The 103,613-nt window shown below is 32.7% G+C and overlaps 10 protein-coding genes across 28 annotated transcripts; 5 read left to right on the plus strand and 5 right to left on the minus strand.

Annotated features, from left to right (window-relative positions):
- Positions 1–1,014: 1,014 nt before the first annotated feature.
- On the minus strand, positions 1,015–18,451 carry LOC126665230 (protein TIC236, chloroplastic). Of its 2 annotated transcripts, XM_050357957.2 has the most exons (24): positions 18,315–18,450; positions 15,999–18,137; positions 14,451–14,649; positions 14,270–14,329; positions 13,300–13,404; positions 13,081–13,221; positions 11,865–11,927; positions 11,379–11,609; positions 11,144–11,227; positions 10,490–10,647; positions 9,829–10,351; positions 9,390–9,560; positions 9,205–9,264; positions 8,403–8,525; positions 5,516–5,791; positions 5,318–5,383; positions 5,035–5,166; positions 4,122–4,946; positions 3,723–4,003; positions 3,201–3,457; positions 2,381–2,619; positions 2,073–2,264; positions 1,503–1,775; positions 1,015–1,382 (listed from the first exon to the last, which is right to left on the minus strand). In XM_050357957.2, exons 2-24 carry the CDS (start codon positions 17,984–17,986, stop codon positions 1,236–1,238), a joined length of 6,594 nt encoding a protein of 2,197 aa, XP_050213914.1. In that variant the 5' UTR covers positions 17,987–18,137; positions 18,315–18,450; the 3' UTR covers positions 1,015–1,235. The 2 variants fall into 2 exon arrangements, with proteins under 2 accessions (XP_050213914.1, XP_050213915.1); XM_050357958.2 differs by lacking the exons at positions 1,015–1,382; positions 1,503–1,775; positions 2,073–2,264; positions 2,381–2,619 and having other exon boundaries at positions 3,281–3,450; positions 18,315–18,451.
- A 6,973-nt stretch (positions 18,452–25,424) lies between these two features.
- LOC126666180 (uncharacterized) lies at positions 25,425–34,496 on the plus strand. Of its 2 annotated transcripts, XR_007637823.2 has the most exons (6): positions 25,425–25,640; positions 25,814–28,392; positions 28,802–30,580; positions 32,229–32,484; positions 32,584–33,495; positions 34,034–34,496. XR_007637823.2 is itself a non-coding variant. In XM_050359177.2 (5 exons), the coding sequence occupies exons 2-5, from the start codon at positions 25,885–25,887 to the stop codon at positions 33,162–33,164; spliced, it is 5,124 nt and encodes a 1,707-aa protein (XP_050215134.1). In that variant the 5' UTR covers positions 25,425–25,640; positions 25,814–25,884; the 3' UTR covers positions 33,165–33,790. The 2 variants fall into 2 exon arrangements, 1 of the variants encoding a protein (XP_050215134.1); XM_050359177.2 differs by lacking the exon at positions 34,034–34,496 and having other exon boundaries at positions 32,584–33,790.
- A 7,598-nt stretch (positions 34,497–42,094) lies between these two features.
- LOC126665873 (probable ADP-ribosylation factor GTPase-activating protein AGD14) lies at positions 42,095–48,681 on the plus strand. 2 transcript variants are annotated; one of them, XM_050358809.2, is made up of 13 exons: positions 42,095–42,474; positions 42,652–42,713; positions 42,826–42,913; positions 42,988–43,049; positions 43,152–43,248; positions 43,354–43,824; positions 44,745–45,467; positions 45,961–46,125; positions 46,203–46,304; positions 46,407–46,493; positions 47,047–47,221; positions 47,670–47,718; positions 48,491–48,681. In XM_050358809.2, the coding sequence occupies exons 1-13, from the start codon at positions 42,376–42,378 to the stop codon at positions 48,594–48,596; spliced, it is 2,286 nt and encodes a 761-aa protein (XP_050214766.1). In that variant the 5' UTR covers positions 42,095–42,375; the 3' UTR covers positions 48,597–48,681. The 2 variants fall into 2 exon arrangements, with proteins under 2 accessions (XP_050214766.1, XP_050214765.1); XM_050358808.2 differs by having other exon boundaries at positions 42,096–42,474; positions 46,203–46,310.
- A 116-nt stretch (positions 48,682–48,797) lies between these two features.
- On the minus strand, positions 48,798–50,307 carry LOC126665874 (molybdate transporter 1). Its single transcript, XM_050358810.2, has one exon. It carries the CDS (start codon positions 50,247–50,249, stop codon positions 48,876–48,878), a length of 1,374 nt encoding a protein of 457 aa, XP_050214767.1. The 5' UTR covers positions 50,250–50,307; the 3' UTR covers positions 48,798–48,875.
- Positions 50,308–52,199: 1,892 nt separating this feature from the next.
- Positions 52,200–58,564, plus strand: LOC126656803 (uncharacterized). 5 transcript variants are annotated; one of them, XM_050351434.2, is made up of 9 exons: positions 52,200–52,604; positions 53,034–53,305; positions 53,593–54,253; positions 54,855–55,054; positions 55,142–55,386; positions 55,983–57,004; positions 57,126–57,217; positions 57,304–57,431; positions 58,210–58,564. In XM_050351434.2, exons 1-6 carry the CDS (start codon positions 52,578–52,580, stop codon positions 56,672–56,674), a joined length of 2,097 nt encoding a protein of 698 aa, XP_050207391.1. In that variant the 5' UTR covers positions 52,200–52,577; the 3' UTR covers positions 56,675–57,004; positions 57,126–57,217; positions 57,304–57,431; positions 58,210–58,564. The 5 variants fall into 5 exon arrangements, with proteins under 5 accessions (XP_050207391.1, XP_050207381.1, XP_050207402.1 ...); XM_050351424.2 differs by having other exon boundaries at positions 57,126–57,211; XM_050351445.2 differs by having other exon boundaries at positions 57,126–57,179.
- Positions 58,565–59,072: 508 nt separating this feature from the next.
- Positions 59,073–60,950, minus strand: LOC126679806 (leucine-rich repeat extensin-like protein 4). Its single transcript, XM_050374793.2, has one exon. It carries the CDS (start codon positions 60,709–60,711, stop codon positions 59,173–59,175), a length of 1,539 nt encoding a protein of 512 aa, XP_050230750.1. The 5' UTR covers positions 60,712–60,950; the 3' UTR covers positions 59,073–59,172.
- A 5,944-nt stretch (positions 60,951–66,894) lies between these two features.
- On the plus strand, positions 66,895–72,845 carry LOC126665726 (probable E3 ubiquitin-protein ligase RZFP34). Of its 9 annotated transcripts, none has more exons than XM_050358610.2 (13): positions 66,895–69,183; positions 69,301–69,350; positions 69,459–69,531; positions 69,610–69,845; positions 69,929–70,016; positions 70,280–70,372; positions 70,681–70,758; positions 70,928–70,971; positions 71,287–71,327; positions 71,424–71,506; positions 71,609–71,700; positions 71,796–71,907; positions 72,214–72,845. In XM_050358610.2, exons 4-13 carry the CDS (start codon positions 69,664–69,666, stop codon positions 72,322–72,324), a joined length of 924 nt encoding a protein of 307 aa, XP_050214567.1. In that variant the 5' UTR covers positions 66,895–69,183; positions 69,301–69,350; positions 69,459–69,531; positions 69,610–69,663; the 3' UTR covers positions 72,325–72,845. The 9 variants fall into 9 exon arrangements, with proteins under 9 accessions (XP_050214567.1, XP_055959856.1, XP_050214566.1 ...); XM_056103881.1 differs by having other exon boundaries at positions 66,895–67,964; positions 68,064–68,163; positions 68,394–69,183; positions 69,301–69,845; XM_050358609.2 differs by having other exon boundaries at positions 66,895–67,964; positions 68,061–69,183; positions 69,301–69,845.
- Positions 72,846–76,569: 3,724 nt separating this feature from the next.
- Positions 76,570–79,048, minus strand: LOC126665736 (FCS-Like Zinc finger 10-like). Of its 3 annotated transcripts, none has more exons than XM_050358628.2 (3): positions 78,750–79,048; positions 77,200–78,282; positions 76,570–77,108 (listed from the first exon to the last, which is right to left on the minus strand). In XM_050358628.2, the coding sequence occupies exons 2-3, from the start codon at positions 78,243–78,245 to the stop codon at positions 76,955–76,957; spliced, it is 1,200 nt and encodes a 399-aa protein (XP_050214585.1). In that variant the 5' UTR covers positions 78,246–78,282; positions 78,750–79,048; the 3' UTR covers positions 76,570–76,954. The 3 variants fall into 3 exon arrangements, with proteins under 3 accessions (XP_050214585.1, XP_050214586.1, XP_055959857.1); XM_050358629.1 differs by lacking the exon at positions 78,750–79,048 and adding an exon at positions 78,636–78,742; XM_056103882.1 differs by lacking the exon at positions 78,750–79,048 and adding an exon at positions 78,422–78,590.
- A 12,149-nt stretch (positions 79,049–91,197) lies between these two features.
- LOC126665282 (uncharacterized) lies at positions 91,198–94,795 on the plus strand. The gene is made up of 4 exons (XM_050358037.1): positions 91,198–91,387; positions 91,819–91,870; positions 92,024–92,182; positions 94,475–94,795. Exons 1-3 carry the CDS (start codon positions 91,303–91,305, stop codon positions 92,172–92,174), a joined length of 288 nt encoding a protein of 95 aa, XP_050213994.1. The 5' UTR covers positions 91,198–91,302; the 3' UTR covers positions 92,175–92,182; positions 94,475–94,795.
- Positions 92,240–102,340, minus strand: LOC126665281 (potassium channel KAT3). 2 transcript variants are annotated; one of them, XM_050358035.2, is made up of 13 exons: positions 102,091–102,337; positions 101,659–101,871; positions 99,216–99,377; positions 99,082–99,139; positions 98,073–98,390; positions 95,195–95,434; positions 94,949–95,047; positions 94,833–94,865; positions 94,042–94,227; positions 93,875–93,952; positions 93,504–93,567; positions 92,871–93,023; positions 92,240–92,546 (listed from the first exon to the last, which is right to left on the minus strand). In XM_050358035.2, exons 1-13 carry the CDS (start codon positions 102,276–102,278, stop codon positions 92,443–92,445), a joined length of 1,896 nt encoding a protein of 631 aa, XP_050213992.1. In that variant the 5' UTR covers positions 102,279–102,337; the 3' UTR covers positions 92,240–92,442. The 2 variants fall into 2 exon arrangements, with proteins under 2 accessions (XP_050213992.1, XP_050213993.1); XM_050358036.2 differs by lacking the exons at positions 92,240–92,546; positions 92,871–93,023 and adding an exon at positions 93,681–93,765 and having other exon boundaries at positions 93,517–93,567; positions 102,091–102,340.
- Positions 102,341–103,613: the final 1,273 nt, after the last annotated feature.

Genomic DNA, 103,613 nt, shown 5'->3' on the forward strand with positions numbered 1-103,613 from the left:
GGACAACTCTATTGGGACGGAGGGAGTAATAATTTATTTAATGTACTAATATTATGCTGATTTTTTTTACCTCTACTCTCGTTAAAAGGTGCAATTGAATTGAAGCTAAAAAGTGAGGTTTTTAAGGGGATTAGCCCCAAATATTTGCTCTATGTTTCAGTTTGATACCAAACTTTAATTTGTATAAAATAGTTCAAAAACTTTAATATGTATCAAAATAATCTAAAAAGTTTGATTTTTACTTTAAAATAAAGTACTTCAATTTTTGAAAAATTATTGCACACAACCGTTGCGCCATGTCATTCGTGCAACAAACCAATTGTGCGTTAGCCATGTGGAAAATTGAATGATAAAAAAAATAAGTAATAATTAAAAGATTCTCTCTCGCAAATGCTCATTGACTTGATGTAAAAATGACGTGGCGCAACGGTTGCATGGGATAAACACTCTCAATTTTTTTAAGATTAAATTAATCTAAATGGGTAGTAATACATCTTAAATACAACAAATGTCCATTTTGTCTCCTCAATTTGATACAAAATATCAACTAAGAAAAAGTTCCCGATTTTAGAGACAAAATCACAATTTGACTAATTTAGCTCATTTTAACCCCCTTAGCTTAGGTGGCACAAATGATTGGAGCACTTGGAGCTACCGTGGCAATAAATTATTGGACCATTTGGAGCATAAAGAGTAAAATAAGTCAAAATGCAAATTTTGGAAGTGTTTTTATTCAGAATGTCTATTTGAAGAGTGTTTTTGCATAAATTTACCCTCATCTAACCTTTCGATAGCTCAAAAGGCAAAATATACTACTATGCAAAGGCTAAAATGATGATTGAAGATAAAATATAGTTTTAGAAAGTACAAATTTTAATATTATTTTTATACTAATTAAAATTTTGATATCAAATTGAGACATAAAACAAAATCTTAGTACTAATCAGTCTTTTATCCCAAAAACTTCCATTATCGAGCCTAATTTTGATTCCATTGATTTTACCTATTCATGGATGCAAAAAAAATCAAGTTTTTCACATATAAACAAGCTCATTCATTTCTGAGCAAAGAATAATGACATATTTACATCTAACGTTAATCTTCTATCTTTTTGTTCTCTTTACAACCAGATTTAACTAAATTTGGTGTGGACATTGTATGCCACAACCATAGCATTGACTAATCACAACACCACTGGAACAGTTGTCGACAAGCCAGCAAATGGTGGCCGTCGTTTAGTCCTGTGATGTAGCAGAATATTCGAAAAGAAGGCGTTTTGAAGGAGCAGATTGCAGGAGCACTCTCAAGCGGCTTGTAAGCTGATATATCAAAGTCCATTGCATCGCCATTTCTGAGTCCTTCATCTGCCTAACAATGGAAGCCTAGAAAGAGAACAAGATCACTATTTTAGATGATTATCAGACAGACGTAGAAAAGAATCTCCAAAAAAAGCTTGAAACAAAAAAGATTTAATAGGGCAGAAGTATTAGAATTTGGATAACCTGAAGACGTTTCCCAAGCTGCACTTCGACTTCAGTGCCAAATGAAATATTATTGGCCAATGATTTCAGAGGATCAACGGTAGGATCAACAGAAAGCAGACTAGGAATCTGTGGGGCGTAGACTAATCTCCATCGAGCCTGGCCAAATTCTCCCTTCCCTTCTATTCTTGGCATCAGCGTTTCAAGTGTTGCAGTTGCAAGCTTTTTAAATGCAAGCTGGCCATCACCCTCCAATATGGATTCTGCTAATTGACTCTCAAATACTCTAGCAGCCTGAAAATGAGACATTTTGATATAATAATCAATGTGATTAATCTGAGTTCTGGAACTTCAAATGAGGCCATTGGCAATTAAAAAAAGTTTCTATTTATACATTATGATAACTAAAAAGGAACTATCAATAATATTACATTAAAAAGCCACCATAGACAAAGTGAGGATTACAAGAAAAAAACACCATAGAAGTGAGAATTACGAGAATAATGAGATTTTCAATATCTAAATATAATGGAAAGATTATCAGAAAGAGACTAATATGGCTTTTGTCTAGACCATTAAATTTCCTGTTACCTCATTAGGTGAGAGGGCATCCTGCTCCACAGAACGTGTTGAGGTCACCACAAGTTTGTCTTGCCAATTGCTAGCCCGGCTTTGAATCCTGAATTGCCACTCAGACCCAACCAACGCCAAGTCTAGCATAGGATCTAGTCCATGCTCAGGCTCAAATTTTGCTACATTTAGATGCTCCCGTTTTAGCCTTACCTGTTTTTGGAAGTTTGATGTCAACATTTTAGCTGAAACCACAAGCCAGCCTAATGAAAAACAAAGTACAGAAGTGGCTGCATGGACAGTATTTAACTGCAAGAAATAATACTCACCTGAGTTGCAACAAGATTAACATCACCGTTTTCAAATGTGAGAACACCTTTAGGTTTAATCCATTTGGGATGAGCCAAGCCATTTAGCTCAAGTTCTCCACTAATAGCAAAATTGAGAATCAAAGGATAAACTATCCTCAACTCTGGTCCTAAGACAAGCTTCAAATCACTAAGACGAACATCTACATTAGGTTTAATGCTAAGCTGCTCCATGTCCTTTTCCACTTCAGTTGATTTAGCTGCAGATGCACACAAAAAAGACATCATGGTAAATGTTAAATCTCAACAAACTACTGCAAAAAGTTCAAACTCGGCAGCTCAAAAGTATGCAGTCTATTGACAAAAAATTATTATAGACTTCCAGAATTTTTTTATAGGCTGACCATGTCAACTAATCGCATGTTTATTTTTTTTAACATCTGTGAAATATTTTTTGATCCAAAATTTCGTGATCCGCTGCCGAACTTATTCCAATTCTTTGCTGAGGGAGCAACCCCATTTTTCACCTTGAATTGGTCAAAATATTCGGCCAAGAAATATTGAATGGGGATGTGGGCGGGGGTTTCCGAGGAAGCGGCAATGGGCTGTATGTTAGCACAGATGGATGACGAGGGAATCGAGAGGGTTCATAAGACTTCCAGAAATTTATCTAGATTGACCGTGTCTTCCATATAAACAAATATATGACGATTCAGAAACATGTAATTTTTTCAAAGCATATTGTTCCTAAAAGAAGAATAAATAATTATTCCAAATATCAGAAAAGGATTAGAGACGAAAATTTTATAACATATACAGAAAATGATTAATAAGATATTACCAGTGGTTTGAGAGAATTTGGTGCTTGAAGAAGCAGGTTCTGAGCTGAAAAACCGCGAGACATATCTAGATGCAACTGCCCGATTCAATCCCCTTACTGGAAGCCTGGACTGGTTTGATGCCAAACGATTAAAAGGAGAGCCTCCACTACCCTTATCATGTGGTAGATATGCTTCTCCATGGCTCAATTTAATATTTCCTGAGATGTTTGGTTGTAGTATTGAACCAGCTATTTGCAACTGGGTGTCAACCTGGCCACTGAATATTTTATTATTAGTTTTCTCTGGGCGACTGGGACATAGAAGATGTTGAAACAACTAAGAGATAATGCAATAGTTATGTGTTATAAGTTGATAAAAGTAAATGGTGATAGTGCAAATTCTTTCCCAATTTGGCCACAATACTTCAGAACAAACATTCATTAAGGAACAAGTCAGCTACGTAATACTAGAAGACAGGATGTATTACGTAGTCATAAGTTTAAATAATGAAAGATTTTCACATTAGTCACTAATTTAAGTACCTCAAAATATTCTTTGCCCTTACTTCCAAGGCTTCACATTTCAAGTCAATCTTATCTCCATGGGATGCTTCACTTGTTCTTAGGGGCAGATTGCCTTTCACAAGAAGCTTTCCCCATCTGCTTACACGACTCTCAAGTGAAGCAATGCATAACCTATTGGATTTTACATGTACTGTCCCACCAAAGTTTGTAAGTGGTTTTCGAAGTACTGGGGAAGAAATTGATGCTCTGTGGAAGGATGCAAATCCATCAAGCACAGGTTGTTCAACTGTGCCTCTGACCTATTAATTAGAAACCAAGAAAGGCGGTGTGAGACTAAAACTTATGCTGCAGGCAATAAATTTGCTTAAATTTAATGTGCATGCTATAAAAGCTCATAAAGAACACATATTAGCCCACCTCCAGCATAACGTCAGCATTACCATGAAGCCAGTCCACATAAGGAGATAAAGCTGTCAGCATCATCATTCCTCCATCCTTGACATCAGCATCAATCCTTACTTCGCCAACATCTAAGAAATTCCAATTTAAGACCTTTAGGCTTTCTGCTAATTGAGTACTCCAACCTTCTTCATTCTTATCTCTAAAAACTTTCTTCTCACTTATTTCATCAACAGATGTTCTATTTCTGTCCTTAACCCAACCAGGAACCCAACCTGCTCCACTTTTATCTATTTCTGTGACTTCTTCCTCTGATGAGTTATTTTGCACAAACTTGATAGGAATACTTCCTTGGATATGTACATGGCCATTTTGGATGACCGGTTCCAGTTTGGCATTGAAAAGAAAACGACTGGTCGAGGTTAGGGAAGCAACAATTTCAGCTCGTCCAATATCAATGCCTCCAATGGCACCATCCAAGAGCCTTACTTGCACATCACATTCTGGTTTTGCAAGACTTCCTCTGAGATCTCCTTCCATATGCAATATACCTCGAATTGGCGCTAAAAGTTGCCGCAATGAGTGCACGGTATCAGCAGCTGAAGACTCAATGACCTGAACTGCAGTAGGAACTAAACTAACAGGAAAATTGAGAACAGCAAAATGAAGATTGGTTTTGGGCCCTAACATAGTGCCATCAGCGTGGACTGTGGCATTATCCTTTTGGATAAATATCTTCTCAAGCCGTAAGCCATCGTTGTTGCTGTATGCACCAGCAGCTAGAACACGCTGAGTTTTGTAGGCCCCCCATTCCCACTCTTCCCCATGAAAATCAAAGTCAGCCTGGAAATAGACGATTTTAAGTGCCAAAAAACAAATTGCAGAGACGGAAGTTGAGAAAATGGTCTTGCATAAACTCAAAAAGCATTACCGTGGTGTCTCCATTTCCTCCACCACTAGCATCAAGAGATCCATGCCAGCGACCTTTAAGTTCAGCCAAACCCGGGAGAGTTAGGTCTTCTAGAACAACATCATTTGATGAAGTATAATGTTCCCTTATTACCTGAAATTTCATAGAGCTATTCAATCAATTAAGACGCTCTGAATCAGTCTGACTTCTGAGTAAGTGTTTCACTGAATATAAGATCATAGACATGACACATTTCAACAAGATAGCGAATTCAATAAGACACTGAATTCTATGTGCAAATTACCTCGAGCAAGTCTTGAAGACTCTCAGGATATAATGCAACAGACTGCAAACTTTGAATGAAAAGATCCTGTATAGTAGATGCACATCAATTAGTCATTTCAAACTGATGGTAAAGCCAATAAGCAGCTATATGGTTATCATCTACTATCATACGATTCATGATATATAATAACTCTAATGTGTTTAAGCAGAATCTAACCTTTGATCTAGATCGAACTGCAGGATCTGTACTTCGAGATAGAAGTCTTGCAAGTGGAAGCATCTCAGCTACCTCAGCTCGAGGAACTTCAAGTCTCATTCTCCACCTTCCCATGGAAGATATGACGCTTCCCAGCTGCCCGGTCATTGCCCTTTTGAAGAGGCCACCTCTTTCCTTTCCAGCAAGGTTTCTATCTCTGCTGCCAGGCAACACGTATTCACCTTGAAGCTCATAACAGCTATTGATTTGTTCCAAAACACTTTTCTCAACTGTGATCTACACAGTATACGCCATGTGGTAAGAACATCAACCAAGTCATCCCTAATGCAACAAATATTTATTGATAAAACAAAGAGCCTTAGTGCAACAGTTACATCTCCGATTAAAACTACAGAAACAACTTATTGCAGATGCAAGAAAAGGGTACAGTTAGTTGGCTCGGTCATAAGCTGGCTATGCCAGAGCCTTAGCATTAGGAATAATAGCACCATGAACTACTTTGTTCTTGGAACAGTGCAATGGCATGGGACCAAATTGGACTACATTACACATTTTGGTTACAGCTACTGGGAATATTTTAAATAAATTCCAAACAAAATGGGCAAATTACAAATTTTACTGGCTAAAAACTCTTTAGTGAAGATTCCCTTTTCATTTGGGAAGCTAAAATGGATTTCGTAAAAGTACGTAGAGCTTAAAAAAGGCTAAATCCATCTGGAGACCCCTGTACTACACACTTTTTTTTATCTGGTCCTGTACTAATTTTTTACTCGTCCGAATCCCTCTACATACCATATTTTGTTTAAAAGGTCCTTTTTTAACAGAATGTAAATTGCGTGTTCTCAAACTCCGTCTAACTAACAGATTTTTCCTTTGACAAAACCACGTAGGACAAAAAAAGGCTGACATGGATAGTTTTAAATCCATATTTCTCAACTGGTGGATCCGCATCCTCATGGTATTCATGTCTAATGCAACACCTGATCCTCTCTCTTTTCATCCTCCCCACATTATCGCTACACCCTTATGTCGCCACCACTGCTCCTCCATCCCCTTCCTGCACGCCGACTTCTTCCTGCTTTCTTCTCAACACCGCGTTCTCATAGTATTAATGTAGCAAAGATTGCATGTCGAAGCTATAACTGCTCATATCTTGAACCACCATTTTATCCAAAAAAAAAAAGACTTAGAACCACCATACGCAACGGTGGCCGCTCGTTTTGAGCGGTGTGCGTGCAAGCTTCTAATTGTAGCTTCTTTTTCCTCTGAACTTCAGATTAGTCCAAGCAGCCACGTAAATTTTAATCCATCCTCCTTTGAACTTCATTGTGGCAATTTATCAAACACCTTATTGGCAATTGAAAAAACAGCCACAATTATGGTGAAGAAAACTAGAATGAAGACTCGGCTTGCTTCTTTGGAGAAAATTAAAGAAATCGAGCTTTTAGAGATATCATGTCTGTTCATAGATTTTACTTTATTCATAGAGGTATATGTCTGCTCATCTTTCTTTTTTCTCAAAAAATATCTTTGTAGCTAAAGGTTACAGCACACAAACAAAATTAATTGTATATCATGTCAAAAGAAATATGAAAAGCTCTCACTGTTCAGTAATTTATCCTCTCATTGTTCTTCTCTTCTAAAGCTCTCAAATTCTGTTTCTTTCAAAATTGGGTCTTAATTAAAATGGGGTTTGTCTCCAATATTGCTTTTTGTTACAATCGGTGCCAAATGATGCGAAATTAGAAAATGAAAAAATGGCTCATGGTATGAGTGTTACAATACAAAGGAGCTAGATGTTATGAGCTTATATGGTTTGCTGGTCAAAGAGAAGCAGAAGAAGAAAACATGAAGAAGGAGATGAAGATGACAGCAGATGAAGAAGGTATTATTGAAACGGCAGTGTTTTTCATTTTTATTTGCAAAATTACACCGTTTTGGTTAGTAAGGTCATGCATTTAGTTTATGTGCGGCTGATTTGGAAATGTTATACTTTTAATACTCGCACTAACAGAGTGTGAGAACACGCACTCTCCATTCCGTTAAAAAGGACCTTTTAAAAAAAATATGGTATGTAGAGGGACTCGGACGAGTAAAAAGTTAGTACAGGGACCAAACAAAAAAGTGTATAGTACAAGGGCCTCCAGATGGGTTAAGCCTATAAAAGAACATAATGAAACCATGCATTTTCCAAGTTCCCCTGTAAAATACTGCGAGGCTAAAATCCAATGTAACGTCTGTTAAATAAAAGCAATATTGGGACAAGTATATAGCAAGGACATAATTATCTAGATATTGAAGCTCATGATATTTAAACATGTGTTGACTGTTCATCTTTTAGCAATATAATACACATATTGCAGGCAGCAAAGGTGATATCAAAATATGTTGCCTTCTAATCTTAGGATGAAAGGAAGGAGAACACCTAAAGTTAACATGAGAAAAGTTGTACAGAATGCTAATCTTTCCATAGATTTAACTCACAATCATTCAGAGTGAAGTAAGAATCCATATAGCAGACTCCAATCATTTGGGAAAAAGACTTGATGGAGTTGATTGATTTTCAAGAACCAAATGGTAAGTGATGGTAGGAAGATGACAGGATATAATATTCGGCAATAACAGACCATTGAAACAAACTAAAATATTGCAACCTCCTTGAAATATTTATGCTGGATAACACTAATTTTACCTGAACATCGAACAGTAACTAAGGGCAAAAATTAAGGATATCAGTGTGAAGCATACAGCTACAAGCCAAGACCAAAATGTTTGACAGCCAGACCGTCACACTTTATGTAAAAATTATTTATGATATTTTCAGTGAATGAACTAAACCATGAACACGGATAGTCAGACTGATTATGCAAAAGCTATAGATACTCACAACATCTCCACTCCATCTAGCAGCAACATCCAAGGCTTCACCAAGCACGCCGCTAAATTTCGGGCGAAGTACAGATAACACACCATGACCTCTTCTTTTCTGAAGATTAAGCTGAATTTCTGCCTGGAAGAAAATAAACGACTAACAGGTAAATAGCAGTTTTAAGTATAAGAAAAAATCAGTACAGAAATTAGTTATAAAAATCTATATAAAGGAACTCGGAGGAACTTCAAAATTGCATGCGTAAGAAGCTGTGTCCACTGACATTAATAAGGAATCAATATTGAAATAAACCTATGCTCATTGATAAATTTCAGGAATGAATATTGGCATATATGATTCTATCAAACTTAAGAAACCATTGAAATACTGCTTTCTCTCCTATTAAATTTAAGACACGAGGGAACCAAAACTAGAGAAAATTTCCCGCATCCTTCCAGTTCTAGGAGATCCATATTCAAGGACTTCAGTTAAAATTGAACCCAAAGATCTGAGAACGGACTCCAGGGGTCCATATACAGCTACTATATGAAAATTGAAAAAAAGGCCAATAATTACAATAATCAAACGAAGCATGGAAAACAAACTTATCTAATATCTATCATTCACCATAGTCCATCTCAACTTGCTTATGGTTCTCAATTTTATTGGAAAGACTTTTTTATAAAAAACAAAAACGTAGTCTAGCAATACCAGGGATTCTTACCAACGACGCCATTCCAAGAACAATAGAAATAATAGCAAATAGCATCAACCAGAATTGAGTAAGGAAAGACTAATTTAAAAATGCTCTCAGGCTTACTCTTTGGACTGTTCCCCTAAGTGAAGCCAACTCCAACTCATCAAGTGGAAGATTGCGTACCTGGTACAGCTCATAAACAAGCAGATAAGTCAATTTCACTTGCAAGAAGAACTGCATTGTCCGAACACAAAACAAATATTAAAGAGTCAAATAAGGTGGCTTTTTAAACTACAGAATTACAATACCTCCATAGTAGCAGAATGTAGCGGTTGAAATGAGAAATTAACTCTCAGTTGCCCCTTCTGAAGAGAAAAAGACAACAATTTTTCACTTTCTGGGTTTTCTTCACATCTAGGTTGTAATGGCCCCATAACCTCAACTGAAAGACTCTCATCTGGCCTACCTATGGCATCCAACTGCAATATGAGAAAGAGTTCAGATTTCAGAAATATGACGGTGATATGAAACAAATAATGGTTAAAATAAAATATAAGGTAAGAGCATAAATGACACAACTATTGAACAAAGGAAAAAACTTCACAAAGATGACCACATTTACCCAAGAGATATCAATGATTGTGGCACACGTTGCTTTAAAATATAACATTGCATAGCCACATTAATAGAGCAATTTAGGTTCTAAAAAACAGCCATTTTTCAATAATTGAAGCAGTAAGCCCTTACCTTGATATGATCACGTGAAATGCCCAACCGCCCCACTAACTGAGGTGCTAGCATCAGCTGATTCAATCTAAGGCCTGATACTGACAGCTCGCCAGCAAGACTTTCTTTGCTCCTCTCTGTTTGTTCTAGGTGCATATCCTTCTCCAAAGGAAAATCTTGTTCATTGGCAATACTAAGAGACTTCAAAACCTTTCCCTGAAATTTGATTTTTCCAGTTGCTTTCAAGTGTGTAGGTCTTGGAGAATCAAAAGGATAAGATGAGACCAGGCTGAAAAACTCAAAACCACGCATACGTAGATCCAACTCAACTCCTTCAACAGTAAATGGTCTGCTGCTATTTGCATCAAACTCTTTTCTGTCAAGACAGTAATCATCAGAATAATTTGTTTGGATCTTTGAGTACAACTCAAAAGCGACAGATGATGAATTCACGGTTATATAATCATGTGAGATCATGATATCTCCTCGAGCATCAGTAAATGATCCTTCAGCTTTTGGTGCAATCCACTTGATGTCAAACCTCCTACATCCAAAGAGAACACCCATCAACCAAGAGAAACTCAAAAAGTTCATAAAACCTGCAAAGGCAAATTGGAAGAAAACAAAACGCAAGGGAAAATTTGATAGTGAGAGCACAAAAGGAAAGGTCGATGAAACTAACGGTTTCAAAAGGGATCCAGAGAGTTTTGTTTCTCCTGCCAGCTCCCCCAGTTTTAGTGGCATCAGCTGAAGGTAGCCAGGAATATATCGATTCATAATCTTATCAAAGGCCAGATTGCCAGAGAAATTTACATCCATCGCCGTATCATCCACCTCACCCTGTAATAGTAATAAATTTTGCATAATAATCTCAAACTACAGAATGGAAAATTAAAACAAATTTTTTAAAGGACACTTTGTTAACTGGTCAGACAACTGGATGGAAGCAAAGAAAAGGCATTGTAAATGTCAGCCTATGAGGTGTGGACTAATTACAAATAAATTGTACATCACAAAGGCCAAAGACCCATAAGACTTGTAGGTTAGGTGATATAACAAAAAATGTAATGGGAAAAGATAAAGAGTTCCCGCCAAACAATGGTGAAAATAAAAATACATCATTTGCAGAAAGCATCTGGAGATGATGGTTCAAATATAAAAATGTGTTTCCTGTTGGAATAAGATTTAACAAAAGAGTAACTATTCAAAAATTCAGATAACTTGCAAACTAGGAAGACAGGGCAGTCAATCAAGTAACTTGCTCAAGCAAAAAAACTGCTAATACAGGAGTATGTGTATGTAAGACATTTATACCAGAATTATTCAAGTAGATTACCTCAGGGCAAATCCATGCATTTCCGGCCCCCCGAATTTCACCACCATCCACAAGGCTAGCTCGAATTCCATACAAGTCAGCAACCTATACATGTGAAATGAATATAAGAATTTTTAACATCAGTTGTTAGATAAAAATCTAAAAATTGAAAAGCATCTACAAATAAAATAGAGCAGATAAAGGGAAAAAATAGCGTGCGCTGTGTTTTAGATGCGAATTTTCCAAAAGAACTTACGCAATTATCAGTGTTAAAGGTGAAGTTAGCTGACAAATATGAAAATGGAATACGGTCAAATGCTGCCACACCACCAGCCTCTTTGCTTTTCAACATTGCTTCATATGCAGCAGACTCAGGGACATCTGAAACTGAACTAGATATCTTCCTGGAAACCATTCCACTTCCCACAAATATAGGAGCGTCCAGAGGGCCTTGACAGTTAAATATAGCAGTTACAGAACCTGCTAACTGCAGTCATATGCAAAGAAGATGTTAAATCAAAATTGCCAAAATTGAACTCTTTTCTAGTTCATTCATAGAACATAACGAACTATTTAATTCATGGTCAAGGTTCAAAACAATTGAATTTTCCAACTGCAATGTTACCACTTGAAAAGAAATTCATAAAAGGAAACTTGGTGCATATTGCATATAAAATGATGGAGCTATTGAGATTTGAGAGCACTATACAAACTAATATATATAAACTCCAGATACACTTACTGGAAACAATAGAGGTCTCATCTTAAATGTTTTCATCAGGGAATTTACTTCTACGCTAGATACCTGAACAAAATCATAATCCGCAAGTTAAAAGTTGAACAGCAAAGAAATGGGAACAAGATTCTAGAAACAAAAAACTGCAACTGCTATTAGAATGTGAATGCATAAAGAAGTGACCTATTCAGCAATAAGAAAAGGTCATAAATATTTGTGACTCCAGAGCACCATGAACTCATACACGTCTTCTGGAGGTTATTTCCCTTCCAACATATGTTTCGTGATACAAACAACTCATCAAAGATGACATCAGGTTTCTGAATAATGGTTCCGGTCAAGGTGTCATGATAACTGGCTGTAGCAGCCAAAATGCATTGGTATCAACTATCCCAACAGGCTTTAGTTAGCAATGAATTTCAGAGTTAACAAGCATTGAACTCGGTGACGCATATGCATTATAGACCAATTTATTAGTAGTATAATAACACTTATTGCAGATGAGCAACAGAGCAAGCATGTGTTATAAATTAAAAAAATATTCCAAAAAGTTAAGTCAATCTAAAAGTTATCTGGTTAAAAAAAAAAGCTACAGCCCACTTCTTTTTTTCCTCAAACGGACTGAGTGACAGACTGAACAAAAACTTCACAAGAGAGTCACCATTCCCTAGTGCTACAATCGAATAAAAACCCACTGAATACAAGGATTATATAAAAAGCATTTTAAAAAATGACTGCATATACAACCATATGTTCCCCAAGATATGCCTCTCTACACATACACCCAATAAACCTCACTGTTCTCCTCCGCTATTACTTCTTTTGGTCCCAGATCAAGCCATTTCCACTTTCCACGATTACAACAAATATAAATTCATCCAAATCAGCCAATACAAGTGTCATTTCGGATTATGTACACTGGAATTGAAGACCAGGTATGGATTCCACATACAACAGCAGTTGAATTGCAGATGGACAGCATACAAATTATCTGACTGCACATGATCCAGGAAGAACTAACAAGGAGAAGGGAAGTACCCATTTTGAATCATTTTCAGACAAGAAATGATCTATGCAAAAATCTACACTTGTCAAGAAATAAATAATGCAGCATGCTACCCAATCAGTTTGGTATGGCTGACTTGAGTCGAATTGAATAAAATAAATTCAATGCTGAAATATACAGTTGCCAGCATCCAAGAAGTAGGTCATTCATAAATACCTGACACATTAGGTGAAACTCTCCTTCCTCCGGATGAATGCCAAAATCTCCGGAAGCTTCTATAGGAACATTACCGAACCAGCCACTTGTGTTGTGTAAGAATATCCGTTGACCACGAAAACATAAACTTGCTGAAATGTCCTGCAAATAAAACATGAGATGAGAGACACAATAAATCTACATGATGGGGTTGTAAGGATAAATGAAAGTACAACATACAGAGAATGACGACGGAGCATCATATATTTGGAAGGCTATTCCTGTAACATCAAGCTGGCCATGAAGATTAGGAAATGTTTCCCCTCTTGACATGCAAATATGAACCTGCAAACATGGAAGATATTTACAGCTCAAAATGGCACTAAAAATGTGTCTAAGGGTGTAAAAGCTAGTGTTAAGTTGAGCTCCCTTACCAACTTGTTCTAAAAAAAATATAAAAAATTGAAAGAAAAGTCTCAAGCACCAAGTCAACTTCTTATAACTTCTTAAGGAAGATAAATAAGATGTTCTACGCCAAATGAGAAGTAAAAAATCTTTCTAAAAACGCATATACATTGCTGGTGTTAATATGATTCTATTTTTAGTATTATAATGAATCTTAAACTCTGATAAACTAGCCAGGACATTAAATATTTTAAACAATATGCATAAGAATTATATCAACATGCCAAACTGGCAGCTTATCCATAAAGGATAAGAACATAGAGTTGGTTGAAAATGAGAAACATAAATTATGAATATAACAGTATAGAAAGAACCAAATACTTTTTGACTAAATAAGAATAGAGCTTAGACTATAGTGTTTAGTTCTCAAAACTTTGTCCATTCTAGACTTCTCAATGCAGCACATGATTCACAACTAAATTGTCTCGTGAAATGTATAATTTTTAATGACAAGCAAGAAATGAATTAAGAAAAATCCACCTTTAAGTGAATAAAGGAATGCATTTGGACACGTGCAAAAAGGTTCTGTTTGTACTCAAGTGAGGATGACAGACATAGTAAACTGATAGTAACATGAAGTATTATTCAGCCATACATATTCTATGACATAAAATGACATTGCAATATAACTTGAAACAAGCATGAAGCAACTATAACTACTATCAGAAGTCTGAACTTGTAATACATGCTGACATCTTTCTGCCAAAAAGTTGGGAGAGCATTTAAACTGAAGTTAGAAAAGCACCTCACCAGTGGCTCTCCCTTTGAACCAAGCAATTGGAATATCTAGGATCCTTTCAAAAAGCTGTGAACAAAGGAAAAAGGAAGTGTTCAGCTCGTAATAAGATTTCGTACCCTGGATGCAGATACGACCCATTTTTTTTAAAAATAGCTTTTGAAACATACATATTGAATGTATACCTTACCGGGGCAAAGAGTTTGGCAATTTTTAAATTTGCATGCCAATTTTGCTCCACGCTATCAACAAAAACATCAGCAGATAGCCAGCCACCATCTTCAGATGGTGCATCAGATTCCCACATCTTACAGTTGCCACTCAACTGGACATGCACGCCAGAATAGTGATTTTGGAACTTCACAAGTCCTTTGACATTCTCCATCTCTCTAGATGCAGTGCAATAAAATCATAGAAAATTAATTAATAACGGGGTTATTATTATAAGAAAAGACAACTTTACATTACTCATATCATATCTGGTTTTAAAGAAGGGGAAATCATATTTTATTGTAAACTTCAAACTGAGAATCTATAATAACATTAAAATATGCAGTGCTAAGAATATAAAGATGATTTCTGATAGTAGAACTGCTCAGATTAGCCCGTGGTTCTACACAAAAGCTACAAAATAAGATAATACACAAACCCATCACATAGTGGCTGCATAAACATGGAGCCTGAACAAGAATGCGCAGAAAACCTTAATAGTAATGTTGACAAGAGATACATTAGGAAATCAGATCAAATGAAAGAACATCAATGATTGTACGCCTGCACAATCTTACATGCATATGCATATACAGGAAGCTATTGCATAATTAAAGTTATCAAATTCACTGCCAAAAGAGAATAAATTAGAAATGTGTGAAACCAAATCTCATTGACAAATTATGGATGTGAAAAAACTTAACTTTACTCTTCTAATTGACAATAAAGATATGATATGGCTTCATCAAATTGATATGCAATTTGCATCCTATGTTACCAAATAAGGATCAAGGAATACATCCACATTTCAAGCCAGAAGAATTGTTCCTGTAGGTTTTAATACTGACACATGTAAGAGAATTCCATTGCAGGTGCCAGAGGTATAGTTATAGTGTTCTGGGATCTTTGCACCGACTTGACATCTCTTATAAATATATTTTTACACTCACATCCTGGAGATTATATCAGTTGATGTTAGACGACTCTTAATTGATAAGTAAAAGAGGCATTTAGTGAGTTTCATGATTACCCAGGATAAATATCTATACAATCAGAAAGGGGGGGCCTACCTATGTACATGATTGATAGAATCACTACACAGGGAGGGGGATGGTCAACTTGATGCGGGAGAAGCATGAACTATGCTTAATTAGACTGTGACGTGCTAAGTGATTCACATAGTAATTGTTTGCCAATCAAATAACCAAAACAGATAATTGTTAGGTCCTTACTATTTTTGTGCCAGCTGATCAACCATTAACCCATTAACATAAGCTTTTAATTTCCCTTCTATTTAAGTCAAAAAAAGTTTCACTTCAAAATGGAGTATCAAACAAATTACTCTATGGCACTATTGAACCTGCGAATCAACCAGTCTATGATCAGTGTAAAAGAAATAAAAATTGCATCTGCAGAGCTTTTCCAATTGGCACTAGAACCGATAAATGATGTAACAAACTTTGATCAAGAGGGAATATAATGCTGTATTTAAGAGTAAACTACAGATACAACTAAAAAGGACTCTCACCTAGGCTCCCTATCACCATATGCAAGAAGCATCAGTGTTCCCCCTTTGAAATGAACAGAATCCAATAAAATTGGAAGCATCTTCTCGATGCCTTCAGTCTGTAATAGATCCACCCCGTCTACAAGCTCTGCGAAAATATCTTCAACTTTTGTACCGACACCTGACTTCAAGTTTTGAATTGGACCGGTAAAAAACTGATGCAATGATTCCCTGATATGTCTTGGAAAAGAAGTGGAGGAACTCAGGTTAGAAGTTGGGACTGGATGACTAGTTGCAGGCCCTGGCTCAAGCTTTTCAGGACTACTATCTTCAGATGCATTACTGTTTTCAATCTCAGGTGAATGTGCATCCATATATCTACTCAAATTGTCACTCTTTACACTATCGGTTTTAGCATCCCCCGCCACTTTTCTAATAGAAGGAAAATTTTCAACAACTTTTGCAATTTCTATAAGTCTATATAGAGTCCCAAAAAAAGGATTACGCATAAGATTAAAATCATATGTATGACTATTATAATGTTGGTTTACAGTAGAGGACCATATTGCAAAATTTTTATAATGTTCTTCATCCTGACTGTTCGCAGTTAAACATTCTTCACCACTGCTTTCAAAGTTATTTATGTCTGCAGTATTAGCAGTGTGGCTTTGTCCCAAAAGGGTGTCAAGATTCATAAGAGGATTGTCATGAGATGGTTGAGAAGGCTGATTATCCTTTCCACTAGAAAGACCATGAAAATATGCAGACGCTGCTGACGCACTACGTTCAAGGATTCGTCTTTTAGCATTTACACCAGCTGCTGATATATCAGCCCCGTTAGCCTTCCTCTTAAATATGCGTCTTTTGGGTCCTTCGATCATGCTAGACCAGAATTTAAGACCTGAACCTGGAAATTTTACACCAAAAGATTTCTCCAAATCAGCATGTTTCATATCATAATCAAGACCTGTATCCATACAGTGATGGTCCGTCCAATGCATCTTTTCATCCATGCATAAGAAAGATTCGTAATTTGTTATATTTATAGACCGCGTTAGATCCTCCTTAGAAACAAAATTTTCCGATAAACTGGAATATCTCTCAGGAGCAACATAGCCCTTCTCTGCTGCTTCCTTTGCATGATTATCCCTCTCCCCAGCCCAACGAGCAGCTGCTTCCTCCCTGGAAATCCTCCTTGCTTTGGTACGATAATCAATCCCATCTTCAGTAGATAAGTGCCGTTCCAGACCACCATCAGATGAAGGTAAACCTAACCAAGAATAGTCCTTCTTTTGCACAATAAGTAAACTTGGATGAGACAACACCGCATCAATTACAATCTTTCCTCTCCTCAAACTTGCAAAAGGACAGAGTCTAAGCTTCATCGTAGCAACCTCACCACAAGAAAATTCTTCTGCATGCGGTCCAATCGAGCATGACTCCAAAGTTATACTCAAAGGAGAAACCCCTCGAACCTTACCAAAATCAATCTCACGCTGAATATAATCACTAAGAACTGAACAAACAGAAGGCAAAAGCTTAGCCTCAACATAACTCTTAGCTTTTTTCTGCCCATACCACACTAATAAACAAACCCCAGATAAAACCGCCACACAGATTGAACCTCTAACTAAAAGCAGCCCTTCTTTCCACAAAGGAGCTAATGATCTCGCAACAAGAGCTTTACTCTGAGTAAAAGGCTCACTAACACATTCTACCTTAATCCCATTTCTTGAACCAATAGCATCACTTAAAAAAATTACATACTTACCACAAAAATTAGAAAATTTAACAGCACGGGTAATCCAGTTATTTCGATTATTACTACTGTTAGGCTTGTTCGCACTACAATTACATTGACGAAACGACCTTCTTGGTGATAAAGATGGTAACAACTGTTTTCTGCCACCAAAATAGAATGAAGTTTTGGTATGTTTTCGAGCAATTAAAGCAGCTGAAAGTGGAGTCCCATGAAATGGGGACTGGAGGTGCAAGCTTAATGAGCTCATTAGTTAGTTAGTATACTATGTAACAATACTTCATCATGCATCAAATTGAAAAAGAAACTCATCTGAAGGGGACCAAGAAAGGGAACTGCTCTCTCTCTCTCTTAGTCCCCCAAATTGTTCAAAGTATTGGTATGCACTCAAACATTCAAACCTGCAAACAAAAACACCCAAAAAATAAACAAATAAAAGTTAAATCACTTGACATTTTTAACCTTACAATAGAATTAAAACATCGACAAGTAAAACGAGTTACTGTTTTGAAGTTCTTAGTTTTGAGAATGTTTATGAGAAAAATTGTTATACAAATGATAACAGAGGAGAGAATGACCTGAACATACGAAGAAGAGAATCAGAGATGCGCAATTTTTTAGGGTTTGAATTGATTTTGATATGGAAGAACTTTGAGTGTGTTTTTGGCTTTGCTCGTACCAATTTCTCTGGCTGGCTTTCAGTTTTTGATTCGTGAGGTATGGAAAGAGCGGAATATTTGAGGTTCTTAGTGCCAAAATACTACCTAATATTTTATCATTTTTCAATTTCAACCTAAAACTTAGTTTTCTATTCTTTATACCTGTTCTTTTGTTTATTTACAATAGTACTACTATTTTTTTTTTATTAAAAGTTAAATTATACTAAGGTAAAACTGAAGTACATCGATAAAAATCAATGTCAAATAAATAATAACATTAAATTAAACTTAACATTGGATCTAATAAATTTAAATAATTCAAATATCATATTAAGAAACTTTGACAACTCAAAGTAAATTAAAGATATATTTCAAACATCATTTCCACTTTTAGTGAAACTAGTTTCGCATTACGTGCTATGCACGTGGCTCGTAACGTAACTCGTCAATTAATATATTACTAAATTTATTATAATTATATCAATTTTTTTATTTATAATTAATATTAAATTAGTTAAGAATTTTTGTAAAAATAAATATAATATATTTGGTTATTAAATTTTTTTCCATACTGAATTTATTCTTCTTTTGGTTTTATAATAACCATAATTAAATAATTAACTTAATTTTATTAATAATATCTTTAAGAATAATAAGATAGAAATTTAAATAATAATATATTGACCAAATACAGTATTTTAATTTTGTAGTTCAATCAAACTAAAAGTTAGGTATTTCTACTAATTTGGAGACAATTTAGTTATTTTTTATATACTAAAAACTAAATTGGAGATAATTTAACTACCTATTCTAATTAGAACTTTACTTACAATAGTAATTAATTAAATAATTAATTAGTTAATGACTATAAAACTTTTATTTAATAGTAAACTGAAAAGGATTATCCAGTAAATTTGCCTGTCTCCCCCCCCCCCCCATCCGTGCTTTTATATATAGTATAGATATATCTTGTTTCATTTTCAAAATATATTTCAATCAATTTTTAAAAAATCTTTTTAGAAAAAAACTTTAACCTAAAACTTTAACAATTGCTAAAAAAAAAAAAACTTGAACAATCAAGGAATTACATAAAATAATATGTTTGGTGTGTTTTATATAATTATTTGGTGTAGTTTATTCACTAATATATATTTTGTAGTTTATTTAATAAAATTGGAGAAATTCTTAGGTAGATTCGGTCCACCGCATCATCCGTAAACTGAACCTATTATATTATGACACATCATTAAAATAATGGCACTATCGTAATATTATTATTCAAATGTTAAATAAGTAATAAATAAAATTATTATAGTGTCACTATTTTAATGACGTGTCATAATATGATAGGATAATTCACGGATGACGTGGTAAACTGAGTCTACTTAAGAATCTCTCGTAAAATTGATATAGCATTTTCTTGTGATAGTAATTTATCTTTTATTTCCGTTAGTTGATTTTAAATCAGATATAACATGTGTTAGTGCAAATGTTTGTTCAATGTCAGGTCGTTAGATTTGATTTTTGAATTTTCCCGAATATCTTATAAATGTAACTATTTTGTAATTTATTTAATAAAATTTGAATAATATCAAATAATATAATGTCAATACTATTATAAATTATTTTTTATCACTATTATTGATTGTTTTACTTCCATCTGTATTTATGTGCGTGTGTGTGTAATAACCCGTAAAATTTTAAAAATTTTAATTGCGAGTCTCGGAAATATTTTGGAGTCGTTTACGGATTAGAAATTCGTTTGTTGGTTTGGTAAGGTTCATTTTGGATTTGATTTGCCCTTAGGGCTTTTTATTTTGGTTGGGCCTTGGAGTAGCCCAACCTTAGACTTGAAATCACAGGTCTCAAACGAGACCTGTGCATTTCTGCACTAGTCTCGTTCGAGACCAGTGATGAAACATGGAGACTTCTATTGGCTTTCGTCTCTCCTTTTAAAAAGCTGAAAATCTGATTCCTTTGTCCCTTTAAATACGTAATGTTTAAACCCTAATCTTTTCTTCAAACTTCATCAAACCTTAACCTCTCTTTTTCTCTCAAAAACCTTCCAGAAATTCGGCACCAAATTGCTGTGGAAATCAGTAAATTTTCAAACTTCATAATTTTGTTTTGATGTTTATAAACGGCACTTCCGTTCATAACTGATTTCTCATCCGTTTCAGAACCAAATCGTGTTCCGTTTTGATTCCTGAGATTGTAGACTCATTCCTCTACGATCCGACATCTTAATCTCGAAGAACGGTATGTTATATATCATGTATCAATCGCCGTCGTTTTACCGTTTTTAAGTTATTTTCTGTTTTGGCTCTAAAACGATACTTTTGTTTTTCAATTCGTTTCGCAGCCGTTCGGGGATCGAAATCAGTTTCGTTTATTTCCCGTGATAGTAGACTCATTAATCTTCGAGACCGAGCTTCGTTTTCATGAAACGGTACGTTATCTTTTCTGTATCAATCGCCGCCGTTTTACCGCGTTTGTATAATTTTCTGTTTTGAGTTCTAAATCGATCTCTCCGTATTTTGATTTGTTCGTAGCTGTTTCTCGATCAAATTCAGTTCTGTTTTGTTTCCGTGGAAGTAGACTCACCCCTCTACAACCTTACTTTTTGTTTTTCGCAAATCGATATGTAAATCACCTTGCTATCATCATTGTCGTTTCCCCGTTTTAATTCATATAATTCTCTGTTATTTTGAATGCTTTCTGCCGATTTATGGGGTTGTTGGTTGAGATAATTTTATGTACAAAAATGATTAAGATGCATGGTGTTCTTGTTTGTTAATTATCTGGTATGATTTAGTTCGTCGTTTTAAATTATCGGTGATTCGATCCTTGATTGTTCTAGGTTGCAGTTTGTTTTAGTTTAAGGATTATGGCTACTTTAATGAGTTTTGAATTTGAGTTATGGAATTGGTGAAGGTGATGAGGTGACGGTGTGCATTTGGCTTGAATTGGATTCAAATTGGCTAATGGCTCATTTAAGTCATGGATTTATTTTGATTAAAACCTATTGATTCCTTAAATTAAATTTTGCCTTTGATTATTTGTTTTTTTTTAATTTTAATTTACGAATTTAGTCTCGACTATTCCTTCGGCGATTTAATTATTAATTATAATTTTAAAATTACTTTGAATACCATTATTTTAAATAAAGAATTAATATTAATCTTATTATAATTTAAATAGTTTGAAATTAAATTATTTATTTGAAGTATATTAAATGAGAATTGAGGATTTCATTTATTTTGAAAGTTTGGCAAATTAGTTATATTATTTTTAAGACCTAAAAATAATATTCAAATTATTTAAAAAATTAAATTAATAATTATTATTAATTATTATTTAAGTGATAATTTGAGATTTTTGGTTTAGAATGCTTTTTTGATTAAAGTTATATTTTTGCTTTATTTTTGTTATTTAATTATTTGAGATATTTTGCTGATAATTATAATTACTTGGATTTCAAACTATTGAGTTCATTTTCATATTTAATCAATATTTTTATTAAATATTATAATTATAAACTGTGGTTTATAATTCTGAAATATCAGTTGGATCGATTCAGACTTTGGTCACCGATATGTGGGGTTAGACTTGGTAGTTTTAAGAAATTCGGCTACCCCACTATTTGAGGAAATGATTTTAATTATTAATTAAATATTATTTAATTAATATTTTCGGATGGATTTTTAATTTGAACTCAATAGGCTTGATTTATTTTTCGGCATTATAATTTATTTGAAAAAGTGTTTCTTTGTGATTCTATCTGACTTATTATTTGTGCTAGTCTTACGTGGTGTCTAGTATTCTTAGAGTTAGGGGTTGGAGCGATTTTAACGTATGATTTATTTTTAGACTCTTCGACTACTCGTGCTCCGGAGTCGAACCAAGGTTAGCTGTTTGCCGAAGTTTCACGTGGATAAGCAAGCAGCGAGTTTGTAGTGTTATTTACCGCTTTATTAAGTACCGCATTATATTTTAATATTATAAATGCTTTTGAACTGTTTTACGGATTATGGATCTGGATTGAAACGAGCTGCTCGATAGGCTTGTATCGAGACTGTGTGCACCGATAAGTACTCTGGGAATCAGTAGACTAAGGTATTGCTTACGCTGGTATATATGACGAGGATTTGTTCCCGTCCACTCTGAGTTTATCAGTATGCTATGTCATATTTACGCTGGGATCATTTCAATACTGTTTTCCATAATCGTATTATATTAGTATAAAATGTTTTGATTTAAGGGTTTTAAACTTAATAAATGTAACTAGTATTGTGAACTCATCTCAGTATATCTGACCCCGTTGTTTTCCCAAATTTTCCAGGTCTATGATTTGAAAGCTGATCTACTCCGATTCTTTTGTTTCCTCAGAGGTTTTTATGTTATTTAACTAGTTACTGAATTCGAACTCTTAGACCGCAACGTATAACTAGTTTTATATATTACATTTGTTATTGCACTTTGGGATTGTCGATTTGATCAATTATTTATTATTGGCATGTTTACTCTGGATTACTTTTATATTATATTTAAGGCATGCTGTTGAGCATTTTGGATATTTAAGATATTTATATTAAAATTGTAATATAAATTGCTAGACCTAAGTTGGAGTCTCGGTTGTCCCCGAGCAATTTCTGCAGGTTTAAATGTTTATTTGTTTTCCGCAAGGCTTGCTACGGGTTTTGGTACGACCATACCCATACCCTAGCGCCGGTCACGATTCATGAAATTGGGTCGTGACTATATATATTTTAATATATTTATTATTATAATTATTAGTTAATAATTTAATTATATAAACTTTAATGATTAAATATTAAAATTTAGTCATTAAAAAATTAGTCAAGATATTAATATTTTTTAATAGTTAAAATTATCAAAACAAATTATATAAAAAATTATAGTCACTTATTTAACTTAAAATTAAATACATAATTTTAGGTTTTGCTTGGTTGGGGATAAGTAGGTTAGCAAAGTTGTATTTTTCGAAAAGTAACAATTTTTTCTTGTTTGGTTCAATTTATACACTTCACTTTCTGGAAAGTTAGATTTTTGACTTTTTTGACTAGGAAAGTAATTTTCCTAACAAAACTTAGATAAGTAGAACTTTCCTAATATTTTTATGGTATTTTTATAATATATTCTTTTTTTTATTTTTTTCTAAAACTTATATAAAAAATGTTTTTATTTACTTTAAAATATATATATGTTTTATTTTATAATTATTAGTTATAATAAGATTAAATGTTTTTATTGTTAATTTTTATATTATATACAATTAAACTATAAAATTTTAATTTTTTTATTTTAATATTAAAAAACTCTTTTAAATAGTACTTGAATCGTAAGATACGAGTTAATAAGCGATAATTAAAATATTTATTGCTTATTTAAAAAGACAATAGTTGTTTGTTTAACAATATAAAAATATTAAAGTATATTTTTCTCTTTCAATTAAAAATTATAGTATATTATATTAAAATCAATTTCGTCATTCCTGAGAAGTAAAAATTGAAATAAGGAACATTTGTCAAATTTTCTGGGAAGTTTTCTTTTTTGATGGGAAAATGATTCTATTAAATCAGATCGAAAGCAGTTACATTTGTAAGATACTTAGGAAAGTGACAATCCCACTCTTGATGACCTGAATTGGAACTGGCATATTGCGCTAAGACATGCGCTAACTGATTCACAAATTACATCACGAAAACAAAATAAATATTATCAAACTGCTTTGCTAGTTTTGAACAATCCTCCACAAGCATCTCCGGATCAAACTCATTCGAATTTCTAATTTCCAACACAACCTCCATTGCATCCGACTCAATGAGTTTGTCAAACTCTTTTTGCCAGCTCAGGGCCTCTTTGATCCCCAGAATCCCAGCCATGCGGGGAGAAAAAGTCCCATACCAGGTGCATTACCTAGCCTGAACTACCTCACCACGTCAGTCATGAACCACCGCACCTATTTCGGTGTACTACCGACCAGGAAACACGACAGCGTCGACATTGACTTTCAGCCAGCCTTGGAGAGGAGCCCGCCATCTCACACTTTCATCCTCTTTACCCATTACTTAATTTCTCAAATGGCTAGACTGAAGATTTGCTGATTTCCATGTAGCAAACTGGTTACCTACTGCCAAAACAATAGAATATGCAATCCCTCCCATTTTTTTTCCAAACTGAATTATTTCGGTTTAACCAAATATTCCAACTGATATAAATAGCCAACGATTTATCCTCGTCCTTCAGCTGACAAAGCCACTTCAAGTTAGCTTTATTTAAACTATACTTTTCGGGAAGTTAATTTTTCGAGAATTGCTATTAAACAAACCAAGTGAAGAGTTAAATTTTATTAAACACCGTCTAAGGGCTTTTTTTGTTTACCTGGTGTAAGAGTAAAAAAATAATAATATTGTTTAGGTTATTTTATGAATTAATTCATTTTGTTCGGGTTTATCTAAACTTTTCAAGTCAGTCAATTGTGTTTTCTAAACGGAGGTCAGTTAAAATTTGAAAATTACATATCTACTAAATCCACGTGTTTATCTAGCAGAGCGAGTACTTCACCACAGCATCATCATGCGCGTATACTGGGGCTAGAATTGTCCGTAATGACGCCTCACGACTTGAATGTCTGATGGCATTCTTGATATTTCAGAGCAGTTTAAATAGTATTTTAATAAAGCAAAAAAATTAAAAAAACCCAATTCTATTTTTTATAATATATTAATACAATTTTAGCAAAAATAAAGTCGCTTAACTGTCACATAGCTTAGATAATCCTATTATAATCTGAGCCTTACACGATTCAACTAATTGATCATAGCCGTTGATTGCATACCTCGTTTAACCCGAAATTCCCGATCTTAATTTATTTAATCCTAGGGCTGGCATCAGTCAAATAAAATCTCAACCGCACTTTTATAATCAAACGGTTAAAAGTTCTGCCACGTACCATCATCAAACGATTGTTTTTTATTTTCTGTTTTTTTTTTCGATCTAAAAAAACATTTTCTCATCTCGAAATCAAAAGAAACCCTAGCACATATCGTTCTCTCGCGGTTAAAAAAAAGGGGAAATTAAAAAAAATTAATTTAAAAAATCGACAAATCTGTTAGGGTTACAAAAAAAATAACTCACAGTTTCTAACCCTAATTAATGTTTCATGGGTGTGATCTTTATTGCTTGCTTCGAAAAATTGAAGTAGCGGTGCGTTTGATCCAGGTATGTAAAACGATTTGATCTAATTCTTTTGGTTAATTTTTGTTTAATTTTCGGTTTTAAATGATGTCAGTGTTCAACCGTCGATTTTTGTGTAATAATTTGGAGGATATGATGATTTTGGTAGTTTGGAGTTATTTATGAGCTATTTGTTTTGTCATTTTGGTGTTTTACAGATCTGAAAATGCATTATGGAATTTGAAAATTGGGGGTTTTGTGTTTTAGTGTTTGGACTGAGGAATTGTTGATGGAAGATAGAATAGAAAATTCCCATGAGCCGGAAATTTCTAAGAAATCGAGATCTTTGGATCTCAAGAGTCTTTATCAGTCTTCTAAAAGTTTAAAAGAGGCTGAAATTAAGAACTTGAAGCGAAAAGGCGGTAATGGTGTCGATGATAGTGATCTCGAGAAGAGAAAAAAGAGTAAAAAATCAGTTTCAGTGAGTAGTTTTCGGAAAGTTAATGGTAATGGGAGCAAGAGTTTAGAGGAAGTGTATAATGGGAGTTTGAATTCAGGTTCGCATGGTAGGAAGGACTTGAAGTCAGGGTTGTTGAATCAGTTAGTGGATAGTAGTAGTGGATATAGTAGGATTTTACAAAGTCTAGAGGGTACTTTTTATAAAATTCCTAGACGGAAACGTGGTTTTGTGGGACGAAAAAAAGCTGATATTGAACTGCAAGTTGTGAAGCCTGTAGACGAGTCTAGTGATAAAGTGGGAATCTCTGATCAGGTTGGTGAATCAATTGTCTCAGACACTGGCAAGGTGGTTGAGTCTTCAAAGCTCAAACAGAAGAGAGTTTCTGATGATCCTAAAGAAAACAGAAATATTGAAACGCTTTCAGGTAGGCATAATGAGGAACAAGATAGGCATACCGATCAGTTGGTTGGTACAAGTGTTGTTTTGTCACCGAAGAGTACTGGTCATTCTGTTAAAAATAATGGCGATGCATCTAAAAAAAAGTCATTTAGGAAGCGTAGTAGAAAAAGGAAGGATTTGATACCTGAAGTTAAGAGTGCCAATAAGGAGGTTGAGCCATTGGTTGACACTAATGCTGTGGTAGGTGATGATTTGCATGATGATGAGGAGAACCTTGAAGAGAATGCAGCAAGGATGCTATCATCAAGATTTGATCCTAGTTGTACTGGATTTCCTCCAAACAGCAAGGCCTCTCCGAATGGTTTGTCCTTTTTGTTATCATCTGGCCGAGAATTTGCCACCCATGAATCAAACTATGTCTCAGGGTCCGAATATGCATCTCTTGACGCTGCTGCTAGAGTATTGAGACCAAGGAAAGAGCACAAAGTGAAGGGTGGCTCAAGAAAACGGCGCCATTATTATGAAATTTTGTCTGGGGATTTGGATGCATACTGGGTGTTAAACCGGAGAATCAAGGTCTTTTGGCCTCTGGACCAGAGTTGGTATTATGGCCTTATTAGTGATTATGATGACGTGACTAAGCTTCATCACGTAAAATATGATGATCGGGATGAGGAATGGATTAATCTTCAAGATGAGAGATTCAAACTATTGCTGCTTCCTAGTGAAGTTCCGGGTAAACCTCAGAGGAAAAGATCTAGGACAAAAGAGAAGCTCTCGAATGGGAAAAAGGAAAAATTGGGTTCCAGCAAGGGGAAGAGAGACTCGAGTAACAAGGATGATAGCCACGTAGGGAACTACATGGATTCAGAGCCTATTATCTCTTGGTTGTCTCGAAGTACTAATAGAGTCAAATCTTCCTCTTTTCGGGCCTTAAAGAAGCAGAAAATTTCTGGCTCGTCTTTGACTTCTTCTACACCATTGATTAGACATGAGCATTCAGATGGTGATTTTCTGAGTAGGGATAATAACAATTTATCTGGTAATTCTGTCTTGCCAGTCAAGTTTACTCGTGATGGGAGGACTGAGGCGCCTGAAATGGAAAAATTGATTAGTCCAACAGATAACAAGCATCCTGTTGTTTATTATAGGAGGCGGTTTCGCAATGCAAGTAAGCAGCCTCGTCATGCATCTCAAGACAATCATGTTTCTATTGGTATTGTTGAATCTGATACTTCTTTTGGCCCGTCTGTTGTTGCTTCTGGACCTTCCGGTAAGCAAGGTTTTCCTCTTGGAAGGGTGGATCTTGATAAGGCTGCTGAAGGATTGCATAGTGTAGGGTCTTTATGGCTGACTGATGTTAAAGGACTTCTGAAATTAAATACTGAATTGGTAGGATCAAGAGAGTTCATATTTGAGCTGAAGTTACCTGTTTTTTCTATCCGTAGTTCATTATATGGTGCAGATCACACTTGGTTTTGTCATGCTTTAGTGTTGCTTCAGCATGGTACACTGATGAGTGTATGGCCAAGGGTCCATTTGGAGATGCTTTTTATCGATAATATAGTTGGATTGAGGCTTCTCTTGTTTGAAGGTTGCTTGAAGCAGGCAATATCATTTGTTTTGCAGGTTCTGGCTGTATTTCATCAACCCATTGAGCATGGGAAATTTATTGACTTGCAGCTACCGGTTACTTCGATTAAGTGCAAATTCTCTTGCGTCCAAGATTTAAGGAAACAGCTCGTGTTTGCATTCTACAACTTCTCTGAAGTGAAGAATTCAAAGTGGATGCATCTGGACTCTAAGCTAAAAAGCCAATGTTTACTCACTAAAAACCTACCCCTGTCAGAATGTACATATGATAATGTAAAAGCACTTCAAAATGGAGCTGGCCAGTTGCTTGATTCAGCTGTTTGCAGAGTCTCCACCAGAATTAAGGTAGTTGTTTTGCGCATATATATATATATATCTATATATATATATATATATCTCTTCTATATGCTATGCTCCTCGTCTACTTCCACGCCTTAATGTCTATTCAATTGCATTTTAAATCCTTTCTCTCCTTTTTTTTTTTCATAATCTCTCTGCATAAAATCTTGCGTATTGAACCTATGAATGCTGACATTTAATTATTTCAACAAGTGCTGGTTGATGCCAACTAATAGTTGGTTAGTTAGCTTTAGTTGTGCAAAATTCAATTTTCTTTTATGTATTTATGATGAAGCCTTCGAACTCGCTGTTCTGCTTTTTTATTGTTGCTTCTTTTTTCTCTTTCTGCTCTACATATTTGGGCTGTGATGAGAGAATAATCAAATTTAACTGCTGTGAATTTTACCACATCCAGGGCCCAATAAAGAGGTTCAAGCAGTGTGTCAGCCTTGTTGGTGTCTCCAGAGAACCCATTTATGTAAATAGTTCATCTTCTTCTAATTTTGACAAGTCCCGTGGATGGTTCCCTCCATTTGCTCTTTCTTTTGTTGCTGCGCCTACTTTCTTTCTGAGTTTGCATCTAAAGCTGCTTATGGAACATAGTGCTACTCACATCAGCTTTCAGGATCAGAATGCATTAGAGCATCCAGAAAATTCTTGTAATCTACTGGCAGATGACTGCTACAGTGTAGAAGATTGTGCAAAGAAACATTCAGAGTGCACCCCTTATAACAATTCCAAGGCTTCTTCCAGGGATGCAGAGTCTTATGAGTTCCTATCTTTTTCTAAAACAGAGCCACAAGCTGTTGGGATTTCTATTAATAATGCTGGAGATGGGATGAAGTCCTTGCTAAAGCAGCAAAATGTCAATATCCATACTCAACCTTCTGCTATCTCCAATGATTCTGGAGAATTTGGTGGAGATGATACTGTCTTGCCGCGGAAGTGGCAATGTCATCATTCAGAGTCTAAACAATGTGATGTATCACCAAAGGCAGTAGTTGAGCGAGTGGACTGCAGTACTGGTCCTCATTCTATTCTAAATGGTATTAGAGTTGAAATTCCATCGTGCAATCAATTTGATAAGCATAATGATAAGGAATTACATGGTGCTCAACAATCTGCTGATTTATCTTGGAATATGAATGGTGGCATCATTCCTAGTCCAAACCCTACTGCTCGCAGAAGTACCTGGCATCGAAATAGAAGTAATTCAACATCTTTTGGACACCAGGCACATGGATGGTCAAACGGAAGGGGTGACTTTCTCCAGAATAATTTTGGTAATGGACCGAAGAAACCACGGACTCAGGTCTCATATGCATTGCCTTTTGGAGGTTTTGATTATAGCGCAAAGCATAAAGGCTATCCACAGAAAGGAATTTCACATAAGCGAATCAGGACAGCTAATGAGAAGCGGTCATCAGATCTTTCTAGAGGTTCTGAAAGGAACTTTGAGGAGTTGTCTTGTGAAGCAAATGTTTTGATTACACTTGGTGACAGAGGGATTAGAGTTTGTGGGGCACAAGTTGTATTGGAGCTTTTCGATCATAATGAGTGGAAGCTTGCAATAAAACTTTCAGGGATGACAAAGTATTCGTACAAGGCACATCAGTTTCTGCAGCCTGGCTCGACAAACCGGTATACACATGCTATGATGTGGAAAGGAGGAAAGGAGTGGATTTTGGAGTTTCCTGACAGAAGTCAGTGGGCACTTTTCAAAGAGATGCATGAAGAGTGCTACAATCGGAATATCCATGCTGCATCAGTTAAAAATATCCCAATTCCTGGAGTTCGCTTGATTGAGGAAGATGATGACAGTGGACTTGAAGTTCCATTTGTTCGGCATTTTTCTAAGTATTTTCGGCAGGTTGAAACTGATACCGAGATGGCTTTGGATCCATCAAGGGTACTGTATGACATTGATAGCGATGATGAGCAGTGGCTATCCAACAATATAATGCCTTCAGAAGTTCCTAACGGTAGTTTGCGGGATATCTCTGAGGAAAGTTTTGAGAAGACAATGAATATGTTTGAGAGATTTGCATTTTCTCAACAACGTGACCAGTTCACATCGGATGAAATAGAGGAGCTTATGGCTGGAGTGGGCTCAATGGAAGCAATAAAAGCTGTTTATGACTATTGGCTGCAGAAGAGGCAGAGGAAGGGAATGCCTTTAATCCGTCATCTACAGGTGCCTTCTGAATACTCTATATTTCCTGTTGGTTAATTGTGTTTATTCAGATATGCAAGGAGTCGATTTGGCTCGGTTATAATAGTATAAAATGATAGATATTATGTTCTCTTCGCATAAAGTTGCATTGTGGATATGCAGAAATTATTGTGGTTTTAAAAAAACTATAATTTTTCCTTCTTGCTGCATATCTTCTACTGTCATTCAAGAACGTAATGATTAGAAACTGGACTAGATACATGGAAAAGATATTTTATCTTGGCAATTTAATAGGAAGGCAGATGATATGTGTTCAAAGACGTAAACCGGAAAAAACAAGTGGAAGTATTTTTAGAAAGACAGAGACAAGAATCAAATTCTTTATATGGGATCATTCACAAATTACGATCCTATATTTTTTCACCGACGTTTTTTTTTTCAAATATATGTTTCTGCATGTGTCTACCCTAAACATCGCGACTGCTAAATTCATGGCTGATTTTTCCGTCAGGGAACTCTCGGCAGTCTTCTTTCCTTATTTGTTCTTCCTTTCTTAAGGTCTGACATATTTAATGTATAGTCTTAGACTCTTAGTAATCTGACAGCTGTACTCCTTGAACCAGTACCTCAGGTACCATGGTAAAGCTGGTATATATGGGTAAATAAATGGAATACACCTGAACATAGCGCACAAAAATGGAATATTCATTTACCCAGTCAAATTGTTATTCCTTATTCCTTGCCCCTCTCCTGTTTCCTTTGAGCTCTTTTTTTTTCAACCGTGGTTCTGAACTATAACTGACTGAAAGATGAGACTGTTTGAATGACAAGAATGCTTGTTTGAGTTATGCAATTTGCATATTGTTGAGTTCAATTGAGAGAGTGTTCATGATGAATGCTGGCTCAAATTGATGAATCCTTCGGTGCGAAGGATGGAAAGAAATTAGTTTGGTTTCTCTTGGTACTTGTTGGGAACTTTTTCTTTTCCTTTCTATTGCTAGGTTGTTAGTTAGTTTTGATGGTACAGACATTATAGTAAATATGATTATGACATGTGTGGTAACAGTTGATGGATTTCACAATTCAGAGTGGCATTGAAGTCTCTCTCTCTCTCTCTCTCGGGCACACAAAGATATAAAAAATCTGAGACTTGTGGATATAACTGATGAATTTGTTGATCTGGTCTGCAATTTCATGTTGTAGCCCTCTCTGTTTAACATATGGAGGTGATTTAGAATTTTGATCCAGTCCTCTTTGTTTGTTTCTGGTTGTCATCTAGCTTAATGAAGGCATATTTGAACAATTTCATTAGCTCTTAGTGCGTAGACTCTTTCTATTATTTTCAGTTTTTGTGCTTTGCTTGTGTTCAGTTGAGTTGTACATGCTATATTCTTATGCAGTGAAAAGCATGGTTAAAATAAAACGCACAGGCTCAATCTGGGAGGTTTTCCATTTGCACAACCTTAAGTTTTCCATTTGCACATCCTTGATATGATGCTGATTAAATATTTTAGCGTTGTTTGCCAAAGTATTGCATGAGGATGGGGATAGTTTTTTTGTTCTTTTCAGCCAAGTTTGGTTTATACTCTGTGATCAGGTGTATATTTTTTGTATTTTCTTTTTGAGTAAAACATTATTTTTAACGTGAATGCTTTAAATGCATATTCAGCCACCGCTATGGGAAAGGTATCAGCAACAAGTGAGGGAGTGGGAGCTAAAAATGACAAAGTGTAACACCGCCATCTCTCATGGATGTCGTGATAAGGTTGCATCAATCGAGAAGCCTCCCATGTATGCTTTCTGCTTGAAGCCGCGGGGGTTGGAAGTGCCCAACAAGGGATCTAAACATAGGTCACATAGAAAAATTTCAGTTCCTGGGCAAAGGAATACCTTATCTGCAGATCATGACGGCTTCTATGCTTATGGTAATATTATTTACCCTCCAGCATTATATACCAAGTTTTACTATCCCATTGTTATGCTTGCAAATTTTTTCCCAACCCAATTATATTTGTTTCATCCAGGAAGAAGATTGAATGGGTTTGCTTCAGGGGATGACAAGGTTTTATACCAAGGACATTACTATGAACCTTTTGACGAGTCTCCATTGTCTCAGATATCACCAAGAACGTTTTCACCTCGGGATGGAGGCGGCAAAGGATATTTTTCAATGAGCAGTGATAGGTACGATAGAAGTCGCATCCAGAAGCTTCACAGGATCAAGTCAAGGAAACCTGGGGCTTATGCCTTTCCTAATGATACTCAGATGGTTCCTTCATATGAGGACAGAACTTTTGACAAGAGAAATGGCTTTGACCGGTGGAATATCGGCTTCTCTGAGTGGCCAAGCCAGCGTAATTACTACTTGGATGGCCCTCTTAGCCATGGTCATGAACAGTTTGACAGTTCAGATGTTGAGGAATTCCGGTTACATGATGCTTCTGGTGAAGCACAATATGCACGTAAATTGGCTAAATTCAAGAGAGAAAAGGCTCAGAGATTGCTTTATAGAGCAGATCTAGCTATTCACAAGGCTGTGGTTGCCCTCATGACTGCTGAGGCGATCAAAGTTTCTTCTGAAGATTTAACTAGTGATGATGGGTAGAAGGGGAAAAGCAAGAGATAACATGTGTAGAAAATTTGCCAAGCCCTCCAGCTTCCAATGTGAAGCCTAAGATTTCAGTGTTAGTCTTCAAAGTTTTTGCTGGGGCAATGTGGTGTGTCATTTTCCCATGAAGGCTGGCCTTTTTGTCATTCACCAATGCTTCCGGATGAAGGGCTTTTAACAGGACTACTGTGGCAGGTAGAGGGGAGAATTTTTTTTTGCTTCTGGCCCCTTTTGTCATTGTCATGGAAGTTTTGGTGTGATTCCACAGTTCATCTACAGGCTAGGTTTTTGTTCCCAGCAGCAGGATCATGTGCGATTGACCCTGCAGGTAAGGGGTGTATGAAATTTGGCTACGAGTCTTTGTACAGATTTTTTTCATTTCCTAGTTTCTTTCTGTCTTAACCTTGATATCAAAGTAGCAGCTGGCCAAATAAGCAACACCCCTTGGGAAGTGAGTTGTGAATTCCTGTCTGATTGAATGGTTGAACATTCACTAGATAGATATGTAACAAGCAGAGCATGTTAAAATCTAGAAAAAGAAGAGGGATTAAAATTCTGTAAGTAAATGATCTTATAATTTTTCATACAAATTAATTGGAGTATCAGAGTTGTAGATGTTTTCATGTTTCCCTATTCTTGGCAATGTTTAGTTGCGTTAAATATGGATAGGTATGGAGAAATGTGTGCACACAGTTCTAATATGTTTGACACGTGTTCAGTTGGATTAAAAAAAAAAGACAAAATTCTGGAGAGAAGGGCGTGTCTCAGCTTTTTGATCTGTCTCATACAAGTCATAAGTTATATGTTTTTCTCAGGACGTATGATTGTATAGTATATAGCTAATGTAATTTTATGTTATTTGGCAGTCTGGCTATTTGATGGTATTGTTGTTGCCGCTTTTTGTGGTTGTGATAAGGCCATTACCCAGTAGTTTGCTGGTTGCTGATATTTTTTTTCTTTTTTGAAATAACAAAAATTGGATAGAATAAGTCCCGTTTCTGTTTCTATCTTGATGTAACAGCTGGTGTTTGTCATGTAATTAGATTTTTGTTCTTTTTTTTCTTTTGACGATCTATCTCCCGTATATGACCCTCATTTTTGCAAGCATCGCTCCAAGTGTTTTGTTGTTAATGATGGTGGGTATGAGTAGAATAATATTTCATGCTGGTGGATCAACATTGAAGTTGGTTCCTGCGGTAGACGTTGTAATTTGATTTCCAAATGCAGTTGTAATTTCAGGTTTTTGTTATTGTCATGACAACAGCACCTCAATGGAGGCGAATGTTAATATGTTATTGATTAAGCATTCGGCATTTTGTTTTATGGTCATTTTTTTGTAGTTGTTGAAACCAGTGTTTTAAAAACCGGACCGGACCGGACGGTCCGACCGCCAACCGGCTGCTCAAACGGTTCAAAACACACCTTTGAACCGGAAATCCGGTTCAACCGGATTGAACCGCTTAGAACCGCCTGAACCGCTGAACCGGAAAAAATATAGAAACCGGGCGGTTTCTATTAAAACGAAATTGTAAACCATTTTATCCAAAATTAGGATTTTCTTCAGATTTCACTTTTCACTACTCTATCAAAACACCGTTCTAAATTACAAAACCATCCGGTTGTTGAGAAATTTTTGAGAAAAAACATAAAAAGAAGGACGAGAGAAGTCAGAACTGAAGGGTCCACATATTTTTTTTCCTTTTGAATCCATTAGACAGAAATAATTTCAAACCCACGCCAGATCTAGTAAACCGCTGGTGCTGCTCTCTCCTTATAAGCTGCCGGTGTCGTTTTCTTTTCCTTTGCTTGTTAAACTTCATCTTTTTAGTCATTTTTGATTTTTGGAGGAAAGGTAGAAGGCACTTGCAGAGAGATGTTAATATTAAGCAAAAGAAAATAGGTTATTCACGTGAAGGGTGAAGGTGGAGGTAGACATGTGGGTCCAACTGTCTTGGCTTTTGTGTCTAGAGTAGGGTTACTTAAATATTTGAATTTCTAATTAACTACTCCCTCCGTCCCAATAGAGTTGTCCACTTTGCCTTTATCACACAGTTTAAGAAAAGCAATTATTGTTTATAGATTTTGTAAATTTTTTCTTACTTTTCTTGTCCTACCCCTATTTAATATAGGGTCCACTTACTATTTACTTCTAATTTACTCATTAGTGGATCTTTTATAGGGGTAATATAGAAAAATTATGTGTAAAAGTTAATTATTTTTTGAAAGTGGACAAGAGTTTTAGGACAAAAAATTTTCTCAAAGTGGACAACTCTATTGGGACGGAGGGAGTATTAGTTATATAGTTCTTTTCAAGAGATATATAATATATATCAGATATATAGTTATATGACTGATTGCTGTGTATAACTTTTTTAATACATATTCACCTAACCGGTTCAACCGGTTGGACCGGTTGGACCGTGATTCGTTGACCACACCGGTTCGGTTTTTAAAACACTGGTTGAAATCTAGATTGATTGTCCAGCTTGTAGGTGGAAGCTCTTTTTAGTATTTACTGGGTCTTGATGTTGTGCAGCTTTTTTCTTAAATGCAGCTTGGTGCTCTCTTTCTAGTGTTTCTTTTATTATTAATTTATTATTACAAAGTTGGATCATATCAATAACTCATTTGCCATGTTTGGTTTATGGAATAGGTCCGGAATAGAATAGCTATTCCGTATTGCATATTTATTCCTTATTTTGGTTCATGGAATAAAAACTCCATGGAATTGCTATTCTATAATTTTGTAGAATAACTATTCCTCTTAAAAAGTAAAGAATAGGTATTCTATTTCTCATGTAATAGCTATTTTATTACATGCTATTGCATTCCATGAACTAAACATGGCCATTATATTAAAGGAGAGCACCAAGCCACACCAAAGAGCATTAAATGTAACACATGAATCTCAGTAAATGGTTTATTTAATTTAACCCTTTTTTTAACATTTCAAGTGTTTTATCTTGAGTATCTTGTATTGGTTTAAGAAGTTGAGCCAGTTGAAAAGATTTAATTATATTTTTTTATCTAAAATTAATTATTATTAAATCATATTCCTTATCTCTTAAAAGAAAGGCCAAATCCTCAAAAAATACCTAACCATTTCGATTTGTGGCAATTATAGCCAAATTTTTTAAAATTGTCAAATATAACCCGTTTTTGAATATTGTGTTCTTTTTATAGCCAATTTTAAGTTTGACCAGTTCACTTGCCAGCATGTTATCCACTCAAGCCGTAACAAAGCAAAACGCCGTCGTATCGTAGATGATATGGCATATTTTTACTCAGACCGAACCTCTAGTTGAATCATAAGAACCTAACCAAACATCAACCCACGCCCAAGAGGAAAAAAAGAAGCGATGCGTTTTGTTTTAATAAACCCTTGCGCTTCTTCTTCTTTTCTAATAACTATCGATTCTGAAACAAAAAAAACCCTAATTCTGAATTGATAAGTATAGTAAATTATGAAAGATTATTTATTTTTTGTAATTAATTGGACAATGAATTTTAACTTGATATTTAAATAGATGAATTAGTGAAATGTAACTATCATGTTACGAATATTATATCGACGTTCTACGAGTGTATAAAATTACAAAGAAGAATATATAATCTTTTAATTAATATTAAAAATATGTAATTAAACTATAAAATGATTGAACAAGGTTTATTTATTTACAAGCAATCTTATTATTCATAATTCTAAAGTTCTCAGCAATAATGTATTTCATTCATTTATTTTAAGAAGAAAAGCAAATATCAAATATGATACTTTTCTTTCCTAAAAAAAGTGACACTTTTCAGGTCAAATAATAGAACTAATGAACAATGAAAACTATTGTTTGTTATGTACAAGAATGGCACAAATTAAGAAATTCAAATAACAAAATAGAAATTAGTCTATTTCTGTACCTTCAAACCAAAAAATTCTACTTTATAGAAACAACTAGCTTTAGTCCCGTGCGTTGCACGATTTTTTTAAGAGAAAATAACAAAATTACCAAAAATTGGACTTCAATTACATCAATTGCCATTTACCTCACCTATTTTACATTTCTACCACAAAACATAAAAACTTTACATTCATGCCATCTTAATAGAATGAAGACACGCGTACATATCTTTCTCACCTAACACTGTTTTATTTTTTAAATATGTGTCCTGACGCGCGTCAGATTAGCATCAGCCTCAAACTTATGCATACGTCTTCTGCATACACAATTTTTTTATTTGTTTTTTTAATAAAACAAGTAACTTATTTGACTATACTACTATTTTGCCGTTAATTATTTTTCTTGTGTCCAGCCACCTTTACTTAATGTTCTTTAACATCAGCTGTTGAGGAACTGTTGAGATTTGCATGGAATTTAATCATCCTTTTTAATGGAACATGCATAATGCTTTCCATATAACTTATTTTCTGTGGATATAAAAATATTAAATATAAATATATTAAATTTTAAAAATATAAAAATACATAAATGATTTAATTTTTTTAAAAGTATAATTTTAAAAATTATTTATCAAATATATTATTGTATCAAATATGTATCTATTATGAATATTTTTTTAAAAATATCATGTATAAATTATGTATTAACGATGTATCTTATTCAGTACATTTAAAAAAAATATTTTTTTTATAAATTATGTAGTAAAAAATGTATCTACCATATATAAATTATCAGAGATGTATCAAATGTGTCTTGAAGATGTATAAAATATGTATAAAAAATATATATAATAAAATAAAATAAAAGATATTGTAAAAAAATGCATTTATCATGTATAAATTATGTATCATTGATGTATCGATTAAGTACATTTAAAAATGTATATATCATGTTTTTTTTATAAATAGCATGTATAAATTATGTATCACATATGTATCATGTATGTATCACATGTGTCGGAAATGTATCAAATATGTATCAAAAATATATCCATGATATAACATTTTGATAGTCATCTATTCATAACATAAATGACAATAAATAATTGAATTAGTCGGTTGATTCAGTTAAATCGATAAAAATAAAAGAGAACAATTTAAAACAATCCATTGTGTTTAAATTATATAGTAGATATATCAAATATGTATCGAAAATGAATCATATATTATGTAATAATAATACTAATCAAATTGACTAAATTTTTCAAAATACGAAAATGAACCGATCTAATAAGTCGAATGAATCGATTAAATCGATAAAAATAAAATATAATAATTTAAAAAATTAATTAATCCGGTTACTTAAACTCAAATTACTACATTTAATTAATTTTTTCGATCCAAAATTTTGAAAATAATAATAATTAAAAGGTATACTCATGTAATTCTCACTCATTAACACTCATTAATTTTGTAGTTTAAATCTTGCCCTGTCCTCCTTACCCTCTTTCTTTCTCATTAATAAGATGGTGAAGCCAATAACGTCACTTCGTTCACCAACCACCCCTACCCACTATTCAATTGAACAGTTGGTGAAGCCTCACCATTAAAACTCTATTCCCTCCCTTTACCCAATCCTTTTTTCTTTGCAATACTGAGCTAAAACGACACTGCATGCCATGTTGTCTGAACCGCAACAGCAGCCTAAAACGGCAGGGAATTTCTAGGGAGGAAGGACAGTATGTGTTTTGTAGAAGATGGCACTAAATGAAAACTAAATGAATTTTGTGGTATTAATTGATATGATAATGATAACAAAGAAATAACTATAGCTAAGATGGTAATTGGTGAAAAAGAATTATGATTTATGACTTTTCTTGTTATTTTCTCTTTTTTTAATTATTAATATATTTAAATATTACAATTAGTAGAGCTTTGTTTATAGTTTTTATTTGGATACACCCTTTTTTTTATCAAAATTTGGATAATTTTTTGATTATTTATAAGCTAACGTATATTGTATACATTTGTTTAATTTTAATAGGTCGTTATGTTTTATTTTGATAAATTAATGTTCATTTTAATTATTTTGAAAGATATATGAAAAATTATTTAAATTAAAAGTTTCAAGTTTTATATTAATAATTTTAATACCGCATTCATAAAGATTAAATTTTTGTAACTCATAACCAATACAGAAGTCAAATCTTATTCACGTTCATTAACCAATCAAGCCGAATTGTTTTTTTATTAAGAAATCTACAATCCATTGTAACTTAATTCCCATCTTAACATTTAATTAATATAATATAATTGATCATATTAGCAAAATCAAATAAGGTAGTATAACAATTCAAAATATATAATATTAAATTAGAAAGTGCCAATTAATTGCAAAACTGATTTATTCTATTTAACATATCATTTGTATTAGTTAGATTGTTATTTCTTATCAAAATAAAAACATTCATTTTGTAGCAAATTATTTGTTTTCAATCCTATCGCTCAATCAATATTGTTTAATTATATTAGCAAAATTAGATAAAATAATATTAGTAATTAATTTATTATAATTAAGAAAAAATGTTGTTAACGAATTTGATTAACAATCAATTAATGGATTAAATTTGCAAATCACAACATATAAGCTAAAAAAATATTATTCAAATTTAAACATAAAAAGGTAATCAAATTAGTACTATTTTTACCATACCAATTAAAAATAAATACTATTGACTTACTGTAATTAAAAAAACGTTGTTACCAAATTTGATTAACAATCAATTAATATAAGCTAAACAAAAGTTATTCAAATTTAAAACTAAAAAGATAACCAAATTACTTTTTTTACCATACCAATTAAAAATAAATATTATTATAAATAAAAAAAATTGTTATCAAATTTGATAGCAATGAATTACTGAATTAAATTTGCATATCTCTACATATAAGCTAAAAGAAATATTATTCGGATTTAAATCTGCAAAGATAACCAAATAACAAATTTAAAAAACAAATTAAATATTATCATGTCAATCAAAACACATTATAAAAATTTAAAAATAAATGAATATGAGTGTGGTTGTGATTATAACTGTGAAAGTTAATGATTGTAATTTTCTTTAATTTTGTTAATTGGTTGATGCCTTTTGTAATTTTTTTAAATTTTAATCATATTTTCTTTAATATATATACAAAAAATATTATTGTGTAATATAATTGGTTAATTTAATATAATATTTATTATTAATTCTGTTGCTAAACCATTTAGTATTAATTAGAGAAACTATTAAAGAGCTTTAAATTATTATTTATTACCAAATTTAAAATATTTATTTTGTTATTAATTCTACATATCCAATCTTACCTATTAATTAATATAATAATATTAATAAAACCAAAAAAATAAATAAAATAATGTTAGTAATCTTACCAATTAGATTAACAAACCAAAAAATTCATTATAAATTGACCAATGCAACAATTTTAAGATAAAATGTTACCAAATTAAATTAAAAAACTAATTAAAACTGCAATTCATTAATTTACCATACTAATTAAAATTATTGTAGCAATATTGAAGGAAAATTATAACCAAATTTGATTAACAAAGCAACTAATACATTGAATTCATTAACCTTGGCATTAAAATTAAAAAACAAATGGTGTAGGGCCGTAGGCTTATAGCTATTTTAAAAAAAAGTGCTTCAAAAGTAGATTAAAAAATCAATTAAATCTTATCATATTGATTAAAAAAATTAAAAAAATATAAAAATAATTGTGAGAGTATCAAGTATCAACCAAAAAAAAAGATTAACAACCATTCAAATCTTATAATATTAATTTTAAAAATATTAAATCAAATATGAGAATGATTGTTATAGTATGAGATGTGAATCAAAGAAAACAAATTAAAATACAAAAAAAAGATGATGATAAAACCTTATGATTTTTATTCTCTATCATGAGAAAAGTCTTCTCAACACCTACATAAAATTGTTAATTAACACAAAACATTTGAATAATAGAAAACACCAACAACTAAAGAACAAACTTTATAGTAAATAAAAGAAAAAATAACATATTTACCTGAGAAGTTAGTAGCTTTTGAGATTGAAGAAGAATAAAAATATAAGTATATATAATAGGGATTTATGAGCAAATAAAAAAAAAATTAACATTAATGTATATTTATTAGCAATTAGCAATTAGCATTTATATGCAAAAACCGTTACTCATTAGCAATTTGCATTTATAGGAGTAAATGATAATCAAATCAAATCAAATGAATTATTAATCATCATTAACTAAAATAGTGTAATATTACCAAAAACGATGTGAGAATAATTTTTTCTCATTAAAGGTTACCAAAAATAAGAAGTCATGTAACTAAGGTTTATAGAAAATATGGTAAATTTTTTTATCTAATGTAATGAAAAGTGAAATGTCATACCAATAAAATTATTAATAATAGATCGGTAAAATAATTAGTGTAAGGTAAAAAAATCACAATCACTTAACAATTAGCTAGTGTTATGTTAATAAAAGGAAAAACATAAAAATGATTTTCTTTATCAAATATAAATAAATAAAATTATAACTATAAATTATTAAGTATTAATATATTAATACTAAAAATTAGTAAATTTATTAAAAAAACTTTTTGTAATTCAATTTGTCTCAGCAAATTATTTTTAGTAGGAGATACAAAATCATAAATAAAAATATAATTAGTATTTTAGCATTTTTATTGTAGTATTTTATAAATATAGATCAGAAAAAGGAAAGATCTTCTTGTTATATTTATTGTCAAATTTAAATTTTTACCAATAAAGAAATAGAAAAGGAAAGTCTATAAATTGTAATCAAAGCAATTAAAGTAATATTTCTTTTAAGTAAATTATTGGTCAATTAATTGACAAATGAAAGAATTTTAAAGAAAAAAAAGGTGAGAATCAATCACATGTTGCCAAGTGTCAATTTCTCATAGTAGACAGTAAGCGGCTCAAAACGCAGCGTATAATCAACAGAATAAAAAACGGCCAAACCGTTACAATCGGCAATTTTCCCTCCATAAATTTCTGTCTCTCTTAAGTTACTTGTCCCTCTCTAAATCCTTTAATTCCATACCCAAATTCGTTTCGTCAATTCAAATTCAAAATTTTTAGGGTTTTTCTGCTCATTTTATTAATCTTCCATTTAAATCTCAAGTTTTCTTTTATTTTATTGGTATTTTTTCTTTTAGGCTTTTGGATTCGATAATAGATCATTTCATTTGTAATAGTTCTTCTTCTTGTTATTGTTGTTGTATAAAAAATGACGAAGAAGGAGAAAGAAGAAGAGAGAGTTGAAAGGGTAATTCGCGGTCTTTTGAAACTTCCTGAGAATCGAAAATGTATCAATTGCAATAGCTTGGTAATTCCTCATATTTTTTTTTTCATTTTCTAATTCCTTTTCGGAGACGTTAGGACCTGAATTCGGAGCTAAAATTTCATTTCGCCAATTCTTATTTGCTTTATGATTTCATTTATCTGTCAGTTTCGTGAAATTGTTATCTGATTGACCAATGTAAATGTTTTTTAATTTTGGCAGGGGCCGCAATATGTTTGCACAACTTTCTTGACATTTGTATGCACTAATTGTAGCGGAGTACAGTAAGTTCTGATGAATCAACTTATTAGACTATTGATTATAACCTCTAATTAACTATGTCTTAATTCATCAAGTAAGAGACATATACTAACGTTATTTTGTATAAATTTCCAGTCGAGAATTCACTCATCGCGTTAAATCAGTTTCGATGGCTAAATTTAATGCAGACGAAGTTAGTGCTCTTCAAGCTGGAGGCAATGAGGTATTCTGCTCATTTAATTCTTCATAACTCTGTGTATATCATGTTTTCCATTGTCGATTTTTTGTTTTTGACAGAGAGCGAAACAAATTTACTTCAAAGGTTGGGATCCTCACCGTAATTCTTATCCTGATGGCAGGTTCTTAATCTGTTTCTGCAACATTTTATGTTAATTAGAACTTAAAATGTACCAAGAATTGATTAAGCACTGTGTTTCTGATTCGTACATGTTTATCTCCAGTAATCTTCATAGGCTTCGCGATTTTATCAAGCATGTTTATGTGGATAGGAAATATTCTGGTGACAGAGGTCATGACAGGCTACCAAGGTTAAAACTGGTAATCAAATGCTTTGTCATGTGTTTATTGTCAATTTCTTATGATCTTAACCATTGTTATCTCAACTTCTATACACCTGTCGAAATTCTTGTGTTTCGTATACAGGGTGACAAGGATGATTCTCATGAAAACAGGCAGGTTGTTTTATATAGTAGTGGTGGCTCAAGGAGTCCTAGTTATGAGGACAGACATGAACGGAGATCTCATACAGGTGGAAGAAATGATGACAAGAATATAAAATATTATTATGATGAAAGAAGAAGTCCTCGTTATTCGCAAGAAAATTCAAGATCTGGAGGTTTCAAGAAAAGTCCTGCTCGTTTTGAAGTTGTTGATGACAGATTTCGGGATGATGGTTTTCGAAGCAGAAAGGATTCTGATAACCATAGGTTTTCACATAAAGATTCCACAATTGGGTGCTTGTCACCTGATTACAGAAAGAATAAGGATCGGTCCAGCTCTCCAGTGATACGACCTGTTCAAGATATATTAGGGGAGAATGCTCCACGTCTGCAGATTGGTCGACGCTCTAAAGCAGCTGATAGGAAAGAAAATGACGCTTCTGCTCGCAATCAGGTGCGTTAGTGCTGGGTACCTAATTAGAATTTGTTATATACAATTTCAACTATTATCTTTCGTGAACTGCAAATGGTTTACTTTTGAGAAATCTTTATGTGTACCCATTTATAATAGTCTTAATCACCAAAAAAACCTCACCTTTTAGCCCCTTTTCAGTTGCACCATGACGTTGTAATTTTGTCTGTTGCACCCTAATTCGCACCTTTTGGTTTCAATTCCACCCTCAAAATCAAATTGGACTTTTTTCACTCGGGAAAAATTCATAAAAACCCTTATAAAGAACTCGTTTGAATTCTTTTCCACATAAAAAGTTAAAAATGGATGACTTATTTTAACTTTTTTCAAATGAAAAAGAGATCAATTTAGTACTTGAGGTAGAATTGAAAACCAAAGGTGCGAATTAGGGTGCAACTGACAAAATTACAACGTCAGGGTGCATTTGAAAAGGGGCTAAAAGGTGGTTTTTTTTTGGTGATTAAGCCTTTATAATATGTAGGATTATGAACTTTTCATTTATAATCTGAAATGTTGGAGATTTAATCCAATTACGCCACATTTCAGATTACAAATGGAACGTTTATACTCCTATGAACGTTCATACTCCTATGAGCGGTGAACTGGTTCATAAAAGTATTTTATATTCCGTTGGGATTCAGTCAAGGTAGCATAAAAACTGGCAAATTCAGATTAGTCAGTGGTGCAATTCTCAAAAGTTTCAGCATTATCGGTCTCTTTTCTTCTTTGTATGAGCACTCTTCTGAAAACAGGAATTATTAACTGCATTACTTATCAATTTACTTACTTGAATTTTGCAACTTGCACTTTGTTAATATTGGTAGTTTTGGTTTTGGAGCATTTGTTAGCGCATTCTGAAAGGCAACAGAAGCTTCATCTAGCAATTTTTTTTCTTGTTGCAGATTATTGCATCTTCCAGCAGCAAGGGATCTATTGAAGGTAAAGCAATACTAGATAGAAATCAGACTTCAGAAAGCTTGATTGATTTGGCTTCCGATTCCATGAAGTCCGATGCTGCAGCAGCGCCACAAATACAGGAAAATCATCAGTCTAGTAATGAAGGCAATTCCAACTCTGATGAATCTTCCAAAAAGCAGGAGGCACCACAGGCTCCAAAACCAAATACTTTGGAATTTTTGTTATATGAGTTGTCTGTTCCCTCAGTAGAACCAGGAAATATGCCCGCAGCTGTTGTTTCACCAACCGAATCAATGGGGCAGATGTTGGCATTACCAGATGTTAGTGGTGCTTCTGCAACTGCTTCAGGAGGTAACATGCCAATTATCAATGATTCATCTGTTTCACCCATGGGACAGCTGTCAGCTTTACCTGTTAGTGCATCTGGAGAGAGCTTCTTCGATGGTGGTGTTTCTTCAACCGCACCGGTGGAGACAGCACTGTCATTACTTGATACTTTTGATACAACAACTCCATCTCCCGCAAATTTTCCCTCGCAACCTTCTAGTGAAACTAGTCCACAAGCTGTGCCTGATATTCTGGGAGACTCTACCTCCAAGTTTTCAAATGGGCAACAGCAATATCAACTTTCTGTATTTTCTACTGCAGATGGTTTATCTACCATACAAGAGAGTAGCACTACAACAGATGGAGCTTCAAATAACCAGGTTAGATTTCGCCTTTTGCTTTCAAGTTTTATAAAAATTGAGAAAAATCTCGAACTGAGTTGTCTGACAAGTTTTCCCTTTTCTAGTCTGTTTAAAGAAGAGTAGGTTAGTTTCATCAGATTTTTTATTTTGAGAGAGCTCATAGAGACATAGTTGCTTAACCTGTAGAAAAATAACCTCTTATATCAAACGAAAATGGATTCCGGAGCACCTTTTAAAAGTATTTTTAAATTATAATATTCGGATAAAAAAAAATTCCCTGAAACATTAAGTAGCCTTAATATTCAATTTCAAATATGTGAACCATATGTTTGCTGTTTAGGTGTTCCTTTCCTCTCCCTCCTAGTAATCAATGGCGTGATCATGTTACCAAGTATCCAGTTATTCATTTCTCTAGTTCTTACTAGGACATGTGTTGAGGCATATGTCCCTGTGCTTGTGTATATGCCTGCTGACCTGCATAGACATTGTTCTTTACCTTTGCAATTGTCAGCAATGGAGTTCATTGGAAATGGCTAATGCTCAAGGATCTTCTAGTGCTTCTGCCGAGCACCCTTCTACAGACATCATAATAGCAGACCAAGACGCCAACAGGGGGATTATATCTCAGCATCTTTCTATGGAAACAAAAACTTTTGGAAGACAGGAACTTCCAGTGGTGCTTGTCTTGCCTTGCCTTGCATTGTTTTATATTTTTCTCATTCTATTCACATTATGAATTTTTATCCTCTGCAGGACCTTTTCACTGCAAGTTATTCATCAGCTCCAGGGTCTACACCAGGTTGGCAAAATGCTGCTCCTTATGGAATGGGATACAACGTTCAATATTATCCCAAGGCAATGGTAGTTTATGACGAGACGATAAAGTGCAATAAGCTTTATGTTTTCTTTTTACAATATTAAAGAAACCAAAATTTCTAAAATTTGTTTTTGTTACAGCCCATGCAGCCATATCCCCACCAACCCCAAGCTATATCAAGCAACCCATTTGATCTTCACAATACAAATCCAATGCAAGTTTCACAGGTACGAAACAGCACACACCGTATACTCTATCTACAATCTTTATTTCATGTGCATAACATAAACATGCCTTTTTATTATGTATCTGCTGTAGGCAGAATAACTGGTTAATTAGAGAATGGTGAAGAAGAGAATTAGGAAGTAAACTTGTATGGAAAATATGATGCGTGCTTATATTATGCGAGTCATGAAGTTTTATTATATGATTTGCTATGCTAAAGCCTCTCCATATGTTAATGGATGATAATTTTGGGCAACACGGAAACTTGGTGAGACGTACGTTTCTGTATTTTGTTTCCTAAAAGGCTTTTTAAAACCCAAAACTCTATATTTATGACATATTCTTGGAAAATATGTCGTTTTCCATTTCCCGTTTCAGCGTTTCCTATTTCAGGTTTCCGTTTCCGAACAATATCATGTTTACTATTAAGAAAGGAACACATGCTCTCAATCCCATTGTTTGTTGCTTCAACTTATGAGTGGGGTAGAAATTGATTCGTCCTTCAGGTTCAGGCGTCTAATGGATTTTTTATGGTTGATTTCGACTGTGATGTAGTTCCCATCCATGGAAAATATGCGGGTAGCAGTGCCTAATGTGTCAGCTCCTGGGGCCTTATCACCAACTTCAAGTTTTGACACAAATTCTTCAGGTTTAATGGCGAATCAAGCACCTTCTTATGCGTCTGCAATGCCTTTACAGACTTCTTCCTTCCCATCACCCGCTTCTGCTGGTATATCAAACTTCATATTTTTCTTGTTTTCTAGTTTTGTCATTAAATATCATATATTCCAATTTATAAATAAATATAATCTAATATATATTAAATCAATTTGGTTTGATTAATTGGAATATATATAAAGCAAAATTTAAATTTAGGATCAAATAAAAATAATTTTTTTGGTTGAAAGTGACATAAATTTCAGCGGTTTGGATTTTCACTTCAGCTAAATTTTGACTTTATCCCTTATTAGCTACATGATGCTGACAGTTTATGTAAGAATTGGCACACGCCCAACTTAAATTGAGGCATAATTGCAAATAACATTTGAAATTGGAGTAAAATTGAAAAAAATTAAAAGGTTAGGTTGTAATTTAAGAAATTTTGAATTTTATTAGTCATTATTAAGCCTTTAGTTAACAAACCACCGTTCTTGTCTAATTTCAATTATAACCATCAGGTGCATACATGGGGCAACAACAAATACACTTGAATATGCCAAATGCCAGGTGACTTTTTTTCCTTGATTGTTTTGCTATGCATCCATGTCTCCTAAAGGAGCTTCTTTTTACCATATTAATATAAATTTATGATGTTTAATATTTTTACTATGCTATGATTCACTGCCTCATTAGTCCTCCTCGAGGTGGACTACGCTATGGCATACTTCAATGTCATTTGTACAACAAGTCGATAAAGATGGTTTGAAATATCCCGCTATAAGTGATAGTATAATTATTATAAAAATAATCCACACACTTCATTGGTTTGTTGTGCAATTGGTACAACACAAATGATGTCTGGAATAACTATTCTTGTTATGTAGAATTATTGGCGACTCCATTTATTACTTAAATATTCAAATGTAAAATAGGTGAATCTATATTTATTCACGCTTTAAATTCATTAGACTTTTGCACGCTGAGAAATTAGACTACAACAATTATAGTTAAAGTCTCACTTAACAGTTTAAAATTTTGAATTGATTGATTATTTGCAAACTAAAAAGTAAGATAACATGCATGGTTTTCATAAAATGTGTTCATATTCTAAAACCTGGAAAACAAAAATACAAAAATAAGAAACACAAAATGATTTTTTTGTAATAGTAGTCTAATAAATATAAACTTTTAAGGTTTCAAAGCGTTTTCAAAAATAAAAATGAAATGTCAAAATATAAAACCAAAACCGTAAAAATTTCCATGCAAGTTGATTTAGAATATGGGATCCTGTCATCCTGATATGATGTAGCAAAATTAGAATTGTTTGTATTGATGGCAGGGGACAGGGTGGGAGTTTTGGTCCACCGAACATGTCTTCAAGCGGATACCCCTCATCCTCTGCTCCAAATTCTCTTCATTCTGGCGGAGGGAACCCTTTCGGATGAAAGAAAAATGTAATTGTCTCTGGTCTCCTAAATTCCTGAAGCAGAAATCTGAGCTTGAAGATGACGTTGTCCTCATCGAGAGCAACTATTGCAAAGAAAGCATATAGTACAATTATTTCTGTAAATATACCAAGAACAAAAATTGTTGGGATTATTACATAGTCATCCATAATATGCTGCAATTCATTGCTGTACACAAAATTGAAGAATGAAACTCATTATTAATTTATTACAGCAGCATTTTTTATCATTAGGATCTCAAACTTAAATTACACTCATTCACACTTGTTGAGGCTGCAATTGGCTTCTCCTACGAATCCACATTGTAAGCTCATCTTTCTGCAAATTTCTTAGCTTAAGAAGCACATGAACAACCATACCACAAACAAACCCAAGTGCAGCACCCGACCCAACAAGTGAAACTGCAGTACAAATTAGCATAACAAATGACTCTTCCTTTGTATTCATATCTCTTGAACACATGGCCAGTTCTATTCCAGCAAACAACAGCAGAACCCCTAATACCCCAACCGGAAACTGACCCAAAACCACAACCAACGAACTCCCTAGAACCAAACCCAACACCATTTTGGCTGCACCCAATAGAGCCACACACCCACCACTCCTACCCCCAAATTTGTACTGACCGGCTAGCCCACCTGCACCATGGCAACACGGCATGGCACCAAACCAACAACCCACGACGTTCATGAGCCCTACCGTCACCGAAACCGATGTTGCCGAAAAATCCTTACCCGGAAAAAGATCTGCTGACAGTTTACAAACAGCAATCACAGAATTCAGTATGGATAATGGAAGTTGAGGAATTGTACCCTTTATAAACCCATTTTTCCATGCTTGTTTAGAGATTTTCACTATTTGTATAGAAGATGGGCCTAATTTAATAGCATGCACTATTTTAGGATCTCTTATAAACGCTATAATCACACCCAACAAAAACACAATAAAAGCTGAAGGAAGTGAACCAATAAATTTCTTCACTTTACTTCTTCTTGATCTTTCTTCAACAACACCCAAGTTAGAATTAGTCTCAGTTTGTTCTTCACCTGCACCATTAACCAGAATAATAAAACCGCAACAAACTATGGCTAAAACCAACCCATCCAAACCAAACCAGTGCCTATTTCCAAGAGATTTAGATTTTGAAAAGTTTTGAACTTTTCTAACATATTTCACCGCCGTCATTGCGAAATTTAGCCCTTGTGACAGCTGAATTCCTCTAACGACAGATAACGGAATTAGCTTGTACGCCAATTTCATTAATCCGGTGACGCCCAGAACGAATAAAATCCCGCCGGTGCAGATTCCGGCGGCCATGATTTCAGGGATGCCGAATTCTGCACTGTTTGATACAGCCACAGCTGCAATTGATTTCATGGGCTGGACTGGCATTGGGACGCCGTAGATAGCTCCGGTGATCATGTTATATATGCCGGTGAAGATTAATGTTGTGCCCAAGTTGAGATCACTGGCTAGTGTTAACGCTAAGACTATCGGTATAAAAGTGCCCAAGTCCCCCATTGCGCCATTGAGCTCTGCCCATTTTGATCTGAAGATTAAATTTTGTTTGAGGTTGTGAAAAATGGTCGTGGGAAATTTGGAAGTGGAGGTTTGTTGGGTTTGGGACTCCATTTTCGTGATATTCGCAGAGAGAATATGTTTATGTTTATGTTTATGTTTATGTTTATATAGAAGTGTGTGTAGCGGCAAGGATCGGGAAGTTGACTAACCTTTTGATTCATGAGAGGCCACTCATGATGAGAGGCAAATAAAGTTAATTAATATGATATTTATTGATTAGTTATTATATTTATTAACGCCACGTGTCACATGATAAATAGATGGTTGATAATCTTATACGGCGAATTTGGTTCACATAAATATTTTCGTTTGACACTATACAAAAATAAATTGTGCATGAAAAATACTGAAATTTATAAAGGCTTTGTAAAATCATACAATTCTACCAACAAATTGTAACTCAAACTATTAATTTTGTGAGTTTTATTCCTCACACAAGCGCTCTCTCCCGGAATATATAAAAAGAATACAATTTTAAAGGCTAAGCATATAATTAAAAAGTTGTGAAATTATTGGACAAATAAAAAAGTTGTGAAATTATAAAGGCTAAAATAGTATGCTTAGAGTTGAAGCTAGATTGAAATGGATGGCGATAATGAATGAATAGAAGCATCAACATCCAAATGGGAACCTTTCTTGTTTAATTAACAGTAAAGAATGAGATAAAGTTTCTACTTCTTATGTGTTGCTTTTGTTCTTTACTGCAGCAAGTCAACCCTATACTTAGGCTATGTCTGTGAATCTTCGATACACATTATAGAAGGGCCTTTAAAAATATGATATAAAAATTAAAACAATTATGTGTGTTAATTTATACAATATATTTAATATGGTGGATTGATTATATATCATAATAACACGATTGATTTAATTAATTTATTATAAATGAGTTGAATATAGCATCACATTAAAACGACGATTTTTCATTATTTATTTAAATGTATTGAATATGAATCTTAGCAACACGATATGTTTAACATGTTTATTTAAGTGGATTAAATATAAATAACTAATACGGTATACTTAACATTTTAATCGATAATGTGTTGGGTCGGTTTACACGATTTGACTCAATGTGTGCGGATTAGTTTGATCCACTTCCTTCAAAAATGACTCATTTGATATTTCGTGTTAAGTTGAGAGGGTGAATTGAAACTTTGTTCCAAAAATTTCATTTACTTATATATAGCAATAAATACTACTTTATTGGTGGTTTTTAAATAGGAAAAATATGGGGGAACAAATTTATAGATTGTTAATTTACTAGAAATGAACAAGAGTTTTAGGATGAAAAAATATCTATTAAAACAGAGGGAGTATTAAACAGTTCCATTTTAAATACATAAATCTATATCTATCTATCTATATCTATATCTATATCTATATCTATACTATATATAAAAGCACGGATGGGGGGGGGGGACAGACAAATTTACTGAATAATCCTTTTCAGTTTACTATTAAATAAAGGTTTTATAGTCATTAATTAATTAGTTATTTAATTAATCACTATTATAATTAAAGTCCTAATTAGAATAGGTAGCTAAATTATCTCCAATTTAGTATGCAAAAAATAACTAAATTGTCTCCAAATTAGTAGGAATACCTATCTTTTAGTTTGATTGAACTATAAAATTAAAATACTGTATTTGGGTCAATATAATATTATTTAAATTTCTATCTTATTATTTTTAAAGATATTATTGATAAAATTAAGTTAATTATTTAATTATGGTTATTATGAAACCAAAATAAGAATAAATTCAGTATGGAAAAAAATTTAATAACCGAATATATTATATTCATTTTTATAAAATTTCTTAACTAATTTAATATTAATTATAAATAAAAAAATTGATATAATTATAAAAAAATTATTAACATGTTCATTGACGAGTTACGTTACGAGCCACGTGCATAGCACATAATGCGAAACTAGTTTGTTTAAATGAGCGGAATTAATATCATTTGACTCAAATTCCGAATCCTAAACCCTAAAGACGTACCTAAAGAATTGACAAAGTTAGCCAAAGTACTGATTTGAAAACGGAGTGAATTAAGGGGCTTTATATTCTGTACGGTAGCGCTATAGGGTATATCCGTACCTTTTGCAAGACACTTCGAGGATAAGGTTTTTTTAGTAAATAAACGAGAATCATGGTAACCTTTTGATAATTGGACTCCCAGGCGATGATCCGATCACTGTTCACTTCTCATGAACACTTACACAGAGCTTAAAATCTGTCGAAATTCCTTTAATTGCATTCGATTGTTTTTAATTCCACAAATTCATTGATATTATTATTATTAAATGAATTTTGCACGATAAAATTAGGGTTCTGAGTTTCAATTCAACTGATTTTAGAGTGTAGCCATATCATGAAGAGCCGAGAATCTAAGCTAAAGGTAAAATATTTTATTTTCTTTAAATGTTCCTAACATGCAATTATTTTGTTCATAGCTCAAAAAGATTATTTTAGTGCTTACATACAATTCTTGTAGTTTTTGTCCATATTTTATTCCCTTCAATTTTAGTTTTTTCTTCAAATATTTGTTATCGAATCAATTTTGAATATATGATTGCAATAATCTTTTTGCTATGAAGTTCTTAAATTAATTATGTTTGTTTTAATTTGAATACATTTCTGATTTCCCTTGTTTGAAAGTGTAAAAATGCACATGATTTCTGTTCAAAGCAATGCCATTAGGATTGCTGTGTAAATACAAACCCTAGCAGTGAATACAAGAAATAAAATTCCATAGCAGTCATGTTTCTTCGAGTTGAATTTGCTTTGCGTTAAAAGTGTTTGATTTTGTTATTGTTTTATATTGTAGATGCCAAGAATGGAGGACATTCTTAATATTCCGGTGCAAGATCCTCCTTATGCAGAGTTTTCTGCAGAAAATATTAAATGGGTAGAGGTGGATGGTGGCCGCCAAGGTGGCGACGACATTGCTCTTATCCCTTACTCTAGAGTTGAAGATTTTGTTAAAGGAGAATCTTCAAATGCAGAATGCCCTGCTAGCTTTCGGGTTGAGTCAAGGAGGAAGAGATCTGAAGGTAGCATCAGCAGACCAAGGGTTGATGGTTATCTTGAATATACACTGTAAGTCGCAGACTTGTGTTTGGTTCTTGGAATGCACATTCTGATTTTTCTACTTTTACTCTAAAAACAATGCACAAAATGATTCTGCTGAACTTTTGAAAATGCTATTTTCCAAGAACTTCTTGGGCTATGGTCACTGGTCAATTAGGACATATTGTGCAGGACAAAATTAGTTTTCCTCTGAAGCTTAGCACTCATACATACGGTTCTTGAATAAAAAATCCTTTGCAAAGAAATTCTGTATCATCATAATTTAGATTGGTCTTAGAACTTATATTGATTTTCAGATATTGGTGTTCATATGGTCCTGAAGACTACCGTGATAATGAGTCTGGTATAGGGGATGGCTCAAGCAGCAAACCTGCAACTGGTAAGGGGAGCAGGCCTGGAAGACGCCATATGATGCGAGGTTGCCTTTGCCATTTTACTGTTAAACGGTTGTACACCCGCCCTCTCCTGGCTCTTGTCATATACAATCAGAGACAACATGTGGATAAAACAGGGTCCCCTTGCCATGGAATACTTGATCTCAATGCTGTAGGGACAAGAGCTATGTATGCTCCAAGGATTTCAGAAGAATTGCGCCAGAAAGTATTGTCTTTGCTTTACGTTGGAATATCTTTGGACAATGTAATACAGCATCATTCAGAGATTGTTCAAGGACATGGTGGCCCCCACAATCGTGATGACTTTCTGACTCGAAATGATGTTCGTAACATGGAGAGAGTCGTCCGAAATTCTTCTCACAAGTTGCATGCAAATGACATTTGTAGTGTAAAAATGTGGGTCCAGCGCCACCAGAAGCATGTCTTTTTCTTCCAAGATAGTTCTGGTTTAGATTCATTTATACTGGGAATACAGACAGATTGGCAGTTGCAGCAGATGCTTCGTTATGGGCATAGTGGTTCTGTAGCATTTCATTCAAAATTTGGATTGAAGAAATTTAAGGTATTGTGCAATCTTTATCTTTCCCTCTTTCATGTAAAATGATGAGTGTAATTCTAACTTCTAAGCTTAGAATTCTTTAATCATCTATGCATCTCAACATAGGTATAGTAGATCAAGGACCATTAGTGCATATAGAAATGAGTTGAGATTACAAGGTTGTGATACCTGGACTACAAGATTGTGCTCAAAACTGAAAGAACAGCCTTTCTTATTACTTTCTCCAAATTATGTTAATCTGCTTGTGATTTTGAGAGAAAATGTACTTTTCAGCATAAAAGTATGTCTTTTGTGCATTTAGGAGCTGTTGTGATTATCATGGTAAAATGTGGTCACAATGAATTGTGGAAGTTTCAACCCTAAGCCTCTTTTCACTCTATGATTCTGAACATTTTGTTGCCGAGATCATTAATGTCGCATTAGTTTCAGTTATTAACAAGTAACAACTACAAGTTTCAAATTTCTTTAGTTGATGAGATATCTGACCTGAAAACTATTATCACTAAAAGTTTAGCAGGTATTAGTTCAATGCACGAAAACACTTTTGGCGTAGGTTTATAAAAATGATGCTTGATAATTATATAGTAATTTCCATCTTTTACAGTGTCCTCTCTGTACTCTTCTCATTTTTGATTCATCTCAAAATGCAATTCCGATTGCTTGGGTTATTACCTCTTCATTTGTTAGTCAAGCTACCCACAAATGGCTGGGTTCTCTAGCTGAAAGAATCCGAGCCAAGGATCCCAGTTGGAGGCCAAGTGCCATTCTAGTAGATGATCCTTCGCTCGACATTTCTGTCATAAGGTAATTTTTTAGCCGGGCCACTTCAAGCTCGTTTTCATGAATTTTACTTTAAAAATTGAATCCATGCAAAGTCATTCATGTTTGCAGAGAGGCTTTTCAGTGCCGGGTACTATTATGCACCTGGAACATTCGCCGTTCTTGGATAAGAAGCCTTTTAAAGAAATGCTGCAACGTTGATGTGCAACGTGAGATGTTTAAGCACTTGGGCTGGATTTTGTATTCTACAAGAAGTTGGCCAAATGCTATAACTGCAATTGAAGAATTCATGCAAGTGTACGTTGATCAAAGTGTCTTTATAGATTACTTCAAGAGGAGGTGGTTACCATATATAGGTTTGTGTCTCCTTTATGCTTGATGGAATCTACTAGGGATCTCGCATTTTCTTTTCGGGTGGAACTGTCGAAAGACTTCTTATCAATCTAGGTGTGCACTGGTAGTTGTTTCTTTATTTTTTTCTACTGTTTCTATGTCGCATTGTATTATTACATAGCATGAACAGCATATTTGGTCCAATATGTGAAAATTCAATACAAAAATAAGTTATTCTTACATGCAACATTAATGTTGAAATCAGTGCTTTTTTATTGTTATTAAAAGAACCTTGATTTATGGCATAAAAAAAATAACAGAATGCATTGATTATGGCATAAAAAAAAATAACAGAATGCATTGATTATGGCATAGGTGTTGCAGTTTTTGTTTTGAACATTTATATGGACTTGATTGAGTTTTAGTTTGCTTTGTCTTGCGAAGTTTGGCTGCACAAAACATAATTAACTATAAACTTGAAAAATTATGTTGACAAAACATATATTTAACTGCTATGATAGTTGCTTCAAAAATTATATTGATAAGTTCGGATTATGCTCCAAAAATCTTAACTGCATTTTTATAGTTTTGAACATTGATCGTAACTTCCCTCTTGCAGAGTTGTGGGTTAATGGCATAAGATCTCTACCTGTGGCTTGTATAGAGCCCTTGGCTGCAATTGAATCTTACCACATGAGGTTGAAATCCTATCTTTTTGATGGAAAAAATGCTAGTTTTTGGACAAGAACTGACTGGTTGATCCACACATTGACAACTGAATTTCACTCTTCATATTGGTTAGACCAATACAGTGTTGAAACTGGGTATTTCGCACATGTGAGGGATGAGTCATTCTTAACTAATGCTTGGTATCAGGCTCTGCACATTTCTGATGTTGATGTGATGTTAGATGAGCAAAATCTTCTACTTGCAAAAGTCATCTCTCAAACCGACAGAACTTTTGTGTATACTCTTTGGAATCCTGGAACAGAATTCTCTCTGTGTGACTGTCCTTGGTCAAGGTTGGGAAATCTATGTAAGCATGTCATCAAGGTGTCAATCTTATGCAAAAATCGACAATTTGCAAGGCCGTTTTTGTCAGCTCAAGTCTATCGGCGGGCTTTACTTACTCTTCTGCAGAATCCCCCTGATGACCCTATAGTTCTTGAGCACGCCATTTTTCATGTATCCCGCTTGCAACAGGATATCAAAGGCTTGGAAGATTTGTCTAATAATGGGTTGCTCCAATCTTTACCTCCTGAAACAAATCATCAATCCGTAGAGAATCTGCCTTTTCCACGTTTTCTTTGATTTGGCCATTGAAAAGGTGATTAGATTTTCATCAGCCTGAATCCTGTCTAGCGGTTTGGTATTGCGAGCGAGACTTGGAAGTTTTGATCTTTTTACTATTAGCAATCAATCTGACATCATATCAGTAGGAACCTGCACCCGCGTGCTTTGAGCCTTCGGCCCTTCGAGAAGCTTTTAGTTTAGGTTCTGCATTATGGAGCTTGGAGTCTGTTCACCTATGGAGGCATATTACATCATCTCCAATGCTTGGTTTGCCGTATCCCTAGCTGGGGAATGAACAGAAACAAGAAAACACAGACTTCGCCAATTCAATTCGGAAATTCTGTTAAGGTAAGCTATAATATTTAGTTTCTGTCCAACTCCTGACAAGTTTGTCTCTCAAATACTGTGCTTATGGGCTAGTGTGCCTCCCCTGTTTTCCAACTGCGTTTACTGGGAATGAAAAATGCAGGGTCCATGGACAATCAGCTTGGAGTGATGCTGAACATTTGTAACATTTGAATATGTATAGCCAGATCCATCAATGACTGTAAACTCGTAAAAGTTGCTGAAAAGATTTATCTCCCATTCAATGACTGTAAACTATATCATTAAAAATTACTGAGAAAATATTTCTGTTAATATGTCAGGAAAATTGCTGATTACCTATCGCATGATCATCCTTAAATTATCAGGCAATGATAATACTATTGCATTGGATTTCATCATCTCTGGGAGTCCAGATGTGGAAATGTATGCTCATTGGCATTTGAAAGAGGTTAGTGATCTAACACTAGTTTATTTGCATACTACCGTTGAAACTCCATTAATTAATACTCGATTATTTAATAATCTCCCTTAGATAATATTTTTGGTTGGTCCTGACTCGGGGATAACGTGCCAAATTAATAATTTGCTAAACTTATAAGATAATACATTTTCGATTATTCATAGAGGTCCTTGTACAATATAATTTAATAACTCCTTATATATTACATAATACATGCAGCACGGACGAAACAAACAGAGAGAGCTTTGACGACGTTTCATTTTTACTGATTTCTATTCTTGTTGGCTGCCAGTTATAGTTATCTTTTTCTCAACTCTGCTCCATCATGAGCCCCGGTCAATCTCATCCTCTCTGGGGATCCTCAAAACGCCTAAGCACAAACCCGAAAGGAATGTTTTTTAACATATTTTTAGAGAAATTGGAGATTATCTTTTCAAAAGGATAAATGCAGGGTCCATGGAATTAGAGATTATCTTTTCACATTTCCTGATCTCAGCCATGATTATATTACTGTACTGTTTTTATTTATTACCGTCTTACATTATTTCTATTTATCACTGCATCCTCTTTTTTATAGTACAATTTTTTGAAGAAAAAAAAACAATTGCAGTTTTTGCAGTTTCACTTTTCTCTGGATTCTTTTTTATCAATTAGACGGGTGTTATTAGAACGATTAATTACTATACAATGCAGTGTTAATCTGATTGTTGGCTGTTTTATCCTGAAAATAAAGTGGTTGATAGATTGTTTTGCATTGATTGAGCAGAGTCGGGAAACGTCTTGAGAAGAACAATATAGTCCGTGACTGAGCTAAAATTTTCAATCGGTAGATTTGTTCCTTTTATCAAACTGCAGTTTGCAAGATGTAGAAGGGGTGGGAAGATCTTATGGTACTGAATACGTTCCCAGCTACTTTCTCTTCAAGGATAGCAGACACGATTTCTATTATGGAGGCTTTTTGCTGGCTAAAGAGCTCTTCTGATATTATCGTAAAATCGGATACATAAATACCATATTTTTAATTACTTTAACTTTTATTGAGAATAATAGTATCTATAATTAATATTAGTGAATTAAAATTGAAATATAAGTTTTTGAAAAGTCAATAAGTGAATTATATATTTGAACCCTGTGAGGTACTGATAAAAAAATGAATCAATTCATTAATCCGATTTAAATAAATTAAATTAAAATTTACTCTAATTTGGTTAAAATAGTCAAAATATATTAGTGGATTTGAATAATTAAAAAGTATGGTATTATATTGTGATTTATTATTAGTTTATCGAATCGATCAAAAAATATATATATACAGTATTATATGAAATATATAATAAATTAATTATTGTATCTAACTTTTATTTAAATCTATATTAATCAAACTGAACCAACTGAACCGATAATAAATTTTTATAATTTGAATAAAAAATAATATAAAAATTTGATGTGAACAGACTTTTATTTTATTTTTCACATATAATTTTTAAAATTTTGTAAACTAAATAAAATAGAACTGAGCCAAACCATGCACACCCCCATTTGCAATCACTTCATGTAAATTAGTACTCTTTATCTATAGCTTCATCTTCTTTTTGTCTACTTCAAATAAAAGATGACAGAGAAGCCAACTTAAGATTCGAAAAAACTCTCTCTTTAACTTGTTCAAAAGATAGTACTACATGACAAGTAACCAAACTACTGAAATTTATAAATCACTATAATGAATTAACTACTCAACTGGCGGCGGTGGTGGCGGAGGAGATGCATATAGTTTTCCAACAATTGGTATAAATGGAACATTAAATGTCGTCGGAGGAGGCGGCGGCGGCGGTGGTGGTGGTGGTGGTGAGGCAAACGCATATGGTTTTCCAACGATTAATGGAAGAGGACCATTAAATTTCATAGCAGCCAGTGATGGTAGTGGTTTCCTGTCACTGCATGGTAGAGGTGATGGGGGTGGTGGCGATTTGGGTGGTGGGGGGGAATATATCGGAGGTGGCGGTGACATTTTAGGAGGTGGGGGTGAAATTTGCGGGGGTGGTGGTGGTGGTGGTGGTGGTGGAGGTGGAGGTGATGATTGTGGAGGAGGAGAAGGGTTATAAGGATTCTGACAATTAAAAGCTTGGCAATCAATAGGTTTTGACAGGAAAATTGAACATTGCAAATGAGATCTCTGAGTTGGCCGATCCTTCAAACAATTCCTACGATCATCAAATTCCTCTATCTCCAAGCACACCGGCGGTTCTCCGGTGAAAAAATTGTACTCGAATCTGAAATTCCGCAACTTCGGCAGCGAACACACACTCTCAGGAATTTTTCCTGACAGAAAATTATGCGAAACATCTAAATATTCCAGATCCTTCATTTTTCCAATTTTTTCAGGCAATTCTCCCATCAGATTGTTATAACTTACATCAAGAACTTGCAACTTTTTAAGCAACCCAATTTCCTCAGGAAAACAATAACTCAAGTCGTTGTTCTTCAGGATTAACTCGTATAACGTTTTCGACATGTTTCCGAAACTTCCCGGAAAGCATCCACGGAATTTGTTGTTTGCAAGAACAACAACAGAAACCGGCGAGTTACCGAAATTATCAGGCAACTGAAAATGAAACCTGTTGTTGTTTATAAGTATAGCATCGAGCTGTTTATCGAAAAGCGCCCTCGGAACGCTTCCTTCGAACTCGTTGAAGCGAAGGTCGAGATACTTGAGATCAGGCAATTCAAGAACCACATCAGGAAACCTCCCTGCGAAACGATTATTACTTAGATCTAACTCGTAAAGATACGTCATGTTTCTTATACTATTCTTTACCCTTCCACAGAATCTGTTGGAGCTAATATGAAATATCGCAACATCCGTCAGGAGCCCTAAATCTTCGACTAAGTATCCGGAAATATCTCCGTGATTCAAATCGATCGCAGCAACTGTCTGAATCGAAGAATTGTCTGGAGCAGCCCAACAGAAGATTCCTGTATAGCTACAAACATCACATCCGACCCAATTCGCTGTCAGGTTTTTCGGATCCGAGATCATAGCTTTCTTCCAAGCTTGGAGGGCAAAGTAGGCATTTTCAAGCCTTGGATTTGCAAATTTAAGAATAGATTTGTCTGAATCTAATGCTACAAGTTTTTCTTTGTAATGCAAAAGCTTTCTTTCCAATCCTGTATTGGCTGCATTGGCAGGAAGAAAGAAATTATGGGTAGTAGAGAGGTAAATAAGAATTACAGCAGTAAAAAATGGAACAATGTGAAAAAAATTCCTCATCAGTCTCTAACAAATAGATTAGGGCTCTCTCTTTTTTCACCCCTTTTTCCAATTTCTTTTTGATTTGATAAAAAATTGGATTGGAGGCAGCAACAAAAGGACTAGCTATGATTGCAAGTTAATTTGTAAGAGTAATAGTATTTGTTTTGCTGACTTGGAAAACTAACTAAAATTTCGTGGCTACGAGTGAAATTCTTTAAGATGTAACTATTCGAAAAACGTCTCGAAAATAATTAAAGTTTATCTCATGTCAGAATAAATATATATGCCCAATTAAAATTTTTTTACGAGCAAATCTAGCTTCACTTTGACAAATTCTGTTAGTTATAATTGTTGGTAAGCTGATTATTTTGTTTGGAGGTTGAAATAATCAATAGAAATGTGATAAATTTGTATTACAGTGGTGTTCTTCAGACCGGAAATTATACTGACACTGCGCTTTTGGCTCTAATTTGTTAGAGACAGATACGGTGAAGGCAAAAATCTAGCATCTATTAGCATTTGGTTGGTTTGATTTAAACCAAACTGAATTTTTCAATTATTAATTTTTAGTGGAACTAGATTTACTAAATAACAAAAAATTTAAAAGGTGTAAAATTGAATTATCGACTATTTGGTTAATTTTATTAAAACTGATACAATTATTAACGCGCATAGTAGCTTGACCAGAATCAAATTTGTTATTTGGCCAAATCTAGAAGAATTAGCTATTCATACAAAAAATTGCATACGGTTCATTACCAATAGAAATGTCAACTCAAAATTGAATTTAAATGTGGAATACATGTTTGAACTCGAGTTCGAACTTGATTAGATTTGAATTTTCAAATTTGATTTCGAATTCTAATTATATCTGAGCTATTCAAGCTCGACTTTCGCTTGAATTCACTACAAATAAAATTTATTATCAAAAAATTATTATATATACATATATCTATTTAATTTTGTCCATTATAAAATATAGAATTCAACCAATTAATTTGATATGATATATATCAAAAAATTTAAAATATAAATAGTCAATATAATAAAAAATAAATTATATTTAAATATATAAAAGGCTCATTCAGGCTCACGAGCTAGGCAATCTTATTTAATTTATATTTGGACCCAATTCGAAATTAAATATGAATATCTTGAGTTCCAACTCGACTCAATTTTTTTGAATCGAATTACATTTCGAATAACTTACAAATAAACAACTCATTTACATCCTTAATTATTGATGGAAATTGAGCATATGGGTCTAATACCGTTCTGAACCCTATCAAGAATAGTGAAGCAACTTTAAGTCCTTATGGTTTCGCCTCTCAAGGACGAATTCTATTGAATTCGCCTATCAAGGCCAAACCTCTTAAGGTTTGACCTAAATATACTCCGAATTATCCATATATTTCATATAATATCTTATTTTATCCGAACACGGACTCCTTTATCTGGATGCAACTCGTCATTAATCTAGAAGGTTATGGTACCATTTAGAAGGCTTCCAAAATATCTAGAAAATGGCCAAATAATCCCATTCAAACTATATCAGCTATTCTTAAAAAACAAACTATACCAGCTATAGAATATGAATCTTTATCCTATTCGGACGCTATTAGGTATGTCTAACCTTATTACTATATATGGAGTTCGAGATATGCCTATGAGCACACATTATCAATTACTTTATAAACTCTTAAGCTATCAACATGCGTCAAATACTCTTTAATTATTTGAATGCTAGTCAGACAATTAACGTCTAATCAGCAGTCTGACATTTATTTTGCAAGTTATCCATTTAGAAGACAAACTCCTCAACTATCAATAATTGCACGTTTTAATAGTGATTTTTGACTTATGAACCCTTCAAAATGATTCACAGGGACTAGTGTCCCAATCCAAATATATTAGTAGTACAATTGTTCTAATCAAAACACCTTGGCTAACTTTGTGGACTTCTTTAGCTAATAGTATAATAATTTTCAATAATTGATGTTGATTCTTAATCCTAAAATGACATTCTTGTAGCCACGTATCATTAATTACTCCTAATTGTTCGGATTTAATGTATCTTGCCACATAATTTCTCGATGTGTAATGATCACTCAATCTCGTTTAGTATCACAATTATTTTGTGACAAAGGTCTAATATATAACACGATATATAGATTAGCTTTCAGAACAAATAATTGGGGCTTTTGAGTGTAACGATGTATTTCGTTGCATAGATTTCTTTTCGAAATTTTAGGGCTCTTCTTTTTTGCCTACCACGTCTTGTGGTAGTGCTAATATTATCACCATTATTTATCAAAAAAAAATCCATAAAATGGTAAAATATTTTCAAAAATACAGTTTATCTAAAAATATTGAAAAAAAAAACGGTTAATTTTTTTGCTAATATGTGGATTAAAGTCATTATTTTAAAATAATTGGTTATTTATCTCTTCAGTTGAGTAAATTTTAATAAAAATTCATAATTCATAAATCATCAAAAAAATTAAAATATTCATATAGAATTTAACATATTTCATACAAGATTATACGATTAATATATTAATAAATTTATATCATTTCAAAAATTTATGATAAATAAATGGGATTATTTACAAAATATCTGTTTTTTCTAAAATATTTATATCATTTTTATCATCTTTTTCTTATTTTATACGATATCCAATTTTATTATTTATTTATAAAAATATCCAATATATGTATATAATAGTCTTATTTTATTTTAGATTCAAATTTTATATGGCCATTTTTTTTCCTTTTCTAAACGAGAACTGAGTAGTATTTTTGAAACCATGTTCCACGAAATTTAGAATACTAGGTAACCGGATAAGGATGTAGTAGAAATACGTGGCCATCACATCTTTGAAAAGATAAGATATTTAAGAATATCAATATTTAATCTTTCCAGTTTCCACATCATCCGTCACAATTAGCTACAATCTGACGTCAACTTGTCTCCCAACCAGTACACGTGTCAAATATCCACCGCAACAGCCAAATATAAACAACATCAAGCGGTCACAGTGGAAAGAAGAAAGTGTAATAGAAATGGGGTGTGAGCTGTATCCTTATCTCACACTCTCTCTACAGCCGTTGATTTCTACATCACGTAATCAACTTTGTCACCATCTGGAACTTGCCTAAAAATTTATCTACAAGCTTCATATTGATGAAGCATCCTAAACTACAATTGCAAAAGGCCAAACCCTTTATTTTAAATTTTTTGAAATTAATAAATATAACTATTTATTACATATTATATATTTTTATAATCAAATTTGAACCAAACCGGTTTTTTTATCAATATGACGATCATATATATAAAATTTACAAAATTAAATCGCAATAAAGTTCTAAATATTTACATATTGTGTCGCAATAAAAAAATTTAATCACAATAAAAAATTAAACCGGTTTAAAAAGCTATAAAAAAAATATAATATGCAAAAACAGATTATATCTACTAACTTTGAGAGGTTCAGTAATAATTAACAAAGATTTGGCATTTTTTTTGGAAGTTTGACCATTTGAAAAATATTTAATTATTACCCTTATCTTAAAAATAGATAAATATTTTTTCTCAAAGAAAAAATATATTTTAACAATTAGGCAACTTCCACATGGTGACATATTATTTAAAAAGTTTAATCTTTAAATACCAAAGGGTCTTTAAATGAAAATATAAATGTGAATGCTAAAATATCTAGTCCGAACATTTGTTAGCATATTTTTATAAATTAATGTTTCAAATTATAAATAACTAGCATATTATCCGCGCGATGCAGCGGAATATTATAATTTATTTTGTTTTTATAAATTTAATAATTATTTTTATTATCAAGTTTTAATATAATTAGTTATTTAAATTGTAACTTGTGAAAATGGGTATGACAATTATAGATTAATATGTCAAAATAAATTGAAAATTGCAAACACTCAAATTAGATAAATAAATAAAATTATGAAAGTGTGGTATAAATAATTTAGGAAAACATTTATCACGAAACTTTTAATATTTTACACAATTTATTTTAATTATTTTGTAATAAAAATAACATTAATTTTCTCTTTAAGCTATTGCAATTAATTCTCTTTTTGATTAAATTTATTGTTTACATGTTATTTAATTTGTCTAATTGTCGATGCAAACTTAATTATATATAAAAAATCACTTTAATAAATAATTTTTCTAAATTATTTCCACCACATATCTGTAAACAAAGCCAACAATGTTTTACTACAATATTAAAATATTAACAATATAATTTAGTTATTTAAAATTTTCACATATGTAATAATATTATGAAATATTTTTTAATGTGTTGGCAAAGGACGTGATGAATACATTTTACTTTTTTTTTTCATTTATAATTGAAAAGGACAATATAAAATAATTTAGAAAAATACGATGAATAATGTTGAAAATATTTAAAAAGAAAAGGAAACAAAAAAATTAAAGCTAAAATTCTATTTTGATTTTAAAAAATTATAAATACCAATATTAAAGAGAAAGTTATAGAAATCATCATTCTAATATTTATTAATTTATTTTGAAAATTCACCTTATTTCACTTTTTTAAAACAAAATTATAGCAATTCTTATCCTTACTAAGTTACTAACAACTGTAATAAAAATTTAGGGTCTAAAAGTTATGTTTTCATCTTATTCTGACTTTATTGGCTATAGCACACTTATTGTTGTCGTTTTGTGCCGCTTTCTACTATTTGTTTGCTGAACAGCCGTTTTATGTTTCAAGCATGTGTTTTGTCCTATAATTAATGTCGTTCACACTCTATGTCGTTTTTGTTTCATTTTAATGTATAGTATAATTGTTTATATTATAAATTAAGAAATTAAACATTTGTTTTGATTTTACAACGTGTATTAAATCTCTGATTATTTTATAATCATTTATCATATTGTTAAAATGATAAACTTTCCTAAATCCTAGAAACTTCCATTAGATTAACCAATAATTCCCTCAACCCTAACTATTCTTAACGGGAAAGTTTTGTTCCCAATCATGAGAAATTTGACATGAGATGAGACAGGGTGTGGACTGTGGAGCACATCCAGGGGTATCGGAAACCGATCCGATCCGACAAACTCGGTTCGGTTTGAAATTATAAAGTAATTATAGTTGATCGGTTTGATTTGATTTGGAGTATATAAAATTTTCAGTTAATTTTCCATGTAAACCAAACCGAAAAATCAAAAAAATCGACCGAACCGACAAATTCAGTTTAGCTCAGTTTGGATTTTTTATAAATTTTTGGGTCGGTTCGGTTTTTAATAAAAACAAAAAACAATTCAGTTCAGTTTGGTTTAACTGATTGCACAGCTCTAAGCACATCCTAACAACAGGGTCATAGATAGGACTAGCCATTAATCGGTTCAATTCAATTCTCAACCAACTAAAATTGATGGTGCCGAAACGAGATAAATGGATGACCTAACCATTAAAATATTATCAAATATCAAAAAAAATTAACATAACTTTTTTATATGTTTGGTTCAATTCCAATTTTTTATTCAGGTGGACTTATTGAACTGATTGTTTTTTCCTAAAGGCTTAATGTCTTAAAAAAACTCGATCTTTATCCCTTTTTCAATTATACTCTGACATTAAAAATCAGTCAATTCTACCCTATCAAAACAAAAAATACCTTTCCTTTTCTATTTTCTTGTAGATTCCGGTTGTTGAGTCAACAAAGAGACACCGAATTTTCACACCGGTTATAAATTTGCAAAAAAATGAAAGGTGTTGAGTTTATATGATATCTTTTAAAAAACGTGATTAAAATGAAAAACGTATAAAAGTGGTGATTCTATATGTAATTAACCCAAAAATTAACAAAAACTTTTATAATTTTGTGAAGTTGGATTTCTTCAATTTTGGTTTTATAAATTTCCTGACGGAACCATCAGCCGAACTCTAAAGTTTTCAAATTAGCCATTACGTCAGGTCGTTTTTATCGAATAACCGAACCAAACACAAATCTCAGTCCGATTTGGTTCGGTATCTCAGTCTGTTCGGTTGTTGCACAGCGCTAGCCACAGATATTTGGAAGACAATTGAAGGGTATAATAGTAATTCCAGGTGAAAACTGTCAATAGATATGAATGAAGGCAGAGTCAGAGCTTTCGCTGTCGTGTTTAAAGTTTAAACAGCGAACTCTTGGAAGCCTCTGGATACAAAAAGCCAATACTGCGGCGTCTATATAAATAGGAACCTTTCTGTTTCTCTTTCTCACGCACAAAATCTGAAAAAAAAAAAAAAAAAAATCGGACCGGTGATTCTTACCGGAAACTATTCAAAATTACTGATCAACTTGGACCGGCGAGTCGTCTCTGCCGATTGAAAGTTCGTTATTCTATTTAACAATCAAATCTGGCGTTAAATTTCTTTAATATTTCTGTTTAATGGTAATGCATCGTTGTTCCAGTTAGAAATGATCTCGTTTATTTGTTTTAGTTGTATGTTTGATAAAACAGAAGAAAGTTGATTTGAGACCTCTAATTTTCTTTTTCTAGTTATGAGTTAGCCAAATTTTGGAAACTTTTTTCACAAAGAATTTTTCTAAATTTTGGTTGCCTCAGGAACTGTTATAATGAGGAATTTTTTTAGTTTTGTTTGATTTGGTTATTGTTTAGGTGTTTGTTTGAGTAAAATATCATCGTGTTTGATTCTGGTTTGATGGCTATAACAGTGGTGCTGCTTATTATCTATTAATTGCTATGTTTGGCTTCTTATGTGTTCTGTGAATCATGTTCTGTATGCAGTTTGATAATGTTATTGTGTAGGCTTGCCATTTGACTTTGTTTGATAATGATAATAGTAATAATAAGTTTCCTTTGGGTTCTTGCTTTTCCAGTTAATGTTTAATAAAGCTACCGTTTTATGTACTTGATCATGCTGGGGGAAGCTTGTTTAATGGTTCCGATATTCCCATGTTATGTATTTCTTCTTTGTTTCTGTTGGATTTGATAGGTTAAATCAATTAGCAAAGAAAACTAGCTCATGAATGGATTTCTGGCACGTTTATGTTCTGTTATAAGTTTTATGTTATGTATAATTCATGTGATATATATAGCAAGCTATACAATAAAAGGAACTAAACAATAATACCATGGAAACAAGTCCCCGATAGTATTTAAATTATGATGGCAGCTTCTCATTGTTTTCGAATATGATATGCACGCCCCTTTTGTTAAAGTTGAGAAGCAAGCCCCTGTTAGTGTTCCAAGCAGATAGGTACGTGCTTTACTGTCTATAAGGTGGTGTAATATCTAAGAGAGCTTCTTTGATTATGTGATCATGGCCACTAAGAATTGTTTCTTGTTTATTCAGCAGATGGTGATTTAGATGGTCGTCTTGTGGACAATATTCTTTTGCTAGTCCTACAAAATTGACCGACTAAATAAAGAGCAGAAATTTAAGAGCTAGTTGGAAGGTCATAAATCTTGTATTTTGAAACCCTTATGTTAATTCTTTAGGTCAAGTTTTTTTCTGTTTATACTATAGGATGTTGAGTAAGGCCTTTAAGTATAATAGAACACAAGAGAATGAGGCTGGAGTCTCACTTAGTCATTGCAAAATGCTGTTTAGGTATCCTCTGTGCAGGATTGTTAGATCTTCCTAAATTTGTTTGTTTCGAATTATATACGTAATGAGTTGCAGCAGGCTATATATTCAGGACAGTCAAGTTGGAAGAGTCCCAGTACAGAATTAGGAGCTCTTGACCTTCCAGTATTCTGCACAGATGTGCTGCTTTAACCACTTTGAGAATTAAACACCAAGGTTCAAGATGTTCTTTTTTGTTTGTTGCATATGGGAATTGTGAATTGGTACTGCAAAGCAAGGAATGATTTGACTCAATTCAGATAACTTAGGGCAGTGGTGTACCAACTCAATCAATGGCATTTATTCTGCAGTGTCCGAGTTTTTGTTTCTTTCCCTTGCCACTTCCCTCGCATATCCCAGATCTAATGAGTCCTTTCGTTTCACACTTATGTGAAATTATGAAAGGTCTAGATGGTGTTCACATATTCATGCCATCTGCTCTATTCTTCCCATCAAGGTCTATCTTCAAGAGGGATTTGGTGACCAACGAAATTCACTTGAGAAGGTCTGTGATCATAGATAAAATCAATTCGTAGTAGTGGATATATCTTTTTAGGTCAGAATCCATTCATGACTGTAATTCTGTTCAAACATGCTGAAGTTACCATCATACTTAGTAGAGGATATGTGCTCTACTGGTAAGGGACTCATTCTTAAGAAGCGCAAGATCCCTTTTTAGCATGTCCAGTAGTGTCATGAACTTCCAGTAGTATGCATTTGCTGCTTCTGGATAGCAAGAGTTTCAGATGAGATAAAGAAAAGCTTTATCTGATTCAAGCGATGTCTTTTTCGAGGGGGTAAATACAGTTTCAGAGAAGCCTTGGTTCAGACTTCAGAGATACCAACTGAGGTAGGCTTGTCCTTGATGGACATGAACATAGCACATTGCCCCCGCTTATGATCTTCCCTTCATGTTTTGTGACTGTTTTAGAGGTCTGATTGTGTGATGTGTTGCTCTTATGTCCAGAAACTATTGGACTCTGGTTCTGGGACTTCTTGAAGGAATCAAGTGATGATGTGTGGGGTTTCTCTATGCTACATTATCATTTTTACTGAGATTTTATAGATGTACTTGATTGATTCTTCTCTTGGCGTATTGCTGATTTGGACTTTGGAGCTGTTCAGGCTTACATGGAATATATTGTTGCTGATGTCAATTACTCTGCAGCAGTATTTATTGAAGCAACAATCTCATGGGGTGTTTGTTTGGCTTAATCGGATGACTGTATATACATTTAGGATTTAGAATCTTCTCTTAATATGATTCTACATGCAGGTATTCTAGATTTGCTTTCGCCTTGGACACTAATTGTTTGGAACCCGCAAATTTATGGGAGAAGTGGACAAAAGATCTGAGTTTCAACAAATGGTGCCCGAAATGTTTCAACATGTGACATGCAGATTCACTGAAACAGATTCAGCGACTTCTCACACTCATCAATTAAATGAAAAATGTATGGGTTCAATGGATCCCAAATCCTTGGAAGTTGAGAAAGGCTGTATGGAATATGGGTAAGGTCCTTGCCTTTTTGCCTTGCAAAATTCACAGGATCCATGTTGTTTCAAATAGTTTATATTTTATGCTTTTGTTGCAGATGCCCACATTATTTTAGAAGGTGCCGCGTTAGAGCACCGTGCTGTAATGAGATCTTCAATTGCCGGCATTGTCATAATGAGGCGAAGGTATTTGTCAGTTTCATCACGGTGTATATTGAACTAATTTATCATTTTGCTTATGTTGCTTTAATTGTTAGAACTAAAGGATACAGCTTGCCTGTTTGTTCACAACTTCACTGCCATGTTAATTCGTAGAATTTGGTTTTAGATACATACAGGTCACCTGCAAGATTTCGACTGTTTAGATTAAGATTTAAGAGCAATGGTTTGTTTTTATTAAATATTCCTCTTTGGTGACTTCTGATAAGCTGAAATTTATTATGGCACAGAACAACATAACTGTTGACCAGAAGCTTAGGCATGACATGCCACGCCATGAAGTCAGACAGGTGATATGCTCACTTTGTAGCACTGAACAAGAGGTGAGTATTTTTTCTAGTGTTGATGCCATATTTAGGCATATTTTCCCATACTACTTTGAAACACAACTCTTAAGCCAAAAATCTGTAAATAAAAAGTGAATTCAGGATGGAGGAATCTAGAAACGGGTACAAAAGGGTAAAGTGTGGAATTTTTTAAACCAAATTAACTTTTGTCATGCGACGGAAGTTCAATCATATTTTCTTTGTATTTAATTTAATACATTTCTATGCATCTGCTCGTCATCATGCAGCTATTAGTTAAGCAACGTAATACTTGTCGTCACTCATTGTTTGTTTGTTGTTGCCAGGTTAAACAGTTCTGTATGAACTGTGGTGTTTGCATGGGGAGGTACTTCTGTGAGACTTGCAAGCTGTTTGATGATGATGTAAGTGTTTAATATATCAGTGTTTTTGTTTTGTAAGAACAGTTTTTACAAGGTAATTGTGGATTAAAAGAATAAATGAGCATGTGTTGTTTTTGGATGGTCATGATAGAGAGCCCATCTTTTTAACTATTAGGGTAGATATGCTAATTTAATTTTATGGATTTTGCAGACATCTAAGAAGCAATTTCATTGTGATGGATGTGGGATTTGCAGGTATTGCTATTATGCTCTTTGCTCGACTTTATGATAACCAAAGGCAGAACAAAATTGCTTTTTTCTAACTACCAAAGTGTGTCAATCCCAAATTGCCTGTATTTTACCTATTAACACAAGGACAGCAGAATCATAAAAAAATAAAATTGCTTTGATTGGAAAAAGAATGATAAAAGAGCATCTCTTTTTTATATATATCATTATAGGTTTTCCACCTGAAAATAGTTGTTGATCTTGATCTCCCCTCTTCATTCGCTTATTGTGATCTCACTTTCTTTATATATATTATCTAACTGGGAATGTATTCCTTGGCAGAATTGGAGGGAGAGAGAATTTCTTCCATTGCTACAAGTGCGGTAAGCAATGATGATAACATAATTTTTGCAACATTATTGAGAGATATAGCATGACTAGTATGCTGATGTGTTTTACTTCTTTTCTGTATTATGAAGGCTGCTGCTACTCGATTATTTTAAAGGACAGCCATCCATGTGTAGAGGGAGCAATGCACCATGACTGCCCTGTTTGTTTTGAGGTAAGTTACTCTATGTTTCCTCCATCTGTCCTTTTTTTTCCTCAGCATATTACCGTGTCTGAGTTCCAACTATGTATTTACAACTAAAATGGTTATCTGCAGTTTCTGTTCGAGTCGAGGCATGATGTTACAGTCTTGCCATGTGGACACACAATTCATAAGAGCTGTTTGAAGGAGATGAGGGAACACTATCAGTGAGTAACCTTGGCAGTTACTTGTGTTATAATTTGTTTTTAATATTCTATGGTAAATTTCAAAAATGCCTTATATATTCGGTTACTCTCAACAGATATGCTTGCCCACTCTGCTCAAAATCAGTGTGTGATATGTCCAAGGTATGGGAGAAATTTGACATGGAAATAGCAGCTACACCGATGCCAGAAAATTATCAGAATAGAATGGTTCGTTCTCACTTTCCTTGATCTCCTTCTTCCTCTCACCATGGTCAAGCTACTTTTACCTTTTGGTTCATTTCTATTCTAGAATTTCATTTCATTTGGAAATAAATTTGTAATTTATTTGATATAAAACATGATCAAATCTACAAATTTTTAAAAAATATTTACTAAATTAATTTATTTCCAAATGAAATGAAATTCTGGAATAGAAATGAATTTCATAACATATTATAGAATTCAAATGAATCAAACTTTGCATTATTTGGTAATATAAAGCCTTGATACTGAAGGCCATATTGTCCATTGCAGGTATGGATCCTCTGCAATGATTGTGGAATGACCTCACAAGTACAATACCATGTTGTTGCTCAGAAATGCTTTAATTGCAAGTCCTACAATACTCGTCAAACAAGAGGCTGAGATTCTGTTAAAATATGGAATTTGAAGTTGATAGTCTCTTTCAAATCTTGATGCAGCGTTATTAAATGAATATTTCAGCTACATGAGGCTCATCTGTGAATATGAGAGTGCGATTGCGCGGTTTCAGTTTCTATTAATTTTGTTTTCTGGTATCGTCACGTGTTCTTGTTTGCTTTTCCCACCCTTCATAGATGTAGTGAAGCAGTACAGCTCTTCAATGCTAGTTGAAACCCCATTCATGTTTTGCTGTATGTTTACTTTTGGAAATCACATATCTTGCTCAGCTACAAGTACGCAGCGTTAATTCTTTTATGGCTCATTTGGTGAAAGGCTTCAGTATAAAGCAAAAATGACGATTCTCTGCGAACTCTTTGGGTTGCTGACCGGCGGGTTCGAACAACTTCCAAGTGGAAGCGGGAAGCAAGGCTTGTGTCTACCAATTCTCTTTAGTTGAATGTTTGTGGTGTAGGCTTGATGTTATGACAATTTTCTCTCAATATATATATCCATCTCTTTTCAAACTAAGAGAACTAAAGTTGATTGACAAACCCGGTAGGTGTCAGCTAAAAAATCGGTTTCATACATATTTTTGCAGCTGCTGATTGTGGATGATGCCATTATACTATAATTAAAGCTAAGAAGAAAACCACATTGGCGGTATATGATGTATAGATTATGCGACATTATTAATTTTGAGAATTTCAAATAGGTAACTACTAAGATTGTTTATATATCTAGAGAGATATATACAAAGAGGGTAGTGATAGCAAATTATGATAAGTCACGATTTAGTAAGCAAGTGAAAATGAGGATAAAACAATGGTTAATGCTTTAAAAAAATTCCGACCTTTTGTCCCCTTTTCAATCTTACCCTGACGTTGAAAATTTGTCAATTTTACCCTAATTTGCATTTTTTTTTTCATTTCAATTGTACCCTAAAGTATAAAAATGTCATTTCTTTATGGCTAAATCCATCTAAAGGCCCTTGTACTATATCATTTTTGTTCAAAAAGTCCCTGTACTATTTTTTTATTTTTCAAGTCCCTCTACTTACATAATTTTTGATTTTCAAATCCTTTTTTAGTTTTTTTCAGTCCCTCTACTTACAATTTTTTTGTTCCTCCAGTCCCTCAAAAGGACCTCAAAATTAGAATTTTGTCAAGTATAGGGATCTGAAGAACAAAAAAATAGTACAAGGGCTTTTTGAACAAAAATGATATAGTACAAGGGTCTCTACATGGGTTTAGCCTTTCTTTATTTAACATAAGTTCAAAAAAATTCTTTAAAAATTATCAATTTAATATAAAAAGTTAATCTAATGTAAAAAGGGTCAATTTAAAGAATTTTTTGACTTTTGTCAAATAAAAAAAGTCATTTTTATATTTCAGGGTACAATTGAAATGCAAAATAGGGTAAAATTGACTGATTTACAACGTCAGGGTAAGATTGAAAAGGGTTTGAAAGGTTGGTTTTTTTTAAGACATTAGACCATAAAACAATCAAATGTTACATTTTGAGTGATATATCCCAACTGGTACACATATACTATTACAGTATATAAACATATGGTACTGAAAAGTAGAATTAATGATAACAAGACAATAAGATAAAGAGAAGAAAACGAAGATTCACATGAAAAACGCATTTGTTGATTTTTACGTGTGTTGATATATGTATTGTTTTGTACGACATGACTATAAAAATATGAGGTTGATTTCAGAAAACGTCTACTCCTGTTTGTTAACAAACGAATCTCAAATTCTATATTAAAAGTGAATCGTCCTTCTTGCTGCATCGCATGAATGATTTAGAATGTGTGGATTCAGCTTCAAGTTGGCTAAGATTTTAATAGAAAGTATTCACTGCAATACATTAAAATAATTGGTTTAGCTTTAGTATGTCTTTTCCATTTTGTCAAGATATTTATATGTCCTGAAATTTCAAAACAATGAAGATTTTATTCCTGTTTCACAAGGAGTTTTCACTTTTAGTAGGGGCATTGTAGTCATTTTATCCGCATATTCCAGTTCCTGCCCTTTTATAGAAAAAGATAAAACATTATAAATTATAATTTACCATAATTTATAACTTTTACATAGTTTACAATTTAACCATCATCAGTACAAATCTATAATTTAAATTTTACATTATAAAGCTCGTTATTTCGATAAAATGGTGCTGCAGACGAAATTTGTAGTCTTCATTTTTAAAATGTAACCTTTATTTAAGTATAACTTGCCATTTTCAAATGATATTTTTACAAATTGTCTTTTCCAGAATTTGAACTCAAAATTTGTTGGGGTTTTGGAACTCACTCGGCCGAAAGGTATTTGGTTCCTCTATCCCTTAACTGGCTATATTTTTTCATCTCTCATTTCTAGCAATAAGAAAAATTACCAATACCTTTGCTAATTATATCTTGTTCAAATACTGAGCGTATGTTCGTTTGATTCATTTGTTGCTAGTAGCCAGTGATGGACGTGGATTTTTCTTTTAAGGGAATTCAAATTAAAAATATAATATATGGTATACTTTTAAATAAAATAATATAAACTATTAATCGTTTGTGTTCTGAAATTGTTGCATCAAAAGCTTTATTTTAAATTTTTACAAACACATCTTTTCTAATATAATTGATCGATCATTAAAAATTTAATTTAAAAATTTCAATAATTTTTGGGTTTAAATATGTTGAATTCATTTTTATTTTTAGAGAAAAATCGAACATGAGTGATCGTCAGTTTTAATTGGATCGGTTAAATTAATAATTGTATAATAAGTGTATTCAAATTTTAAAGATAATATTACAATTTTACCATCATTTTAATGAAATGTTATAGTATGATTGACTTAGTCTAGAGATTATGTGATAGACTCGTCTATGTCCGTCTACCTAAGAATTTCTCCATGAGCGTATAAAAGATTGTAATATAAAAAATGGTTTGTATTATGGAATCCAGTCTGAAGTTCAGAGAATGATTTACTTTTTTGGAACGTCGCGTGATCTGTTTAGACTTAGAGAATCATTTGAGCTTTTCCCAGAAGATGCAGACTTCAGGTGTGCACAAGCCTGACAAGCTCATATTCATTGGAAGTGGGTTCCTGAATCATACCATTTGGCTTTATGTTTACATTTAAAAGAAGGCTTCTGCCATTGCTAGACGTATACGAAAAACTATATTGTCCGAGACAGCTTCATTTTTAATTTTGAAAATACTTCTGCCGTTGTTGACATTTATGAAAAACTATATTGTCCGAAATTACTTTTTTATTTTTGAAAATACTGCTCAAATTCTATATTCATAACTTACTTCCATCTCAAGACGTATAAACTCCAGAGTTTTAAAAGTATTTTTGAAAACAAAAATGAAATGCCGAAACACAACGTACAACATATTTGTGCACGAATGTACAACTCAAACCCTTGATGTGCAGAGATCTATTGAATGTTAGAAGCAAGAGCTACCATCTCGACATGGCGAGAGATTGGCTGTTGCATTTGGTCTGATAACCAGTCATGAATCATCCAATCTCAGGCTTACGACAGAAAATACCGATAACTATAAATTTCACCGATCCAAAAACGGGAACTGTTTCTGTACAGATGTCTGGTGAATCAAAGTTTGCAAGGGACAAAACTAGTCGAGACAAAACATGAGCTGCAACTGTTTTCTATCTCTATTCACAATCCTAGGATAAAAGACATAAATGTCACACCTGCCTTATTCATGAACCACCATAGCATGCTCCCACACAACCACGAAAAAATACAATATCACACATCACATCATCATGGTGTAATATTTGGACCCACACAACTGCAAAAACTATTATTAAGGCTGAAAAATGAGCTTTCAAATTTGAAAAAATATGTCGACATATCCTAGAATTATAGCTTACATCATGCCCATGGACCTTTTGTCATCACTGATAACTACAAACTATGTTAATTCATCATCCCAACATGGGCATTTCTCATCTTTTTCACTCCCTACTTTGTCATCCAAGCCAAGAAAGGAACAAGTACTTAGCAGTTAAGTTACGCGGAAACTTGCCGAGTCTTACATTTCAACATTTTGTTTCCGAAAACAGAAACGCATCTAAAACTCAAAAACTTTTTTTATATATAAGAATAACATTTTACCGTTTTTCATTTACGGATTTCCCATTTCAACGTTTTCATAGCTTGCAGCATCAAAATCGGAATCAAGTTGCTGTAAACGTTCAAGCTTAAAGAAAATGCCATACAATACAACAGCTAATATAGCATTTTATATTCAGTCAAAAACTTGTTGAGTTCACAGACTTACATTATAAGGCTGGTCAAATAGTTAAACTTGGGTAGCGTTAAAAAATTGGCTACCAGTTGTACATAAATTATAAGAGGATGCAAGTCTGAATTATGATGACCAAAAGCAAAAATATAGCCAAAGTAAATCATTTATTTCCCATGACCGTGAATGAACCACAAACAGCAAAGGCGGCGATATACAAAACGATCATCCATGGCTGCTAACAGATGCACAAGCACAGCTCTTTCAAAACAGATGATCAAGGGTGTCTAACCTTGCTGAGAGTTTCATCAATCATGGGCGTGGTGGCTACGGTTACTAATAAGGCATTGGAGCGACTATGGGGCGTCAAAAATGCCACTCTCGTAGAGTTCCTTGTCATCGTCGGACTTGAGAGGTTCACTGGATGACTTATTGTTTGCTTTCTCCAATGCCTCGTCGATCATAATCTCCTGTGCACGACAATTTAAACTGCAGAAGGCTTTATCACCTCTGCAAGAAAAGAACTAGCATTTCAAAATGAACATCCTCTGGAAAAACAGCATGAGTATGATGCATCTAAATAAATATAACTCGGACAAACCTGTAAATGTAAATGTCTTTTCCGCCATCCAATTTCTTGTTGCAGTAATAGCAGAGGTTCAAAAAATCATTTGATGCGAATGAACTATGAATCTTAGAGCTAGTAATAGCTTGAGGCATTGCAGCCTCCTTTCCTCCATTAGAGAAGTCTTTCAAAACGCAATCACCATAAATATGAGTCTTTTTGGGGTTAGGACCATGTGAAACTACACATGTATAATCCTCAGAGAGCTCAATTTCGCTGGCAGATAGAGAATCAACAAATCCATTAGCAGAGCCAGCAGGTGGTAAGTTCAAATCGATATGAAAAGAGTTATTTGAATTCGGGCTTCCTCCCGAAAATTGAAGAGGAGAAGTAACTCGGTTATTAGCTACAGTATTCAGCAGGGATTCTCCACGACCAACATTAGAATTCCGATTAGCCAAATGGGACAAGTTCGAAAATGACTTGCAGGCGTCTAGTGAACAAGACCGAACTTTTCCGAAGCGCTCACCTTCAGGTAGGGCTTCTCCGATCTCAAAAATAACATCGGAGCTGCCCTCTTGACAAGAGGAGGACTTGGCATGAGGGAAAATCGCAAAATTTCTGGGCAGAGATTTCGGTGCCTCGAAAGAATTAGCATTGACTTGAAAGTTTGGGGTTTTATTCCTAACTTTCTGGCCAAAAAGAATGTTCTTGCTATCTGATGAGTTCATAGCATCCCCAGATGCTTTCATATTAGAATCACCATCACCATCAAGAGAATTAACAATACTTAAGCCTACTTTACTACAATCCCAGCTCTTCTGGTGCCCATATTGGGACAACCTCAAGGACCTATAGGAAGGATTTGCCAAATTGGAGGACAACCTAAAATCAAGAGGAGAAGTTGGGCTTCTAACAGAATCACAATCAGACATACCCTTAGGACTTAAACCAACATAAAGACCAGGGACATTGAAAAAGGAGTTGGTGTTATAGGACTCAGAACCAGAACCAGAATCAGACTTTGTTAAAGGACCCATTTGTTGATCTTTCTGGAAGGATCTGGTTCTTTTCCTCAACATTACCCCCAAAAACACCAAACCAAAGCCCCTTTTTTTCCTGCAACAAATGAACAAATGTCAATTTTAGGGAAAAATTAAACACAAGAACTGATTATGTGGGTTGCTAAACATGATTATCATAGATCATCAAGCTACATTGAGGAAAATTAGCATTTCAACATACAAGAATCAATTACCTGAAGAAACAAAAGCGCAACCAAAGCTAACATAAACAAGGAAAATTATCTAATTAAATGCAAGATAGAAAATTATCTAACAAAACACACCAAATGCATGCAACAACTAAACTAAAAAAATGAAACTTTATTTAAAAAAAAAAACAGCCTTTTTCACATGCAACTGAAAGAACCCAGATGACATTAAATCAGAAATACAAAAAACATGACATACCCAGATGAGAAATCCTAATAAAACCAACCAACAATGCATATGAGAAGATGACCAGAGCATTCAAACTGAGAAAAAGGCCCAAAATTTGTTCAATCAAAGTATAAAAAAGCACACCTGAGTTGTTGATGTTTTTAAGAGGAAACCCCCAAATAGAGTAAAAATGGAAAGAAAAGAAAAGATGGGTTCTTTCTTTCTTGTGAAGCTCAGATTTTGTAATATTTAGTGTTGAAAAACTTGGAGAGCACTGCTTCCTTTTCTTTCACCCTCAAAATCAGCAAACCAGTGAGCTTCTCATATACTCCATTGCACTAATTATACCTTTTTTTTTATCATAAATAAAGTCTTTTCTTTTTCTTTTGCCCACAGTTTTTTGTTTCTACCTACTCCTTTGTTGAGTTATTTTAACATTAAAATTTGTATGTTAATTTTTATGTTGACATGTCTTGTTTCTGTCTCCTATCTCTTCACACACTTTTTATCATCCATTTCTAAGTTAAATAAAATATTAAAGGCTAAATACATTTAGAAGTTCTTGTATTTTACCATTTTTACTCAAAAAGCCTCTACTACAAAACAATTATCTCTTTAATCCTTATATTAAACAAAATATTTTACGCCCTTTTTATGTTTTTTAGTCCCGCTATTAATATAATTTCTTTTCTTTCAGTCATATAAAAGGGCAGGAAAATCGAAACTTGACATGTATTATAGAATAAAAAGATAATTTTTTTGGGATAGAGATTTTTTAAATAAAAATGATAAAATACAGAGATCTCTCGATAGATTTCGTCAAAAAAACAATTTTCTATTTATTTTTGTGTTTTTTAGTTTTTACCCTTATTGTCATTTTTGTAGTGATTATTCAGTCATGTTGGTAATTGTGATGAATTCAAAGTTCAGCTTTCAACATTTTTAAATTTTTTACCAGTCTTTTATTTCCACCATTAATATCATTGTCCTGAATTTTTTGCAGAAAAGTTAAATGGATGGTTAAATAGTTAAAAAAAACAAGCAATGTTAATGTGAGGACTTTTGTATTTTCTTTTTTATCCCCATTCTTTCTCCAATAATAACTTTTTGAAATATAATTAAAAAAATCATAATATAATATATTACTTAAAATTAAAATTTATTTTTATCTGATTATAATTGTTTCTCCAGTAATAATTTTTTGGAATATAATAAAAAATAATGTAATATATAATGGAGTCAAGTCGCAGGAGATCCATTCTCATACGATATCGGACTCCCGTCAGAAGAACCAAACATATGAGAAAGATGGGCGAATCCATAAAACCTGCCACGATATCATCCAATAAAATAAACACTGAATCCCTGATGACCCGGGCAAAGCGCGTCGACCCTGTAATTCAGATAGATTATCAGATTTACTACATAATTTTGATCTCTCCTATTTGGGTACAAACTCCAATTTAGGAAGATAAGTTCTAATTTAGGGAGACGGGACTATTTAGGAAGACGTTCTTAAATAGGATTCATGTCCGAATAAGGTAGATTACTCCTAATCAGGGTCAAACCCAACAAAAGTATGATTCATTTTCCTACTACAACACTATTTGCAATCGTCTACTATAAAAGGAGCATGAGATATGACTAAACACACAACTACACTAATATACTCAAAACGCTGCTTAAAGCTCTAAACTGACATTAGCATCGGAGAGTTAAATCGGACAATCACCGTCCGGTTAGCTTCTACCCTGTTTTGCAGGTCTCATTCACCGGATCAGAAGGCAGACTCCATCACTTAGTATTCAAATTTTAATTTTTAGCTTCTACCTTGTTGGCCATTATAACCCGGAATTACCAGGTATGTGAGCTTGCGTGCGGTCCACATACCGGAATTTGACAATGATATTGAGTTTCGGCTCAATAGAGTGAGTTTTAGTCACCAAAAAAGATATAAGAATGCAATAGTACTTTTGACAACTTTAAATATATTAATTTGTAAAGGATGGAGATATTTTCAGAGTAAGTTTTGATATCAGCAGAGCAGCTTTTAATATTTGGCATCACATCCTTTTATAATTAGTCAATTATTTTCTTCTTCGATAAAAAAATATATTATTTCCGTCTTTTAATTTGATATTTTCATCCTTAAATTATTATTATTATTTTGAAAATTAAACCCATGTAATCATTATTATCAAGTGGATGTGGATCATTATATTCATGAAGGATGTGCAACAAATTTGATTAATCCAATTTTGGATTATGATCCAATCAACTTTTGAATTTTTTTTAAATATTTGAAATTAATATTTTTAGCTTTCTATTATCTAAATTATATATTAATCATTATTATTTATATAAACAAATCTATATTAAGTCATCCACCATTTATTTTTTGTCAATATTAACAATATACGGAGCAATTTTAAATCAGAATGTATATCATTAATTTAACTGTAAAATTGACTTCATGCCAAAATTTAAGAAAACTAACTAATGGTATATGTCGATTTCTTTTATTCTTTTTGAGAAATTCTTAGTTAGACTCAGTCCACCACGTCATCCGTAGACTAAACCTATCACGTTATGACACGTCATTAAAATAATGGTACTATCGTAATATTACTATCCAAAAGTGTAAATAAGTAATAAACAAAATTACGATAGTGCCACTATTTTAATGACATGTCATAATATGATAGGTTAGTTTACGGATGACGTGGTAGACCGAGTCTACCTAAGAATCTCTCATTATTTTTATTTGTGGGTTATCGTTTTTTTAAAGTATATGTTAATTGCATGTTCTTGAAACTTGTCACAATTGTATGTCTTGTAAAAAAAAATCTATTGTATTGATGATTTCCCAAAACAACAAAATTAAATTAGGAATAAAAATATTAAATCAAAAGAAAAAAATAATTGACTAATTATAAAAGGATAATAATGTCAATCTTAAAAATTTCTCTGTCTATATTAAAACTTGCTTTATAAATATCGCCACCCTTTGTAATTTGTATTTTTTATTACATGAGATTATTTATAAATTGTGCTCCCTCCGTTTTATTTTAAAAGCTTTTATTTCGAAAGTTGTATTTTATTTTATATATACATTATAAAAAAAATATCTGCATTGTATATATATTAATGTTTTGTCGTTGCTAATGATAGTGGAGTTATATTTAAAATTTGTTTTAAAATGACTAAAAAGAATAAAAAATTATTTTAAAAGTAAAATAAAACTTGAAATATTAAAGTGGAGAATAGGACATCTAAAAGAGAACAAAAATAGTAAATGGTTATGTATAAGAGTATCTCTGAATTCATTCTCCCTCTTTCTACTTTCTCTTTCTAGTTTAATTTTTATTTAAATCTTGTTATGTGGTTCGGAGATGCAGATTTTTAGTTTATGATTTTCATTTTCGCTTTTAATATACATACTTTTAAAAATTTTGTTCTTTTTTTAATAAATTGCTTCGTCATAGAGATTTGAGCATTTTTAGTTTGTTTTTAATAATGTCATTTTTTATATTGATGTGTCGATCCTTAATTAAATTGAAAATATTTAGCATTGGTACGAATTAGATTCAAACCTTTTGATGAATTAATGTGATTTTCATATCACTGGAGTATATTTGAAACGGAGCACGGTGAAAATAACATTTTTAAGGATGTAAATAATGTTTATAAATTTTCAAAATTTGGGTTTATTATTTGACATTAAAATTTTATCATTAATTTTCACTTTATTGTTTTGTTTTTTAAAATAGATTAATTATCTGTTATAATGTATTTTTAAAATTTTAGTATTATTTGATTTATGAAGTATTTGGATGTTATTTTATTAATTCTATATTTAATTAAGAAAAAATATTTTTATACACAAATAATTTTAGCTTTGTATGTCTTTTTTTGATATGAGCTTGCTAGTTATTATTATTATTATATGCAAATGAAATTATTCTTAACTCGTAAAAGTTAATACAAATATTATCATTGGCGGAGCCAGTAGATCGAGTTCGGGCGACCGTCTTCCCTACTCTGCTCAGAGAACGTGAGGGGAAAGTAACAGCAGTTACGGTTTAGATCATACGTTTCAATTGAAACCCGAAATCAGGGAGACTTTTAATGGAGCCGTAACAGTACCCGAGTAGTTTTTTATCCTGTTCACAGATAACCTATTTTACGGTCAAGGGCCAGTTTGCCTTTTATTTAATTAAGGTCAAATGTTTCAAAAAGTCAAACTTTTCATGAAAGTTTCATAACATTTTATTTTTTTAATTTTATCCAATTTGTCCTGAAACGCGTGATTTCGTTCCAATTATGTCCAACTACACAATTTTACTTATGTGGCGCTGATGTGTGGCATGCTACATCAGCGCTACGTAGGCGCCACATGAGCAAAATTACACAATTGGACATTATTGAAATGAAATCATGAGTTTTAAGATAAATTGGATAAAATTGAAAGTTTTGAACTTTTGTGAAACTTTCATGAAAGATTTAGCATTTTTTAATTATCTGGCCTTTAATTAAAAGGACAAAATAGCCTTTTATCTTTTTATAAAAAGAGAAATAAGTTTTGATTTTTTTTAATCTAAAATTTGCCAAAATTTATAAATTAACCCCAAATTTTCTAACGTAATTATTTATTTTTCAAATTTTCAAATTTTTTAATTACTCTTTGATTTATAGTACTATATTTTTAAAATTCTAATTATTTTTCTCTTTCAAAATCAAACTTTTTCATTTGAATAACTTATTTTTCTATTTTAATTACACAAATTTATTTATCTTTTTTTGGATGCACAAATTAATTTTATTTATGTAATTGTATAATAATCAATTAATTGTGTGTTTTATGTTATTTACAAATTACAATATATGCAAAATAAATTGAAAAGTCTATAATATATAAATATCTTTTCAATTATTGTCATTTTATTAGATGTTTTTTTATATATTTTTTTTAAATTCCGTCCCCTGAGTCCGAACCTTGTCCGACACTGAATATTATTCTTTAAAACGAGAAATGTAAATTTTATTAAGCATATTGATGTAATAAAAGTTTCAGAAAATGAAAGAAAATATTAAAAAACATAAATTTAAAATAAAAGAAATATAAAATAAAAATAAAACGGACTTGGGTTAATCATCACAAGAGGACAGTAATGTCCTTATTTATTGGCACTGACAAACGGTAACGTCTCCTAACTGCGTCATTCTTAGCCGAGTTAACAACAATAATGTCTTGTTCTGAGTTGCTCAAATTACTAATGTGCCCCTCTTTTCAGTCGGTGGTTATTGGAATGTACCTTGTTTGTTTATGAATCATAATGGTAAAATTTCCGCTTCTGGTGCAGAACTATTCATCCGGCAGTTTTTTTTTAAAGATAATAATCGACACCTTTGGTTTTTAATTGTTAATTGTTAATTATAGAAGCGTGTTTCAAACCCAACCCACAATTTCTCAATACACTTAGAAATGTTTTAGCCATCTGAAATAGATCTATATTGACACTTATCCGCAGTTAGAGAGGTGAAAAAATCAAATCGAGTTACAAATAGAATTAAATTTATAAGTTAAGTTTAGTTTAATAAGAAAAATAGTTAGATATACACTTTATATTTAGCCTAAAAAATCAAGTCGGCTCTTTATGTCTGTAAAGATACTAAAAGACCTTTAACGTTTTTAAAAATAGTTCAAATAAGCCTCTCTACCTAACATTGTTTAAAAATCTTTCAATCGTTGATTGGGTGGAATCTAACGAGGTCTTAAGATGATTCAAGTATGCTCTCAATGTTTGACCGGCGGTTTAAGTATGTCATTCATGTATAAAAAAAATTCAAACACGCTCTTTATTAATAAAAAATGTATGGAAAAGTTCAAATGAGCATTTTATGCATAAATATGTTTAAATACGTCATTCGTGTATGAATTGGTTCAAATATCACCAGTAATAGTGAGCAAAATTATCGATCGACCAAAGTAACCGATCACACTGGTGACTTTCAGTCGGTTTGATTATAAATTTGGATTTAGTCGGTTCGGTTTTAATATAAAAAATGTAACTTTTTACTTTTTTGTTCGGTTTTAGATTTAAATTATTCAAATTAACTTTTTACTTTTTTAAATTTTATTCAAATTAACTGTATTTCTGTCTGTTTTAACCAACCAAATTAGCACTCTATTGGGTCATTTGATTTTATATTTTTTTCTTTTTTTATTCGGTTTGTTCAGTTTCGATTATTTGTTCTAACTTATATTGATACTTGTGCATGAGATGACCTATTGAAATTTTGAAAAATTTGTCTCGTAACAAAGGATATTATTATCACTTGATATTAGCAATGTAAACTAGTCGATTTTAAGAAAAATACAATCACTTTTAAGGTTGATTTGATTTTAAAATTATAAATTTAAAACTTAATTCAAATTTAATAAAATATAATTTTATAAGCTTAAACTCAAACTCGATAGTATAACTGAAATTTGGGCTGGATTTTCAACTTGATTATATGTAAAAATATTTAAAAATTAAATTTAATGAAAAAAAAGATATTATTGTATTTTTATATATAATAATAAAGAATTAAAAAAATTTACTAAAGGTTCGCAGTCTTATTGAGCGGAGTATTCTACTGCTCAAATTCAATTTAAATATTTTAATACATTAATAGCATATTTAAACTTTTTTATACATGAAGGGTATATTTGAATCTTTTTATACATGAAGAGCATGTTTGAACAGTTTCATACATGAAGGGCATGCTTGAACCACGTGATAAATAATATTGAGGGCATATTTGAACCACCTCAAGTTATATAAGTCACGTCAGATTCTACCATAACAAAAATTGACGATTTTTAAAACGATGTTAGAAGAAGAAGTTTATTTGAACTATTTTTCAAACATCTCGTGTGTTTTATCACCTTTTCAAACATAGATGGCCAACCTGATACTCAAACATAACACGGAGGGCTCATTTGACCATTTTTCCAATTTAATTTGGTACGGTTAAAAGATAACTTTTGACCACTGTCCGCTTCTTCTCTCCAAAAAAGATTATCATTTAAAAAATAAATTAAAAAGACAATAATTTTTTATTTTAAACCGGTGCTGACGAAATTTTCACTGATGTATTTATATTTGTCTTTATTTTTATATTTTTCTGAATAAACTACTTCCATCAAGAATTTTATGTGTTTTTAGTGTGTTTTATTATAATATTTGCATTTTCAACATAGATCTTTGGATTATTAAAAAATTTCAACATGTATTCAAATTTTATATCTAAATATGTTGAAGACTCGGTTATTTAACGTTTGATTGAAATATATTCCAGATGATATAAGATTGTTGGATCATGTGTGTTTGTATTTTCAATTTTTGATGTATATAAATATATGAGCAAATTGATGTGTTTAATGTTTCTAAGGTTATTGTATAGATAAAATAATTTTGTGTGAAAATTACAACAATCGTCGATTTTTTTTACGGTCATCAGTCCGGTCAAATCCACAAAGGTCAAAATCATGTCGATGAGCCTCCTTGAAAATGTACGAACAGTCGTTAAATAATGGTTATCAATTGAGGATCATCAGTATGTAACCAACGATCGTCAGTTAAATTGATCAGTTGTCAATAGAACAATAAAGTTTAACGAGCCAAGCAACGAGATGGTAAACAGTTGTCAAAGTTGAACTGATGATCGTCCATAGTGTTCAGCAATCTTCAGCTGCAAAAATTATAGGATAATAGACACTGGAGGTACCCGAACTATCGTTATATTTTATTTCGGTTACCGAAAAATTTTAATTTTTTTTATTTTGGGTACTGAAATTTAAAATTATTTCAACCGAGGTTTTTAGACCTAAAAAGATGACATGACAACTGAATTTTATAACAAAATTGAAAATAAAAATTAAACTATGCTAGCCAAATTGGAAAAAAAGTAAAGTTTGATAATCAAATTGAAAAGAAATAAAATTTAGTAACCAAAATGAAAAAAAAATCAACATTCAGTATCCAAAATGAAATATAGCGAAAGTTTGGATACCCCCACTGTTTATTATCCGAAAATTCTAATGTTATTTGTTTATTGGAAGTCAACGATCGTCACTCAAAATTTAACGATCTCTTTATTTTTTTTAGTTAGAAGTCAGTATAATATCTACATTTTTAAAATTATAAAGAAATAATTGATAATTGAAAAGGCATTACATATCAATTTGAGAGAGTGATGAGGGCGTTTTTGAATCGGCTTGATAAAATTTTAGACTTCTTTGATGGTTCTTTTAAAAATAATTTTTTAATATTTTGTGTCAATTTTAGGGGTGAATTAAACAGACCCCGTGAATATGTTCTTGAGGAAGAACAGCTCCAGGTCTGTTCTTGAAGAACAGACGGGTATATTATTCCAAAAACAGACCTTGACAGACCCGTCTGTTCTAAGAACAGACACTGTCTGCAGAACAAACTCTGGCGTCTGTTCTTTAAAGAACATACTGTCCGTTCTTTGAAGAACATGCGCCGGAGTTTGTTCTTCAAAAAACAAACTCCTAGATTAATTAGGATTTAATTTTGATTAATTAGTATTTAAGTATGATTATTTAGAGTAATTACAAATAATTAGAAACCTACTCTTCAATTAAGCTGCCACGTCGGCGTAGGGGGTTTTTGAACCGGTTTTGCCAAATTCAGAGTAAAAGTGATCTGATTTTACTAATTTAAACATTTTTGATACTTTGTGCCAAGTTGAGGGGGGTAAAGTGATCTTTGTTAGAGTGTTAAACAATACGCCAGTTAGTTAACCCTAACAATAGTTAAAATTTAACCACAAGTGATCATTTTCTCACTCTGTTGCTTTATGACCTTTTTAAGCCTTTTGGTACTAATACAATATTTTCTTGTCGTGTTGCGTGACTCAGCTTTTGGGGCTTGAGTGAATAAACCGACACGTGTATTTGAACCGGCCAATCCCCGTAAAATCAAACGGCTGTTATCTGAAGATTCCTTTTGTAAAGGACGAGTCATCGACGGTTTATATTCACCATTCCGTACTACGAATTAAAACGCGGTTTTTTGGAGGAAGTGAAATTTTTAGAGTGTTTATCCCATGCAACCGTTGCGCCACGTCATTTTTACATCAAGCCAATGAACATTTGCGATAGGGAATCTTTTAATTATTACTTATTTTTTTTATCATTCAATTTTCCATATGGCTAACGCACAATTGGTTTGTTGCACGAATGACGTGGCGTAACGGTTGTGTGCAATAATTTTTCAAATTTTTATACTGCAAAGAAAAGAAATTTATTTTAATCAAAAAAATAATGGGTATAAATTTTTATAAATATGATTTTTTTTTGATAAAAATAAATATGAAATTTAACCATAAAATATTAAATTCTGTTATTCATTTTTATATTATCAACGTTCATTAACTTATTTTTTAATATATGTAATTAAATATAAAATATATTTCTTAAAAAAATGTTATTCTAATTAAATGTAGACAACCTTATAGTTCTATGTAGATAATCAAATTGTTAGTTACTCTCTTTTGTACACGAGGTATAGCCTAGTTGGTATACGCTCGCCGTACATTTCATAAAAGTTATGGGCTCGATTTTGCTCTCCGCCGGTGAATTTATTACAAATTATTGTTTCAAACTATCTCTAACATATACTATATTTTAGGAAAAGAAACGTAATACTGTAATTTTAATTAATCATACTATTGTACATTGACTATTCAAAAAGAGATTAAATAGTCATAAAAGTATGGTAAATATTAGACTGTAAACAGAGTTCAGTAAAATATTGAGTTAATCAAAAGAATTTCGAGACCATTGACATTTTTCATTATCATTTGATAAATAATTGAGATTTATCACAATTAAATTTCGATATTTACTCTTATTGTATTTCATGCAATGTTTGAATGTGACTAACTTTTAATTTTTCAACCATCAATATGAGGACTATATATGATGACCCAAAAAAAAACAAACTAAATTTCATATATTTAAGGTGCTTGAAAAAAGTGAGTGATGTACTCATATTTTCTTTTTGTCAAAAGTGCACTAAATATAAGTGCATAAATTTCTCATACGTTTTTTTTTTAAACTGATATTTGTTTTATAATAATTCTTTTTTTTTTTGATAATTTGGGGAGGGGGAAGCGCTTGTGGGAGGAATCGAACCACGACCTAGCAGTCTGCTGCTTAGCGCTTATACCATTTGAGCTATAGCTCATTGGTATAATAATTCTATTATCCTATAAGAGTTGTTTATATTATATATTAGTCATAACACACACATTTATATATGGATTCCCATATATGTATGTATCGTATACGTAAAAACATGTGCTTTTTCTAAAATTAGATGGTATATGAACCACTAATTGTATGCCAGCCTTTTTGCTTGTTAAATAAACACACATATGATTTGGCTTAAGAACTGAGTTTGGCATCTATATAATATATGAATATTGAATAACTTTCTATCTATATAAAATTTATGTCATTGTTGTTATTAATCACGCTTACGCAGTTCATTACCTAACTTATTAGAAGAAGTATTCAACATGATATATAGCAATTTGAGACCTATTTTAATACCATTCCTTGGCACATATTACGCCGGATAAACATATGTATAATAATTTTATCAAACACATATAATCAATTAAATTGTGTGACGGCAAATCATACGGTAATTGAAGAGCGTCCGAAATATGAGTTTTGATACCATTTTTCATTTGGTTTAAAAATAGAAAAATATACAATTAGAACCTTAATTATGTTAACTCAAAAATTTATGCTATTAAATACCAATACATTTTTTAATTACCCTAACTATTTTTTTAGGATTAAAATTCCCTCAAGTTCATTTTAAACCTGAGAGGGTCAATGTTCACGATTTACACCGCTAATTTGTAATGAACGGTGGCGTAGATAAAAAAAAAATAATTTTAATCAAATTAATGTACACCGTTCATTTTACGATAAACAGTTAGATCGTGAACATGAACTCTCAAGTTCATTGAACTTGAGGAAATTTCAATTCATTTTTTTAGGTAGTTATATTATTGAACAAACTAACACCTAATAAAAGCATTCACACGGTTATTGTACATTCATAATGAATGCAATAATCTTTTAAAAATTGAATTCATCCAATTTAATCGAACATTATTTTTTAGTAAACTAAACCTATTAGTTTCTTTTTTTTACTGCCTATAATGAATTATTATTTTTGAATCTATTTCCTATAATAAGTTATTCTGTTGTCAAGTGCATTAGACAAAATTCTTAGAAGCAAGTAAATTAAGAGTGGAATGTGGTGGTTACAGATCCTTGTTTCGAAAATACTGTTTCCTTTTTAACTTCTACGAAAGTAAAAGACAATATTTCAATTAATAGTCATTTAAATACTATTTTTTTAATAACAAGACATAAAATAAAAAAAATGTTATTTTTTCTTACCTTAGAAGTCACACGTGCTAGCCTGGTAGCTGCTACCTCCACAAGTACCAAAAAATTCTCAAATACTATATTATAAATAGAATTAAGAGGCACGATCCTAGTTTATTCTTATTCATTTAAGAAAAAAAATGATCAAGTTGTGTAGTATATGATTTTGTTTCCTAGAGAAAGATACGCTCTCTTTTGATATCCACACTCAGTTAGTATTTTAAAAGATGATCATAATTGTTGGATTAAGAACTAAATTTGCCATCTAATCTTTGTGATAACGTTCCGCATTCAAATTTAAAAAATGCGGTAATACTAGCGAGAAAACCTGATCAATGAGCCGTATGTCCATTCGATTTGCTTGGATTGAGTTTAGAGACTTATATTTCTACATTAAATTGGTATAAACTCGTGCATAAGACATTTTTTATACGTAAAATTGGATTTATGTAATTGATTAAACTCCAACACAGATCGAAAATGTCTGATCTGAGTTTGTATTCATTTAAGATACGAACCTAATTTGAATAATAAATATTTTGTCCAAATTAGGATTAAATTAAATTTAAGCTTACTTTAAAAAAAAGTAAAGTATCATTAGAAGCATCAATTTGGTAGTTCGATAGACTCAATTGCAGAAGGCAAGAACATAATGAGCGGCCATTCTTTACCTATTGGTTTTCTCAATTTTTTTTAATCTTTTCACCTGCTCTGTTTTGGGTCACTAACTTTTTTTTCACTTTTTCTGTTCTTTGATTCTACCACCGACTAAATTTGTAACACATATTCATATTTGGACACCGTGCTTTTACTTTTTAACCATTTATTGCACTGTAACTTTTTATATCACATTGTCAATTCAAGTAATCAAATAACATGATGAAATAGGGAAAGTGACATTAGCCATTTAAGATTTATTTTTTAAAAATTTATCAAATCCTACTCATATTTTACACGAGAAATAAATTTATGAACCGAAAATAATCTAAAAGAAATGAACCTGTACATCTGACTCGATTTGAATGGGCTTCAAGAGTTAAGGTCCGGTCCAAATTCAGCCCAGCTCACACATACAGTTTGTGCAATCGGTAGCGGTGATTTTGCTATTTAGTATTGTTAAAGTTCAAATCTTCTACTCGCGCCATTTCCTTAAAATCAGATTTCACTTGTTTGTTTAACACAGTGCCAGAAAAAGCTTTGTAACGATCTTTAATGGCGAATCCAACAGAAGTTATCGATGCTCAAGCTGTTTCCTCTTCTACAGAATCTGACTCTCAACTCTCTTCTCTTCTTTACGGTTCGTTTCTGTTGTTTTCTTTTTGACTCTTTTGAATCGCAATTTTGAACAGTTGATTTTGTGTTATCGTTCCTTCTTTTTTAATATTCAATTTTAATATGTGTTTTTTTTTGAAAAAATGGAATTAGTTTGCATGTTTAGGTTCTTGTGGATCTATTTATTTATTTTAGTTTAATTAGATCATGATATTCTGTTCAATTTTTCTATCATAATTTGCATAATAAATTAAGCTTGAGAATATTCTAAACGTTAATAAATGACTTCAAATTATCAAATTAATTGATTATGTTCAATCGAGAGTATTTTCATTTGTAGAATTAAAATAAAATGCGTGCTTAAATCCTAACTTGAAATTTATATATAATTTTTAGTATTTCTGTTCTAGTTTTTGAGTGTTTTTTTTTAATTAAAATTAAATGAATGTGTTGCAGATATGTCGCAGCAGGTCCAGATGTCAATGGCTAACATGCTTAAGATGATAGCGTGAGTTCATTATCAATGTTTTTTTCCTTCTTTTTGTGTCTAACTTTCAAAAAATGCAATCCATAATTACAATCAGTTTAGGTTTATTTTAAGTTGCATATTACATTGCTTAGTTATTCTTTTCAATACTTGAGATGAGATTCATCTCTACAGTGAAATTGATCAAAGCTCTGCTGGAATTACGGAAGAAATCGGAAAATGTAAAGATTCTGCATTCGAGAAGAAGAAGGATTTGGAGGAAGAGAAGGAAAAGTTTCAGAAAGCTGCTTATGCTGTATTAGATATGCTTAATAACAGATGCTAAGAGAAACTGTAAGTTCTTTACGCTCAAAAAATTGTGTTCCTACTACTTTGCAAGTGAGGTTTGAGTTTCTCAGAAATCACAACTTACATAATTCACATATATAGTTATCGATCAGATTGTATGTTTACACACAAACTTTACAGAGACACCAACACACATAAGAAATGCATTCATTACATAGGGTGTACAAAATTTGAACCCCATGTTCCATATTAGGCATCTTAAAATTTAAAAGAAATATTTGCAGCAGAAAATTGTATTGTGAGTTTCAGAAAATAAACAAGTGGTCATTTTCTCGTAATGCAGCTAATTCTTCCACTTCTGACCCGTCCTCCATGAGAATTGTGTTTCCTTGTTTGCCAAACTTGTTTTCTGCATCATGAGATGTAACAAAGGGCAGTATATTATTTTGGTTCAGTAGTAACTGTCTCTTATATAGTCCATAGCGTACTAGTAATAGACAAGAAAATCACAAAGTAAAAAAGATGAGACGAACATAAAAGTGAGGGTTAAGATTAAGTACTTCAATCTAATTGGAATAAACAATTAAATAATGTTGTTTGAGACAGTGAGAGTCAAACATGATTTAGCCACATTCAATTTTAGTGTCAGTGTGAACTGAGAGAGTTCAAATTAGTGGTAAACATCTGCATCATGTAGTTCAGCGTAGAGTAATAATCTGCAGAACATTGTTACCTGCTAATTTAAAAAGATCTTCTATTGAATCAGGCAAATGTATGAGTCTTCCAGATATGTGGTCTTCAGTTGAACTTTCTTCTGGATGATGCCCATGTATTATCACCCTTATTTGTTTTTTGATTGTAATTGGACTGCTAGTTTCTTGTCTTCCTGCAAAATTATTAGATTTAGTCTTCTACTTAAAAGTAAATTTATCTTTCTCAATATTGGAGAAACCAACTAATCCTCTTGTCAAGCAAGAAAGTTACAGATTTCAGACACAGGTAAACAGTGTAGTTTAATGACTGTAAGAGCACCATCTGAGAAACATCTAGTTCATTTTCCCTACCCAATCTGGGACAATACTTGGGATGACTTGTATTCATTACTCTATATTTTCCTCATGAATTTACTTAATGATGTAATGTTCACCACCAGCCAAAAAAAACACTAGCTGTCCAATAGAAGCGGATTTAAATTTATTGCAATCGTGGATTCAGTTGATTGAATTGTTCTCGTCATTAAGTTTTATTAGTTTGTGGAATAGTGCACAAAGAAACATGTTTAAACTTCGTTTTAATGAATTTTTTTGAAGCTATTAGTATTAAAAATAGGTAGAGATGGTTCAGGTCCCCTAGTTGACATGTTTACCTTCTGCACTTGCATCGTTGGGAGCATTTGTGGAATTTTGTGGCTGCTCATTCGTTGCCGGTTGCTGCAGGGAACATAAAATGACTTTTAGAGAATAATCTACAAATTGATAATGTTGTGAAATGTCAGTCATAAGAGGCCATTATGAACATATTTAAGTCGTTCAGAATGATGCACCAAACGCAGTCTTATAGCTCTACATCCCATTCTGATAGGTAAATCTTGTAGGTAGAGAATCATAGTGATTAAGATAGAATATCTTCTGCACAAAACAAATCTCATTGTAACTAGATTGGCTTGTGCTGTGATCTGGATTCTGTACCTCTAATAAATCATGTCAGACAGTAATTATGTCGAAGATAAAGATATACCTCTACATTCATTTCACCCAGCAATTCTGTCAGGAAAGGTATTTCTTCTAGTATCTCTGGTTTTAGTCCCTTCAAGTACTGGGAAAAAAAAGCATAGGTTCAGAGTTATATCATTATGCAACTTTTGGCATATTACTACTTATTTTGAGACAATAATTTTATTAAACCTGGAGAAAATTGGACATAATTGTTTTCCCATCGTCACTAAGTGGCTGCACAATTTGCTTAAAATGCTGATGGCTCATCCTGATGACTTGGGAAAGCCTCCTGGTTCTCACTGTATAGGGCTGTGGGATATTGAAAATAACTCCTATTTCTCCTGCCATCTCTCCCGCTCCTAGTCTTAGCAGAAACTGAAAGAAAACTTATGAATATAGATCTTTACTATTGGAAAACTTAGCTAGTTACATGGTGTTAGGACAGATATTGAATTAATTTCGTCTTTTAATCCTTACATAAACTTGTCTATTCATTAAATTTTGTCAAAATGCTTTGAAATTTGTATTAGTGAGATTTGCTTATTTCTTGTGCACAGAAAAATGTATAATGGAGTTGCTATCCTAATAATATGCTAACGCTTTTGATGATTTCAATCCTCAGGGTTGGGCGGACTGTAAAGAGTTTATTATCTTCACGAGGTGGTCTGTCTTGTGTTGATTACCTTCACGAGGTGGTCTGTCTTTATGTTGATTACTTAAAGCTACCAGTATATGTGAGACTTGAGATACTATATCTTGTGCATTTTCTTCCTCCACAATCGATTGCAGTGATGCTTAAAGCACGTTTCTTATACTTTATAAGACGGTTTCCATGTTAAGCATATTATAATGACAATGGTTGTAATGTTCTCAAAGTCAAAGCTGTATACGAAATTGTTGGTTCGATGGTAACTTTAGCAGAAAATAAAATCTCTTTGACGAAGTAATTTGTTAGACACATTGTATATATTAGGAAATACCTGCTCTGTTCCATTCTTGTAGGTCAGCAAGTCCTGCAATTGAAATTTAGCTCAGTTTCACTTGGAGTAAAGATTATATATAGAATTTATATGTGAGAAAAAGAGAGGTGTCGTACCACTTCTCCAGATACCAAAATGTAGAAATCTGTTGGGAATTCATTTTGTAAAATAATTTCCACCTTGGGTGGATAGTATTCTGCTTTCATGTCCGACACCTGAGAAAGGCCAGTCTTGTTTTACACTCCTAAAGGTAATTACCATTTTCTTTTTAAAATAAATATTTTTAAGTAACTTGTGTCGTTCTTACAGTTGTAGCATCAATAAATGTTGATTATAATGGGGAGAGTGAAGGATATGTTTACCATCTGGGTAATAAGATCTTCAGAGACTCCTTTGACCAGATAGGCCTTCTCAACTGTGTTATGGAAAAGATGGCGAGAAATGCTTGACCTTATTGCCTTGGGTAAGTCCTCTAACACTTCTTCTTGCTGTAATTCTGCTGTCTTGAATTTGAGTTGCATATGTGCTAGCATTTGGTCTTTTAACCCTTCAGGAAGTCTATTCTTGCTTGCGTATCTTAATATTTGGTTAATTGCATCTCTCTGTCAAATCATATATTACCACTCACTTAAAAATTAAAATATTTACTATCTGCACTTCTTTTTTTCGTTAGATTATTCAGTATTGGTTGATATTGTAGGGATTTTTAAGTAGTAGCAGTTAAGTGTGACTAGTCCGGACCGTAGACTGGGCCTGGCCAAGTCTGGATAGGGCCCAACCTGACTTGACTCTTCAATCTACAAGCCCGAACTTGGCCCAGATTTGCTTTTAATCACCCAAATCTAGGAATGTGCATCGGTTGATTCGGTCACCGAACATAATTAACTGTTACCGAATTTTTCATAACCATAACCATAGTCGAATTAAAACCGAACTGAAATAATTATTTAGTTGGGTCGCAAAACAACCGAATAATAAATTGTCATTAATATTAATTATTACAAATTAATTTTGGTGTTAATTTATAATTAATTACAAATTTAAAAGCAAAATTGATATGTAAGTCCTATAAATTTGGTCGATTCAATTAGGCTTAATCCATATAGAGGCCCCTGTACTTTACCCTTTTTCCGTAGGTCCTTATACTTCATTTTTGTATTATCTGGTCCTCCTACTTAACTATCTTTGATTTTCAGGTCCTTTTTGAGTTTTTTCCAGTCGTTTACTTAATTTTTTTTTCTCTTCCAATCCCTCTACTTACAATCTATTTTTCCTCAAATCACACAAAAGGACTGAAAAAAACTCAAAAAGGACCTAAAAATAAAAAATAGGTAAGTAGAGAGAACATATAATATAAAAATGAAGTATAAGGACGTACCGAAAAAAAAAGTGTAAAGTATAGGGGCCTCTAGATGAGTTTGGCCATTCAATTAATTCAAAAAATTTCCTAAAAGTCGAATCACATTGAATTAACCAAAATTTTCAAAATTACTAGCCATAGTCGAACCAAAATAAAATTTCGGTTTGGTTCGATGAGTTAATATAATTATACCGAATATTGCATAAATATCATATCCAAATCCGGCTCATAAATTAGGTTTATGCAGAATGGAACTTGACTTTTTCAGGTTATTAATTTTAGGGCTAATAATCACCCACGGCCCCTGACTTTAGGGGTACCTTACGACAAACCCCCTGATAAAAAAAAACGATCAGTAAACCCCCTAATCTTTGTGGCGGCGCTCGCTAAACCCCTTTTGGACGAAAATACCCCTGGCGCCGTCTTTTTTGGTCAACTGACTTTCAAAAAAAAAAAAAAAAAAAATCTGACAGCGCCACGTCAGCTGACACGTCATCAAAAATTCATAAAAAATTAAAACACCTAAAATACCCCCATATTTAATTAAAAATTAAATAAAATAACTCAACTCAACTTTATCTAACCCAAACAATTCAATCAACCCAAACACAAACGACCCAACCACCGCCACCCGACCAACCCGCCACCCGACCACCGCCGGAAAATTTTCCGGTCATCTTCTCCGAGATGACCGGAAAATTTTCCGGTCATACTCAGATCTGTTCTTGGAACAGATCCACCATGGATCTGTTCCAAGAACAGATCCGGTGGATCTGTTCAAGAACAGATCCACCGTGGATCTGTTCTTGACAGATCCACCGTGGATCTGTTCTTGACAGATCCACACCATGGATCTGTTCAAGAACAGATCCCACGCAATGCAGAGAATCATGAGAATCCAGTTGACTTCAGGGATATAAATCTGGCCGTGTATCTCGTCAGAGGTGTGAATAACCTTCACTTTCGGAAAGCAGCCAAGTGACTGGCTCTGGTTTATGATAGAAAAAGTTCCACTGATGATTGCTTGGCTTCCTACCACAGAAGCAAGTATAGCTATTACCAGCACTGGGATTCTCAAAGTTTCTGCACCAAATCGAGAACTTTTAACTCATCATGAAATCATTTGCAGAACATATTTAGATTTTGCTTTTTCATAAATTCAAACAGAACAGATATTAATTTTATGCGCATTGTTACGCCAAGAATGATGAATGTATTACCTGGGACAGAGATATAAAAGCCAATATGATGGCTGTTATCATGGTGGATCTGTTCCAAGAACAGATCTGAGTATGACCGGAAAATTTTCCGGTCATCTCGGAGAAGATGACCGGAAAATTTTCCGGCGGTGGTCGGGCGGTGGGTTGGTCGGGTGGCGGTGGTTGGGTCGGTTAATTAAATGGTTTAGATTGAGTTGATTTATTTTATTTTTGTCTTTTTCTAAATTAAATTAGGGGTATTTTGGGTGTTTAAAATTTTTATGGTATTTTGCTGACGTGGCAGCTGACGTGGCGCCGTCAGATTTTTTTTTTTTTTCAAAAAAATGACAGTTGACTGAAAAAAACGGCGCCAGGGGTATTTTCGTCATATTTGGGGTTTAGGGGGTTTAGCGAGCGCCGCCGCAAAGATTAGGGGGTTTACTGATCGTTTTTTTTTATCAGGGGGTTTGTCGTAAGGTACCCCTAAAGTCAGGGGCCGTGGGTGATTATTAGCCTAATTTTAGGTTAAATAAAGTCTATGTCCGCCCAGGAAAAAGAAGATTAGTCTCGAACTCGGCCTGGATCTATTATTCAGGCCTGCGCACCATGCACAAGTCTAAGTACAACTAAGTGAGGTATCTTCTATGGAGAATAGATAGATTTAGGGGAGGGAAAATTTACCATGGCAAAAGTTCGAACGGCACTATGGACAATGAGATTGGTCATGTTTCCGATGATATAAGCAGTGAGGCCAATGTTAAAAAGCATGTAAAGCATATTGAAAATTTTCTCTCCTGTATTGACTGCATGCAAGTCTCCATAGCCAACGGTGGTGAGAGTAACAATAGACCAGTAAATAGAATAGGTGTAACCTAGCCAGATGCTTCTGTGTTTGAAATCTTGGACTTGACTTCCTATCCATGTGTGATCTGGCGGATCATGATGTGCGGCCAGCCAGTAGTAGAAGCATCCTGCTGAATGCACTGCAAATAGTGTGACCTGCCCAGGATTGAAGTGAAACTTTATGAGACATTTATATAGATAGATACCAAGTAACTAGTTGTGCTTAGAGATGAGTTGTCTAGAAAACTCGTTTGCTCGGTTCACATATTTACCGATCAAACCACAATATGAAAAAGCTGTTAAAAATCTTATTTAAAATTAGTGATATTTTTAAATTACTAATTGAACTAGTATTTTGAGAGTCAAATTGGTTTGGATGGTTCAATCGGTTTGATTATGAATTGAATGTCTGTTTGGTTTGATTTTTCTTGAAAGATTGAATTTTTAATTCAACCGCTTTAAACCTAGAAAATTGAACAAACCGGTAAATTATTGAACCTATGGAACCGTAAAAACTGATTGATTTTTATTAATTCAATAATAATCATTTTTGAAAATATAAAATCCCACATAAAAGGTGTAATTATATTTTTTTATTATTCTAAGAGAATTTTATATATAATGTATATAAATTTAGAATATCTATACTATTGAATAAGATTATAAATATATATATTCTTCTAAGTGGTTAAACTGGCTGAACCGTGAACCGATGGCCATACCAGTTTGGCAACCAGTTTGTTAGATAATTGATGCAACATCTGAGGAATTGTTTTAGTTAAGTTGAAATCTAAGAAGAAAAGAAACATTTGAGAGATGAGATAATTAAGGAACAGTGAATGCTTACAGTGAGTAGTTTAAAGAGTCTAGTATAAAAGTAGCTGAAGCGAGCGTCTTTCTCTAGCCTGGAGAAAAATAATTGATGATAAGTTTGAGCAAGTGTTATGATGTAGTTAGGTGAAATTAAATTAATAGTAATACCTTGCAAAGAGTTCACTAACACGTCTGAGTCGCCAGAGGCGAAGCAGATTGAGGATGCCGAAGACCTGACCTCGGTTTATTTTACCGGTGAAAATTCTGTATATAAGTTGAAATGGCAAAGTTGATGCTATGTCCATAGGGAATCCTAAGCTTGTTACGTACCTAAAAACAAAAATGTCAAACGTTAAGGCAGCTGCCTTATGTTCATACATATTAAGAAAAGGGTGAGGATTTTCGCACTCCTTCTATTCATATTCGAACTCCACTTTGTTATGAACAGACTATATTACCCTCTCTTTTAATATTTGTAACTTTTTGTATTTCCGGCTCATCCCTCACACACCAACTTTCATGAATTCATCACCAGCTCTGTTAACACATTTTTTATCCTACTTTTTAATCATTTCAACAATAAATTCTTACACTTTAATTCATAAAAATTAAATTCTTATATTCTTATTAAAATTCAGTTATGATGATTAAAAATCATTTTTTTTCTTATTTCAAATCATATATGTTTACTTTTATTTATAAAGATAAATTATTACATTTTAATTTGTTCAAAACAAGATTTTAAGTTTTTATTACAATGAGATTCTTAAAAATAGTTATTTTCATTTGTAATATTTTTAATCAATGGTGATTAAATTAAATTATTTTCAATGATGTTTAAATTAATATTTATTACTTAAAATTTAACTAATAACACAAATATGATAAGTTTATTTTAACTGAAAAAAATTAATATTACATGTTTTTATAAATTAAATTAATATCAAGTTTATTGAAAAAATCATATGCAATTGCAAAATAAGAGTACAACATCGTAGTAGTAGTTGAAGAAAAGTACTTAAAAATATTAGAGTATGGTGTCAATTTAACTATTTAATATTAAATTTATTAAAATATTCAATATTTTATTAACATAATTATTTAATTTTTAATATTCTTAAAATAATGAATTAAACTCACCTTTTACTTATATTTGCTTAATTCATATTTACCTGTAATGTTAAGACATAAATAAGTCATACTCAAATATATGAAGAAAGAATTCAAATCTAAAATAGTTTCAATTTTATAATAAATCTGATTTTTTCAATAATTTTTTTTATATAAAATTTGGAGACGAGAAATCAGGAAAAGCACCCGAGAATCTCAACTAGGTTGACACACTCTTAGCGTATGCATCTTTTTCAATAAATTTGATAGTAAATTAATTTAAAAAAAATATGTAATGTTAATTGTTTAGTTAAATAAACTTATCATAATTGTATTATTAGTTTAATTTTAAATATAATATATTAATTTAACATCACTGAAAATAATTTCGTTTGATCACCACCGTACATTTTTGAATAAATAATTTATATACTTCTAAAAAATATTAAAAATGAAAATAACTATTTTTAAAAATCTCATTTTTATAAAACTGCAAGATCTTGTTTTTGACAAATTGAAGTGTAGTAGTTTGTCTTTATAAATAAAAATAATCAGATTTAATTTAGAATTGAAAAAAGAAATTGATTTTCATTCATTCTAAATGAATTTTAATTAGAATATAAGAATTTTATTTTTATGAATAAAAACGCAAAAATTTAATGGTAAAAGGATTAAAAAAATAAGACAACGAATGCATTAATAGGGCTGGTGATAAATTCATCAAACAAAGAAAAAATTAAAAATTGGTGGGTGAGGGATGAGCCGGGAAAACAAAAGGTTACATAAATTAATAGAGAGGGTAATATAGTCTGTTCATAACATAGTGGAGTGCGAATATAAATGGAAGGAGTGTGAAAATCCCCACCCTTAAGAAAATTAGTGATTCTTAGTTTATTGATTTTTTAAAAATATTCCGTACTCCTATATTGTTTTAGAAGAAAATGAGTTACTCTATAAAACATCACTTTATTGTATGGGATAAAAAATTAATTATCTTATAATGAACAAGGTGAAGTTAAAAAAGGTTAATATTTTAATTTATATGGTAACGACTTCAACCCGTGTGACGATTCTCCCTTTGACCACCATGCTGAATGACAAAAACTTGATTACTACTACAACTAATTCTTAATAGCCTATGCTTGCATAGAGACAAATGCCTTGTTGGATGTATGCATAGGTAGAAAGAAAATAGGTTGGTTTCAATTCATCAAGCAGCTTGAATTTTTATTTAACATGATAATTGTAGAGCTTTTATATTTAAAAGGTTTATAGTCTAATTCTTGAAAATCTTTATTTAATTAATTAATATACAGAATAGAATGAATATGTGCTATTTTACGTTTCAAGTGCGGAACATTTAAAAAAAATTATATTCGCGAATTTTTCACATAATAGTCTAAACTTTTAGGTAAATTAATTATTTAACAAACTTATTAGAGGAAAATAATAAAGAATATATGATATCGGACTATAAGGTAAGAAGAAGAAAATTATATACCTTGTAGCAATTTTCTTGTGATCATCAACAAGAAGATATGTAGTTTTGTCCAAATAAGCCACAAAAAAAGTTAAGATGATGTCAGTAGCAAAGAAAGCATCAACCACCAAATCAACAGGCATGAAACCTATTGATGCTTTCTTGAAAGCTAGCTCAAAGGGTGACACCCATGCTGAGTATATCACCAATACTACCAGAAACGTTTGCCATAACCTTCACCACCAAAAACAATTTCATCTCTCTAAATATATTATTTAATCAAGAATTACAAAAATAAAATAAAAAGATTGTTAATTTGTGACTATGACGGAATTTCCATCATAAATTATGATCGACGTTTAAGAATTTGTTCCGTCATAGATTTAACAGTCATAAATCTACGGTATTTTCTGTAGTGTCTAAAAGTTTAGTTATATATATTTATTTATTTACCTGTATCTGCGGTCATAAGGAGCTATAACATATTTCTTGAGTTCTAAGTATCCTTCATCAACAACAGTTCCAAAGGCAGGTAAGAGACTGCTCGAAACAGATGCCAAATTCTTTATCATATCTGTGCTTGATCTTCTCCGAAATAGCCATGGCAGCGGCGCCGTCGCCGGTGAAATCTTCGCTGGCATTCTTGAGCGGAGACAAAAGATGTGTTTTGATGATATTATAGTTTAGTTTATGCTGTAAGACTTTTGTTTATATATGGAGATGATGATAACAATATTACATTATTATGATTAAAAAAATGGGATTAAAAAAAGGTTAAAGAGTTGACATGCAACCTTTGAAATCTGAAATGTATATCAAATAGAAGAGTGTCAGGTCACTACCTAATCAGATCTTTGGAATTTTTCTATAAATCATGGATAGGTTTTCCTGTTAAAAATAGAAATATGTAATGTAGCTATAAATGCTATGTTTTTATATTAACAAAATGGGATTCTGCAAGTTAACGCGGTGAGGTTTCTTATTTTTATTATTATCAATATTTTAAGAACTAAATCAGAAGTGTCGGGTTCAATTAGTTTGATAGAGAAGTACTTCCGGTTTGATTTTTGAAAAATTAGAAATGTGGTTCAATCTTATTTACGGAAGGACTACATTCAAAATCTTCATTGTTTTAATTATGAAAATAACTGCCGCCATTTCTTGAACAAATTCAAGATTTGAAACAAAACTGCCATAAATTTTGTTTGTTTACACCTAAAATCCTTATCTAATGTGTTGGAAAAGAAGTCTTGTTGAAAACCGGTGATTTTATGTGGCTATTATCACTATTTTGTGATAAAATTCGAATTCTCATAAAAAATTATTTTATGTGTATATTATTTTAGCGTGATTTTTTTATCTCTATTTTGGCCTAGGTAACACGGATACTAGGAAACACATATACTTAAATATTTTTGCGTTTTCCGTGTTATAAACCCAAAACTATTTGAAAACTCATTTGAAATCAAATCTATTATAATAAAGTTTATTATTTAAATTACCTACTATATATCATACTTAAATATTTGTAGAATTATATGTTATTTTTACTCTATCTAGATCTCATCAATTATTCATAAAAATTGTCATTCAAATTTGCTAAGTTAAAGTGTCCCTTGTGAAATTTTTTGTACTCCTTGTGAGGTTATTGTACTCTTTGTGAGGTTAAAGTATTCCTTGTGAGATTTTGTACTCCTTGTGAGGTTAGTATTCCTTGTGAAGTTTTGTACTCCTTGTGAGGTTAAAGTACATTGACGAAGGTCTCTACCGTCTGAAATGTTCAAGATAAGTTATGATGCAGCTTTAAATTTTAATAACAGATTTGTAGTTATTGGTATGATATGTATGTATATTTCGAGTTTTATCTCTTATTTTAGTTTTCGTTGTCTTTCAGGAATAATATCATCCGAAGTTGCAGAGCCATTGAACATAAGGCGAGAAAGATATACCATCAATAATAGAAGTCATAATTCTTA

This window comes from Mercurialis annua, linkage group LG1-X (genome assembly GCF_937616625.2).
Source record: "Mercurialis annua linkage group LG1-X, ddMerAnnu1.2, whole genome shotgun sequence".
Taxonomy (NCBI): Eukaryota; Viridiplantae; Streptophyta; class Magnoliopsida; order Malpighiales; family Euphorbiaceae; genus Mercurialis; species Mercurialis annua.

Bases quoted from the DNA above. Each gene is read 5' to 3' on its own strand.
- LOC126665736 (XM_050358628.2), bottom strand. From the start codon at position 78,245: ATGTTGAGGAAAAGAACCAGATCCTTCCAGAAAGATCAACAAATGGGT. The intron at 77,109-77,199 runs GTTTGTCCGAGT...CTTTTCTTGCAG, and splicing joins AAAGACATTTACATTTACAG to AGGTGATAAAGCCTTCTGCA.
- LOC126665874 (XM_050358810.2), bottom strand. From the start codon at position 50,249: ATGGAGTCCCAAACCCAACAAACCTCCACTTCCAAATTTCCCACGACC.
- LOC126666180 (XM_050359177.2), top strand. From the start codon at position 25,885: ATGGAAGATAGAATAGAAAATTCCCATGAGCCGGAAATTTCTAAGAAA. The intron at 30,581-32,228 runs GTGCCTTCTGAA...ATGCATATTCAG, and splicing joins CTTTAATCCGTCATCTACAG to CCACCGCTATGGGAAAGGTA. The intron at 32,485-32,583 runs GTAATATTATTT...TGTTTCATCCAG, and splicing joins TGACGGCTTCTATGCTTATG to GAAGAAGATTGAATGGGTTT.
- LOC126656803 (XM_050351434.2), top strand. From the start codon at position 52,578: ATGAAGAGCCGAGAATCTAAGCTAAAG. The intron at 52,605-53,033 runs GTAAAATATTTT...TTTATATTGTAG, and splicing joins GCCGAGAATCTAAGCTAAAG to ATGCCAAGAATGGAGGACAT. The intron at 55,387-55,982 runs GTTTGTGTCTCC...TCCCTCTTGCAG, and splicing joins GAGGTGGTTACCATATATAG to AGTTGTGGGTTAATGGCATA.
- LOC126665230 (XM_050357957.2), bottom strand. From the start codon at position 17,986: ATGAGCTCATTAAGCTTGCACCTCCAGTCCCCATTTCATGGGACTCCA. The intron at 14,330-14,450 runs GTAAGGTATACA...CTTTGTTCACAG, and splicing joins TTGCCAAACTCTTTGCCCCG to CTTTTTGAAAGGATCCTAGA. The intron at 11,610-11,864 runs GTAAGTGTATCT...ATATGACTGCAG, and splicing joins TGAGACCTCTATTGTTTCCA to TTAGCAGGTTCTGTAACTGC.
- LOC126665281 (XM_050358035.2), bottom strand. From the start codon at position 102,278: ATGCCAGCGAAGATTTCACCGGCGACGGCGCCGCTGCCATGGCTATTT. The intron at 101,872-102,090 runs GTAAATAAATAA...TTGGTGGTGAAG, and splicing joins CCTTATGACCGCAGATACAG to GTTATGGCAAACGTTTCTGG. The intron at 93,568-93,874 runs GTATATCTTTAT...TGTTCCCTGCAG, and splicing joins TGGGTGAAATGAATGTAGAG to CAACCGGCAACGAATGAGCA.
- LOC126665873 (XM_050358808.2), top strand. From the start codon at position 42,376: ATGACGAAGAAGGAGAAAGAAGAAGAGAGAGTTGAAAGGGTAATTCGC. The intron at 43,249-43,353 runs GTAATCAAATGC...TTTCGTATACAG, and splicing joins GGCTACCAAGGTTAAAACTG to GGTGACAAGGATGATTCTCA. The intron at 43,825-44,744 runs GTGCGTTAGTGC...TTCTTGTTGCAG, and splicing joins ACGCTTCTGCTCGCAATCAG to ATTATTGCATCTTCCAGCAG.
- LOC126665282 (XM_050358037.1), top strand. From the start codon at position 91,303: ATGGCGAATCCAACAGAAGTTATCGATGCTCAAGCTGTTTCCTCTTCT. The intron at 91,388-91,818 runs GTTCGTTTCTGT...AATGTGTTGCAG, and splicing joins ACTCTCTTCTCTTCTTTACG to ATATGTCGCAGCAGGTCCAG. The intron at 91,871-92,023 runs GTGAGTTCATTA...TCATCTCTACAG, and splicing joins AACATGCTTAAGATGATAGC to TGAAATTGATCAAAGCTCTG.
- LOC126665726 (XM_056103880.1), top strand. From the start codon at position 69,664: ATGGGAGAAGTGGACAAAAGATCTGAGTTTCAACAAATGGTGCCCGAA. The intron at 70,017-70,279 runs GTATTTGTCAGT...ATTATGGCACAG, and splicing joins ATTGTCATAATGAGGCGAAG to AACAACATAACTGTTGACCA. The intron at 71,908-72,213 runs GTTCGTTCTCAC...TGTCCATTGCAG, and splicing joins AAAATTATCAGAATAGAATG to GTATGGATCCTCTGCAATGA.
- LOC126679806 (XM_050374793.2), bottom strand. From the start codon at position 60,711: ATGAGGAATTTTTTTCACATTGTTCCATTTTTTACTGCTGTAATTCTT.